Source organism: Camellia sinensis, chromosome 5, assembly GCF_055761805.1.
Source record: "Camellia sinensis isolate YWXY chromosome 5, ASM5576180v1, whole genome shotgun sequence".
Taxonomy (NCBI): Eukaryota; Viridiplantae; Streptophyta; class Magnoliopsida; order Ericales; family Theaceae; genus Camellia; species Camellia sinensis.
The window spans coordinates 159,634,906-159,779,084 of record NC_138965.1 but is presented as its reverse complement, the minus strand read 5'-3'; the positions used below and the strand labels follow the sequence as shown (position 1 = coordinate 159,779,084).

The 144,179-nt window shown below is 36.1% G+C and overlaps 4 protein-coding genes across 5 annotated transcripts; 2 read left to right on the top strand and 2 right to left on the bottom strand.

Moving 5' to 3' along the window:
- Positions 1-69,389: 69,389 nt before the first annotated feature.
- Positions 69,390-70,600, bottom strand: LOC114301972 (protein FAR1-RELATED SEQUENCE 5-like). The gene is made up of 3 exons (XM_028246932.2): positions 70,402-70,600; positions 69,620-70,300; positions 69,390-69,511 (listed from the first exon to the last, which is right to left on the bottom strand). Exons 1-3 carry the CDS (start codon positions 70,598-70,600, stop codon positions 69,390-69,392), a joined length of 1,002 nt encoding a protein of 333 aa, XP_028102733.2.
- Positions 70,601-80,259: 9,659 nt separating this feature from the next.
- LOC114301955 (Tetratricopeptide repeat (TPR)-like superfamily protein) lies at positions 80,260-83,094 on the top strand. Its single transcript, XM_028246915.2, has 3 exons — positions 80,260-81,041; positions 81,753-81,925; positions 82,817-83,094. Exons 1-3 carry the CDS (start codon positions 80,412-80,414, stop codon positions 82,980-82,982), a joined length of 969 nt encoding a protein of 322 aa, XP_028102716.1. The 5' UTR covers positions 80,260-80,411; the 3' UTR covers positions 82,983-83,094.
- A 2,770-nt stretch (positions 83,095-85,864) lies between these two features.
- On the top strand, positions 85,865-105,372 carry LOC114301975 (nucleoporin-like protein). 2 transcript variants are annotated; one of them, XM_028246937.2, is made up of 8 exons: positions 85,865-86,261; positions 92,304-92,365; positions 93,347-93,513; positions 94,758-94,971; positions 97,281-97,598; positions 97,707-97,793; positions 99,904-100,539; positions 104,647-105,372. In XM_028246937.2, exons 1-8 carry the CDS (start codon positions 85,973-85,975, stop codon positions 105,151-105,153), a joined length of 2,280 nt encoding a protein of 759 aa, XP_028102738.2. In that variant the 5' UTR covers positions 85,865-85,972; the 3' UTR covers positions 105,154-105,372. The 2 variants fall into 2 exon arrangements, with proteins under 2 accessions (XP_028102738.2, XP_028102737.2); XM_028246936.2 differs by having other exon boundaries at positions 97,260-97,598.
- Positions 105,373-128,500: 23,128 nt separating this feature from the next.
- Positions 128,501-136,681, bottom strand: LOC114301967 (axial regulator YABBY 5). The gene is made up of 8 exons (XM_028246928.2): positions 136,153-136,681; positions 134,878-134,997; positions 133,849-133,969; positions 133,489-133,537; positions 133,255-133,330; positions 133,075-133,146; positions 128,809-128,901; positions 128,501-128,733 (listed from the first exon to the last, which is right to left on the bottom strand). Exons 1-7 carry the CDS (start codon positions 136,225-136,227, stop codon positions 128,854-128,856), a joined length of 561 nt encoding a protein of 186 aa, XP_028102729.1. The 5' UTR covers positions 136,228-136,681; the 3' UTR covers positions 128,501-128,733; positions 128,809-128,853.
- Between the last annotated feature and the right edge of the window lie 7,498 nt (positions 136,682-144,179).

The window sequence follows — 144,179 nt, the reverse complement described above, 5'->3', positions numbered from 1 at the left end:
ACAACCAACCTCTCCATCATGTTATGAACTCAAGGGAGTGTGGCCTTCGACCCTCGGGCCACCAATCGCGCATTTCAATGCGTGATGGCCAAAGAGGCCAACTGTGCCATTTCAATATCAAATGAAATGCACACCAAACAAACAAGGGACCCAACCTCTATCATGGTGATTCAAGAGGCAAGACATGCATGCAAAATGCAACCTGAGCATGCGAGCTAAGTATGCAATATGAGCATGCAAACAAGCAATGTGTACTAGGCACATAACCTAAGCAAACAAGCATGCGAGACATGTAACAATAATGCTAATAACCAACATGCAACAACATGTGAATGGGACTTAGCATGGGAACATGTAAAACAACTTTAGCAAAGAAAATCCATGCCAAATGCAATGTGATTCAAGCATGCAACAACATGCAATAGGCCAAGTACGTAACAACACACAAGGCGAGCATGAGACAACATGCGAAGGATGGTCTTAAACCAATTTGGGCAGCTCTAAAATAGGCCCAAATCAGTGGCCAAGATGTTAAAAGACAAGGGACAAAGTCACATACAAACATCCATGCACACATGGTCCAACACTTAAGCATAAAAAGCAACTTTTAAGCACACTTAAAAGGGATGAACATGGACATATGGCAAGCATAGCAAGCTCTGAAATCATGTTAGGAAAGGTGCCAAACCAATTAAACAAGGCAAGCATAGCATGCAACCAAGCCCAAGGCCTAAGGCTAACCTGAGGGATCAAACCATGGCTATGCAAGGCGAGTCCCAAAGGGTCGAGGGGACTCAAAACAGTCTCAATGTAGGTCGAGACAAGGCCCAAAACACACTTAGATGGCATCTAAATGGCCTACACATGGGAGCATACACAATGGTCCAAACATAGAGCATAAGACATCAACCTTTTAAAGCATCAAAGGAGTATCAAATGCAAGCATACAAGCATACCATATGGACTGAAATGACATGATATGTGGTGCCAAACCACTGAAATGATGCAAGGAGAGCATGCTAGAGAGGCCAACACTCAAGGCCTATAAGGGAGATTGCATGGTAGCTATACAAAGCAAGTCATGGACAACCCAAATAACTAAAGTCAGACTTTAAGCACACTAAAACATGCATAAAAGCTTCACAAAGCTAAGCCAAAATCATGCTAAAAACAAGGCTCAAAGCACAAAGCAGGTTAAGGCAATTTCATGGCATTACAAGACAAGTATGCAAAGCATGCATGGTGTGTCTAAACCAACTTGAAATAGAGATATAACATGGTAAAACAACCACGAATACCAGCTAAGACATGGTCATCATGAACTTAAATAAGGTGCTCACACATGAGGCAAAAATGACAAATATTGCAGGCAACAAGGAGAGGGAATGACCCTCTCCTTCTTAGGACCTCAAAACATCATTCCCACCACTGAAATCCCTGGATTTTAGTGGTGGGAAGACCAATACAAGGTGGTCCCGAAACTTACAAAAAGAGGCACAAAATGAGACCAAACAAGACCTAAGAGGGGGTGCACAACCCCAAACACCAAAGAGACCTTAAACAAAGATCAAAAGCAAGTAAAAACAGGACTTTTCTCAGTTATGCATTAAGCTTAAAAATAGATACAAGATAGGTTAAAAGCTTGTGCAAAAATGGAGAATAAAGGGGTTAAGTTCTTACCCTTGAAGACCTTCTTCAAGAAGAGAGCTCCAGCACCTTCCTTAGGTCAAAACTAGCCCAAGAACTCCAAGAACAACCCTTTGGCACCTCAACAACCAAGGTATGGTGTAACACTAGGTGCCTTAGTGCAAAACTAAGAACACACACATCTTATACACACACAAATCAAAAGGAGAGGGAGATATAGAGATAGGATAGATACACCTCTGGAACTTCTTGGAACCCTTGAGGAGGGCGGAGAAGCCCTCCCTTTATAGGAATTCCAATCTTGCAAAGCTTACAAAACAAGCTACGTAAGAGGGAAATCCCTCTATACACGTGTATGGAGGGGGTGCATTGTGGATGCCAACTATCACAGCTGGCATAAAATATCTGCCAAAAGTAGATGAGCAATGGTCAGCCAGCCAAAAATGACGAATTGACCAAAACAATGGTCGGCCGACCATAAAGGGTGCTGACCGACCGTCACCAATGGCCGGTAGCAACAAAACAGGGCCGGTGGCCTCAAGCCATGGCCGGTGAGGTGTGGGGATGACCGATAAGCCATTCCCTACCCTCAGAAGCAAAAACACAAGTGTTTGGTGCAAAACCAAACACAAAACAGGTAAGTCGAGAGGTCTTAAGGCGAGGCGCGTGGCCGAGACCTCCGAGAACTCAGGACGAACACAAACATAAATAATCATCAAGTGTTCAAACGATGACGTCCAAGTCTTGAGGACGGTCAAAAATGGGGTGTCTACAGCAGTGACGACAAACAATGTGACCATAATGATATTCAACTTTTTAATAGTAACTTTTGCACAAATCAATCCAAAGGTTGTCAACATCAATTTGTTCGATGTACCCAAGTATTCGAAAATATGAAACTTACAAAATATTTGAAAAAACATAAATTAATCTCTCCATAAACAAATTATATACATACCGTTTAATTTTCATTAATTGGGATGATAACAATTATATTAAAAAATCATATTAAAAAAATCAAATTATAAACAAAAGGAGATAACTCCAATCATACAAATCATTTTTTTTTTTAATGCTATCTAACTACAATCACATTTTTCTCATAATAAAAAAAAAATAATTGAAAAAAAGAACCATTAAAATAGTAAATAAAAAAATTATTTAGAAGTATTGAACAAACTACAATCACATTTTTTTTTTGTGTGAGTGTTTATGTTTATCTAACTTCAATCATATTAAAAAAATCAAATTATAAACAAAAGGAGATAACTTCAATCATACAAATCACAATTTTTTTAATGCTATCTAACTACAATCATATTTTTCTCATAATAAAAAAAAATAATTGAAAAAAAGGGCCATTAAAATAGTAAATAAAAACATTAGTTAGAGTCGTTGAACAAACTACAATCACATTTTTCTTTTTGTGAGTTAACTTCAATCATATTAAAAAATCAAATTATAAACAAAAGGAGATGACTTCAATCATACAAATCACAATTTTGTTAATGCTATCAAACTACAATGACATTTTTCTCATAATAAAAAAAATAATTGAAAAAAATAACCATTAAAACAGTAAATAAAAAAGTTTATTTAGAACCATTGAACAAATTACAATCACATTTTTCTTTTTGTAAGTGCTTATGTTTATCTAACTTCAATCATATTAAAAAATAAAATAATAAACAAAAGGAGATAACTTCAATCATACAAATCACAATTTTTTTAATGCTATCTAATCATCATCAATAATTAAAAAAATCAATCACAAATTAAGTCAATTGATAATTAAAAAACACAATAATTTATTTTTCAAAAAACATAGTGAGTTAAAAAGATCAATTATAATTTTTTTGGAGTCAAAATACAATCTAATCATCATCAATAATTGGTACATTATGTGACCTTAATGAGTACAATCCATTTTTTTTTTCAAAAAACACAGTGAGTTAAAAATCAAATCACAAATTAAGTGAATTAATAGCTAAAAAAACATAATAATTTTTTTTCAAAAAAAATAGTGAGTTAAAAAAATCAATTACAATTTTTTTTTTCAAAATACAATCTAATCATTATCAATAATTGGTACTTTAAAAATCAAATAAGAAAAAAAATCAAATCAAACCACAAATATTTTTATGCTATCTAACTACAATCATATTTTTTTCATAAATAATTGTAAAGAAAAAACATTAAAACAGTAAATAAAAGATTAAATCACATTAAAAAAAAGAACCATTGAACAAACTACAATCACATCACATTTTTTCCATAACAAAATAAATAAATAAATGAAAAAAAGAACCATTGACTAACTACAATCACAATAAAAAAATAAAGAACAATTGAACTAATTACAATCACATTCTTTTCTTTGTGAGTATTTATGTTTACCTAATTTCAATCATATTAAAAATAAAATTAAAATAGTAAATAAAAAGATTAAATAACATTAAAAAAAAAAAAACCATTGAACTAACTATAACAATCATATTAAAAAAAAGAGTCTAACTACAACAATCATATTAAAAAAAAGAGTCATTAAACAAACTACAATCACATCACATTTTTCACATAATAAAATAAATAAATGAAAAAAAAGAACTATTAAACTAACTACAATCACATTAAAAAAAAGAATCATTCATCTAATTATATTCACATTTTTCTCTTTGTGAGGGTTTATATTTATCTGACTTCAATCATATTAAAAAATCAAAAATAAAATTAAAATAGTAAATAAAAAGATTGAATAACATTAAAAAAAAAAACCATTGAACTAACTACAATAATCATATTAAAAAAAAGAGTCATTGAACAAACTACAATCACATCATATTTTTCACATAATAAAATAAATAATTGAAAAAAAAGAACTATTAAACTAACTACAATCACATTAAAAAAAAAAAAAAAAGAATCACTCAACTAATTATAATCACATTTTTCTCTTTGTGAGGGTTTATATTTATCTATCTTCAATTATATTAAAAAATCAAATTATAATTTTTTATTCACTAGACAAATTACAAATATTTTTATGCGCTATTTAGCTACAATATTAAAACAATAAACAAAAGGAAAAGTCAAGAAGGAAAAAACAAAAAGAAAACTTACTGTTTGCATACGTGGTCATTGAAGTTGAAAGTGTAGAAGTGAAAAGTCAAGAAGCAGAAAACAAAAAGGAGACTCACTGTTTGCAATAGGTATGTGAAAAGTTAAAAAGAGTGTGTATTGAAGAAGTTAAAAAGACTTCGAAGAATTTAATAAATACTAAGTTTTTTTAAAAAAAAAATCAAAAAAATTAAGAAATTAAGGTTCAGATATTAGAACTCCCACAAAACTTATGAATTAGAGATATATATAAATAAATAGATAGATATAGATATAGATATTTATATTTGTTTTAATTTTTTTTAATATACAAATTATTTGTTTTGGAAAAGGTACTGCAATAATTATGAGAGAAGTCAAAAAGTCTTGTGGGTTGAGAGAAGTTAATAATTTTTTTTAATATATAAATTATTTGTTTTGAAAAATGTACTGCAATAATTATTAGAGAAGTCAAAAAGTCTTGTGGGTTGAGAGAAATTAATAAATGTTGAGGTTAATTTTTTTTTTAAAAAAAACAAAAAATTAGAAAATTAGGATTGGCATATTGAAGCTCCCACAGGCCTTGGGGGTTAAAATCTCCTTTTGCTTAATATATAGTATAGATAGCCTACCACCCGTGCTATGCACGAGATAATTATAGATATTTATATTTATTTTAGATTTTTTTTAATATATAAATTATGTTTTTAAAGATTTTTTATAAAAATAATTTAATAATTTTTATCACTAACCATAGTGTCTGGGAGAAGTTGAAAATGATTCTGCAGTAACTATACACGTGTTGTACCTATCACGACCCCAAACCGCCCCTAGTAGTTTGGTGCCGTGATGGCCAGTAATCCGTAATTACCGAAAGCCAACTTTCTCAAAAACTTAACACAATCAGAGTATGATAAACGGGGCTCACAAACGCGGAAGCAATAATCCAAAAATACAAGTGGTCCATAAGAGCTGTGCATAGATCAAATGCAATGTCATTCATCTTACAACTTGAATACAACAAAAACAAAATATGTGCTACATCTTGATCAAAAGACTTCTCAAGCCGACATATACAAAATACAGCAAATACAAGCCAAGAAGCATGATTTTCAAGATTCGCCGACATGAAATATATGGCGTCGCCGACGTGAATACAAAAACAAGCCGTCATAATCATGAATCCAAATAAGCTTTCAAAAAACAGTCTAGGCGTCGCCGACGTCCTGCTCATCACCTACATATATATAGAGAGGGTGAGCTTGGATACTCAGTGAATGGTACTAATAATAAAGGTTTGCATGAATATAGCCGAAGTCTTTCAAAACGAAACACGCCAAAACTATACAGATATTAGCCGAGATTTCTTCAAAGCAGAACACATCAAACTCCAGCAAACAAGGGATGAACCGTATTCATCAATCAAATCTTACGAGTCTCAAGAGATGCTTACTTACATCGGCAAAACAAGGGATGAACCGTATTCATCAATCGAACATTACAAGTATCAAGGGATGCTTACTGACATCGGCGAAACACATCAAGCTTATGAAAACAAGGACTGTACGATCCGTAATCGTTTAGTCAAAGGTACAACGAAAGTTTAGAGTCCTCCAGCACAAGGGACTTGTGTTACTTAAGCCCGTAGCTCCTTTTAACACGATGATCTAGTGTTACTTAGGCCCGTAGCCCGATTTAACATTTTAGTCTTTCCAAGAAAGGACCGTATCCTTTTATACTGAGTGCTGCGAAAGTTTAGAGTCCTCCAGCACGAGGGACTTTTGTACTTGGTACTGCAAAAGTTTAGAGTCCTCCAGTACAAGGGACTTTTCAAGGGTGACATCAAAACAAGGCTTACTTGACACATCAAAACAAGGCTATTCATTCATGCTTAGCAAATACTTTCGTCAAAACAAAACAAGGCAAGATTTATCAAAACAAGTGTAACATAGCTTTATCAAAAATACCACTCACCTAGTTCTTCAGGTGTAGGCTCAAAGCAAGGATCAAGGTCCTACAAACACATGGCAATCATATTCTCAAAACAAGCTTCATATACACATGCGAAGGATCTCGGCATTCTTACCAGATCCAAGTCAATAACAAAGCAAAACATGCTGGGAGTTTAAACACTGCTCCCACCTCACGAAAACAAACTGGGTACCAACCAGGTCTATGCCGAGGTCCCACACTTCTTGCCGAGGTGTGGTCCCGTTGGCCTCATGCAAAAGCAAAGTTGGGGAAACCAGGGTTCCTTTCGAAGAACATGAAGAACATAGTAAGCACGATCAAGAGAAAGATAAATGCAAGATCAAAACTTGTTACAAAATCTGAGGTTTCATGCCAAGAGTTCAAAACATGGACCTGGGTACCCATACAAGATGGTCATGCAAGAACAACATAAAAACATGATCCTTATTCCACACTTTCAGATCAAAACGAGACTTTTCTGCAAGAACACATGAAAACCATTTCCTCTTTCCAAAACCAACTTCAAATCGATGCATGACATGCAAAACAGACTCGATCATGCGATGCAGCTAGATGATCAATATCGACAATCAAAGTAGATCAAGGTTCTTACCTCAAAACTCGGATCCAACGGATCAAACCACGAAGATCAAGCTTGGAAGACTTACTCTCACTCAAGAACTTCTCTTCCTTCTCTCTAGAGCTTCTCTCTCTCTAAAGGCAAAGATTTGAGACAAGAGAATGATTTGTTTCTAGGTCTGCCGGCTGTCTTAACAATCAGCTCGGACACGTGGCGCTATCGGGTTGGTTCAACTCGAAAAGGCGATTGATAGATAAGACAAGTCTCTGACAAAGCGTATGCAACAAGCTGGGTAAGACACATCGGCAAGTAACAACATCGGCTAAAGTCAAGGATCCGGCAACAGGATAACAAAAACATCGGCTAGGGAGGACGACACTTGACTAAGCTGTGCCACACCTTGGCCGGGGTGTGCCACATCTCGGCCTAGGCCATACCTGCCTGCGGACAAGGTTCACTAAGTGCAAATATCTCGGCAATGAGCCCGAGGTGAAGAAGGGGAATCGACCAAGGTCTCAAAACAGTTCTAAGTTCAAAGGTTCAAAGGTTCAAAGGCGAACTAAGTTCAAGGTGACCTCGGCCACACACACACCGACAAGGAACAAAATCACGCAAGCAATACTTAGACAAAACAAGGCAAGGCAAAAACCTTCAAAACAACATAGCAAGGCAAGATCATGTATGAATGTATGCAGTATGACAAGAGTAGGGTGAGGGTTGCTACAGTATCTATAATTATTTGTATGAGGGGATTTTAAATGTTGATCAAGGGATTTTGACCAAATCAATAAATGCAGGCATATGGAAAGACATTGAATTGAAAAAATTTAATAAATGCTGATCAAGGGATTTTAACCAAATCAATAAATGTTGACTTTTTTTTTTTTTAAATAAAAAATTTTAAAAATTCAGATTGGGATATTAGAGCTCCCACAAGCATTGAGGGTTAAAAACCCCCTTTTGCTTAATATATAGTACAAATAATTTTTAAAAAAATCAATCACAAATTAAGTCAATTGATAATTAAAAAACACAATAATTTATTTTTCAAAAAACATAGTGAGTTAAAAAGATCAATTACAATTTTTTTGGTCAAAATACAATCTAATCATCATCAGTAATTGGTACATTATGTGACCCTAATGAGTACAATCCATTTTGTTTTTGAAAAAATACAGTGAGTTAAAAATCAAATCACAAATTAAGTGAATTGATAGTTAAAAAAAAAAACAATAATTTTTTTTTCAAAAAACACAGTGGGTTAAAAAAATCAATTACAATTTTTTTTTTCAAAATACAATCTAATTATTATCAATAATTGGTACTTTAAAAATCAAATCAGAAAAAAAAATCAAATCAAGTCACAAATATTTTTATGTTATCTAACTACAATCATATTTTTTTCATAAATAATTGTAAAGAAAAACCATTAAAACAGTAAATAAAAGATTAAATCACATTAAAAAAAAGAACCATTGAACAAACTACAATCATATCACATTTTTTCCATAATAAAAAAAATAAATAAATGAAAAAAAGAACCATTGACTAACTACAATCACATTAAAAAAAAAAGAACCATTGAATTAAGTACAATCACATTTTTTTTTCTTTGTGAGTGTTTATGTTTATCTAACTTCAATCATATTAAAAATAAAATTAAAATAGTAAATAAAAAGATTAAATAACATTAAAAAAAAAACTATTGAACTAACTACAACAATCATATTAAAAAAAAGAGTCATTGAACAAACTACAATCACATCACATTTTTTCCATAATTGTAGACACCCCATTTTTGACCGACCTTAAGACTCAGACGTCACTAATTGAGCGCTCGGTGATGATGCATATTGTGCTCGTTCTGAGGTTTCAGAGTCTCGGCTGCGAGCCTTGTTTTCGGACTTCAGGGCTCTTTTGTGCTTTGTCTCGATTTACGAATCAGGTCTTGTTTTCTCTGTTTTCTCTTCCCAAAGGGAGGAAGAGGTTTCGTAGACCATCTCTCAGTGGCCGTAGGCTACGTTTCGTGGTCGTGTGCCATTTTTCCCGTTTAGAGCCCGGTTTCCGATTTTTCGGAGCCGTCGGCCATGTGCCTCGGTTCGGGACCGCTAACCACCTCCGTTTGCTCTAGTTTTTGGCACACACTTTGTTTCCTCCCTTTTGAGGGACACTGTGGCCCGAGAGACCAACTTCGTGGTCGAACGCCACCTCCGGTGCCTAATAGTCAGTTTTCGGGGGCCCGGGCCACGCATTTTGGCCCCCGAAACTCCGTTTTGCATCCGTCTTGGCCCATTTTTGGCAGGGGCCCTATTTTCATGGTTAAGAAGGTGGTGGTATGGTGGGAGGCCACCTTTTCCCCTGAAAAACCAGCTTTCTCCTTTTTCTCTCTCCTCCAGCCGATTTTTCTTGCAGAAAGCTGGTTTTTCTTACTTTTGAGCCACAATTTCTGGTTTTTCACACCACCATTGTGTTGTGCTCATCTGGGTGGCCACCAATATGGGTAGGCCGACCAGTAATTCCTCTTGACCCTTTTGAACCCCTCTAAAAAGCTGATTTTTCTCTCTCTTGGGTCACATTTTCTGATTTTTCACCACAAGGCTGTGTTCTACTCATCTGGGAGGCCACCTTTATGGGTAGGCCGACCAGCAATTTTGCTTGAACCTTTTGACCCCTGGTCGGCCAACCAAGGGAGGTGGTCGGCCGACCACCCTGACCCTTTTGAACTGGTCGGCCAGTTTTGTCTCTCTGAGTATGTTCCAACTGTGCCAGCTGTTTTACACTTGACCCACTGTCCGAAGGTTTTGTCCTTGTTTTGGCCCCTTTTAAGTTGGTTTTCACCCCTTTGCTTGGCTTCAAAGAGGAATTGGCCCCTTTGGTCAAGCTTCTTGCTTGACCCTTTTGGTCTAGCTTCTTCAAGAAGCTTGACCCCTTTGGTCAAGCTTCCTTTAGAAGCTTTGAGCCTCTCTCTTGGCTTCTCCCAGAAGCCATGGCCTCCTCCCTCTATATAATCAACCCTTCACCTCCATTTTCAAGGGTTAGAAGCTTTTGGCTGGAAATATACATACAACCCTCTATCTCTATACTTCAAGCCTTAAAACACTCATAGTCTTGGCCATTTTACCCTACACCTCTTAGCCTACCACCTCCTTCATTCATTCCAGCACCTTGGAGGTCATTTACAGAGGTTGAAAGCTCATCAATTTGGTCTAGAAGCTGCTGGAGGTCGGCTCTACAAGGGTAAGTCTTCATTTCCCCCTTTCTAGCCTTATTTGCTTCATTACTTAGCCCCATTTGCAAGCATTTCTGGGCCTCAATCTAAACTGTAAAGTGTCTTATTTTGAACTCCTCTTCAACTTTGTTTAAGGGCACTTTTCTGTTTGAGGTCATCTACTTCCCCTTACCCTCTATCTCTCTTTTAGGGCTTTTTTTGCATCATATGTTAGCCTTATTTGTGAACATTTTCAAGATTTGTTATAAACTGAAAAAGATCTTGTTTTAATCTCCTCTTCACGTTTGGTTAAGGTCTCTTTTCTGTTTGGGGTCATCTTCCCCCTATGCATGCTTCATCTCTTCATGATTAGGGCTATGCATTAGAGCACTTGCATTGGCCATGGTTTGGCCTCTTAGCCACTGAAATCCAGTGGATTTTCAGTGGCTTAGATGCATTTTTGAGAGCCAAAATTAGAGGGGAGTGACCCCCTCTCTCATTGTCTTGTTTGGTGGTCTTGTTGGCCTTCCAAAGGGACCCCTTTTTGCATGCTTTGAAGTCATGTTCCAGGCCTCATTCTGAGGGTTTTGAGGTCTACCTTAGCTCTATCCAAGGCCTTTTTGACCATATTTTATGTCCCTCATGCATGTATGGAACAACCCTCCTCGGCCTTTCAAGAGGACCTTTCATTGTATGCTTTATTGATCAATTTCAGGCACTTTTTGGTGAGTTTTACGGCTGTCATATTTGATTTCCAGAGTTGGTTTTTCTATGCTAAGTGTCCATCATATATGTGTTGAGTAACCCCTTGCATGCCCTTTCAAAGGAGCTCATCATTTTCGCACATGTTGGCTGCATTTTAATGGTTATTTGGGCATATTTTGTCATGTTTTATTCACTGTTTTTGGCTGGTTTGATGAGTTCTCATACGCTTCATATACATGCCATGTAAACCATGCTTGCTAGCCAAATTTGCATGCTATTTTAGTCTATCATGTTAGCACTTTTTAGCCATGCTTTAAACTAGAAATGTGCATGTTTTGAGACTGCCTTGGCTCTGTCTTTGTACTTCATGGCTAAATAATGCTTGCTTTGCATAGTTACAATTCAATACATGTGCCTAACTTTGAGTTTCGGGGCTTATTTCATGCATCGGGTGCCATATTTCCATATTTCGGGACCATTTAGCATCATGTTTCAGTGCTAGAAATTACATGTTTGTATGCCATCTTTCATCCTTTGCCATGCTTTGGTAGAGTAGCATTTTATGCCTTAGGTTCGGTACTCGGTATGCGTGCACGTGTGCACGCATTTCGGTTGTCTCTTTTCCATCTCATGGCCACTGATGTGAGTGTGGCTGAGGTCCATTCATGTTGGTGTAAGTCCATCGTGCATTGTGTATATCTTTTCGGTCCATAGCATTGCGTATGCTAGATTGCATGTTAGAGCATCGTGTATGCCATGTCACATCGAGCATTGTGTATGCCATTTCATAGCACTGCGTATGCTAGGTTGTATGTTAATCGCATTGTGTATGCCATCTCATTTGCATCGTGTTTGGATAGGAGTTAGCCCAAGCACGGAAAACGAGGTACGTTTCGTACTCCGAGTGACGGAACGTGTCTCAATTCCCTGTCGCCGACACTCCAGATTACCCATGATGGAGTTTAGGTCTTGTTGTGTTTTCATGTTCATTTATTTCATATTGAGTCGTGCAATTCGACTCCTCAGCCATCATGCATCGATATGCGTGATTGGTGGCACGAGGATCGAGGACTACATTCCCTGAAGAGTAGTCATGCATACATATGTGAAAATACTTTGCCATGCCCCTTTGTTGCTCTCTGTTGCAGTAAATCAGAAATCAGCGGCCTTCTGGAGCGTCGCGCAATATTCCAAGAACATTTGCAAACAGAGGCAAACTGGGGCATCGTAATGGATTTATGCGCAAGGCAACTCAAGCATGCATCATTCATCATTTGGAATAGAGCTGAGGCGGTCCATGGATTTGTGTGCTAATTTGCCTGCTTTTCCAGATTAATTTGTTAATTAATTAGGATTTTGTATTTATTCGGACTGTATATTATTTATTCGGACCCTCCGAGCGAGGGCACAACTATAATAAGTGTTCATGCGTGTCATGTATGTCTTCCAACCCCACGTCTTTCTCCCTTTTATTTACCAACTTATGATGGTTAGATTAGGGCATGTTTTAATTAACATACAGCATGATAGCATGTTTGCATTCATTCATCTGTTTTGCATGCACCGGGCTCGGCGCATCATACTAACTGCATTTGTATTTCAATTCCGAGTTGAATACTTGTTAGTTGTAGCATTTCACATGTCATCTTTAGAATACCCAAGCCTATCTTAGTTGCATTTTGCATGTGTTGCATTAGGCATTTCTGTATAGTTAGGACCATGCATGGATTTCTAATTAGCTTCTGTTTTGGCTTGGAGTACTCGGTAAGTAGTTATGCTTTAGCATTCTTGCACGCGTGTGAGTGACTGCCATGATAGTATGCTTTACCATGAGGCTATTTGCTTATATGATATAATTGCCCGAATGCCTGTGGAAGAAGGTTGGGTTATTTGAATTGGAATAATGCATTGACTGTGAGTTTTAAGCCCACTAGATAGTAGCAAAACCATTTTTTCTAAGTCCACCCGAGGGTGGAAAAATCTATATTTCAAGCCTACTTGCGAGTAGTAAACCACTTTCAAAAACCAAAATGAAATGTTTTGTTCCAATTTAGGCGATCCAGTTTATACTTGTATGCTGTGCGCATCACATAGTAAATCTAGGCTAATAACTGGAATAAGAACGCGTAATGTTTTCAAAACTAGATATCATAGTTAGTAGAGGCCGATCTTTGATCGGGCGAGCGGGGGTGCTCATGATGTGACCTTCCCCAATCGTACCCAAGTTCCCGAGCCGAGGCAACTTTGGTGATGACGGACACATAGCCTTAGGCAACGAGTCAGGGTTTCCTAAATTTTCCCAAAATAAATATTTAGGTGGCGACTCTGTATCTAGCAAAGCAGTCCATGTTTGGCACTTCTTTCTAAAAAATCTGTTTTTCAAAACGATTTACCAGATTTGGACTCTTTGATGAGTCATCGGTCTTGCATTGCACTCTGCGAGATTAGATACAAGACCGTGACACAAATTGAGTCCGAACTGTAGTGAGGCTCAAGGGTGTGTCTACAATAATAAAATAAATAAATGAAAAAAAAAGAAATATTAAACTAACTACAATCACATTAAAAAAAAAAAAGAATCATTCAAATAATTATAATCATATTTTTCTCTGTGTGAGAGTTTATATTTATCTAACTTCAATCATATTAAAAAATCAGATTATAATTTTTTATTCGCTAGACAAATCACAAATATTTTTATGCGCTATCTAACTACAATATTAAAACGGTAAACAAAAGGAAAAGTCAAGAAGGATAAAACAAAAAGAAGGCTTACTATTTGCATACGTGGTCACTGAAGTTGAAAGTGTAAAAGTGAAAAGTCAATAAGGAGAAAACAAAAAGGAGGCTCACTGTTTGCAATAGATATGTGAAAAATTAAAAAGAGTTTGTGTTGTGGAGAAGTTAAAAAGATTTGGAAGAATTTAATAAGTGCTAAGTTTTTTTTTTCAAAAAAAAATCAAAAATATTAAGAAATTAAGGTTCAGATATTGGAACTACCACAAAACTTGTGGATTAGAGATAAATATAAATAAATATATAGATATAGATATAGATATTTATATTTGTTTTAAATTTTTTTTAATATACAAATTATTTGTTTTGAAAAAGGTATTGCAGTAATTATAAGAAAAGTCAAAAAGTTTTATGAATTGAAAGAAATTAATAGATGCTGAGGTTAATTTTTTTTAAAAAAAAACAAAAAATTAGAAAATTAGGATTGACATATTGAAGCTCCCATATGCCTTGGGGGTTAAAAACTCCCTTTTGCTTAATATATAGTATATATATAGATACTAGCCCATCACCCGTGCTATGCACGGGATAATTGTAGATATTTATATTTGTTTTAGATTTTTTTTAATATATAAATGATGTTTTTTAAGATTTTTTATAAAAATAATTTAACAATCTTATCACTAACCATAGTGTATGGGAGAAGTTGAAAATGGTACTGCAGTAACTATATACGGATTGTATCTATAATTATTTGTATAGGGGATTTAAAATACTCATTAGGAGATTTTAACCAAATCAATAAATGAAGGCATGTGGAAAGACATGTGGATTGAAAAAACTTAATAAATGCTGATCAGGGGATTTTAACCAAATCAATAAATGTTAAGTTTTTTAATAAATGCTAAGTTTTTTTTTTTTAAATAATTTTTTTTTTCAGATTGGGATATTGAAGCTCTCACAGACCTTGGGGGTTAAGAATGTAACAACCCAGATTTTTAATTATTCTGTAGAATTTATACTATTATTATTTAATCTTAGCTCGGAAAACATATAATTTATTATATATTATTATGCGTAATTTTGTAAAATAATATAATTATTTAAAAGTTTAGGGGTCAAAATATAAATAATAATAATATAGATAATAATAACAATAATAATGGGTGTGGTAGTAAAATAAATAATTTATTTTCTGTTGATATATGATAAAGTGTAATTTAATTAAAAATTAAATTATTTATATAATTATATTAAAATATTGGGTCAAAAAGTAATTATCTTAAATATCTATTAAGGATAAGAATGAATCTATATAATTATGAATTAAATCTGAGCGAAAGCGACATCTGCCACGTGTTGAGCACCTGTGGCATCCTCCTCCCTATTTAAGGGAGGAGTTGATCAACCTGCGTGAAGAAAGAAAAAGAAAGAAGAAAGGAAGGAAAAGAAAGAAGAAAGAAAGAGAGAAGGAAAGGAAAGAAAGAAAAGAGAGGAAGGAAAAAATAGTAGAAGCTGAAAGGGTCTGTGATAGTAGAAAAAAAAGAGTAATATATTAACGTTAAGGTGAGTTATATTATACTTTGAGTTATTAAAATGTATTTTACGTATATTTTGACTTACCAAAATCTGTTTTACACAAGTTATGTTTTATTAGTATATTAATAAAAGTTATGTTTTATAAAGGTTTCAGTTACGTGGATTATTTTCTGAACCTTATTTGCTAAAGTGAAACTCATGGATATATTTGTTTTACTTTTAAAGAATATTTGGTTATGACCTTATAAACAATTGTGTTTTGTAAGTACCACCACGGGAGTCTAATGCCTTGGGGAATTTAAATAACCATTGGCTTCTGTTTGGTTACTTTGTGGTCCTCTGATCCATTGACCTCTGTTCTGTGCGGACCAAAGTGCTGTGCGGAGCTAAGTGCTACACTATTGTGGGAGCCACCTCTAGAATCCGTACGAGCCACCTCTTGAATCCGTACCTTTATTCTGTGCAGACCAAAGTGCTGTGCGGAGCTAAGTGCTACACTATCGTGGGAGCCACCTCTAGAATCCGTACGAGCCACCTCTTGAATCCGTACCTCTGTTCTGACTGTCACTTCTGTGACCTCTGCTCTGCTCTGTTCTATTCAGTACCGTAGTTATGGTTATCTATTTATATAATATCTGTATTTCAGTTTCTGCTACTTAAACGATTTCTGCTACTCAAATGATTTGTTTATATAAATGTTTTGGCCTAACTAACTATCTATGGTTATTTCGTGTCCCTTGTACTCTTGGTATAATATTTCTCACTCTGCCATGTGCTTATAGTTGTTTATCAATTTTCAGGAAATAATGCAATTTAGAAATAGCTTTTGGAAAGTCTTAGATGCGGAGCTGCGAAATAGACACACACAACACTTTTATTGATGTTTTTCTATGTAAATATTGGCCTTTTTGGTCAATATATTTTGTAATAAAAATAGAAACTCCAATGATTATTTTGGTACTCTTATTTAAATATTACTTCTGCTCGCGTTTATTAATTTATTTAAGAGTTGGCCGTAGGTAACCTTAGTTACTGGTCATCACGATACTTAACCCTTGGGTACGGGGAGCGGGTCGTGACAAGTGGTATCAGAGCAATGGTTTGCTAAAAAAAAAATTATCATTGGAGCATAGGACACGCGCACATTTAAGAACTGGGATAACGAGTAATTAGTACTTAATTATTATATTTTGTTCGTCGATTTAATTATATTATAATTTTATATGATTATACATATATATAATAATAATTTTTTTTTTAGTGTGCCTAATTTGTGAAGGATATTGGATATAATTTATATTTGTCATAGTAAAAGAAAGACAAGAAAAGAAGGATTTCAGGCTCAAGCACCACCAAAATTATAATATAATTAAATATATATAATTTTCAGTTCAGTATTCAAAAAAAAAATTATTTTGACTTTTTAAAAGTGGGTTCAAATTATAAAGATACTAATTTTTGAACTATTTCTCATCAATGAAAAATTTACCTCAAATTTTTTCAACTCTTACATATAATTCTGTCATTGTGTTCTCATTTTATCGTAAACAAAACGAGTGAAAAGTTTTTTAAATCGTTCCTTATTTCTTATTTTGTCTCAAAACAATTTTTGACCACTAGACAGTGAGTTATTTTTTGATAAAGTTTTTTTTTGAGGTAATATTTTTTATCAGATTAATCATCTAACATATATTTATCAGAGTACACAGCGGATAGCTTATGCATATGACAAATTTCGAGGATGAAATTTTAAAAGGAGAGAAGATTGTAAAAACCCAGATTTTTAATTATTCTGTAGAATTTATACTAATGTTATTTAATCTCAACTCGGAAAACATATAATTTATTATATATTATTATGCGTAATTTTGTAAAATAATATAATTATTTAAAAGTTTAGGGATGATAATAATAATAATAATAATAATAATAATGGGTGTGGTAGTAAAATAAATAATTTATTTTCTGTTGATATATGATAAAGTGTAATTTAATTAGAAATTAAATTATTTATATAATTATATTAAAATATTGAGTCAAAAGACCATTATCTTAAACATCTATTAAGGATAAAAATAAATTTATATAATTATGAATTAAACCTGAACGAAAGCGACGCCTGCCACGGTTGAGCGCTTGTGGCGTCCTCCTCCCTATTTAGGGGGAAAAATGCTTGGGAGCACTAATTAGTGCTCCTACTAATTAGGTGGCAGTGGGTCCCGCCATTAATGATGTGATGTTTTGGTCTTGGAGTTGTATTTTTTTTTATTTTTTTTTTACTTTTTTAATGCATTAGTGCTATTAGTGGTGGTGTTTTTAGTGGGATGAATCATTGTTGATTGAGGGGAGGAGTTGATCAACCAACGTGAAGAAAGGAAAAGAAAAAAGGAAGAAAAAGAAAGAAGAAAGGAAGAAAAAGAAAGAAAGAAGAAAGGAAAGAAAAGAAAGAAGAAAGAAAGACAGAAGGAAAGGAAAGAAAGAAAAGAGAGGAAGGAAAAAATAATAGAAACTAAATGGGTTTGTGATAGTGAAAAGAAAGAGTAAGGTATTAACGTTAAGGTGAGTTATATTATACCTTGAGTTATCAAAATTTATTTTACGTATCTTTTGACTTACCAAAATCTGTTTTACACAAGTTATGTTTTATTAGTATATTAATAAAAATTATGTTTTATAAATGTTTCAGTTACGTGGATTATTTTCTGAACCCTATTTGTTAAAGTGAAACTCATGGATATGTTTGTTTTACTTTTAAAGAATATTTGGTTATGACCTTATAAACAATTATGTTTTGTAAGTACCACCACGGGAGTCTAATGCTTTGGGGGACTTAAATAACTATTGGCCTTTGTTTGGTTACTCTGTGATCCTCTGATCCATTGACCTCTGTTCTGTGCGGACCAACGTGCTGTGCGAAGCTAAGTGCTACACTATTGTGGGAGCCACCTCTAGAATTTGTACGAGCTACCTCTTGAATCCGTACCTCTGTTCTGTGCGGACCAAAGTGCTGTGCGGAGCTAAGTGCTATACTATTGTGGGAGCCACCTCTAGAATCCGTACGAGCCACCTCTTGAATCCGTACCTCTGTTCTGACTGTCACTTCTGTGACCTCTGTTCTGTTCTGTTCCGTTCAGTACCGTGGTTGTGGTCATTTACTTACATAATTTATGTATTTCAGTTCTGCTACTTAAATGATTTATTTACCAAACTGAGTTATATAAATGTTTTGGCCTAACTAACTATCCGTGGTTATTTCGTGTCCCTTATACTCTTGGTATAATATTTCTCACTCTGCCATGTGCTTATAGTTGTTTACTAATTTTCAGGAAATAATGCAATTCAGAAATAGCTTTTGGAAAGTCTTAGATACGGGGCTGCGAAATAGACACACATGGCACTTTTATTGATATTTTTCTATGTAAATATCAGTCTTTTTGGTCAATATATTTTGCAATAAAAATAGAAGCTCCAATGATTATTTTGGTACCCTTATTTAAATATTACTTCCGCTCGCGTTTATTAATTTGTTTAAGAGTTGGCCGTAGGTAACCTCAGTTACTGGCCATTACGATACTTAATCCTTGGATACGGGGAGCGGGTCGTCACAAAAAACCCTCTTCTGCTTAATATGTAGTATAAATAGATAGATAGATAGATAGATATAGATATTTATATTTTATTATTTCTAAACTAATTAAATAAATAAATTAGCCAATAGGTTTTTTTAATCTATTTTATAAATTGAAAAATCAATAATTTTAGAATGAGAGTTTGGAGCTCTTAGGAGGCTTCTCATTAGAAATCTCATTTTTCTTATACAATATATAAATAGATATAGATATTTATATTTGTTTTAGATATTTTTTTAATATATAAATTATATTTTTGCAATTTTTTATAAAAATTATTTAACAATCCCATCACTAACTATAGTATATAAGAGAAGTTGAAAATGGTGTTGTAGTATCTATGAGAGAAGTTCAAAATGTTTGTGGGTTGGGAGAAGTCAATAAATGCTGAGGTTATTTATTTTTTTTAAATTTAAAAATTAAAAAATTAAGATTGAGATATTGGAACTCCCATAAAACTCATGGGTTAGAAACCCATTTTCTTTATATAATAACTAGCATATCACCCGTGCTATACACGGATTGTATTTACAATTATCTATAAATGTGAATTGTGATTTTTAAATGTCTTTTTTTTTTTAAATGTCTTCTTTTTTTTTCTTTTTTTATATTATATTAAAGTTTAATATTTTGATAATAATCATATGTGTTAGACTTTTCAAGGAATTAATTGTCTTTTTTTATTATTATATTATATTAAATTTTAATATTTTGATAATAATCATATGTGTTGGACTTTTCAAGAATTTTTTTTTTATGTTTGTTCTTAATGCATTAAAGTATTATTATGAGGGATAATAATCATATGTGCTGGGATTTTTAAAGGAATTCATATGTGTTGGATTTCAAAGAATTTTTTTTATGCTTGTTCTTAATATATTAAAGTGTTATTATGATGGTAAGACATGGGAGTTGGAAGAAGTTAATAAATGTTAAGTTTTTTTTTTAAATAAAAAAATCAAGAAATTTAGATTGGAGATTGGAGCTCACATAAGGCTTGGGGTTAAAAACCCCCTTTTGCTTAATATATAGTATAGATATATATGATATATAATATATATATATATATATATAGATTATAAGATGAGAGAAATAAAGTGTTATCTTATTATAATGGAGGAGATCTTATAAAAAAAACGTGTAAACATGAATGCCCTCATATTTTATTGTGTTTACAATTATCTATATATGTGAATTGTAATTTTTAAATATTTTTTTTAAATGTCTTCTTTTTTTCATTTTTTATATTATATTAAAGTTTAATATTTTGATAATAATCATATGTGTTGGACTTTTCAAAGAATTAAATGTCTTTTTTTTATTATATTATATTAAAGTTTAATATTTTGATAATAATCATATGTGTTGGACTTTTCAAATTTTTTTTATTTTTATTGTATGTTCTTAATGCATTAAAGTGTTATTATGAGGGATAATAATCATATGTGTTGGGATTTTTCAAGGAATTCATATGTATTGGATTTCAAATAATTTTTTTTATGCTTGTTCTTAATGCATTAAAGTGTTATTATGAGGGTAAGACTTGGGAGTTGGGAGATGTTAATAAATGCTAAGGTTTTTTTTTTTAAATCAAAAAATCAAGAAATTTAGATTGGGAGATTGGAGCTTACAATTATCTATATATGTGAATTGTGATTTTTAAATATTTTTTTTAAGTGTCGTCTTTTTTTCATTTTTTATATTATATTAAAGTTTAATATTTTGATAATAATCATATGTGTTGGACTTTTCAAGAAATTTTTTTTTATGTATGTTCTTAATGCATTAAAGTGTTATTATGAGGGATAATAATCATATGTGTTGGGGACTTTTCAAGGTATTCATATGTGTTGGATTTCAAAGAATTTTTTTTATGCTTGCTCTTAATGCATTAAAGTGTTATTATGAGGGTAAGACTTGGGAATTGGGAAATGTTAATAAATGCTAAGATTTTTTTTTTTAAATCAAGAAATTTAGATTGGGAGATTGGAGCTTCCACAAGGCTTGGGGTTAAAAACCCCCTTTTGCTTGATATATAGCATAGACTAGCCTATCACTCGTGCTATGAATGGGATAATTATAAATATTTATATTTATTTTAGATTTTTTTAGTATATAAATTATGTTTTTAAAGATTTTTTATAATAATAATTTAACAATCTTATCACTAACCATAGTGTATTGGAGAAGTTAAAAAGGATATTGCAGTAACTATGCACAGGTTGTATCTATAATTATATGTATGAGGGGATTTTAAATGTTGATTAGAGAATTTTGACCAAATCAATAAATTCAAGCATGTGGAAAGACATATGAATTGAAAAAAAGTAATAAATGATGATCAGGGGATATATATGTAAATTGTGATTTTTAAATGTCTTCTTTTTCTTTTTTCTTTTTTATATCAAAAATGCTAGAGACCCTAAAAATTCTACCAAAAGTTTTACCAAATGTCTCACATGAGTGTGGGACCCACATGGGACCCACATTGTGTGGGTCTCGCATCATGTGAGACATTTGGCAAAACTTTTGGTAGAATATTTGGAGTCTCTAGCATTACTCTTTTTATATTATATTAAAGTTTAATATTTTGATAATAATCATATGTGTTGGACTTTTAATGAATTAAATGCATTTTTTTTATATTATATTAAAGTTTAATATTTTGATAATAATCATATGTGTTGAACTTTTCAATGAATTAAATGTCTTGTTTTCTTATGTTATATTAAAGTTTAATATTTTGATAATAATCATATGTGTTATACTTTTCAATGATTTTTTTTTATGCTTGTTCTTAATGCATTAAAGTATTATTATGAGGGATAATAATCATATGTGTTGGGACTTTTCAAAAAATTCATATGTGTTGGACTTTTCAAGGAATTCATGTGTTGAACTTTTCAAGGAATTCATAAGTGTTGGACTTTTCAAGGAATTTTTTTTATACTTATTTTTAATGCATTAAAGTGTTATTATAAGGGTAAGGTTTGGGGGTTGTGAGAAATTAATAAATGCTAAGATTTTTTTTTTTAAATAAAAAAATCAAGAAATTTAGATTAGGAGATATAAATAAATAGATAGATATAGATATAGATATTTATATTTGTTTTAAATTTTTTTTAATATACACATTATTTGTTTTGGAAAGGGTGCTGCAGTAATTATGAGAAAAGTCAAAAAGTCTTATGGGTTAAGAGAAGTTAATAAATGCTGAAGTTAATTTTTTTTATAAAAAAATAAAAAATTAGAAAATTAGGATTGACATATTGGAGCTTCCACAACCCTTGGGGGTTAGAAACCCCCTTTTGCTTAGTATATAGTATAGATACTAGCCTATCACCCGTGCTATGCACGGGATAATTATAGGTATTTTATGTTGGCAGTGGCTTTGGTCTAGTCCAAGATCGGACTGGACCGTGCTGTTGGGTCCGTGGGGGCCCATCACGGGTCCCGTTTTAATAATCTGAACCGTTCAATTTGCAGAACTCGTAGAGTACTATATGCCTGTAAAAGTCACGTTGATCGGATATCGATAGCTATGTGAACAAAACAGTTTTTTATCAATCGTTAATTTTTTCACCGTCCATTTTTTTTTATACAAAACTGATTTGATTACATAACTATTGATATCCGATCAATTTAATTTTTTATAGGCATATAGTACTCGACGAGTTTTACACATTGACGGTTCGGATTATCAAAACGAGCCCAAAAAATAAGCCCCATAGGCCGAACTGGACAGGTCCAGTCTTGATCTCAACTTGAGACAAGCTGGACCCTTTTATATTTGTTTTAGATTTGTTTTAATATATAAATTATGTTTTTTAAGATTTTTCATAAAAATAATTTAATAATCTTATCACTAACAATAGTGTATGGGAGAAGTTAAAACAATAATGCTAGGTATCATGAAAACAATGTCATGAAAAGTTTTCATGAAGATTCTCCACCCTTGGATTAGATTATAGTGTTTGTAGTGTTTTATTGTATGTTATGCATTCACCATTGGATTAGTTTCATGAAATTTTTCATGATATTTATTTCATGATATGTAGCATTACCCAAGTTAAAAAGGGTACTACAGTAACTATACATGGATTGTATCTATAATTATTTGTATGATGGAATTTTAAATGCTGATTAAGGAATTTTGACCAAATCAATAAATGAGTGGAAAGACATGTGGATTGAAAAAATTTAATAAATGCTGATCAGGGGATTTTAACCAAATCAATAAATGCTGAGATTTTTTTTTAAATAAAAAATAAAAAATTTAGAAAATTCAGATTGAGATATTGAAGCTCTCACAGGTCTTGGGGGTTGAAAACTCCTTTTTGTTTAATATGTAGTATAGATAATATATAAGTTAATATATATATATATATATAGATTATAAGATGAGAGAAATAAAATGTTATCTTATTATAATGGATGAGATCTTATAAAAAAAATGTGTAGACATGAATGCCCTCCTATTTTATTGTGTTTACAATTATCTATATATGTGAATTGTGATTTTAAATTTTTTTTTTTTAAATGTCTTCTTTTTTTTCTTTTTTATATTATATTAAAGTTTAATATTTTGATAATAATCATATGTGTTGGACTTTTCAAGGAATTAAATGTCTTTTTTTTTATTATATTATATTAAAGTTTAATATTTTGATAATAATCGTATGTTTTGAACTTTTCAAGAAATCTTTTTTATGTTTGTTCTTAATGCATTAAAGTGTTATTATGAGGGATAATAATCATATGCGTTGGGACTTTTCAAGGAATTCATACATGTTGGATTTCAAAGAAATTTTTTTTATACTTGTTTTTAATGCATTAAAGTGTTATTATGAGAGTAAGACTTGAGAGTTGGGAGATGTTAATAAATGCTAAGAATTTTTTTTTTTTCAATAAAAAAATCAAGAAATTTAGACTGGGGGATTGGAGCTCCCACAAAGCTTGGGGTTAAAAACCCCCTTTTGCTTAATATATAGTATAGATAGCCTATCACCCGTGCTATGCACGGGATAATTATAGATATTTATATTTGTTTTAGATTTTTTTTAATATATAAATTATGTTTTTTAAGATTTTTTATAAAAAATAATTTAGCAATCTTATTGCTAACCATAGTGTATGAGAGAAGTTAAAAAGGATACTCCAGTAACTATACACGGATTGTATCTATAATTATTTGTATGAAGAGATTTTAAATGTTGATTAGAGAATTTTGACCAAATCAATAAATGCAGGCATGTGGAAAGACATATGAATTGAAAAAAGTTAATAAATGCTGATCAGTGGATTTTGACCAAATCAATAAATGTTGAGTTTTTTTTTTTAAATAAAAAATTTAAAAAATTCAGATTGGGATATTGAAGCTCCCACAGCCCTTGGGGGTTAAAAATCTCTTTTTGCTTAATATATAGTATAGACTAGCATATCACCCGTGCTATGCACAGATTGTGTTTACAATTATCTATATATATGAATTGTGATTTTTAAATGTTTTTTTTTTTAATGTCTTCTTTTTTTTCTTTCTTATATTATATTAAAGTTTAATATTTTAATAATAATCATATGTGTTGGACTTTTCAAAAAATTAAATGTCTTCTTTTTTAATTATATTATATTAAAGTTTAATATTTTGATAGTAATCATATGTGTTTGACTTTTCAAGAATTTTTTTTTATACTTGTTCTTAATGCATTAAAGTGTTATTATGAGGGTAAGATTTGGAAATTGTGAGAAGTTAATAAATGCTAAGATTTTTTTTTTTTTTAAATCAAAAAATTAGAAAATTTAGGTTGAGAGATTGGAGCTCCCATAAGGCTTGGGGTTAAAAACTCTCTTTTGCTTAATATATAGTAAGTGTAGATAGATAGATAGATAGATATATAGATAGAAAGATATAGATAATCTTTTTAGGGAAAATTATTGATAAATCCCATTTAGAAGTGTTTTAACCCAAGAAATCCATGAAAATTTTTTTTAACCCATTTAGTCCCATGTATGTATAGTTTTATTCCATAAAGTCCTTTTTCATGATTTACACTATTTTCTTGGACACTTATGCCCTTATATTTAATTTTGATACCCTTATAAATATTTTTTGAACGGTTAGCAATTTTATGAGGTGAACATTCATATTTTAAAATTCACATTAGTAGGAATGTAAAATTAGTCCGTGGGCAGCCCGAAACCCGCCCGCGAGCCGAGGCGGTCCCGGCCCGTTGACAATGTGAATATTCACATTGACATGTTAGCATTTACATTAATAGGAGTGTAAAATTGAGCCGCGTCCTGTGGCGGCGCGAAACCTGCCCGCGACCCATGGGCGGCCCGGGACGGGCCCGGCCTAACCCATTGACAATGTGATTATTCACATTGACATGTTAACATTCACATTGATAAGAGTATAAAATTGGCGCGCGGCCTATGGGCGGCCAAAAGCTCGCCCGCGGCCCGGGGCGGGCCCGGCTTGACCCGTTGACAATGTAAATATTCACATTGACATGTTAACATTCACATTAATAGGAGTGTAAAATTAGCCCGCGCCCCGTGGCTGCCCGAAACCCACCCACAGCCCAGGGCGGGCCCGGCCCGGCCTGTTAATAATGTGAATATTCACATTGACATGGTAACATTCACATTGACATGTTAACATTCACATTGATAAGAGTATAAAATTAGCCAGCGGCCCAGGGCGGCCCGGTCCGTTGACAATGTAAATATTCACATTGATATGTTAACATTCACATTGATAAGAGTGTAAAATTGGCCCGCAGCCCGTGGGCGGCCCGAAGCCCGACCTGTGACATTGTGAATATTCACATTGACATGTTAACATTAACATTGATAGGAGTGTAAAATTTGCCTGTTGCCCGAAGCTTGCCCGCGGCCCGGGTAGGCCCGGCCTAGCCCGTTGACAATGTGAATATTCACATTGATATGTTAACATGAACATTGATAGGAATGTAGAATTGGCCTGCTGCCCGTGGGCTGCCCGAAGCCTGCCCACGGCCTGGGGCAGGCTCATTTGGGTCCGGGCCCGAGCCGGTGGGTCAAGCCTTGGGTCGGGCCGATGGGCCTGGCCATTTTTTTTTAATTCTTTTTAATTTTTTCTACCAAAATTTTATTTTTTTTCACAAAAAAATACACTAGGCCTCGGCGCGGGCCGGGCCGGGCTTCAAAGTGATGGCCCAGGCCCTAGCCTAGGGTCTCGGACTAGGCTCGAGCCCGGGCCCAAACGAGGCTTTCCCGGGCCGCGGGCGGGCTTCGGGCAGCCTACGTTCTTTTTGACTATTCCATTAAATCCTATTTGAGGTAAGAAAACCAAAATACTATTTTCATCTACTTATATTCTATTTAGTCCACATTATTTTCTTATGTTTCAATAAGTTCTATGGGAGACATAATTACCAAAATACCCATAATGTGAATGTTCACATCGTCAATGTGAATGTTCATATCATCAATGCGTAGAGGCCCAGGCCGGTCCATATCGAGCCTCGTGGGTGTCCGAAAAAATTCGGGCCGGGCCGGGCCGGCCCATAGGCCAAAAAATTAGGCCCTAGCCCTGGCACAAGGGTATTCGGGCTTTGGACGGGTTGATGAATCGAGTCTCGGGTCGGGTCGGTGGGTCTGGCCCTAGCCTCGAGCTTAGGTCGGGCTTGGGCGGGCCTGGCCATTTTTTTTAAATTCTTTTTAATTTTTTCTACCAAAATTTTATTATTTTCCACAAAAAAAGACATTGCGCCTCGGGCGGGCTGGGCCTTGGACCGAGTCTTAAATGGGCCTTAAGCGGGCTGATAGGCGGGTCCAGGCTTCAAAGTGATGGCCTAGGCCCTAGCCTAGGGTCTCGGACATGCTCGGGCCCCGACCCAAACGAGCCTGCCCCGGGCCGTGGACGGGCTTCGGGCAGTCCACGGGCCGCGGACCAATTCTATATTCCTATCAATGTGCATGTTAACATGTCAACGTGAATATTCACATTGTCAACGGGTCGGGCCGGGCATACCTCGGGCCGCGGGCAAGCTTCGGGCAGTGGGCAAATTTTACACTCCTATCAATGTTAATGTTAACATGCCAAGCTCGCCTCGGGCTGCGGTCAGGCTTCGGGCCGCCCACGAGCTGTGGGCGGGTTTTGGGCAGTCATGAGGTGCGGGCTAATTTTAAAATCCTATCAATGTGAATGTTAACATGTCAATGTGAATATTCATATTGTCAACGGGTCGGGCCCGCCCGGGGCTGTGGGCGGGCTTTTGGCTGCCCATGGGCCGCGGGCCAATTTTATACTCAATGTGAATGTTAACATGTCAATGTGAATATTCACATTGTCAACGGGCCGCCCCAGGCCGCCCATGGGCCGTGGGCGGGTTTCGCGTCGCCACGGGACGCGGGCCAATTTTACACTCGTATTAATATGAATGTTAACATGTCAATGTGAATATTCACATTGTCAGCGGGCCGGGCCAATTTTATACTCTTATCAATGTGAATGTTAACATATCAATGTGAATATTCACATTGTCAATAGGCCAGGCCGAGCCCGCCTCGGGCCGCCTACGGGCCGTGGACGGGTTTCGGGCAGCCACGAGGCACGGGCTAATTTTAAACTCCTATCAATGTGAATGTTAACATGTCAATGTGAATATTCATATTGTCAACGAGCCGGGCCGGGCCTGCCCGGGGCCGCGGGCAGGCTTTTGGCTGCCCATAGGCCGCGGGCCAATTTTATACTCTTATCAATGTGAATGTTAACATGTCAATGTGAATATTCACATTGTCAACTGGCCGCCCCGGGTCGCCCATGGGCCGTGGGCGGGTTTTGCGCCGTCACGGGACGCGGGTCAATTTTACACTCCTATTAATGTGAATGTTAGCATGTCAATGTGAATATTCACATTGTCAACAGGCCGGGCCCGCCCGGCCCAACTCGAACTTTTCGGGCACCCACGAGGATCGACATGGGTCGGGTCCCTACACATTGACGATATGAACATTCACATTGACGGTGTGAACATTCACATTAGGAGTATTTTGGTAATTATATCACCCATAAGACTTATTGAAATATATGAAAATAATATGAACTAAATGGAACATAAGTAGATGAAAATGGTATTTTGGTCTTCTTATCTCAAATAGGACCTAATGAAATAGTTAAAAAGAATATGAGTTGTATGGAATAAAGATCTTAGAAAGTAGATTTATCAAAAAAGCTCCCATGTTTTTATTACTATGAATTAATACTCCCTACAAAGTATATATGGATTTGCCAAAATAATAAAATCAAATTGAAAATCAAATTATTTGTACTTGCTCATTTTTAATGTAACCAAACTTAACTTTATATTTTTAAAAACCGCCTATTTAATTTTTCTCTCATTCTTCTATTTCATCCAAACCAATAGCAAGAAATTTTAGATTTTTCTCAATTTATTATTTATATATATATTTTCTCTTGACAAATTTAAAAGTCAAAAAACCTTAATATCTATGACATTTTATGTGGGTCCCTTCATTTTAACTTTTACTGAAACCCGAGCACCCCTTCATGGCTCTTATTAGCAATGAGGTAGCTGGTGAAGTAAGTGTTTCTGTTTCTAGAGAAGACAACAAAAAATAAAAATAAAATTTAAAGATGAGATTTATACCCCAAACAAGCTATATCGAAAAGGACAAAACAACCTGGTTAAGACCAACGGAAGTGATAGACAACCCCTCTCCCACCACCCCCACACAGGCGTCAGGGTTGATGATTAAAGAAGAAGATAAATAAATAAATAAATAAAAAATAAAATAAAAATTTGGCTAATCATAACTAAAAGGGTCATGAAAGTGCCTTCCTGTGGTGGGCCAAATCATTTTTCTAAGACCAATTCTATCAATTCTTTGGGTGTTAAAATTGACTCTAGTAAACCATCCCTGCAAAACCACAACTCCTTTGAGTTTATTAGGTAGTTTTAAGTGAAAAAAACTTTGACGATTAAATCAATAACGTGTGCTTAATTTAGGAAAAGAAAATAAAAGTTTAGTTGGCACATTTTCTCAGATCTTCAATCTCTTCGGTTAGACTCTCTTACTTTATTAGTTGGGATCTCATCTTGATCTAACCCATTACATTTTATGAGCCCAATCTTATTTTATTTTATTAAATTTTTTTTCCAACCACAACAATCTTACTTCATTTTTTAAATTAGCCATGTTTAGTTGGGTTTTCAAAATTTTGTTTCAAAAAATTCTTTTAAAAAATTAAAAAATAATTTGGTGAAAGAAATTTTAAAAAAAAATAAAAACACTTATCATTTTTATATTGTTTTATTTTTTGGAAGGCCAAAAATAGTTTTTAAAAAATTTTAAATTTTTTTTTGATATTTATTTTTATTAGTTTCTATTTTTTCAAAAAGGTTTTTGAAATTTTTTTCTAAAAACGAAACCAAACAAGGCAAATTCTGTATTTTGAATTCATGCCACCGAAACATTAACATTAAATTACATTGTTCAGCCAAACTACCCTTTCACATAAACTTATTTTGAAGGCAAAGAGAGATACATAGTCTTACTCATTTTTGGTTGCTTCTATACATGTAGTTATGCAATAAATTGTAGAGGCATTATTATAAGAATCTCTGTAGTTATGGGCTTAAAAATAAATGCTTATAAGCATCCAAGTTCTCTTTGTATTTTGAAAAAATTACTTTTTAGTTGAACAGTAAATAAATAATTTTATTTTTATAGTAGTACAAATTTTTTGTGTATATGATGCAAACACATTTCTATATTTAGTATAAACCTTTCCTATTTGTCAAAATTACACCCTAAAAAATTCTATTTATAATAAAATTAATTTTTTAATTATCTCATCAATTTTTAATTTCTCCTAATATCTTTCTCTATATACAAAACAACAATCAGCGTATTTGGTTTCAATTTTCTGAAAATTAATTTTTTTATTTTTTGTATTTTTTTATTTTTAGTAAATATTTTTAAAAATTTAAGCATTTTTTTTTACTTTTTTAAATGCACCTTACTCAGATATATTTAAAAAATAAAATATTTGTGAAAAAATATTTTAAAAAATTAATAAATACACAAAAATATGAAAAATATATTGAATTTTTGTATTTTTTGTGTTTAATGAATTTTTAAAGGTTTTTTTTCACGAAAATTTTACTTTTTAAGTGTATTTATATAAGATGTATCTAAAAATTAAAAAATATTACTTAAAATATTAAAAAAATTAATTTTTTAAAAAGCGTTTTAAAGAACTGAAAACAAGCATGATGTATGCTTTTTGGTTGAGATGCTGTCAACATAGAGACCAATCAATCAATCAATTATATGCAAATTAACAATGACATAAAGAAATTAAGTGCAGTGGATCCCTCTAGTAACTTTTCTCAAATCTCATTGGAGTATACAAGGAGATGATACATATAGATGCACTCATGAAGGAGATGGTGGCTTGTATTTGGCTAGTTACTGCAAATATGGAAAATGGTTCTTGGGGCTGGTATTTGGCTGCCAAACCAAATGGAACCTCATTCACACAACTTTATTATTAATCCAGTGAAGAAACTTCAAATACATGCTCTAAGTGGTGCATGCAACCAATAGAAGATTTTCTACATAGATAGACCCCTCACAACCTCTGGTGCCATTTTCTAGCTTTATATTGATGGAGAGATGTTAATTTGTACTTTTAATTTATTTTTTTTTACTTAAAAGTATTTAAGCTTTAGGACATTCTAAATGAAATTATGATAATTACATGATATTGCACATTCAACTATATATAAGAAAGTTTAACAAAATATAACCGTAAATATAAAGGACCTAACAATCGCTTGATTTTTTTACTGTAAATATATAAAGAATCTCAAGTCTGATTAAAAAAAAAAGTTTTTATCACTTGAATATCATACATATGCATACCTTCCTTCTAGTGTAGAATATGAAAACACTTCTATATGTTTTTTATTATTATTTTGGCATTCTAAACATGAAGCTGAGTGAAATTGGTGCCATTTTATTTGATGAGTTTCTTACAGCTCAACAAGCATTGCTATCATACCTAGTATAGGAATTTTGGTTAGATAGTGAGAGATGGTTTTATCAATCGGACACAAGGTATAAGCCATGGAACTAGTTTGACTTATTGTAATTACCATAATAATAGTGTCAAATAAGCAACGTAGCTTTCTATCTAATAAATAAGCAACATATCACTAGCTTGAGGTTTATTCTTTCAAACTGCCCATCAGTGTCTAGCAGATAAGGATTCTTATAATTATGCTCAGAAAGAATTATTTAGTGTTGATCATCCCCTCCAGGCTTTTTTTTTTTTTTTTTCTAATCTACAAAATAAAGTAAAGATAAATTACACTAACTTCTCTTGATATTTGAAAAAAATAAGTGAACCCCACAAAACTGACATAATTGCATTGTGCTCCCTTAAAATTTTAATTCATTTAGCATTTTGTCCATTTTTCATTAGTCTTTTGTCATATTAGTCGAAAAATGATGCATTATTTATTTTATAATAAAATATATATTTTACCTTTGATTTTAATTGCCTTACTCTTACTTAAAAAAAGCCGGTGTAATTATACTATATTTATAAAATTTATTGTAATTTTTTTTTTCCAAAGCAAGAGCCATCAGTGAATTTATCCAAATAATAATAATAACAATATCAACATAGTTGGTCTTGAATTTGTAACTTTTGTTTCTTAACAAGACAAAACATAATTGAATTGGCAACATCCAAGTTGGATATTTATTCTCTTGTATACTTTTGTGCTTTAACCTAATAATAAGAACCCAAACACCAAGACTCCAAGGTGCAAATGAAAGACTAGTCAGCACATGGTTTGTGTGGTGACTTGAATAAATCAAAAACATCAATATGAGGATATAATTGCATCACACTATTAATTAGGTCCATTATTTTTTCTTACATTTTATTCTTTCTTTTTTTATTAATGGGCTTGTATGCTTTTGAGTTGGAGGGTATGATGAGCTCATCCATTTCTTATGGCTAATGAGTCTAGTTGTTGCAATTTCTTATTAGTTAAAAATTAATAACAAAAAATAATAAATTAAAAATATTCATTTTTTAACTCTCTAATAATAAATCAACTGGATTACTTGAGTTGACCTCTCTTGTAAAATTTTAATTGAGAGGTCAGTGAATATCGAATGCAAAGATTTATTATTTACTTTCTATTAGAGGATTTTTTTATTTAGTTGCTTATTTATTCTTTATTATGGGCTTTTTCTGGTTATGAGTTGTTGATGTTAACCTTGCGTTGGTCTTGTTCGATTTTTTTATATGGTTGATTATCGACCCAAAAAAAAAAAAAAAAAAAAAAAAAAAAAAACTCTAATAATAAGTAATATTCAATTTATTTAAATTATTTTGATTTCATAAATTGTACTAAAAATGTCTAAAATAAAAAACTATAATCAACCTCTTCACCAAATAGAGCATATATACTAATATTTTATCGATTTTAAAAGGATACCTCTCCATTAAAAAATTAAAAATATTAGTTGAACAATATTATCCTTGATGACTATAAAATACACTTGATAAATGAATGGAATTATCAAACATGTCATTGTCATATCTAATTGGAGGAAACTATTTTTTCCCACACATAAGAGAAACCAAACCAAGCTCTCCATAAAATATCTAAAGAGATAAGTGTAAAATGACAAAATTTCCCCCATGGATTTGCAAAGTTTGGCCACCTATTGCTTGGAGGAGATAGGACTAGAGATTTTTAGTTGGGCCCAAGGGAAGGTGCATGAACTACTGCGCATCAAGCATTACCAGACCACGTGACTGTGAATGTGGTTGATGGGTCACACCATGATTGAACCCCAGACCATGAAGCCTCACCGTTGAATCGAACCACGGGCTCCACCACTTATTGCAAATGGCTCAAACCTCAACTTTCCAACTCCCCACCACCTGCTTTGGGTGGTCCCTACAAAATGCTTACAGCCACCCACTAAAATTGCACCAGTGTCAATCTCGTACATATTTTGCATATTTATGCGAGGACGGATTCAGAATTATGTCTTTGAAGTTTATTTTATAATTTAAAAAATTGGAAGCTATTTTATATAATTTTAAAATCATCTATAAAAAATTTAAGAGTGCGAACACTTATAATTTTAAATTATTTTAAAATTTTTAATATAATATATGACATTTTTAAAATTTTTGGGGATGCGGCCCCAACTAACCCGTCAGATCTATCATTGCATTTATGTCAACCAAGAATCATATTGACAGTTTTTGGAATTATTTTATAGTTTTTTACTACAATTTTATTTTATCATAAAATTTTATTTGTACTCTTCTTAGCCCTTTAATAGCATCTCTAACAACCCTTCCTAATTTTTTTTTCAAATTTTATTTAAAAAGTGTAGTTCTTATTTTAAAGAACTATTTTTTCAACTATCATTTTTAATAATACTCTCTATTTTTTCTCTATATGTTTTAAATATTTTAAAAATATTTTTTCTTTATCATTTTTATTAAAAATATTTTTTCAACTTTTATTGTCTCCTCCATCATTTGAAAAATAAGATAAAGCATGAGGGAGAAAGAAACCCTCCCTAAAAGTGAAGAGACAAAAGTTCACTTTCTTATATGCGAGTTGAGTAGAGAGATTGTTTCACATAATTATTTTAGATTTGACTCTTTAAAATAGAAAAAAAATAAATAAGAATAAAGAGACTATTGGAGATATTTTAAACACTAATTTTACTCTTTTTGCATAACAGGGCCTCTTCCTACCAATTTCCACTATTAATCATCGCCGCTCTCTCTCTCTATGCTTCCGACAGTGACTCCCCAACCATCTTGCCACTGCCCAACCTTTTCCTGCCTTCATGACCCCACCTATGACGGAGAGAATAGCCGCACAAAAATAAAAATAAAAACAGTAATGATAGAGATTTCATAAAATATAACTTTTATAATTTTAAAATATAAATTATTTATACTATTGTCAAACATAATTCTTAAAAAAAAATTTAAACACAATGTTCCATATATCAGTACGGGTCATGGGAGTTTTTCTTTGTGGGAATTCTAAATATTTTTTTTGAAAAAAAAAAGTGGGGTGGGTTCCACAAGGGCAGTTTGCAGTGGTGGAAAATAATTAATGAGAAGTTAGTAAAAAGTTAATTTTTTGACTTTTTAATTTGTTTTTGTAACTTTTTAACAAAAAAATTGATTTTTTTGACTAAAAGAACTAAAACATCAAAAAAATAATTTTTTTAGCTTGTTACCAAACTATCCCTAAGAGGTGATTTAGAAATAGATTAAAAGTTAATTTTTTTATTTTTTTATATGTAAAAAATATGAAAAATAATATAATTTAAAATAAATTAAAAATTAAAAAATTAACTTTTAATCAGTTTTTTAAAAGTTGGAGGTGATGGGAGATGGTTGGATTGCAAAGAGGAGCTGGCGAGAGGTAGCAGGGAGGTGGGGTGAGTCTCAAAATTTTTAATTTTTAATTTTTAATTTTTCAGTTTTTAAATCCTTCTAAATTAGAAAGATTTAAATAATAATAAATTTATAATTATTTTTACAAAAGATTAAAAAATTGTTATTCTTTGACCTCACAATGAAATGACTATTGGTATTACCCTAAATTAGTGTTTGATAATTCTATTTGTAATATATATTATATTTATTTTTTATTAAATCAAACATAAAAATAAATATTTTAATAACATTATCACATCACTAGAGTTCTTTTTAGAGTTCCAAAATTAGAGTTCTCAATCTTTATTCTTTTGTTAGTTAACTAAAGTCTTACTACTAATTTGGTGCAATTTTATTAAGTTAAAAGTTATTAGTCAAAAAATATAAGTTAACTTCTAGATAATCAAATTTTTAAAACTTATTTAAGCAAATTTTACTTCATAAGTGATAAATATAAATTATACCAAATAAATTGACACAATCTCTCAAAATAAACAAAATAAAAAATATAAATATAAATTACAAGAAACATTATAAACCACGAGTTCAGATCATCTCCTTGCAAGCCATACTTGCGAGCGTCCTTGCAACGGTTGAGATCAGCCGTTACACATCCAACGACTGAGATTAAAAAAAAAAATAAATAAATAAATAGAAATTTCGATTCTTCCCGCCTGTCGCTATAGTTATACATTCATATGAGAATCACTCTCACTTTCACTTAGCCTTGCACTCCTCCCACACACCCGTCCCCCTCCACCGAATCCACGTTCACCGGCGACCCAGATGGCGACCCACTTCCAGGAACGTGGGTTCTGAAACCATAGAGGAACCATGTTAGTATTCGAAACTCTGAAATGAAGATGTTAAAGAATGAGTGATTGAGATTGAGAAAATATCTTTTAAATTTGAAAATTAGGGCTTCGATTTCAGGTTCGAACAGAAAATAGTGCTTCGATTTGGGATTGGAACAGAAAATAGGGCTTTGATTTGGCTTTGATTCGAATAGGGATTCGAACAGAAAATAGGGCTTTGATTTCAAATCTCTAAAACATTGACATGAATTAGGAAAATCATTGTTGATTTGGGCTTTGATTTGGCTTTCAGTGTTAATTAGTTTGTTCTGTGTTTGAAATGATAGTTAAAGTAATTATCTGAGTATGGCAATATGATAGTTGAAGTAATTATCTGAGTATGGCACATTTTGGTTTACCTGAACCATCACTTAAAATCATACATTGTAGCAAAAGAATGAGTATGCCACAGATTGCTAGTCAACTAGAGTACATTAAGAAGCAGATTGGTTTCAACATTGAAGATTGGAGGAACTAGAGTACATTAAGAAATAAGCAGCATAGATAGTTTAGGTAAATACTCATTTATTCACACAAATATAGATAGTTTGCAAATAGTGAATCACAAAGATAGGAGCATAAATCAGGAAGTGTTGGGAGAGTAATTGAAAATGAAATAAGGATTCTAGTCGCCATTAGAAGAACTTCGAACAACAAAGATGACTCTTCTACCTTATTAAAGTGATCCTAATTCAACCATATAAATTTGATTAGATTAAGTAATCTGCTGCTTATTTTCTACCCTGCTATTAAGCTGTCTAATCCTAATTCAGAAATTCAACCCTGCTGTTATATTTGAAAATTAGATTAAGCTGTCTTTAACATCCCCTATCAGAGATTCAACCCTGCTGTTACATTTGAAAATCTAGATTTCAGAGATTCAAATTGATTAAATAGAAATCAATTAAAGTAAAAAAAAATTTACTTCGGATTATATTACATTTTTCTTTGTCAAGTAAAGAACCTTGCTTTGCCAAAAGTCACAGTATGTCTTTCTTTGGATTAGTCTCAAAGTAATTCATAGTAATTCTCAAAGTTGAAATGTGATAAATTGTTCTGTTGGATTAGTCTTATATAGATTGCCAAATTTTAAAAGGGTTACCTAAACTATGGCTTTTTTTGAACTACCGTTTCAAAAGTCAAAGTATGGCTTTTTTTTAACTACCATTTCAAAGTTGAAATGTCCCTTTTCCTCTATGGAACTACCATGGTTAAAAAATTTGTCATGTATGCAGATTTTGAAAAATGGCTTCTTCTTCTAACATTAGCAACATAAGATTACAACCGAGGCTGTGCAATTGTGGAAGAACCGCTGCCATACGTATTGTAAAAACCAATGAGAATGAAAATGAAGGGCGTTTGTTCTTTGTTTGCCCATCAAGATATGTAAGTTTGTAATTCTAGCTATTTTCTTCGTTTAGTAGTCACATTAATATTTGTCTTCTTCGACTAACTTATTCTCATGCATTGCAGAGTCCCACTCCCACTCCCTATTGCAATTACTTCAAGTTCGTGGATAAAGATGATGAAGACGTTACATCCAGAATCTGTTCGAACTATACAACTTGTGATGGTATAACAGTAGAAGACTTTAACGATGTAAGGACGAGGCTTGATTACATGGAAACGAACTATGGTCGAAGGCTTCAAAGGATAGAAAGGAATATCAAAGCTATGGTGTACTTCATTGTATTTGCTACCATTTTCTACTTTATGATGTAACTTGGAAGTTTGTAGCATTTTGGGTTGTATGTACATGAACTTGTTATCTATTATGTATTATCTATTTCCCTCAACTTGTGGCCTCAACTTTGGAATGAATGATGGAATGACTTTTGGAATGAATTTTGGAATGAAGTATGACACATTTTCTAATGAATGAATGAATTTTGGAATGAATGAATTATCTATTATCTGGTGAATGAAGTATGGCACATTTTGGAATGAATGAATGAATGATGAAATTTTGAAATGAATGAATGATTGAATTTTGGAAGGAATGAATGAATGAATGGAATTCTGAGTATGGCAGCAGCAGATCTAGTATATCTGTTATCTGTGTTCAATGAATGATGAATGAATAATGGAATGAAGCTCTAGCAAAACCATGAACCTGTTATATGCTACCAACCATGTGTTTTATGCCAGCAGCAGATCCAGCATTGCAGCATTGCTATTTGTTTTATGCCACAACTTATTTAGTGAGTGCCAAAACTGTTATATGTTACCAACCATGTATGCCATTTGAAAACACAATGAGAAGCCATTTGAGTGCTATCTAATACTATTTTGAATTCTATCAAGGGGTGTGTTGAACTATGCAGATTCAGCCCAGCCCAGACCAGACCAGACTAGCAGATGCAGACCACACCAGACTAGAACCAGACCAGACCAGAACCAGAACCAGACCAGACCAGACCAGACCAGACTAGCACATGCAAACCGGAGTAGACCAGAACCAGACCAGACTAGGCCAGAACCATTCCCAGCAGTCAACAAGCCATTAACATACAAGCCATTAACACATACATACAGGTACAAGCCATTAACAGAATCCATTTGAAAACACAATCATTCTCATTAAACACAATCAGAATTTCAACACACATACAGCACTAGTTTGAACACACATGTTTAACACAATTTCAATAGACATTGGAGTGGAGTTTGAACAGCAATTTCAACATCACTTTCCACCCAGCAAGGCATTTCAACACACATAAAGGCCATTACTTCACTTCTCAGCAAAATCAGAATATGTGCAGCAATCCAGCATGAGTTTGCTTCACAATTTGAGATGGTATCACTTCACTTTGCATGCCATTTTCATCTTCAGTTTGCTTGTCTTTGTGCTTGTCCATAGCCTGAAATTCATAAACACAGAATTTAATTGAAAAAAAAAAATTTTATTGTGGTTTTCAGCAGCTAAACACATACTTCAAATAGAATTTTCAACAACTCAAAATCCAGAATTTTAAACAACTACAAATGAAAAAGAGAGCAAGGACAAACTTGACTCCACAACAGATTGTGATGAAGCCAAGCTGTTAGCACGGGATTTTTTTTTTGAGTTCGCTATCAACGCGGCTTCGAATCCACCTTTTACCCTCCTCTTGCCCTTACTAGTTGCCAGTTTTTTCTTCAATCCTTTTGGTTGCACAGCATGATTCACATCTTCGCAATCCACTTCAAAGCTTTGGGTGTCATGATCATTACTTATTTCATTTCCAACACCAAAAAGAGCACCTAACTTGCCTTCAACATTTGCACCTAATGTAGCAAGGTGTGCAATATAAAAATCATAAGTTTCTTCAGTTTCAGCAGCTCTACTTGCTAGTGCTCTAAATGCGATCATCAATATCTTATACCGCGAGGCTTGTTGGAATTTCACATCCACTTGAATGTCATTCCCCTTAATGTCCTTCACAATTTCGGCTCTTGCGTGTTTCGTCCACCTCTTTAGAATGTATTGTAGAGGAACCTCTTTCATCTTCAATATGTCTCTAATAACCTTCAATGAATGACAACACAAGATTCATTCCTTTTCAAACTTTGTACAATTACAAGCCAATGACCCATCCCTCTCCATCTTCACTTTCCTTGCATGTTTGTTACCAACATCAACAACTGTGTAAATGGTACTAGCCTCGCCATATTCAATTGCTTCTATGTCCGAATCAATGGATCGAAAGCACTAATTTTGAAATTCTTCAAATATCTTTTTTGTGTAAACATTATCCATTTGAATTAACATTCTTATTGTTGCTTTCACCTTTGGCAACCTTTGGCACAAAGCATATCCTGCTTCTAACTCCTTGTATCGCTTCTCGTAAAGTACCCTTTCGAAATGCATGAAGAATTCATTTAAGTTAAAATCAGAATGAATGTAATCCTTCAAAATAGCATTAAAAGATTCACTCAGTTGTGTGGTACTCATTCCCGCAGCCCATTGTAGACACCCCATTTTTGACCGACCTTAAGACTCAGACGTCACCGATTGAGCACTTGGTGATGTTGCATATCGTGCTCGTTCAGAGGTTTCAGAGTCTTGGCTGCGAGCCTTGCCTCTGGACTTCCGGACTCTTTCATGCTTTGCCTCGGTTTGCGAACCAGGCTCTGTTTTCTTTATTTTCTCTTCCCGAAGGGAGGGAGAGGTCTCGTAGATCATCTCTCAGTGGCCATAGGCTACGTTTCGTGGTCATAGGCCATTTCGCCCGTTTGGAGTCCGATTTTCGGTTTTTTCGGAGCCGTTGGCCGTGTGCCTCGGTTCGGGATCGCTTAACCACCTCCGTTTGCTCCGGTTTTTGGCATGCATCTTATTTGTTCCCTTTTTAGGGACACTGTGGCTTGAGAGACCAACTTCATGGTCGAACACCACTCCCGGTGCCAAACAGTCAGTTTTCGGGGCCTCGGGCTGCGCGCTTCGGCCCCCGAACCTTCATTTTGCATCGATTTGGGTTCATTTTTTGGCAGGGACCTCTGTTTCATTGTTGGGAAGGTCGTAGCAGGGTAGGAGGCCAATAATTGTTCTGACAACCAGTTTTATTCCTCCATCGCCCTTCGTCGCCCATTTTTCTCACTTGAAAGCCAATGTTGACTACCCTAAGGCCACTTTTTCTTGCCCCAAACCACATATTTGTGTTGTACACACCTGGGAGGCCACCAATATCACATGGCCGGCTAGTAATTATGTGTGACCTTTTTGAACCCCTCCTAAAAGTGGGCTTTTCTCTCTCATGGTTTACTTTCTCCAGTTTTTGACTATATGGTTGTGTTGTGCACACATGGGAGGCCACCAATCTGGGGTGGCCGGCCACTAATCTTGATTGACCCTTTTGACCCTTGGCCGGCCGACCATGATCCCCTCTTCTGGTACATTACAGATATACATTCTGTTTCCCCCCAGATTTTGCATCCGGGGGGCTGCACTTTTGAGGGGAAACTTGAATTCTTTCCCCCCCATTTTTCCCCCCTTTTCTCCCCCTCTTTTGCCTATATAACAGCAGCTCCAGTTCCCATCTGAGGGTTACAAAATTTTCCCTAAGCCTCTTGCATTGATTCCCCCTCTCCTCCTCTTCCAAGCACCAAAACCTCTCAAGTCCTACACCATTTACCCTACACCCCTTAGCACAAGGCCACCACCCTCTATTCCAGCAGCTTCAAGGTCATTTCCAGAGGTCAAGAGCCACCAAACTTGGTCCAAAAGGCTGTCAAAGATTAGTCTTCAAGGGTAAGTCTATTTCTCCTCTTCTTGGCTCTATTTTTGCATACAATCTAAGCTATACTTGCTTACATTTTTGGGCTCTGACCCTAACTAAAAATAGTCATGTTTTGAGTTTTTTTTCATGCTTGATTAAGGGTCCTTCCCTGTTTAAGGGCTCCAGCTACCACTTGCTTCTTTACCCCTCTTGTATGCCTCTTTCTTGTATAGTATTTTAGGCCTATTTGTAAACTGTTTAGAGGCATGTTATAAACTGTAAAGTGGCCTATTTTGAGCCCTTATTCAAAATTGTTGAAGGGCTCTTCACTGTTTGAGGCTTCCATCTGTCACTTGCCTCTTTATCTCTCTTTTAGCCTAATTTTTGCATGTTTTGTTAGCCCCTTGTGCTTATATTTTTGGGCTCTGGTCTGAACTGTAAATAGCCATATTTTGACCCACTCTTCATGTTTGATCAAGGGTCTTTCACTGTTTGAGGCTTCCTTTTTGCTCTTTGTGTTTAAACCTCTTTTTAGGCCTCATTTTGCATAGTATTTTAGGCTTGCATGTGCACTGTTTTGGGTTTGATCATAAACTGTGAAACACCATATTTCGATCCCCTCTTCAACTTTGTTGAAGGGCCCTCCTCTGTTTGAGGCCAGAAACCATCACTTTCTTCTTTGTCCCCCTTTTGGCCCATTTCTTGCACAATAGTTTAGCCATACTTGTGTTTATTTTCGTGGCTTATTGTAAACTGTAAAGTGTTTCATTTTGAGCCCCTCTTAAACTTTGTTGAAGGGATATTGGCCATTTAGGGCCATCAGCTGCTACTTGCTTCATTATCTCTCTTTTGGGGCCATTCTTGCATGCTAGCTTAGTCCTATTTGTGTCCCTTGTTTGGCCTTGCTTAAAACGGTAAATATTATTGTTTTGGGTCTGTCTCGATTCTTCCTTCACACTTCATGTTCAAATAATGCATGTTTTGTATAGCTATAGGTCATTGCGCATGCCTAATTTTGAGTTTCGGGGTTCGTCTAATGCATCGGGTGCCATGTTTCCATGTTTCGGGATCATTTTGCATCACATTCCAGCGCTGAAATTTTCATGCTAGTATGCCATATTCCATGCCTTTCCATGTCTTGTTAGAGTGGCATTCGGTGCTTTAGGATCGGTCATCGGTTTGCGTGCATGCGTGCACGCATCTCGAGTGTCTCATTTTCATCCAATGGCTACTAATGTGAGTGTGGTTGAGGTCCACTTGTGTTGATGTAAGTCCATTATGCATTGTGTATGCCATTTCATTTCATAGCATTGCGTATGCTAGGTTGTATGTTAGCGCATTGTGTATGCCATGTTACCTCGTGCATCGTGTATGCCATTTCATAGCATTGTGCATGCTAGGTTGTATATTAGTTGCATTCATGCATGTCATGCATATTGCATTGTGCTTGGGATAGGAGTTAGCCCGAGCACGGGAAACGAGGGACGTTTTGTACTTCGAGTGACGGAACGTGTCTCAATTCCCAGTCACCGACACTCCGGATTATCGATGATGGAGTTTAGGTTTTGTTGTGTTTATATGTGCATTCATTTCATATTGAGTCGTGCAATTCGACTCCTCGGCCATCATGCATCGAGATGCGTATTGGTGGCACGAGGATCGAGACATGCATACATTTGTGAAAATACATTGCCATGCCCTTTTCCTGCTCTCTGTTGCAGCAAATCAAGAATCAGTAGCCTTTCAAAAGCCTTGCGCAGCATTTCGGCATCAATCGCAAACAGAGGCTAATTGGGGCATCGCAGTGGATTTCCGTGCCAAGCAACCCGAGCATGCATCATTCATCATCCGGAGCGGAGTCGAGGCAGTCCCTAGCTTGCATGCTATTTTACAGCTTTCTTAGTTAAATTTGTAATTTAATTAGGATTTTGTAATTATTTGGACTGTAATATTTATTCGGGACTGTATATTATTTATTCGGACCCTCCGTGCGAGGGCACAACTGTAATAAGTGTGCGTGTGTGTGATGTATGTCTTCCAACCCCACGTCTTTTTCCCTTTTATTTACCCGCTTATGATGGTTAGATTAGGGCATGTTTCAATTAGCATACAGTATGATAGCATGTTTGCATTCATTCATCTGTTTTGCATGCACCGGGCTCGGCGCATCATACTAACTGCATTGTATTTTCAATTCCAAGTTGAATACATGTTAGTTGTAGCATTTTATATACCAAGTTTAGAATAGCCGAGCCTGCTATAGTTTCATTTTTGCATGTGTTGCATTAGGCATTTCTGTATAGTTAGGATCATGCATGGATTTCTAATTAGCTTCTGTTTTGGCTTGGAGTACTCGGTAAGTTTTATGCTTTAGCATCCTTGCATGCGTGTGAGTGACTGCCATGAATAGCATGCTTACCATGAGGCTAATTGCTTATGTGATATAACTGCCTGAATGCCTGTGGGCGAAGGTTAGGTTATTTAAATTGGAACAATTCATCAAATGCGTGTTTTAAGCCCACTAGATAGTGGCAAAATCATGTTTTCTAAGCCCACCTGAGGGTGGCAAAGCCACGTCTTAGCCTACTTGCGGGTAGCACCATCAAACCATTTTCAAAATAAACAAACATGAAATGTTTTGTTCTAATTCAGACGATCCAGTCTATACTTGTATGCTGTGCGCATCACATAGTAAATCTAGGCTAATAACCGGAATAAGAACGCATAATGTTTTCAAAAATAGATATCATGGTTAGTAGAGGCCGATCTTTGATCGGGCGAGCGGGGGTGCTCACGAAGTGACCTTCCCCAATCGTACCCAAGTTCCCGAGCCGAGGCAACTTTGGTGATGACGGACACGTGGCCTTAGGCAAACGAGTCAGGGTTTCCTAAATTTCTCCAAAATAAAATATTTAGGTGGCGACTTTGTATCTGGCAAAACAGTCCATGTTTGGCACTTCTTTCAAAATCTGTTTTCTCAAAACGATTTGCCGGATTTGGACTCTTTGGTTCAGATTTAGAACCGTGACAATTTTAGAGTCCTGAACTGTAGTGAGCCCAATATCGAATGGAACGGAGGACTCGTTCCTCCCGGGGGCGTTCGGGGACGTTTACAGTTTCTGGCGACTCTGCTGGGGACTTAGAGAACTTGACTCGGACTCATGATATTTGTTTTTGACTACAGTTATGTGTTTCTTTACATTGCATGTGCATTGGTGCGCCTAGGACACCGTGTTTGCCATCTGCTATTCCTGAACGGTTTGCCGAAGGCTTGTCTTGTCAAGGCATGACCATAAGGCTGACCGGTTGTGGGCTCTGCCAGTATGGGAACACAAACCCCGGTTTTACCGGGGCACCCTTTTTGACCATTCGACCTAGTGCATATTCGGAATCCATAGTGACCATTCCAAACTAGGACAGGTTGTTTACCCGTTTATAGGTTGTTTGAAAGCGCTGCGTGCGTAGTGAAACCCTAGCTCCTGAGAAAATAGGACAGGGAAACCCTACCCCAACATAGGGGTGTTTTGGCTCCCAATTATCTGTTATGTGCTGTCAGAGTGTGTCTCTACAGGGGTTACATGTATCAATTTGCAAATTTTGGGCATCAGGCCTGCGGGCATCAGTCAGTGTTTGAGAATCAGTTATTTGCGGGTATCAGATTCAGTCTTTGGGGACAGTGATTCAGGGATAATGATCAGTGTTTAAGGACAGTGTGTATTCAGCTTATCGACCGTGTGTTGTTATGCCCAGCCGTGTGTTGTGTATTTATTTTTAGCTGTTATGCTGTCCGTTTATTTGTTTATTTATTCCCTTATTGCTTTATTTATCTTTTTACTAGGGCAGTTTTAGCACAATTGCTTCCGACCCAGTAGATATTCCCCAAGCACTTTTGACAAGAGGTCGTCGGCTCAATCGATCTGAGGATCTAATTGACGGACAGCCAGTGTTCCATTCTCTACACCCAGTTGTTAGAAGAAGGCCAAGAAGACGCAGTGTGTCTGAGTAGAGGTTACCAGAACAGTGGTCTACCCTAGCAGTAAACAGTCGGGTTGAGGTGTCAGTTTCTGCCATAGAAATACACATACCAGTCAGTCAACAAGATCAGCAGAGTGTAGCCGGAATGGAAGAAATGATGCGCCAGCTCCAAGAGAGCATAAAGCAAATGCAGAAGGATGCTGTCCGCCAAATGGAATTCTCTAAGCAACAGGCCACAGTCATGGCTCAGCAGGCCGAGCTAATCACTAGACTGCAACAGCAAAATGCAGCATCTGCCTCACATCAAGTTCCTCCTCCACCAGGGGTCCCGTTACCCGAGCAGGCACCTACTGTCCAGAATGCCCTGCCAAACACCCAGAACACCTTACCCAATGTCCAAAACATCCAAGAGGACACAAACCTTCCAACGGGGCCAGCTCCGCCCCCGTTTCCGCCTCAACTGTCCAAGACCCATACACCCAACCACCCGGACTCTCCCTTCGAGTTCGAAATAGACCATACAGCTCTGAAACTGAGCAAGCTCGAGAAGCTTTTTAAGAAATCACAAGGAGTGAAGGCTATTCCGGATATCGAGGACGGATATACCGATGTGGCCGTAACATTGCCAGATAGATTCAAGATGCTGCAGATTGATCGTTTCGATGGATCCGGGGATCCCATGGTCCACCTCCAGTTATTCTCAGATATACTACGGCCAATGGGCCTAACCCGACCACAAAAGCTTTGGCTGTTCGGCCGAACCCTGTCGGGTGTGGCCGCTATCTGGTACGCGAAGTTGGAAGATGAGGTGAAAAGAAGTTGGGATGAAATGGCCGAGGCCTTTGTCGCACAGTACTCGTACAATACCCAGATCGAGATTACAACTCATGATCTCGAAACAACGAGGCAGGAGCCCAAAGAGACTTTCTTAGATTTCGTAACTCGGTGGAGGGCGAAAGCATCGATGATGACTTTGAGGCCCACTAATAAGGACCAAATCAGGATGATTGTGTGCAATCTCCAACCAAAATTGATGCAGAAGATGATTGTACTCCACTTCCCCACCTTCTCGGATCTACATGAGATGGGGGTACAAATCGAGGACGCGATGAAGCAAGGTCTGATTGACCAGGACAGGGAGCAACCCCAGAGAACATTCAACCGTAACAACAATGCAGGCTCGAGTGGCACTACAACCGCAAGAGCTTCGGAGGTCAGCATGGTCGCCACCATTCCCCCTCCCCTTCCAAGGCCCATAGCAGCCACACCCTTCTCCGGTGCATCCGGAAGTAATACCCAAACCACTAAATACCAGCCCAGAGGCCAAAGAACCTTCACCCCACTATACATGCCTTTGTCTAAGGCTCTGGGGGTCTTAATCAGAAAGGGGCATCTAAAACCCCTGGAGCCGAGGCCATTACCAAATCCACTTCCACCATCTCACAACCCAGCCAAGTACTGTGCATATCACCAGCAGCACGGCCATGATACTGACCAATGTTTCAGGCTGCGTCACGAGATTCAAGACCTCATTGACAAGAATGTGATTCTACCTCCAGAAAAACCTAACGTCACAACCAATCCACTCCCTACGCACAACCAAACTCCACCTCCCAAAAGAGTCAATCTTATCCAGACTGGGGTCGTGTCTTACGATCCTAGCATCTATATTACTCCTACCCATCTACCTAAGCCGGAGGTGTTCCTTCCAGACTGCACTGACTCTTTGTGCATGTTGGACATCCCCACAACCCAACCAGAGCGGACGGTGGTGACCATCGAAGATGGGGCAAAGCAGACTTCAGAAAAGAATGGAATTGTTGAGTCTGGGATTGAACAGAGTTTTGCTGGAGAAGTCTATGATCCGAGTGAGTACATCTTGTCAACAGGCCAGATTGGGCTGGGTTTAGAATTGCCAGAGAAAGAAGAGTTGTGTGTGATCTAGGGGGATGGATTTGAGTAAGGGGCAAATGATTTGACGGCTGTGGAGGAGGACTTTGCCAACCTACAGTTTTTCAGTGACCAAGAATCAGGGGATGCGGCAGTCAACTGGTTTGAATATGAGGAGTCGGCAGAAGTTACCGGATGGTTAGATGATCAACCAGACATTATAGAATTTCAACCAGAACAAGGCCCAGCAGGGGCGAGAGTATCAACTATGGCCGGAAAGGCCGAAAATCAGAGTGCATTGCCAGAGAGCGCCGGTACAAAGAATTTCGCTCAGGACAGAAGCATTGTGAATGCAGGAAAAGTTGAACAACAAGCTGTACTGACGCAGGAAGAACAACAGGGTTCTGAGAGAACCAGGAAAGCCAAAATCCATGAGGGGATCGAAAGTGCTGTGGGCACAAGAACAGAGGATGTTGTGAGCATGCAGACTGAAAGTGCTGTGAGTACAAACATACCCGAGCCAGACAGGTGCCTTTTGAATGCCAATAGAATGTGGTGGGAAGACGATGACTTATGTCTTGCCCATACAGACGAAGACTGGGGAAGCAATCAACCCGACGACACCTGGTACCTCGATGAGGTTGATCACATGACAAGAAACGGGCGGTACTTCAAGCCCCCGCACCTAGACCAACCCGAGGCATCTAGAAAGGATAAAGAAGCTGAGAAGCAGAAGGACAAACAGCTTGAAGAGGAGGCTGTACTCAAATAGTTAAAGAAAATACAAGCAGACATCTCCATCTGGGGACTGCTTATGGCGTCGCGAGTACACAGACAGGCTGTCTTATCTGCCATGGACAAGGCCAAACTCTCTATAGATACTACACCAGAACAGCTGGTTGGGCTGGTTTTTCCAAGAGGAGGTTCCCCGACACTAACCTTTTCAGATAAAGAACTGCCGCCTGAGGGCACAAATCACAACAAACCTCTCTACATCTCGGTGGAATGTAGAGGTAAGTGGGTGCCGGTGGTTCTCATCGACACGGGATCCACCATTAACGTGTGCCCGTCAAGGACGGCATATGCAATCGGGTTGAAGCCCGCGGACTTCGTGCCGACTACTCAAGTGATTAGAGCCTATGATAACACCAGCAGGGAGGTGATGGGGACTATCAAGATTCAGACCCAGGTTGGTCCAGGACAACACAACATTGAATTCCATGTCTTGGACATTCCCGCAACCTTTAACCTACTTTTGGGGCGACCGTGGTTGCACCAGGTCAAGGCAGCCTCTTCCACCTTGCATCAGATGTTGAAATACCCTCACGGGAAAGGGGTAGCTATTGTTTTTGGGAATTCATCAATCCATCCGCCGCCGGAAGTGTCCACACTAGTCTTGGAAATCGAGCATGGCACTGAGGATGTGTTCTTATCATGGTTCACTTTGGCTGAGGCTCGAGTGGTGCAGAATATTATGGCTGTGAATGAGGGGGTGTACGTCAGTGCTCAATCTGTCTACCTCATGAACAAGTTACAACACATCCCCGGGATGGGATTAGGAAGAAACGGCCGGAAGGGCATCGCAGCATTGGCCGAAGTGCCACACAACCCTCATACCTTTGGCTTGGGTTATCTGCCCACCAAAGAGGACTGGGTAAGGAAGGGTAAGGAAATGGCCGGAAGAGCTAGAGCAAAGCAGGCTGGGAAGCCTTTCGAATTAATGCATAGGCCCATTCGGGGTACCCTGAACGGACGCTTCGTCCGGGAAGGGGAGGACTTTCCGTTTTGCGGTTTCCCAGAGCCGTGGCTAAACGCGGAGAAGAAGCGCGTGCCAGGTTTCGAGATCTTCTTCGACCTACAACTACCCGGGGATGATGTTGCCGAAGAGCAGACAGACCTATCAGCTGAGGTTGAACAGAGTAAGAAAGTGCAGTCTGAGGACACCGAACTTGAAATGGGGATAGCACTGACAAGTCTACTCTCAGATCCTCCGATCGACCATAAGTGCTTGGGGGATAACTTCTCGGTATGCGTGATCGGGAATGAAACGGCTGCGGGCCTACCAGCAACTATTTTGGATGCATCTATCGCACCCTCTCTCACTTGGCAGTACGAGGAAGGATTTTTGTCCACCAGCACCGGGTCAGATAGTGAGTCGGAATCTGATTCCACCGAATCTTGTGAGTTGGAATCAGGTTCCAGCTCGACTGAGTCTGAGTCTGGTAATCCTGGGGATGATAACCCGGATGCCACAGTTATGTCCAGGTCGTCTTTTTCTTTCTCGTTTGAGTCTGTTGTAACCGAGATTTCGGACGATTTGGATGTGCTTAATGAGAATCAAGTAACTGTGGTTTCTGAGTACTTTTCTGTGCCCTTAATTTATTGCATAAACTCAGACTTTCAAAATTTTGATGAAAACGACGAGAAAGAAATTCCTCCGGTTTTGCAACGTTTAATTGAGCAGGAGCAGGAGAGATTTTTCAAACCCTTAACGGACGAAATCATTACCGTGAATATTGGTACTGAGGAAGACCCGCGGCTGGTCCAGATCGGGTCCACGTTGTCTTCGGAGGAACGCGAGCGCTTAGTCGCCTTATTAAAAGATTTCAAAGATGTTTTTGCGTGGTCCTACGAAGACATGCCTGGGATCGATCCTGAGATTGTACAGCACCGGATCCCCTTTGACCCCGAGGCTCGACCTGTCAAACAGAAACTTAGAAGGATCCGCCCAGACTGGGCTCTCAAGATTAAAGAAGAGGTCACCAAGCAAATCGATGCAGGCTTTCTGCTGGTGTCCGAATACCCGACTTGGTTGGCCAACATCGTTCCAGTGCCGAAGAAGGATGGCAGGATCCGAGTGTGCGTGGATTTCAGGGATTTAGACAGAGCTAGTCCGAAGGACGACTTTCCCTTGTCGCATATTGATGAGTTGGTGGATTTCACAGCAGGGCATGCTTTGCTCTCATTCATGGATGGCTTCTCAGGGTACAATCAGATAGTAATGGCACCTGAAGATCGGGAAAAGACTGCATTCACCACCCCGTGGGGGACATACTGCTACAGAGTAATGCCGTTTGGGTTGAAGAATGCCGGAGCTACTTATCAACGGGCCGCGACCACAATATTGCACGACATGATCCACAAAGAGGTTGAGGTGTACGTGGACGACATGATTGTCAAGTCCAAAGAAAGAGAGGGCCACTACACCGCCTTGCAAAAGTTCTTTCAAAGGATTAGAGAATTTCGGTTGCGGCTAAATCCTCAGAAGTGTACGTTCGGTGTTACAGCGGGAAAAATGCTGGGATTTCTAATTACACAAAGGGGCATCGAGGTCGACCCTTCAAAAATCAAGGCCATCTTAGAAATGCCACCACCAAGGACTGAAAAGGAGGTGCGAGGCTTTCTGGATAAAGTGCAATTCATAAGACGGTTTATCTCAAAATTAACCTTGACTTGTGAACCACTTTTTAGTCTCCTGAAGAAAGGCAAGAAATTCCAATGGGACGACCGATGCCAAGTTGCTTTTGAACAGATCAAGAAATACTTACAGAACCCGCCCGTGTTGTCGTCGCCAGAGCAGGGGAGACCGTTGATATTTTACCTTTCAGTGACTGAGACTACAATGGGTTGCATGCTCGCGCAAGAATCCGAGGACAAAGTGGAGAGGGCTATCTACTATCTAAGCAAGAAGATGCTAGAGTATGAGACTCGCTACACACCAATAGAGAAGGCTTGCTTAACTTTGGTATGGGCTACCAGGAAGTTGCGGCACTACTTGTTAGCTCACTCCGTAATGTAGGTTTCACGACTCGATCCCATCAAATATCTTTTCAAGAAACCAGCACCTACGGGTAGGCTAGCTCGTTGGTTGTTGTTGCTCTCCGAATTCGATCTGAAATATGTAACACGCAAGTCAGTCAAGGGAAGAGCAGTGGCAGAGTTCTTAGCCGATCATCCAGTCGAAGGAGGTGAAGCAGTTGAGTACTTATTCCCAGATGAAGCCATTTTGCACATCAACGACGAATATTGGACGATGTACTTTGATGGGGCGTCAAATCAGTACGGGTATGGGATAGGAGTGTTGCTAATAGCACCCGACAATTCCCGTATCCCTCTAGCCTTCAAACTCCGGTTCAAAGTCTCGAACAACGAAGCAGAATATGAGGCATGCATTGCCGGTCTAGAAGCAGCCCTGGAACTAGGAGCAAGACGGTTGGACGTCATTGGTGACTCGAACCTTGTTGTGTCTCAAGCAAAAGGAGACTGGAAAGTCAAAGAAGAAAAGATGATGATGTATCACCAGACCTTGGACTTGTTAATTCCTAGGTTCGAGAAGCTAAACTTTGCTCATCTTCCAAGAGAGAACAACAGGTTCGCAGATTCTTTACCAACTCTATCTTCCATGATAGACATCCCGTTCAGAGTCCGGATGCGTCCAGTCATCATTGACCAGAAATTTGCACCTGCCTACGAGTCGATTGCTACTATAGATGAGGTTCAGGACGAAAACCCCTGGTATTACGATATTTGGAACTTCTTGGAGAATGAAGCATATCCGCCAGGGGTAAATGCCAAGGATAAAAGGGCAATCAGAAGAATGGCCATTCAGTTCATCATCTGTGGGGGTAAGCTGTATAAGAGAGGTCATCTGGGAATGCATAAGCTGTGTGTTAATACTGAAGAGTTGAGACATCTAATGGAAGCCATCCATGGAGGGGAATGCGGTGCACACATGAATGGAGTAATGCTAGCACGGAAGATCCTCAGACAGGGTTACTACTGGTCCACCATGGAGGAGGATTGTATCGGCTTTGTTCGGCGATGCCACAAATGTCAGATCCATGCAAATCGCATGAATATCCCGCCGTCGAAACTGTACAACATGACTTCACCATGGCCGTTTTCAGTTTGGGAAATTGACGTGATCGGGGATGTCACTCCGAAGGGGTCGAATGGGCATGAGTTCATCCTGGTCGTGATAGATTATTTCACAAAGTGGGTTGAGGCCCAGTCTTATGCGGTGTTGAAGGCGTCGCACGTTGCGAAGTTTATCAGAAATAACATTTGTCGCTACGGGGTCCCAAATGAGGTCATTTCGGATAACGGTTCCCACTTCAAGAAGGAAGTGATTGACTTGTTGGAGAAATACAACGTGGCTTTTCATAAGTCATCCACATACTGGCCGCAAACCAACGGAGCAGTCGAGGCCGCCAACAAGAATATCAAACACATACTGTAGAAGATGGTGGAAACCTACCGGGATTGGCCAGATAAGCTGCCATTTGCTCTGTAGGGCTATCGGACGTCAATCAGAACTTCTACCGGAGCGACTCCGTATTCATTGGTTTATGGGATGGAGGTCGTTCTACCTATCGAGATTGAGGTTCCGTCATTACGAGTATTGGCTGAGTGTCAAATAGCCGAAGCAGATTGGCAGCAGAGCAGGTTTGAGGAACTCATGCTTTTTGATGAAAGGAGACTGAAAGCACTGTACCATGTTCAAGGTTATCAGCGTAGAATTGCCCGGGCTTTCAACAAGAAAGTTAAGTCCAAGAATCTAAAGGAAGGAGATTTGGTGCTCAAGGAGAACTGAGCTCCCATCCACGACCCAAGGGGCAAGTTCAGACCTAATTGGACTGGTTCCTACATCATCAAAGCTATCTGGTCAGGTGGAGCTGTGGTTCTGATGGATCTAGATGGCCTAGAGTTTTCCCAACCGATCAACATGGACAAGTTGAAGAAATATTACCCCTGAGAGGCTCGCTAGGCCGAATACCCGAAAGGGCGACCTAGGCAAAAGTTAGAGCACAAAAAAATTAGAAAATATAAAAACTGAGCTCGCAAGGTTGAAAACCCGCAAAGGGCGACCTTGGCAAAAGTTAGAGCGTAAAAGGAAAGTGAAAATACTCGAGTGAACCTAAGCTTGAACTACGTAAGGCTTGATTCCCATCTTTGGGATACATAGGCAACTTCATCCTGAAGTTCAGCCATAAACTTTTCCCTGATCAACTTTGTCCATTTTGATCATCTCAGTCATCTTTGTCTATCAGCATCCATTGGAATCTCCGGTGCAGTGCTATTCAGACTAGGGGCAACTTTCCGTTGCCATGCAGTGCCGCGGTACTCTTCAGACTAGGGGCAACTTTCCAGTTGCAGGGATCTGGGGTTGTGCATCTCAGTGACAGATCTTAGGCGTGTCCAGTTCTGATCCATATCGAAAATGGTTTTGAAACGTTTTAATAAAAGTTGACTTTGTTCAAATTAATCTCTTTACAACTAAGACCATTTTTGGACCAAAGCGGAAAATTTTCAGTACCACAACCTTCAATTTCATTGATTTCAAAACATAGTTCTCCTACTCTTGCATACAATTGAAGTTGCTTTTTATTACATTCATAAAGAAAACTTGAAAGTACTAATAAAGCAATAAATCCGGGGCATAGTCAAGTCAAGTATCCCTGAGCCCCCTCCCAGAGCTAGTCGAAGCCTCTGATGCCAAGCTAGGCCCAATCTATGCCTCCTCATTGAGCCAATCCAAGCACTCGTCAGACAAAGTGCAACTGAAAGTGGGAGCAGGGGCCAGGAACTCTCTAGTCCTCCATGCTGTGGCATATCGGGCAAGCTGTGCACCTCGGACCGGGAAAGCAGCCGGATACTCAATCCCCTCTGGCGGGCAAATCTGATCATGACCGAATTGGCGCAGGAACCGGAACGGAAAGTAGAACACACAGTGGGTCAGACCAATCAACTGGATCCCGATCAGCCGGGACATGCTATAGCTCATTGCCGGAAGATTGAGCCAAGGACAACGCCAAGCAATGCGACCTGCAGAAAAATTGCACATCCAGTCAAACCACCACCTTTCATCAGGGGCATCGACTAGGTGCTGTCGAAAGAAATAGCCTCGAGCTGAGTAGGCTGGGCAAGAGTCCACGACCTGCAATTTGTCCATCAACCATACCTGGGGAGGGATGAAAAATGAGAGAATAAAGAATAGAGAGATGTATGGTGAGGGAAAAGTGAGAAAAGGGTTTTTGTGAGAAAAACCGAGCCTGAGGGCCGAGTGATGTGAGCAAATACATATGTGAGAATGGGTGGGAAACATTACCTGCAGCAGTAGTGGACTCCCAGCAAATCTAGTCGTCTCTCGGCGATAGATAACATCCAAGCCCATCAATGTCTCGGCCAAGGTCATGGCGATGCAACTCTTTCCTTCTTTCAAGCCTTGAGCAACCTCAATCAGACGAATGCTAAATCCGCCAAAGCCCGGGGAAAGCAGAAAGTGAGACAGCAGGCACAAGCAAAGGGCGTGTTGCCGGAAACCTTGCCAATAATGGTTGTTGCGGTCACCAGCGTCAAAAAAACGATGAATCAAACCGAGGATATCTAGTTCCCCATTACAGATCAGAGACCGAGCGTCATGCGCGGTGAGTCCACACATCCGCCCTAAAGCTTGGGCGTGGCCAAAGCGAAACTGGGGCAAGATCTCTTCATGACATTCAGATTCCATCAAAACTTGAAAATCTTCAAAAGTTGGACATACCTCTTGCCCGCCAAAGCTAAAGACATGCGTCACCGGGTTCCAAAACCTCGCTGTGGCATGGAGGAAAGGAAGGTGCAGCGGAGTGCGACTCAGCGTGAACAGTGCATTCAAGCCGAAACCCCGGAAGTTCAACTTTTCCGAACCATCTAGAGAAGCGATCCAAGCTGTGAGATTTTCAACGAGAAACGCCTCCATTTTTGTGCAAAACTAAGATGAGTTGAATGAACCATGGAGCTAAGGCTTTTAAAGAGGAAAAGGCACTATTCGGGGGACAAGTGTCAAAAATTTGACGGTTGCTGGACTGAGTGGCCGGCCGGCCACCTTTTCTGGCAGGCCGGCCATTTCCTTTTTCAAAAACTGGCCGGTGGCCTCCCCTTTGCAATAAATCTGGCCGGCCGGCTCCAAAAAGTAGCCGGCCATGCTCCAATGTGTGTCTTTAGCCCTGTTTTACCCTCCAAGAGAAAGTTTCAAGCATTTCCATGCAACGGGTGTGTCGAAGGCCTTTATTTCCCTCTGTTTCGGATGCGTTCCGTTGCCCAGATCGTCCGAAGTACACCTTGCGTTGTTAAGTTTTGTTTATTGAGTGGTTGTTTTGTTTATCGAGTTGTCATTTTGCTTATCGAGTTGTTTGTCGAGCTGTCGTGTTTCGTGTTTTTGAGTTGTTACTCTTTGTTTAAGCAATTTTTGTTTGAGTCTTGTTTATTGAGTTGTCAACACTATTGTGTTTTGCTTATCGAGTTGTAAACTTGATAAGGTTTTGTTATATCTTAGAAAGTTAAGTTGTTACGTCGGTTCACTACCTAACTGGGCAAAATGCATAATGCACATTTCCATTCAATCTCATTATGGTGCAAAATGATGCGATATGATGCTAAGAGTTTAAAATACAACATTTTTTTTTTTCAAAAGCTATTTCATTCCATCATGCCTTGCTTGTTACAACATTTTACAGACTAAGGCACAAGTTTTACAAAAATAAAACTGCCCGATAGTGTACAATGTGCTACAACTACTAGCAAAAAGATAAATAAAATAGGAAACAGCCGCATCTATGCTCTCAAGAGCAGGAATAAGAGGCCCTCTTCGTCCTCTTCTGCGGAATAGACTCTCCGCTATCATCATCATCTGAATCGGAGCCGTCATCCTCGGGATCCCCCTCAACCTCGCCTCTACTCCCGGAACCAAGACCGGAGCCATCCTCTCTGTCAGCAGATGTCTCCGACTGACGATATGCAGCCTCCTCCTCCCCCTCATCCTTACCGGGCTCCTCCTCTACAATGTGTGCTCTGCGTCTACGAGACGACCCCCCCTCCAGCTCCTCGAAAAGGCCCAGATGGCCTAGCTCCTCGAAAAGGCCTGGATGGCCTAGCTCCTCGAAAAGGCCCAGATGGCCCAGCTCCCCGAGAAAGCCCAGGTGGCCCGGCCTGCGGCTGAGCATATACCGGGGGCATCTGAAAATAAAGAGTTTAATTCAAATACGTCAGTCCAAATATGTACATCAGATGCAGATACAAGAAAACTACATGAAGTGGGTACATGTAAACATAGTGTATGAGTGAGGTGTGTGTCAGATGTGCTCTACACAAATAGCCTATCAATGCAGCAGAAATCAGCATATCATCAGAAGTATGATAAATGCCAGAAAACTAAAGGGTACCTGGAAGGCCATGATGGACAACTGTGCCTCCCTCCGCAGGACCATCCCCTCAAGTGAGGCTACCATCTCGAGCACCTGATCCATGTACTCAACAGGAGGCTGCAGATGCAAAGGCAAGGGTATCAATAAAGGAATGAACGTCCAAGTATCTGAGTAATGAATCAAAGCCATAAAATATACCGGTGGTGAGCCGGGGTCTCTGACATATCGATGGCCGGGCATCGGAGGCTCTATCGGGATCGGAATCGGAGAGGTAGTCCCATACTGCCACCCCATCAACTCGGTCGGCATGTCCGGCCATCCAGGATGAGGATAAGTCAGAGGAATCGGGGGAACCAATCCACCCCCACCTCTAGATGTGCCAGCCCTACTGGTGGAAGGGGCGTCTGCAGCCCGAGCCCGGGCCTGGCTCGAAGATGGCATGCCAGCAGGCCTCATCGTCGAAGTACGAACTCCCGTCAGTGGAGACATCAGGTATATGTGACGATAAGTAGCGTAATCCCCCTCCTCAAGATGTAGCAAAGCATTAGTACCCAGCATAGCATTAACAACATCCCGGGAAGAGAGCCTATCAGTTATCCGCATATTGACTGGGGGTGCTGAGGGAGGGCCCTGAGAAGTGTATCCCCAGACCTGATGCAAGAAGCGATCCCCCAAAAACCAGGCCCTACCAACCGGCTGTAGACACCCCATTTTTGACCGCCCTTAAGACTTGGGCGTTATTGATGGTTTACTTGGTGGTAAAAGATGTGCAGGGCAAAGGTTCAATCTCTTCGGCAAGGAGAGAGCCAAATCCCAACTTCACACCCCTTTTGGATCAAAACTATTTTGAATGGTTTTTAGACCTTAAAACCCTCTCTTTCAAAACATTTTTGAAATAAAGTTTCTGCGATGTTCCGAGGCTCGCATTTTGTCAAACGTTGCGCTTTTCGGTAAACCGAGCAGGGACGAAGTGGAAATGAATGAAAGAGAGATGAAATCTTTGAAAAATCTTTCAAAACACTTTGTTTAGGGGTTTGGAGTTGAAAAATAGAGGAAAGGAGAGGAGAAAACTAGTTTGGGAGAAGTTTGGCATGAATCCGGGTAGAAGCGAGTCGAGCAGCCCTCGCTGAATCGGGCTTATCTGTTTGTACACTTGGAGTTTAGCTAGGGGCCACCACCATCGGAAAGCTTACTTCCAGGGCTTCATTTTGCACACAAGAATCTCTTAAAGCCAAGTCCGGGTGGGGGAGATATGATCAGCTGAAGTTAGGCATCATCCCGGTTGGATCGAATCTGCGTGGCTTCACCAAAATGGGCATAACTTTTTCCACAGGAGGAATTTTAACACAAGGTTTGCGCCATTGGAAAGCTAACTTCCGGGGCTTCAATCTGGACATCCACCGGCACTTTTTGACCTCATCGGCCACCCATCGGCACTCTATTTATCCGACCGGAAATGTATTGTGCCGACCGGCCATTTATTTTAGCCGACCGACCATTTTTCCTGGCTGACGACCTTCCGGAGCATTCCATAGATTGAGTGGATGCCAGCTGTGCCAGCTGGAGGGCACAGACTGGATCCTCCATACACGTGTATGGAGGATCTTTGCTCTTGGTTTGAAGCTTCTAAGAGAAGCTTTAGTCTCTTGGCTCTATAAAGGAAGCTCTCCTCTTCCTTATACTAGGTTAGAAAAAACCAGCTGGAGCATTACATACAATCCTCCGTACATCTCCCTCTTCCAAGCTCTAAAGTCCATTATCCTTGGCCATTTACACACCAACCCATAGCACAAGGCCTCCATCCTCCATTCCAACAATTTGAGGCTAATTTTCAGAGGTTAGGAACTCCTTTTCTTGGATCAAAGGCTGCTGCATTGCTGCTCTTCAAGGGTAAGTCTTCATTCCCTCTTTTCTAGCCTTGCCTTGCTTCATATCTAAGCCCCTTTTTCTTGTTGTTTTGAGCTCCGACCAAAACTGAAAGTACCCTTTGTTTGAGCTCTATTTCATGTTTCATTAAGGGAATTTTGTCATTTGAGGTCCCCATCTTGCACTTCCTTCTTTATCTCTCCTTTAGGCCCCAATCTTGCATGTTATTTTTGGCCTATGTGTAATCTGTTTTGGGGCATGTCATAAACTGTAAGTGAGCTTTTTTCGAGCCTTTCTTCAACATTGAAGAAGGGCTCATCACTGTTTAGATACACCATGTGCTACTTGCTTTGAAATCCATGTTTTTGCCTCATTTTTGCATGATTTATTAGTCTCGGATGGTTCTGTTTTTGGGCTCTTTTCAGAACTAAAAACAGTCTTATTTTGACCCCCTTGCCATATTTCATTAAGGGTCTTTGGCTGTGTGATGAATGTTTTGTACACTTTGTGTTTTGACCTCTTTTAGGCCCTACCTTGCATGGCATTTTGAGCATACTTGTATATTGTTTTGGGGGTTTCCATAAACTTCAAGTAGTCATATTTTTGGTCCCTCTTCGGTGTTGTAGAAGAGTCTTTTTCTGTTTGGGCTTTGCATCTACCACTTGCTTCATTGCCTCCCTCGCGGAGCCATTTTTGTATGATAATTTAGTCCCACTTGTGCTTGCTGTTTCGCCATTCTTTGAACTGTAAAAATGCTTATTTTGGGGCTGCCTTACTTCTGTATTTTCATTCCATGTACCAATTATGCATGCTTTGTATAGCTGTAAGCCATTTCATGTACCTAGTTTTGCATTTCGAGAGAAATTCCATGCATCGGGTGTCATTTCGCCTTGATTCGGGGCTGTTTTGCCCCTCATTTTGCTACTAATTTTCATGTTTGCACACCATGTTCCATGTCTTGCCATGCTTTGGTAGAGTGGCATTTTGTGCCTTAGGTACGGTCCTCGATTTGCGTGCATGCGTGCACGCGTTTCGAGAGTCTCATTTTCATCTAATGGCCACTGATTTTGGCATGCTTGCGAGCTATCCATGTTAGTTTAAGTCCATCATCTCACGTTGTTGCATGCCATGTTTACTTACATGTTTAGGTTGCGCGCCTAGTATACATTGCTCATTTGCATGTTCATGTCGCATACTTAGCCTCCATGCCTAGGTTGCATTTCATTGAGCATGCATCCCTTGACTCTTGATCAATCATGATAGGGGTTGGGGCCCTTTGATATGTTTTGTACTTGCATTTCATTTGATATCAAAGTTGCAAAACTTGGCCTCTTAGGCCATCATGCGTAATTGATGGCCCGAGGGTCGAGGGGCATACTCCCTTGAGTCCAATACATGATGGGGAACATGACCATGCTCACATGTGCCTGAAATCCCATGCCATATACTGTCTGTCCTCTGTTGCTGTCAAAGCTGTCTTCTGCAGGAAGTTTCTGCCGACCGGCAGCATTCAGTGCCGACCGGTAATTTGTTAATGGCCGATAACCCCGTCAGCAGCCGATGGAAATTATACATTGCCGGTGGGCATTTCCTCCAGCCGATGATACTCTGCAGCATGCAAAGAACCTGTCCCAGAGCTTTGGAATTTTTCAGGGAAGCAAGGCAGTAAAAACAGAGGCAGCAATGTTATGGTACGGACTTTCCGGGCGAGATGGGTTCGAGCATGCATCATTCGCGCATCTCGAGGCGGGGCCGTGGCCACTTCTCTTTTTGCATTTATTCTGATAATTGATTAGAAATCCTGTAATAATTTATTCGTTTATTATTTGGACTGTAATATTCATTTGGACCCTCCGAGTGAGGGCAGTTGTGTAATAAGTGTGCGTGAGTGTGCGTATGTCTTCCAACCCCACGTCTTTCTTCCCTTTTATTTACTTGCTTATGATGGTAGATTAGGGCATGTTTAAATTAGCATACCTTATGCTATGCATGCGTGTATCCATACATTTGTTTTGCATGCACCGGGCTCGGTACATCATTCTAACTGCATTTGTATTTCAATCCCAAATTGAATACGTGCATTAATTGGTTGCATTTCACATGCCATGTTTAGGTTAGCCGAGCCTACTCTAATTGCATCTTGCATGTGCTGTATTAGTCAACTTGACATGAACTAGGATCACGCATGTTTACTAACTAGTCTATTATTTTGGCACGGAGTACGATGTAAGTATTTATGCTTTAGCATCTCGCATGCGTGTGAATGTTAACCTGATAGCATGCTTACCATGTGGCTAGATGCTTATGTGTTATAAATTGTTTGAATGCCTATGGGTGAAGGTTGGATTGTTTGAGTTGGAAAAACTCGTTGAAATCCGTATTTTAGCCTACTTGCGAGTAGCAAATTCCAAAGTACTTTTTTTTAAGACAAACGGATATGCAATGCTTATTTCCAAATTAGGCAATCTTGTCTATACTTGTTTGCTGCGCGCATAACATAGTAATTCTAGACTAATAACCGGATTAAGAACACATAACGTTTTCAAAATTGGATATCACGGTTAGTAAAGGCCGGTCTTCAGACCAGGCGAGAGGGGGTGCTCATAGCTGACCTTCCCCGATCGTACCCAAGTTCCCGAGCCGAGGCAACTTTGGTGATGAAGGACACGTGGCCTTCGGCACCGAGTCAGGGTTTCCTAAATTCCCCCATTTTAAAATATTTAGGTGGCGACTCTGTATCTGGCAAAGCAGTCCGTGTTTGGCACTTCTTTTCAAAAAATCTGTTTCTCAAAACGATTTGCCGGATTTGGACTCTTTGGTTCAGATTAAGAACCGTGACACAAATTGAGTCCGAACTGTAGCATGAGGCCCACGGGCGCATCTACACCGGCCCTTCGAACAAGAGCCTGTACCAGGAGGCACCCCACCTCCCGGCAAACTAGAATCAGAGACCTTCACCTAAAGGCGCCCAGGGCTGCCATGTAATCTGCGGATAACAGACGCATAAACCAAGCAGAAATCGAAAATGTACAGGACAAATCAAAGATGAAAACAGAAAGAACTAAGAGTTTTGAAATACCTCCGTCAACCGCACCGTGTCAAAATACTGCCGCAGATAAAGGAGAGACTCCCGAGGTCTTGGCCGGTGTTGGCCTTCAAATACAAGTGAGCACGGGGTCACGAGAGGTCCCTCTACCACCAACTCCGGGGCCAACGTCGGGAAATACACATAGACCCACAACTGTGGAAAACAAAGCAGAATACGAAGTGCTGAGGGCAAAGTGCACAATACAGAGTATAAAGTGCGTCGTGTGTGCAATGTGCAAGTAATGAAGAGCAAAAATGTAAATCAAAAGGACAGAAAGTACCTCCCAGGCTCTCCAATAGCCGCCAATTAAGTCCCCCCGTCCGCGGGAAGTCGTGCTCATGTAGCAATAAAGGGTAGCCAAGCCGACGCCACCCCAGTCATACCGTCTGACCTGTGACAGGTCCACCAAAGCACTCAACAGATAAGGCCCAACAGTGTTCCCCCTGTCGGCAAACAAGGTGGTCCCGAAGAGGAACATCAGAAAGCTGCGGGCATACTGTGCTGCCTCATCAGGAGTCCCAGGCTCCATCTTCACCTGCCGAAAATGGGAAGAGAACCAGGTGTATCGAACTCTCCCCGAAGCTCTATCAACAGGCGGGCGAACCCCCAGCAAATATATCCAAGCGGCCTCCCACTGGCCCATGTCCTCGTCGTAAGGGATAGGCCAACCTCCCACATCAAGGCCAATCAGTACGGCGAAGTCAAACGGGGTCATAGTCAAGTCCCCCGTGGCAGAAAAATGGAAGGAGTTGGTGGTGTCCCACCATCTCTCCGCCAAGGCAGCCATCAACGTCCTCCTAGCAGGACAACGAGATAGCCCAGTACAGAAGGGCCCAAACCCCGCCAAGTCAACCAAATCCCGAACAGCCTCCGGGAGCTCGGTGTACCAATCTCTCACCGCGGCAGAGCCATATCCCCGCATAGTACGAGAAGTCACCTGCATTCAGAATGAATACATGTTTTAGTATAAAATGAATAAGCTGCGTGCAAATAAAATGAATAGGCTGCGTGCAAAGTGAAGAAAGTGAGCCGCGTGTTCAGAATTAGTGTGTGCTGTGTGTTCACCTTCAATTTGGGCTGTGTGATCAGAAAATCAGTGTTTGGGCTGCGTGTTCAACTCTCAATCAGTGTGTGCTGCGTGTTCACCTTCAATTTGGGCTGTGTGTTCAGAAAATCAGTGTTTGGGCTGCGTGTTCAACTCTCAATCAGTGTGTGCTGCGTGTTCACCTTCAATTTGGGCTGTGTGTTCAGAAAATCAGTGTTTGGGCTGCGTGTTCAACTCTCAATTAGTGTGTGCTGCGTGTTCACCTTCAATTTGGGTTGTGTGTTCAGAAAATCAGTGTTTGGGCTGCGTGTTCAACTCTCAATCAATGTGTGCTGCGTGTTCACCTTCAATTTGGGCTATGTGTTCAGAAAATCAGTGTTTGGGCTGTGTGTTCAACTCTCAATCAGTGTGTGCTGCGTGTTCACCTTCAATTTGGGCTGTATGTTCAAAAAATCAGTGTTTGGGCTGTGTGTTCAACTCTCAATCAGTGTGTGCTGCGTGTTCACCTTCAATTTGGGCTGTATGTTCAGAAAATCAGTGTTTGGGCTATGTGTTCAACTCTCAATCAGTGTGTGCTGCGTGTTCACCTTCAATTCGGACTATGTGTTTAGAAAATCAGTGTTTGGGCCGTGTGTTCAACTCTCAATCAATGTGTGCTGCGTGTTCACCTTCAATTCGGACTATGTGCTCAGAAAATCAGTGTTTGGGCTGTGTGTTCAACTCTCAATCAGTGTGTACTGCATGTTCACCTTCAATTCGGACTATGTGTTCAGAAAATCAATGTGTGGGCTGCGTGTTCAACCCTCAACCAGTGTGTGCCGTGTGTTCACAATCAATTTATGGGCTGAGTGTTCAGGAATTCAAGTGATTGAACCGTGTGTTCAGAATGCAAACAGAATGCATGAAAAAATTCATAATATGTTACAGAAAAGGTAAGAACGAAGTAAATACCTCTCGTGCCTCATGGGAGAGGTGATACTCTGGCTCCCGCAGAAGGAGATCCCTGGGTGCTCACTCGTCAAAATCGGTGAAGTGATAGAAAATAGCCCGTGGAATAACATGTGCCGGTGGGTCGTACCTCTCGGGGATAAAGGGGCGAACCCTTGGATGCAAAGACATGATGTCAGGCTCACCTCCAGCGCCTGGAAAACCTCCGCCGTGGGGAAAGTGACCCGCCATTTCAAGAAATCTGCAAAAAGGGCAAAAATGAACAAAAAAATGAGTCAAAATTGGAAAAAGTCAACAAAAGTCAACTCTCGGGAAATGAAAAAGTCAACAAAAGTCAACTCCCGAGAAAATCTTCCAAATATTGAGACAAACTCACTTCAAGTGGCGAAAATGAGAAAAGAAGCCCCGAAATCAAAATTTAATCGGTTCAAAGTGCTTAAAACTGAAAGATTTCGCGAAAACAACTTGCATGGGACGTTGGAAAACGCGTATGGAGCCCAGATTTGAGGGAGAAAATGGTTTGGGAAGCAAGAGGAGATGTTTTCGGAGCTGCACTTGTGAGCACGAAATGTTTGGATGAGTGTATTTAAAGAAAGGAGGCTGAAAAGACAAAATTGCCCGAATCTGGGCTAAGTGGCCGGCCGGCCACTTTTTCTGGCAGGCCGGCCATTCTCTTTTCAAAAATTGGCCGGTGGCCTCCCTCTCCCAATAAAGGTGGCCGGTGGTGTCCCCCACATGCCCCCTAAGGTCCCTACAAATTTTGGGGAGGATTGGAGTCCCCGAGACCTGAAAAAGTACAAGAGAAGTGCACTTTCTGTCGCGAAATCGCTCCGCCGGAACCTCAGCTTCAACTTCCGATGTGTGTCTCATCATTACTCGTCGAAAGTGAGATGTATCCTTTCAAACATGTTGTAACCCCTCCGAGAGGTGAACCGGAGGCCGCGATCGAGCCGCCCTCGCCGAAACATGCATCTCCTTGCTCGTTGTTTTGTGACAAACATACATCCTGGTTTACGCTTGTTCCGCGTTATCATGCACATAACTTGCATTCTCATGCACATACTTGCATTGTTATGCACGTCTCTTTGATATCACCGAGCCTCCGTGCTTAAACTCGCGTTGTCACGTGCGTTTCTTCCCGCATTGCGATGCACTTTTCCATCGACACCACAATTGTCTGCATTCGATATCACATTGAACATATGTTGTTAGATATGTTGTGCTTGTTGAATTTCTTTCTTTTGCAGGCACGATATTGTATGTACGGTTCATTCGAAGCTGGTGCGACCAGACGAATCGCGCAGGTATCGTATCTTCTCCGTGTGAGACGTGGCGAGAATTGGATAATTCTCCGCATTCTTAACTGCATGAAATGTAGTTGTTGCTTTGCATTCTTGCTTAAAACTGTTGCATCTATTATGAATATGTGCTTCATTACAGCTTGCTGTATTTGCATGATCCTTGGGTTACCTTTGGCTTCTTGCATTATCATTTTGCATTTTGCCCCTGCCTGTAGGGGTGCAACTCGGGCGGGTTCGGGCGGGTTCAGGGGTCTGCCCAAGCCCGACCCGAATTGCATTTGGCACTGCCCAAGCCCGCCCAAGCCCGACCATGAACCCGAACATTGTTGCCCAAGCCCGGCCCAAGCTTTGTATTTTGAACTCGGGTTGCCCGAATTGCCCGAATTGTCCGAGTTCAGAAACCTGTAGGTAGATCTAAGGGTAGACATAAAAGATGCTAATCTAATGGTAGAAAACTAACAAAAAAAAAATAAAAAATAAAAATTAAGACTAACTCTTTTACTTAATAGAAGACTAACCAAAAATAAAAATAAAAATAAAAATTAAGACTAACTCTTTTACTTAATAGAAGACTAACCAAAAATAAAAATAAAAATAAAAATTAAGACTAACTCTTTTACTTAATTTATATATATTACATAATTTATTAAATTATATATATATTATATATTATATATTATATAATTTATATAATATATTAAATTGAATTCGGGTTCGGGTTGCTCGGGTTGGCCATTGGTTCTGCCCAAGCCCGGCCCGAATTGTAATTCGGGCATCAAAAATCTGCCCAAGCCCTAAAAAAACTCGGGCTGGGCTCGGGTTGCTCGGGTTGAGCCCGCCCGAGTTGCACCCCTACCTGCCTGTGGGCACGCCTGCAGGCGCATCTCTGTTTATCTCGCCTGTTTGTCTAAGTCTTCGGCCTTGTCAAAAATGGGTCGTCTCTGGGCTTTGACATTCACTCCCGTCACTTATGACTTCCGAGTTCTGTCAAAGAGGGGCAACTGTAGACACCTCATTTTTGACCGACCTTAAGACTCAGACGTCACCGATTGAGCGCTTGGTGATGTTGCATATCGTGCTCGTTCAGAGGTTTCAGAGTCTTAGCTGCGAGCCTTGCCTCCGGACTTCTGGACTCTTTCATGTTTTGCCTCGATTTGCGAACTAGGCTCTGTTTTCTTTGTTTTCTCTTCCCGAAGGGAGGGAGAGGTCTCGTAGATCATCTCTCAGTGGCCGTAGGCTACGTTTCGTGGTCGTAGGCCATTTCGCCCGTTTGGAGTCCGGTTTTCGGTTTTTTCGGAGCCGTTGGCCGTATGCCTCGGTTCGGGATCGCTTAACCACCTCCGTTTGCTCCGGTTTTTGGCATGCATCTTATTTGTTCCCTTTTTAGGGACACTGTGGCTTGAGAGACCAACTTCATTGTCGAACACCACTCCCGGTGCCAAACAGTCAGTTTTCGGGGCCTCGGGCTGTGCGCTTCGGCCCCCGAACCTTCATTTTGCATCGGTTTGGGTTCATTTTTAGCAGGGACCTCTGTTTCATTGTTGGGAAGGTCGTAGAAGGGTGGGAGGCCAGTAATTGTTCTGACAACCAGTTTTATTCCTCCATCGCCCTCCGTCGCCCGTTTTTCTCACTTGAAAGCCAATGTTGACCACCCTAAGGCCACTTTTTCTTGCCCCAAACCACATATTTGTGTTGTACACACCTGGGAGGCCACCAATATCACATGGCCAGCCAGTAATTCTGTGTGACCTTTTTGAACCCCTCATAAAAGTGGGCTTTTCTCTCTCCTGGTTTACTTTCTCCAGTTTTTGACTATATGGTTGTGTTGTGCACACATGAGAGGCCACCAATCTGGGGTGGCCGGCCACTAATCTTGATTGACCCTTTTGACCCTTGGCTGGCCGGCCATGGGGAGAGCCGGTCGGCCACCTGCAACTTCAATAACCGGGCGGCCATGATCCCCTCTTCTGGTACATTACAGATAGACATTCTGTTTCCCCCCAAATTTTGCATCCGGGGGGCTGCACTTTTGGGGGGAAACTTGAATTCTTTCCCCCCTATTTTCCCCCCTTTTCTCCTCCTCTTTTGCCTATATAACAGCAGCTCCAGTTCCCATCTGGGGGTTACAAAAATTTGCCCTAAGCCTCTTGCATTGATCCTCCCTCTTCTCCTCTTCCACGCACAAAAACCTCTCAAGTCCTACACCATTTACCCTACACCCCTTAGCACAAGGCCTCCACCCTCCATTCCAGCAGCTTCAAGGTCATTTCCAGAGGTCAAGAGCCACCAAACTTGGTCCAAAAGGCTGTCAAAGATTAGTCTTCAAGGGTAAGTCTCTTTCTCCTCTTCTTGGCTCTATTTTTGCATACAATCTAAGCTATACTTGATTACATTTTTGGGCTCCGACCCTAACTGAAAATAGTCATGTTTTGAGGTATTTTTTATGCTTGATTAAGGGTCCTTCCCTGTTTAAGGGCTCCAGCTACCACTTGCTTCTTTACCCCTCTTGTATGCCTCTTTCTTGCATAGTATTTTAGGCCTATCTGTAAACTGTTTAGAGGCATGTTGTAAACTGTAAAGTGGCCTATTTTGAGCCCTTATTCAACATTGTTGAAGGGCTCTTCACTGTTTGAGACTTCCATCTGTCACTTGCCTCTTTATCTCTCTTTTGGCCTAATTTTTTCATGTTTTGTTAGCCCCTTGTTCTTATATTTTTGGGCTCTGGTCCAAACTGTAAATAGACATATTTTGACCCACTCTTCATGTTTTATCAAGGGTCTTTCATTGTTTGAGGCTTCCTTTTTGCTTTTTGTGTTTAAACCTCTTTTTAGGCCTCATTTTGCATAGTATTTTAGGCTTGCATGTGCATGTTTTGGGTTTGATCATAAACTTTGAAACACCATATTTTGATCCCCTCTTCAACTTTGTTGAAGGGCCCTCCTCTGTTTGAGACCAACAACCATCACTTGCTTCTTTGTCCCCCTTTTGGCCCATTTCTTGCACAATAGTTTATCCATATTTGTGTTTATTTCCGTGGCTTATTGTAAACTTTAAAGTGCTTCATTTTGAGCCCCTCTTAAACTTTGTTGAAGGGATATTGGCCATTTAGAGCCAGCAGCTGCTACTTTCTTCATTATCTCTCTTTTGGGGCCATTCTTGAATGCTAGCTTAGTCCTATTTGTGTCCCTTGTTTGGCCTTGATTAAAACGGTAAATATTCTTTTTTTGGGTCTGTCTCGATTCTTTCTTCACACTTCATGTTCAAATAATGCATGTTTTGTATAGCTATAGGTCATTGCGCATGCCTAATTTTGAGTTTCGGGGTTCGTCTAATGCATCGGGTGCCATGTTTCCATGTTTCGGGATCATTTTACATCACATTCCAGCGCTGAAATTTTCATGCTAGTATGCCATATTCCATGCCTTTTCATGTCTTGTTAGAGTGGCATTCGGTGCCTTAGGATCGGTCCTCGGTTTGCGTGCATGCGTGCACGCATCTCGAGTGTCTCATTTTCATCCAATGGCTACTAATGTGAGTGTGGCTGAGGTCCACTTGTGTTGGTGTAAGTCCATTATGCATTGTGTATGCCATTTCATTTCATAGCATTGCGTATGCTAGGTTGTATGTTAGCGCATTGTGTATGCCATGTTACCTCGTGCATCGTGTATGCCATTTCATAGCATTGTGCATGCTAGGTTATATATTAGTTGCATTCATGCATGTCATGCATATTGCATTGTGCTTGGGATAGGAGTTAGCCCGAGCATGGGAAACGAGGGACGTTTTGTACTTCGAGTGACGGAACGTGTCTCAATTCCCAATCACCGACACTCTGGATTATCCATGATGGAGTTTAGGTTTTGTTGTGTTTATATGTGCATTCATTTCATATTGAGTCGTGCAATTCGACTCCTCGGCCATCATGCATCGAGATGCGTATTGGTGGCACGAGGATCGAGACATGTATACATTTGTGAAAATACATTGCCATGCCCTTTTCCTGCTCTCTGTTGCAGCAAATCAAGAATCAGTAGCCTTTCAAAAGCCTTGCGCAGTATTCCGGCGTCAATCGCAAACAGAGGCTAATTGGGGCATCGCAGTGGATTTCCGTGCCAAGCAACCCGAGCATGCATCATTTATCATCCGGAGTGGAGTCGAGACAGTCCCTAGCTTGCATGCTAGTTTACAGCTTTCTTAGTTAAATTTGTAATTTAATTAGGATTTTGTAATTATTTGGACTGTAATATTTATTCGGGACTGTATATTATTTATTCGGACCCTCCGTGCGAGGGCACAACTGTAATAAGTGTGCGTGTGTGTGATGTATGTCTTCCAACCCCACGTCTTTCTCCCTTTTATTTACCCGCTTATGATGGTTAGATTATGGCATGTTTTAATTAGCATACAGTATGATAGCATGTTTGCATTCATTCATCTGTTTTGCATGCACCGGGCTCGGCGCATCATACTAACTGCATTATATTTTCAATTCCAAGTTGAATACATGTTAGCTGTAGCATTTCATATGCCATGTTTAGAATAGTCGAGCCTGCTATAGTTACATTTTTGCATGTGTTGCATTAGGCATTTCTGTATAGTTAGGATCATGCATGGATTTCTAATTAGCTTCTGTTTTGGCTTGGAGTACTCGGTAAGTTTTATGCTTTAGCATCCTTGCATGCGTGTGAGTGACTGCCATGAATAACATGTTTACCATGAGGCTAATTGCTTATGTGATATAACTGCCTGAATGCTTGTGGGTGAAGGTTGGGTTATTTAAATTGGAACAATTCATCAAATGCGTGTTTTAAGCCCACTAGATAGTGGCAAAATCATGTTTTCTAAGCCCACCTGAGGGTGGCAAATCCACGTCTTAGCCTACTTGCGGGTAGCACCATCAAACCATTTTCAAAATAAACAAACATGAAATGTTTTGTTCCAATTCAGACGATCCAGTCTATACTTGTATGCTGTGCGCATCACATAGTAAATCTAGGCTAATAACTGGAAAAAGAACGCATAATGTTTTCAAAAATAGATATCATGGTTAGTAGAGGCCGATCTTTGATCGGGCGAGCGGGGGTGCTCACGAAGTGACCTTCCCCAATCGTACCCAAGTTCCCGAGCCGAGGCAACTTTGGTGATGACGGACACATGGCCTTAGGCAAACGAGTCAGGGTTTCCTAAATTTCCCCAAAATAAAATATTTAGGTGGCGACTCTGTATCTGGAAAAGCAGTCCATGTTTGGCACTTCTTTCAAAATCTGTTTTCTCAAAACGATTTGCCGGATTTGGACTCTTTGGTTCAGATTTAGAACCGTGACAATTTTAGAGTCCTGAACTGTAGTGAGCCCAATATCGAACGGAACGGGGGACTCGTTCCTCCCGGGGGCGTTCGGGGACGTCTACACCCATGTTCACCTAACATATGGCCAACCCCATTTTTCTTTCACCACAAAAGTCAATTTCAACCAATGGTTTTCATGCGCATCATATTTATCAAGCATTTCTGCCCACTCTAACTTCCATTGATTTGCATCTTCAATGTCAAAGAAGAACTTATTTAGTACACCATTTACCCCCTTATCTTAGAATAAACAATTAACATGTTTTAATGCATTTTGCATCAAATGCCAAGTATACAAACGGTGACTTGTGTCAGGCATAACGATGGGTATGGCTTTAGCCATTGCAACATCTTGATCAGTGAACAACGTTTTCGGTGCCTTTCCTGACATAGCCTCTAGAAAATTTTGAAACAACCATACAAACGTTTCGGCGGTCTCATCATACAACAAGGCTGCACCAAATATAATTGTTTCCCTATGATAGTTGAGTCCCACAAAAGACGCGAAGGGTCTATGTTCTTTGTTTAACTTGTAAGTAGTATCAAAAGTGACAACATCACCAAATTGGGCATAATCCATGATCATTTGTGCATCAGCCCAAAACATATTCGTTATTTGCTCTTCATTATCTAACTGGAAAGCATAAAAGAAGGAAGGATTCTGCATAGATTTTTCTTTAAAGTATTGTAACACATTGCCTACTTCCCCATATGCTAAACTTTGTTGTCTTTTGGTTCTTAAATAATTTTTTTGATCCAATTTTGTAAACCCAAGACATTGCCTCCCACCAGCTTCCCTACCCATGAGTTCAAAAGACTGGCCTAAACGAAGACCAGATTGTGCCGCCAAATCTAACTCAATGGCTTGGGTAGTTGATATCTTTCTTTGTGACGGCAACATGTGGGCACACTCGGGTGATACAAGATCATGGTTGTGTTTTTCTTTGAAATCAGTCACAACATATTTCCCAGTACCCTCATCTAATTTGACATACCCTCATCTAATTTGACATAAAGTCGAGCCTCACAACCGGTCCTAGTTTCAACTCTAGGGTTTTTTGACAATAGGTCTCGTTTGTCACCCTTCTGAAATCCCTCCTTGTTGCAAACCAAAAGTCTACAACTAAGTTGGTTGGTGATCTTGTTCTTCCTACAAAAATCCCTTCTTATGCTAAACCCCATTCTTCCTCCATATGTATTATAAAAATCATACACACATTGTTCATAATCGAATGTCATTCCCTGTTTTAGCTTCCAAGCACAATCATTCTCAGGTTCCATATCTATATGAAAATGCAACTGAAAACCCATATAAATAAAATCTTAGCTGCATAAATAAAATCTCAACATAGGCAGAATAATGCATCTTCGCAACAGTATCCATTATATATCATCCATTTTAGAAACATACAGCAACAGATCATCTATGATGGATATATAATGGACATATATAATAAAATCTAAAAAATTCATCACATTCCAGTAATGAACTACAGCTTCAAAAATGAACTACTGACGAAAAATCACATGACTAATTAAATAAATTAGTGATATCTGTTCACATGACTGAACTACAGCTTCTAAATTAGTGATATCTCTAAATTAGTAATTAAATAAATTAGTCATATTTGTTCACATGATATCTGTTCACATGGCTGAAAAATCAAAAATGAACTACAAATACCAGATATGTGATTAACAGAATGAACTATATCTGTTTATATATCTGAAAATTAAATACCAGAATGAACAGATACCAGATATGTGATTAACATAATGATATTTGAAAATTACCTGGTATTTGTTATCTGTTCACAAATGGATGATCTGAAAATTGTTATTTGTTATTTGTTATCTGTTATCTGAAAATTACCTGATATGTGACTGAAAAATCAAGAATGAACTACAGCTTTTAAATTGATATCTGTTCACATGACTGATTAAATAAATTATAGCTTCAAGAATGAACTACTGACGAAAAATCAAAAAAAATCCACAAAAACCCAGAAATGAAAATTAATTTTAAAAAAAAATTGAAGATTGTGGCCGAAAACTAAAGAATTTTATACAAACACAAATGAACCTGTTAATGATTTACAGAGACAAATGAACATGATAAATTAACATGATAAATTTGTATAAAAAAACCATGAACTTGTTAATTTACAGAGACAAAGGGGAACTGACCTATGGTTTCACCGTCGTTGGTCCTTGCAACGGCGTGGAGACTGGGTAGGCTGGGTCGCCGCCGATATTGGGTCGCCGTCTAGGGTGGGTTTGGACAAGAACCAACAAGTGTGTGTTGAATGAGTGTGTGTTGTCGTGTTTCCCCACGAAAATCCGAAACCAACGTTGTGTTTTGTTTTGGGCGGGAAGAATCAAAATTTTTATTTTTATTTTTTAATCTCAGCCATTGGATGTGCAACTGCTGATCTCAGCCGTTGCAAGGACGCTCACAAGTATGGCTTACAAGGAGAGGATCTGAACTCATAAACCACACCAACATATGATGTGAATGCTGACAATGAATAGTTGTCATTTTTCACTCCACAACAAAATCGTCCAAAAATCAATGAAACATGCCATATACTAAAAAATAGCATTCCAAATTTTACCGAATAAATGTGGTAGAATACATAGATTTAATGTTAATGGAATGTGAGTAACACTTGTACTTGTTGGGAAATTGATTATTTTAATTTTTTTAAACTTAGAGTGATATGATAATTTGTTATGAATTTTTAACTTTTCGACTAAAATAACTTATTAATAAATGAGGCCTTATAATTGTGATTTATAATACATTTTAGTGTTTTTTAACTTAGAGTGATATGATAATTTGTAATGAATTTTTAACTTTCCGACTAAAATTACTTATTAACAAATGAGGCCTTATAATTGTGGTATATAATACACTTATTAAGTGCTTGTTTGGTATCATCTAAAAAAGATAAAAAGTTAAAAAGTCACTAAAAAAATAAAAATGTTTATACAATGTTTTTTTATGGAAATGGAACTGAGTACTCAGAGGGCAAAAAGACATTTTTACCCTCCAATAACAGCTCACAACTGTTTAAGGAAGAAAAAAAAAAAAAGTCAAACAATACAAGTGCAGCTCAGTGCACTGTGAGAGAGGAGAAGTCACAAGTGACAGTGCTCAGCGCACTGTCGGGAGTAAGAATGTAATTTTAGTATTTTATACAATATTTTAATACATATTTTTTCGTAAAATTTTAAAAAAATTATCCCAAATAACTTTTTTTTCTCTACTTTTTTAGTCAAAAAGTCAAAAATACACTTATATAGTTTATCCCAAATAATCTCTAAAAATAATTATTAGGGATTGTTTGGAGATAAGTTATTTTAATAATTTTTTAATTTTTTTTTATGAAAATATAAATAGAAAAGTAGAGAATTGATGTGACACAAAAAAGATAAAAAGACAGAAAGTATGCTATTTTAATAGTATCCCAAACAACCCCTTCTTGTTTTGACCTCGTTTGGGAAAGTATTTTAGTTAAAAAATCACTATAAATTATCAAAAAAATAGAAAGAGTGATGTGATAATTTATGGTGACTTTTTAACTAAATGTTTAATCCCCCACACGAGGGGAATGGCTCATCTCCGTACTTTATACTCTATACTTTATTGGAAAATGTTTGGTAACTCAAAATTTTGTGGCTCAAATGGCTCAAATTTGTCAAAACGACGTCGTTTTACACTCATTTACACTCAAAATGACGTCGTTTTGAGTGATTTGAGCCATTTGAGCCATAAAATTTTGAGCTATCTAACATTGTTGTACTTTATTTTTTGGGCTCCATTCTAGACTCACATTAATAATTTAAACCGTTCATCTTATTAGATATATCAATAAATTCTATCTTTTTTTATTTTTTAAATGGACAATAATTGTAAGTTTCAAATTAAATATTTCATTTTATAAAATAAAAAATAATTTATTTATATATTTATCGATATTCGATGAAATTAATTTTTTGTACGGATAATTTTTATTATGAGACTTATAAGGTTACCGATTTAAATTATTAATATAAACTTTAAAATAAAATCCAAAAAATAAAAAATAAGAAATTATAGAGGATAAGAATATTGGGGGCCATACGAGAGGGGCTTATCGAAAATCAATTCCACTTTTGCTAGCACGTCTTCCAAGAATGCCAGCCGAATTGAGACGCATTCACGTGATTGATCAGGACAGACACTTCGATGGTCCCTATTCATGAATGACGCGAGGTCGAACCCACTTGAGGCAAAAACGTGGACGGCCTACTGATTCCGTCCCAAACTATACGGCCAAGCCAACTAGTTACAAACCACGGGCATAATTGCATGCTATAGAATTCATTTTTAGTCAAATTAATTTGAAAATATGAAGAAAAAATAAATAGAATTTTGATATATTCTTGTCATGTCAAAATAGTTTTATATTTATGTTTGGACAAATTACTAATACCCTCCAGATTTGATTAAAATAGAAATTTTTCCTTGAGTTTTGAGAAGTTACATTTCGCTCCTAAGATTTTTATTTACATAATAAATTGTCTTTTAAAATTTATATTTACATAACAAATTGCTTCCTCATTTATTATGTAAATATAAATTTCTGGAGGCAATTTGTAATTTCTCAAATCTCAAGGGGAATTTGTATTTTAATCAAATATCAAGGGATATTGACAATTTGCCCTTTATGTTTATATATTTTAATCAGTAATGATTCAGACCCCCACAAAATATCACTCTCACAATCCTCACTCACTTGTGATTGATCCAAGTAAGAAAGAGAAAAAAAAAATAATAATAATAATACAAACACATTATTAGTCCAAATCACTGTGCGGGTGGTGGGGTCTCCCCAAAAAGGGGTCTCAAACATTATTGCATTTTAATATATGTGTATTCTCCTCGAGACCAATGACAACTTGTTACTCGCACAATAGGCTGAAGATTTGTTTGGGATGTGGGTTGATTTTTAGTTATTTTAGCCTGAACTTAAAAAGTTTTGTTTTAGATAGATTTTTTGGCTTTTCAACTTTTGTGGAAAAAAAAATTATTGTGATTTACATGTGGCATTTTATTTTATTTAGTTAAAAAGTCTATTTTATTTTTTTATAACTATTATAATTAAAAAAATCTCATTTTAACTTATGCCAAACGAAAGCAAAAGAGCGGAGACTAGGGTGCGATGGCCCCAGCAAAGTTGAGAAACTATATTAATCTCTATTATTGTGAGAAACTACATTACCTATTAGTAAGTAGTTCCTATAATTATACTATCAATAATATATGATGATCATACTATCTTATTATATTTTGTTTGATAAATTTATAATATAGTGGGAGGTACCCAAAAAAATTACCAAGAGGTGGAAATCTTTTGAGAGTGCAATTCTTGCTGTGTGTTTTTGCGCACACATGAACAAAAAGAAAAAGAAAAAAAAAAGAGTTATACTCCCATAATTTTGTAAATATTTCTAGTTAAATAGATTGCATTGTAATTTTCCATCATTAGTTTGATATCGATGTGAAAAAAAATACTTATACCATCCCTTTTTGATTTTTTTGTTTTTGTGTAGTACAATGTATAAATTACTCTTTTAAGCCAAGTTTGGCATACTTCAAATAATCTATTTTTTTATCTTTTTTTCATCACATCACCTCTCTATTTTTCTGCACATCTTTTTATAAAAAGACAAAAAGTACACTTATTTAGGTCATCCCAAACAAACCCTTAATATAACTTTTAACAATTTTAAATATATGCAGTACATATCTTTTATGCCTAAATCCTGCATCCGTCACTATTTGTTACTGATATTTTAAATATTTTTTTTGACATTTTAGAAGTTAAAAATAAACATTTCAACAGGCTTTAAGCGGGGAGTCAAATGCTATATAGGAATTTGGCATGACTTCTCCCCTAGGCGGGAAAGTAAATGTCAAATTTTTTTAGGACAAATTATCATGATCTCTCTTGAGATTTGAGAAAAATGTGAATAGTTTTATAATTTTGATATAATTATGTTGATTTTCATTTTATTAATATTAATGGAGTCAAAATTAATACAAATAATGTAAAGACATAATGATAAGAAAAAATATACATATAAATATAAAAGATATGATAACATTATTTTTCCATTTATAGGACTGACAAAATATTGATAAAAATGGGGTTAAGTTGTTAGGTAGATTAAAATTTTAAGAGAGCTCAATGTAATTATGTTAAAATTATAAAATTTAATGTATTTTTTTTCAAAATCCCAAAGGAAGTCAATATAATTTATCTATTTTTTTAAATTTCTTTATCTTGTGAGACCTATTACAAAGTGAGTTCCTACGAAAATTTGACTTTTGAATTTGAAAATATTCTATAATAAATATAATAAAATAATAAAAGGTATTATTAGACTGATCTGAATAAGTATATTTTAAAAAAATTTATGAAAAGATATATAAAAAAAATAAAAAAATGATATGACTTAAATAAATATACTTATTTAAATAAGTGCACTTATATAGATTATGCAAACATTCTTTAAATTTAACATGACCGATGGTGTATTTTATTTAAAGATGTCAAATACATTGCCACATAAGCTTCAAAAAAATTTAACACCAATTTTTGAAGACTTGGGTAAATGTGCTCGTAGGTGATCAAAACAATTATTTATTTATGATATATTTCTTAGTTTAAATTTTTTTAAATAATGAATGGTTGTGAAGACTTTAGGATGGTTGTGAAGACCATCTTCAAATGTTGATCAATTTTTCTATCAAATTTAAATTTAATGAAAAAATAATATTTTTCTTATTTTAATGATTTCATTAGATTTGTATCAAATCGATAATATCAAAAATCTTTTACTAAATTGAGGACGGCTGAGAGCTTTCATCAAATCATAGTTTATAGTTGTTGGATCTTAATCACCGGATGTCCCTTCGGATGATCACCTCTAAGCAAAAATTTGTGACAAAAATACATTGGCTAGTCGACCTGTTAGACATCTGTCCAGTCATCCGCCCGGTCGATCGGTATTTTGATAAAAGCTCAAAATCTCCTGTTAGAGCACTTGATATTAGATAGAGTTTTTACCCAAATTTTTTATTTAAATTTGATGAAAAAAAAGATATACCATTTGAGATATTCTAACAAACTAAAAATAATAAGTGAATAACTCATTTTGTATTTTGAAACTTCTTCACTGTTTTTGTCAAGTGGATTGCCGTGTTAAAAAATAAAGAGTTAATTACTAAAAAGTCCTGTCTACATATTTGGTGGTAGCTTAGGTCCTGCCAAAAAGTTTTTGAACTAATAAGTCTCATTTATAGGTAAAAAAACGTTTTGCCCTTTAATCCCAAAACTGAGAATGTTCTTAATTTTAAAACTGAGAATATTCTCAATTTTCAAACAGAGAATGATTTCAGTATATAATTATCAAAATTAAAAAATTTCTGTTGGCTTCTGAGAAAAGTATGGGATTGAAAAGAAAGATAATTCTGCGAATATTCTAAGAAATTTATAATTATCAATTTTGAGAAATTTCTCAATTTTTTCATGATTAAAATTGAGGATATTATAAACTGAGAAGGTTCTCAATTTTAAAAAAACTCTCTCTCTCTCTCTGCAATCTGTCTCAATCTCCTAATTGGTTCTCTCGTCTCAGCTATTCACTTTCTCTCTCTGATTGAAAAACAAAATCTGGAGCTTCTATAGATTAACAATGGCTATCTCAGTCCAAAAACCTCATCAAGGAGCGCAAATATCCATTCGTCTTCTCTCTCTTCATCCTCCTCCTCTTCATCACATTCATAGAAAAGTAAATAGAATCAATCATAGCATCCAAAACGTTGGTGTAGTGAAGTAGAGTATTTGGGTCGACCATTTCTTTGGATGGAGTTAATGGTTTAAAAATCGAATTATCAAGGGGAACAACCTCTTTGTTCTGCATAAAAACATAGTAAGGGTATAAATTGATCATAAATGGCGATTTAGTTCAAGATAAGAATTGAAGCAATGGTAATACAATCTGGGTCAGGGAGAACGATGTTTGCGAGGTGTACGCTGAAGTTCCGAAAACTGTGTGGAGTATCTCTCGACGGAGTTGGTTTTCTGGTATGTTGGAGAGGCCAAAATTGGAGATTTTCAAAACCCTAGCCTTATTGCACCGTCGTCATTGTCCTCGAAAAGCCGACAACGATTTCTGCTAGATCTGAATCATTCGACGACCTGATCACGACGATTCGAGCGATGGCGTTTTGGAAGATGACAACGTCGTTGGGGATGGTGGCGACGAACTCAGGAAGAGAGAGAGAGAGAGATAAGATTGATTGAAGTGAGGTTTGGATGTGTTGCTTCTAAATTGAACTTTCTTTGGAGAAATGGCCGATGGATTTGGTGGAGAGGGAAGGGGGTTTGGATGGATAAATTGGTCTATTAAAAATTAATGGGACTTGAAGGAGCAAATAATTTTATCTAGAACTTAATGGAGTATAAGTTCACAAAATGAAACTTGTATGTAAATGTCCCAAAAATAAATAAATTAGTGAGGTAAACAACTTTTGACAAGTGACAAAAAAAAATAAAATAAATAAATAGTGAAATAAATAAAACTTAAACAAAAGACCAATGCTGTAGTAAATAATAGTTTTACCAATAGAGTAATACACACTACTTTTTTTTAATTTACAATTAAAATTTATATTTTACAGATTTACTAGCATCCTTACTAATATATCTATATATATTCATACTATAAAGAATGAAAATTAATCTTAAATTTTATTAATCAATACTATTAAAACATCCATTAACAATACACTCTTTCAAAAAGTACCAATTGGTTGTCAATAGAATAAAATAGTTAAAAAATTATTATAAATTGTTATATCATTTTTATTTTTATTTTTATTTTTTTACACATAAAAAATTAACTGAAATAGCCAATTTTTAAATGAGCCAAATTTACGTAGTATAGAAAAGTCAGTATAGTGTGTGAAAAATGATTTTAAATTTTTGATTAAAGACAAAATAATTTAAGAATAATAATTGACTTTTTAGTATTGGCAAAGATAGGTGAATCTTGTAAAAATTATTTTTTCACAAATGTTAACCAAATGGAGAATTTATCTATAAATCTTATACGGGAGAATATTGATATATTTAATTTTAAGAATTTTTTTATAAATTAATTAGTCATTTTGTTTTGAAAATTTGTATTTATTTGATTTGGTGCTATTTGAGTTTAAGTGAATGTCATTTTGTGATTCATTTTTTTGTTAATTTTTTTATTTATTTTTGGGATGAGAATAGAAAGGTGAGACATGGTGTGGAATATTATTTTTGGGGGGATTGGTAGTTGAAGTATTGATTGTCAAGCATAAAAATTTACATTCCTGTTTGTTTGATTTCTTGATATTACATTGAAGTGTCACATTAAAGTGCTATTAGGGGTGAAATCGGTTCGGTTCGGTCGGTTTTTTCACTAGTTTTGCACCGAACCGATCATTTTGGTTTTTTATATTTGTGAACCGAACCGCCCAGAAAATGACATAAAGCGGCGTGGTTCGATTTATTACGGTGCGGTGCGGTTTTTTCGGTTTTTCGATTTTTTGGCCCTTTTTTTTTCTCTAGTTGGGCCTCACATTTTGGGCCTATATATTCTATCCATTTTGCATAAATTTTGGGCTGAGGTCATGTAATTCCTACACAGGTTTGGGGCTTCACATTTTGGGCCTATTAATATTATATAAAACGGTTCGGTTCGGTCTAGAAAACTAAAAATCGTAAACCGAACCGAACGTACAGAAAAACATAAACCAAACCGAACCGAACCGAACCGAACGATTGAAAACTTAAAACACCGACCGAAAACCGTTCGGTTCGATCGGTTTGGTCGGTCCTTCCGGTTATTCTTTTACCCCTAAGTGCTATGTTTAGAAAAAGTACACTAATGAGTTTTTGTGTGTTACATTGATTGAAGTGTTAAGTTTGAAAAAAATAAACTAATGCGTTTTTTTGGAATGTTACGTTGTTACGTTTGATAAAAGTATACTAAAGAGTTTTTTAATGTGTTACATTAGAGTGTTACATGTTAGGAAAAAGTATATTAAAAAGTTTTTGTGGATTATATTGATTGGAGTGTTACGTTTGAAAAATGTATATTAAAAAGTTTTTTTGAAATGTTATGTTGTTACGTTTAAGAATAGTACACTAAAAATTTGTTTAGTGTATTACATTGGAGTGTTATGTTTTTAAAATATTACATTAGAATGTTACGTTTGTTAAAAGCAAACTAGGGAGTTTTTTTTTTTTTGATGCGTTACATTAAGTAATTTTAACATTATAAAAAAATTTACATATATATCTCAACACATAATATATCGACATTTATGCATAACTTTTTATATTGATCTTTGAGTTAATAGGAAAAAAAGAACCAAATAATATATAAGATTACTATTTAAAATTTGCTAGTGTTTCACCCTAATCAAATAGGCAAACCATTATTATAGGTATATTCTTATTTAAATTTAAATAGTCAAAACATAAAATAGTAGTAGCCAAACAGATCTCTAATTACATTATATTTTTAATACTCCATTTTTACACTGTATAATAATAATCAACGGCAGTGATTTAGGCCAAGTTTGGGAAGATGCAAAAAAGTCAAAAAGTCAAAAAGTTACTCAAAAAGCTAAAAAGTTAACACTATTCACCAAAAGTCAACAATTACGGCTGCACAACTCCCAATTCAATTTTTACCCTACAAATCAATTTTTACAATTTTTTATTACACATTTTTCAATAAAAAGTCAAAAAATTAATCCAAACATCTATATTTTTCAACCTCAATTTTTTAGTCCAAAAAGATAAAAAGTGCACTTTTTTAGTCTTCCCAAACTTGGCCTTAATCTCAATCTTCGCTTCCCTCCTATAAAAGCTCAAACAGATCATCTTCTCCGAATCTATAACAACAGAGCGCGAAACTCTCTCTCTCTCTCTGTCCCTCCTTCTATACATTTCGATACACAAATCTCAAAACCAAAACTAGGGTTTTTTTACTCACAATGCTTCTTCGAAGTGCATCAACTCCAGTTCTGAATTCATGGCTTCCACATTCGAAAGAGTCATCAACATCGCCAGAGACGGACATTTCTCTTCAAATCCCGAAGCCTCGATCGGTCTCGATGGTCTCAGTTTCTCCGATCGACAAATCGAGAAAGAAGATGACCAGAGCGATGTCGGAGACCGATCTCAGAGAGCTTTCGGTCTCCAAACGAAGGCCATTATTGCCGGCGATTGCGGTGGAGGAAGAGGAGGAGGAGAGAGAGGAGGGTTTTGATTCGAGATCGGATTCGTTGGATCGAGTGTTGTTTTTGGGCTCTGGATTGGATGAGATTGTGGTTGATGAGGAGTGTGATGTTGTTGGGGTAAGGGATTGGAAATTGGGGGGTGTTGTTGTGGGTGGTGGTGGTGGATACGTTGGAGGTGGGAGTTTGACCGGTGGTGGTGGCGGTAGAGGAGGAGGAGGAGGAGGAGGAGGAGGAGGATCGGGCGGTGGTGATGGGGATGGGAGTTCTGGGTATTGGGATTCAAATCATGGGAATAACAGCACGGAGGAGTATTATCACAAGATGATTGATGCATACCCTGGAGATGCTCTGCTTCTTAGCAATTATGCTAAATTCTTGAAAGAGGTATATATACACTACAGTTCAATTTTACTCTTTGTTTGGAATGAATCATGGTTTTGGGAAGAAGAAAAAAAAAGATTGTTAACTTTTCGAAATATTGGTTTTTGAAGAACTCAAGAATAAAAGAAACAACATTTTCATTCAACTAGAAAGGAAAATTTTGAAGGAAGTAAGAAATTTTAATTGAACTAAGAGCTGGTTTGGATTGATGAGGATTTCAAATAATGAGATTTAATGATGAATTTTATAACAATATTGAAGAGGGTATATATATATATATATATATATGAAGATAAGTCGAAATAGGAAAGAGAATGTTTAGCCTTTTTTCAAATAACTAACTGTATATAGTTATTTCCAATCCATTGTGATAAAGCCATTTCATTCAATCTTGAAATTAAGTTCCTCTTAAATCTAAATTGAGACATCCATCCCTAAATACAAAGAACCTACATATATATTTTATGTTTTTATTTTTGGTGGCCATAAACAAAAATAATACCTGTTTGGTTGTGTTTTCAATTATTTGGATTATTTTTTTATTTTTTAGTTTTTATACTTTATTGTGTTCTATTTGTTTCGGAAAAAGAAAGAAAAAGATTTATGATATTGTAGAATAGGCATGACGTGAGGTTGGATTATGATATACTTGGGATCATCCGTTTCTGTTCTGATTTTGGGTTGTTTTGAAATGAAAAAAAAAAAAAAAAAAAGGTACGAGGTGACTCTGTGAAGGCCGAAGAGTACTGTGGGAGAGCAATATTGGCAGACCCAAGTGATGGGAATGTTCTATCACTCTATGCTGATCTGATATGGCAGACCCATAAGGATGCCCCTCGTGCTGAGACTTACTTTGATCAAGCTGTTAAAGCCGCCCCTGATGACTGGTAAGAATTGCAACTGCGTTCGGATCATTTATATAGTATATTTTGTTTATGATTTCATGAGTTATTGTTACACTATTGAAATTATCCATGAAGACACTTTGTTATTTGGGGAGCAAAACTAAACAGTTAGATTTATTTTAATCTTTAATTATGTCATACGACATTTTTGAAAAACCAATAGATTAGTTAAATAGGTCACTGACTCGTGTTTGTATCAATCCAATGGTTGCATAGCACATAATAAACAAAATATGATAAAAAAAAATTTAATTATCATACATTATTGTTTCAATGAAGTGGTTACAACTTGAAAAAAAAGATTTGTTAAAAAACACTTACACTTCTATTAACACACTCACCACTAGTGGAGGGTCCAGTTGAGGTGATTGTGGATCCATTTCGGGTCTTTTTCGGTGATCTGTATCATTTATTTGATGGAGAGCCTGTTAAATGGATCTTTCATGTGAAAAATCAGGTGGAGTAGATATTAGTAGCCTGTGGATTAATTTTTTCCCGATCATATAGTTTATAATGTCCGATCAATATGATTGGCAGACGCCACAAGTTTAATGGTTTGTATCTCCAATGTGGTCTTGGGATAGACCCAAAATCCCTCAACTAGATCCTTTAGTCCAATTAATGGATGGGAGAGAAGATTTGTCCTAGTAAAAGTGTTTGAATCCTTGACATTTCACTAAAAAACTTACATTCAAGGGTGGTAAGGCCGTACTATTATCACCTTACATCACATGATTCAAATTATGAAATATCTCGTGCAGATAGTGTACCTCTCACTCTATCAACCCGGAATTGCCCTTTAAGAATAGTTGGTTTCCAATTTCCATTGAATCTATTTATGTACTAAGTTGATTTTTGATTTTGATGTTGCAGTTATGTTATGGCTTCCTATGCTCGGTTTCTTTGGGACTCTGAGGAAAATGAAGAGGAAGAAGATGATGATGTTGTAAGAGAAGACACTAGCAGTATTAACTTATCAACACCAAGTTTCTTTCAAGGAGCTCATCCTTCACCCCCTCCTATAGCTGCTGCTTCTTAAGCTCTCCCTCACTTCCTTCCATCTCTTGTATAATATCTATTAACTTTCTGACCCCTTTTTTTTTTTTTGACCTGTAAGAAAGAATGTAAATGATAAAATTTTGTTCACTACACTTCTTTTTTTCTTTCAGCTTGTTTAATTAGAAAATAAATGTATTTTTAGAAATTGTGCGCCTGGAGGAGCCCAGTTGGGGCTCGGGTCTCACTTTTCATTTGTCAAATTCTAGAGGGAGATCATCTATGAAGAAAATTAAATTAATTTTATAATCATAGTATTATATATCTCATTATATTTGGATATGATTATAGAATCAATTTTTTAATTTTTTTTAATATAAATGATCAATATATTAACCTGACAAAATTATTAATGTTTTATGTAGTCATAGTGAGACTCATGGTAAACGTCATTCCCCATTCACCCAAAAAAAAACGTCATCCCCCCACTAGTGGACTAGAGAGAGAACCAATAATGATTCATCTTACTAAAAACATCACCACTAATAGCACTAATGCATTAAAAAAGTAAAAAAGAAAAAAAAAATACAACTTCAAGACTAAAGCATCACATCATTAATGGCAGGACCCACTGTCACCTAATTAGTGGGAGCACTAATTAGTGCGCCCAAACATTTTTCGAGAGAGAACCTACTTGGGGATTTACCTATGCAGCTTCTGTATTGTTAAAGAAAAAAAAGTTGGAAATCCAATCTATACAAGGAGATATTGCCACATCATAATTTTGACTAATTAATGACTCATATTGAGTTACGAACAAGCTTAAAATGTTGATGAAGGCTATTATAATGACGTCTACCGAATGCCTCCACCAAATTGTCAACATCATTGTCTCCTTTAGATCTCCCCACTCTTACTATGCTATAGTAGATCAAAATGAGAGAAAGAAATAGCAAATCAAACTTATAATAGAACGGAGAGTGGCGGTTGGTAGGTAAAAGGGTGTGATAAGAAGAGAGTGATGTTGGTCGTAGTTGAGGTGAAAGGGGTTGCAACATAGAAAGAGAGGTTTAGCTGTGATGGCATGAGGCTACCAGTTACAACATAGGTGGGAGGAGAGGGTTTGACATTAGTTTGGTTGTCATGGGTAAAAGTGATTATGTTCTAAGATTTATGAATGAAATAAATGGATCTTGTGAATCTATCTGGTTAAGTAAATTGGATAATAGGTGAATTTAATCCTCTGGAATAAACGAATTTATAGACTGAATATTGAGTTATCAAAAAAAAAAAAAAAAAAAAACTAGACAATACATAATTTTTTTTTTTTTTTTTTTTAAACCATTTTAATGGATGTTAGTGTGCGATTTAAGTTTTTTTGCCAACCATCTTTGCTTTTTCATACATGCAATTACTTGTTTACCCTTCGAAATCTTTATTTTTCAAAAACAAAGAGGTTGAGAGTAGTATTCAAAGTGAAATTTCACTGTTGAAGCCACCACAATGCCATTATTCTAGCTCCCCCAACCCAATGATGTAGTAGTGGCTTGTACAATACAAGATGTTTCAGACGCGTACCCTACTAGGATTAGGATACATTCCTTGAGGGTTGATCTACAAATTTTATTCACTTCAGCTCTGTTCTTTATGTTATATTATTCAACAGTTGTGATCATCAATCACAAAATGAGGTTAAAATTGCATCCAAGGAAATGATTATATGAGCTTTGAACAAGGCTAGCAGGTATGTTTGTGGGTGATTTGGAAAATTGGTTAAAAGTTGATTTTTTGATTTTTTTTGGATTTTTTTATCTTTTTGTGTGTAAAAAATATAAGAGGTGATATAGTTCAAAATAGATTAAAAGTTAAAAGTTAGGCTTTAGCTAACTTTTCAAATTGCCAAACCCCATAAGAGATGAGATTAGATCAACAATCTTGAGGTAATATTGAAATCATGTTTGGTTGTACTAAAATATCAAGGAATTGTTAATTTTTACATAATTTTATAAATTTAATAACTAATTAATACCATCACAATACACACAAATAAACACATTTTATTTTATATTTTTAATTTAATACTATCGTACTAATAATTCCATCATAATTTTACTGTATTTATAATTTCATTCCTACCTACAATAATCAAATATGACCGATGTGTGCTTTAAATGCAAGTGTTCCACTATCGGGTCTAATCCGTTTTAGGGTTGTTTTAGAAAGTTGGTAAAAAATTAGTTTTTAGCTTTTTATCAAGCTTTTTGACTTTTTTGAAAGTGATTTGGGAAGTTGATAAAAAGCTGATTTTTTGCTTTTTAATTTAATATTTATTTATGGTGTCAAATCAAATGAAAATGACCAAAATATCTTTACCCAACATAAGAAATTTATTTATTTATTTTTCATAGGCCTTAATTTGTAATTTTAGGACCGCGTTTTTAGCGCTTCCCAAAGAAATTTTGTTGCATTTTTGACAACCACATTTTTAGATATTTTATAAAAAAACGTGACTTTTTACTATGTTCCCAAAATGACACCTAATCTCATATGGGTTATTTGGCTCTACAAGGACATTACCATTATGGATCTCATATTCAATACTTTTATATTTTAAGTCATTATTCATGAAATTAAAAGAAAAAACACATTGATATCACAGTTACATTAAAAAAAATGATAAATATGATAAATTATTTATTTATTTTTTAAATAAATATAATAAACATGATGTATGAGGTAAATTTTAATTTTGAAAGTTTTATTAATACAAAAAAAAGAATCTTAAAAAAACAAAGAAAGTGAGAGAGTTCGTCATTAAAATAAAACAAAAATATTATGAATCTTAAATAATTTATTAAATTTTTTATCAAATCTCTTAAATAAATGTAGGACAAGCTCATATGTGCATAAATTCTATATTTATGTAAGATATTTAATAAATAATGTGGAGCCTAAAAGAAAAAAAAAAAAAAAAACCGGAACTAAAGCGCTTTACACTGAGAAAGGGAGAGAGAGTTTGTAGAGAGAGAGAGAATGGAAAAGGAACAAGCGACGCCGCTGCCGTCGGGGCTATACGGAAGAGGAGGACAGAGAGGCGGCGGCGGAAAGTTCAGGAAACCACCGATTCGGAGGCCTCCGGCGACTCCCTACGACCGTCCGCTGCCCAATCAATCCCAAGTCGCCGCCCAGCGCCCCGACGGCGGCTGGTTGTCCAAGCTCGTCGATCCCGCCTACCGCCTCATCTCCGACGGCGCCACCAGAATCTTTCCTTCCTTCTTCTCCAAATCACCTCTCGCCACCCCCTCAATCTCCCAAAATCACGGTCAGCCATATATATATATATATGTCTGTGTACATTATGTATATGCATTTTTAAAGCTCAGGGTTTTGAAATTTCAGATATTTCAGAATGTGATAGTTTTGTGCATGTTTTCTATATAAAAGTTGGGACATTTTTCATTGTTTTGTGTATGTTTTTGCTAAATAATTATGGGATTGGTGCTGTTTTGAGTTTGGGTTTATTAGGGTTGATTTGTATCAAGAGATGCAAATTTAATTGCTAAACACATATACTTCCCTACCTTATAGTGTAATCATACAACTATATGTATTACTTTTTTGGTTCTTTTTGAACAAGTGATGAGCTTTATGAGCTTGCTTTCTACACTAGAAAGAACCTTTATTTTGTGGATTTTGGGTTTCAAGATTTGCTGATGCAACATAGCGTAGTTAGTGCATGTGATTAGTTGAGCAAAGCCCTATGCTTGAAGAATTTTGAACAAGACTAAGTGAGTGTTGGCCAGCCAAAATTTCTATTAATCCTAAGCCAAAATTGAGATAACCTTGTGTTCATGAACCGAAAGCCTAGGAGTAGCTTGTTTGATTTGGTTATTTTACGGCCTTAAATTTCAGTTTGCTGTGTTGCATACTTCTTAGAATTTATGGAATGTGGAAGCATACCTTTTGTGAAAGTGCCAACTGGTGCAATGCATAATCTGACTTTAGTTGAATGCTGGGTATTGAATTCATGAGGAAAAAAATTATCAAAATGGTTTTGGAGATTACTTATATTATGAGAAGCCTAGATTCTTGTAGGAAAGTATTATACTCTTGAAGCTGGTGATGGATACTTTCCAAATTTGGTCATTAAGGATGTGACTAGGGCTGGAGCCAGGATTTTTGTTCTGTGGGGGTAAAATTATACTTCCAGTGATCAAAAGAAAGCAAGTTGAGTTAGCAACATATATGTAAAGGGTTGTTCCTAATACTTAGAAAGGATATTCATTTTCATAATTTCAGTGGGGACAGTTTCATAATCTCAATTGGGACAATTTTGCAAAACAATTTTAAAGTTATACGTAACTATACATATAAAAATGAAATTTTTTCAAGCAGTTGCCCCCACTTGCCCTCATGTTCCTCCACCTTTGGATGTGACAGACAACTTCTAATGTGCATAGGATAATGGGGAATCACCAAAACATGGGTTACTTTCCCAATTATATCAGGAGGGAAGAGGTTCTTGTAAATTTGAATAATAACCTTATGACAAAGAGGTTTTGAATTGTAGCAATTCATGAAGAAATTGGAAGGTGTGAAGATTTTATGCTGTCATGGTTTCAGTTCAGGCACATGACTAAGGAAGCTAGCTGGATGTGTGTATTGATTATATTAGGATACCATTATATTCAATGGAAAGAGTATAGTTTTCTGAAATCTTTTCACAAGAGCTATAGTTATTTTCTCAGACAGTGATTTTAAATAGATTTGGATAAAGTACAATAGCAGTTACAGGTGATAAACTAGTTAATATAACTTACGAATTACAAAATCTTCTCCAACACTTCTCTTGGAATTTCATGTAGGTTCAACTCTTGTTAAAATAAGGAAGAAGATTAGTTATTTCTTGTTGCCATGTTCTGGGGTTTGGATTGTGCCAAAGCCTTTGGGTGTTAGTCAAAACAATTGTGAATGTTTGAAGAGATGGCAGTAATGCAGTCATTGCCATTCTTTGGTGACTTGAGGTGAACTTGTGGTTATAGTTTTGCTTGTACTTTTCATTATCCGGCATCAATGCAATGAAGATGTGTTTGAAGTCTTTCTTGGTTGGTGAATCTGATCAGTCCATTGCCTCATTGTCACTTGTCACACATATTAGAACCGTGGTAATCGACTCTTATTTGTGGCCTTATGAAGGTCCTCCTCCATCTCCATCTCCATCTCCATCTTAAAACTTTGAAATTCGTTATGTTTTTTACTATTCATTTTGTTCTCTTCTTAGGTGCGACTGTTATTTCTAAGACTTGTTTACATCAGCTATTTTGATTATTATACCGTTATTTGTCTTCAATGAGAAGGATAAGGCCTCGTTTGGGAACATGCTAATTTAGTAACTTTTTGGCTATTTGGTTAAAATATGAGCTAAAAAAAACTAGTATGTTTGGGATGACTTTTTGACTTTTTACGAAAAGATGTGCAAAAAGTAGAGAGAAAAGAGAATCTTTGACTTTTTGGTATGGGTTGTTGGCTTTTTGACTTTTTTAGTGACCTTTTGGCTTTTTGACTAAAAAAGTCACTTGCCAAACGAGGCTTAGTGCCCTCGAACTTTCATTTTTCCTACATGCATACATTGCTCTGATATTTTTTTTGGGGGGGTTAAATAGACAAAAAAACTAGACTATTTTAATTGGATAAATTGCATTGGTAGTCCCTGTATTTTGCCTCTCGTGTCATTTTTGTCCCTATCATTTCAATTAGCTCGATTTTGACCTTTAATTTTAGATTTTTTGTCAATTTGGTATAATTGTGTTAAAATCCACCTACTCTCCACCTACTTCACCCACTTAAACCTACTCCACTAAACCTAACCCACTACACCACTACCACCTCACCTACTCCACTAAACCTAACCCACTACACCACTACCACCTCCACTTCACCTACTCCTTACCTACTACACACTCACCCTCTTCTATATATAAGAATCATGAATCATTGTAATAGATATCAATTACAAATATCAATCAATAATACAATCATTTCTCTTTATACATTAAATTTCTACATGGTATCAGAGCAAGTTTAAGACCTTGGTATTTCTCGCTTCACCGGCGGGCGGCAACCTCGCCTTGGCCGCCCGCCGGACCTCAACCTATTCCGCTTATTTTCTACACATACCTTGACTTCTTCAACATTCACCTTCTCATCTCTCCTTAGCATAAAGCACAGGCTCCAACATTTTCTTACACCCCTCCTCCGCTATGTCGGCGGCGGCACCCGCATCATCGTCTAGCCTCTATCGCCCTTCACCTCGCCTCTCATATATCCGTGGTTGTACTCTTACTCGTCGTCGTCGTTGGCGTTTCTGGCGCTGCTTTTCTGCTCGTCACTGCTGTTTTTTTCCCGATTTGCTCTCTCTCTCTTAGCCATGGATTTGGGTGTGGGGTGTAGAGCTGTGGCTCTGTTGTTGGTAGCCATGTTTGCTGGCTTGAAGGTTTCAATGGCAGCAGTGTACAAGGTTGGGGACTCCGCTGGTTGAACCATCATTGGGAATATTGATTACAAGGCCTGGGCTGCTTCCAAGACGTTTCATGTTGGAGATGTCATCATTTTCGAATACAATTTTCAATGTCACGTGTTGCAAGTGCCCCACAAAGAATACCAAGCCTGCAGAAGTGTAAGACAGTAACATGCATCTTCACATACAGCTTGGGTAATGTGTAACTGTCAAAAGCACAAGCTTCTTGGACATCCCTCTCTCTCTCTCCATGGACCCAACATCATCATCATGCACCCACTCTATCTCCCTCTCTCTCATCTTTTCCCACTTTCAAACCCACTTTCATCATATCTCTTCTTTCTCTTAATTTATTCCATCCACGTTCTTTCACCCTTTTCTTTTATTTTAATATATATATATATTTTATTATAATATATTTTCCCTATCCCTTGTTAGTAAGCATCACCCGTTTTCCATTCTCTTATTATTATTTATTTTATATTCCACCAAAAAAAAAAAAAAAAAAAAAATCACACTGCTGTTTTTTCTTATCACCCATCCACAAATATTTTTCTCTATTTTCTTTATCCATTATTTTCTTTTATTTTATTTTTCTTATTAAACAAAACAATACCACAAAATAACACCAACAACATTCCACAACCTTGTCATTTTATTCATATCAGGGGATCAACCCCGATCACACTTTTACATCAAAAAAAAAAAAAAAAAAAAAACCCACACAAACAAAAACAAAACTACCACACCCCCACAGTGGGATTTTTCTTCTCTACTCAGCCGCCGGTCTTTTCTTCTTGCCTCCGTCCTGGGCGGCTCTTGCCGGTGTTGCCTCCGTGTTTCCCACTCCACTGGGCACGATCACTCCACCCTGCTCCTCCACTACAGCATATGGTGGACCTCCAAATCGGAACATCACGGTGGCCTTCCGCTTCAGCTCCTTGTTTTCTGCCTTTAGCACACTTATCTCTGCTCGCGCATCCTTATACATGCGTTGGAGCAGAGCCAGTTGGGCGTTTAGCTGCTGCACCTCATTTGTTCTACTCTGCAGCCGATTCGACAAATTTGTAATCGCAGTCATGGTTTCCACACATGACTTCAATGTATACTGATTGGCCTCCACATCCGACTGCACTGCCATTCTTTGCTCCACAGACCGCATAGGAAAGTTCAACGGAGCAAACTCCGGGGCGCTTGGTTGAGGTTCCAGTGCCACCGCACCAGTTATCTCTCTTGTTGACTCGTTGAGGTCGGGAAAGAGAGTGAGCAGACCACGGGACGAAGAGGCCATATTCTGGGTAGCTGAACGGGAAGACGAGGCCATGTTATGGGTTGCTAAGTGTTTCAGAGAAAGGTTGGTTACAGAATGGCAACAGAGTGTTCCAGAATCTCTTTCTCAGAAACGGAAGAGTTTTTTCAAAGAATTTTCGGCGGTTTCAGACTGGTTTGCACAGCCTCCGCCTCAACCTTGGTTAAATAGCCGAGGCCGACACGCCACTCTGTCACTCACGTGCCTCGCCGCGTCTCCGGCTCACCTTTTGATGGCTCGACGCTTTCTGTCAGGCACGCCTTTTGATGAAGTGGACGCGCCTTTTGAGGGCGCGACTTTTGAGGGCTCACTATATATATCCATATATATATATATTTGGGCAGCCTATATACACCATCATACAGTGTATTTTTTATGGGTCCGACAAGACTCTGTAAACTGTCCCGACATTGATTCCGGTTAGTTTCTACAAGGGTCCGACAAGACTCTGTAAACTGTCCCGACATTGATTCCGGTTAGCTCCTTCATGGGTCCGACAAGACTCTGTAAACTATCCCGACATTGATTCCGGTTAGTTTCTACAAGGGTCCAGCAAGACTCCGTAAACTGTCACAACATTGTCTGCTACAACGGTCCGACATGACCCCATAAACTGTCTTCTACAACGGTCCGACATGACCCCATAAACTGTCTTCTACACCGTTATGACACCACCATACAGTGTCCTCTACAACGTTATGACACCCCCATACAGTGTCCTCTACAACGTTATGACACCACCATCCAGTGTCTTCACCAATGGTCTGACACGACCATACAGTGTCTCCTATCCTCTTTTATTTTCTTATTTTGTTACTCTCTCCAAACTCAAGTTGGTTAGTTCCTATCCCCCTTGAGTTTGCGGGGGGCTGTTAAAATCCACCTACTCTCCACCTACTTCACCCACTTAAACCTACTCCACTAAACCTAACCCACTACACCACTACCACCTCACCTACTCCACTAAACCTAACCCACTACACCACTACCACCTCCACTTCACCTACTCCTTACCTACTACACACTCACCCTCTTCTATATATAAGAATCATGAATCATTGTAATAGATATCAATTACAAATATCAATCAATAATACAATCATTTCTCTTTATACATTAAATTTCTACAAATTGTTAATCTTGATTAAGGTTTTTGAACGAAAAAAGTTATCGTTAAGTTGAACAAGTTTATAATTTTGCCTATAAAAGTATGACACATGTTGCTTATGTGCACAATTTTCATAAAAAAACACTAACAATTGTAATCTATTGGATTAAATTGAGACAAAATCATAAATTTAAGGTCACAATTAAGTCAATTGAAATTACAGGGACCAAAGTATGGGGACTACCAATGTAATTTTTCCTTTTAAATTTGTGTTTCGGCCAGTATATATTTTTAATTCAATTTTTTATTGGAGTCATGATGTTCTCTTTCATAAATATATCTTTTTCCCCCTTGTGAATTTATTAGGTTTATGTTTTGATTTAGTTATGTACTTTGTCTTCTTGTACTTAGTAAGTTTGTTGTGGAACAGATAATGAGGACATAGAGGTAAAAGAAACAGCCTACGATGATGATCAAGGATGCACTTCAAATGTGAGTTTATGTAATTTCTCATCGTAGTTGTGCCGTCCCATGTCTTTCAAGGACTACAATGCTGTCTACTAAGTGAATAAGACTCTTATTATGTTAGGCTTTTTCTATAATGCAAATATCTGTTTTCCATGGGAAATACTACATATTTGATGTTAAAACTGTGCTCCATGTCATTGTGAAAGATGTCAACTACATGTCCTAGTTAATGCATTTATTATCTGTATATTTATTGTATATTGGAGAAAGAAAAATTAAATAAAGAAAAAGGGAGCTATGCTTTCCCCTATAATGTTATCATTTGTTGAAAGTTGGGAAAGCTGCGCAGGACAAAGTGTATTTTGCGATTCCTCTTCTTTTTCCCACTTCGGAGCTTTTCCTTCCTCAATTTTTCTCGGTTCTTTGTAGTTCCTGCTTTAGAATTGAATTTCGAGCTTCAAGAATATATAATTTGTAAATCCTCCTTTTATTGTTATTATCTTTTTCAAAGTTTGTACAATTGATGGTGATGCTGCCATTGGAAAAATGAAGGTAAAATCTGGAATTTCATAAAGCATGCTTTGGATGTTTTATAAACTTGTTTATGAATAATTTAATTATATATATTATAGGTTGGAATGCTGCTGGACAGATTTAATCGCTTTTTTTTTTAGATTTTAGTAATTTGGGGTAATTGGGTAATTTTTTAAATTGTTACATGGGTTGTACGGGTGATCCATGAATAGTGTTACAGGTCAGCTAATATTATAGGGTCTTATATGTATGCTTTATTAGGTTACTCATCATCGTCATCGTCATTGTTGTGTGTTGGAATACAAACACAACTTGCTTCATCTTCTACTTTGGCATATCTGAGATAGAGATCTATTTGGTTTTGATTGGAATAAAGTTGTTTTTAATTAGTTTTTTGATATTTTTTTGAGTTTAAACTTTCAGTTGATTATAAGGAAATTATTTGAAAACTGTCAAGAATTAAATCTGCAGTATGAAGTATTCGAATCTACTGGAGGAATAAATCCCAGGAAAGGAGCAGACAAATTGAAAGGCAGTTCTGACTTCGATCAACTTGGACCAGACAAAATAAACAACTTACTTGATGGTCCCGACTTTTCGAAAATTGAGCAGCTGGTGAAAGGAAGAAGGTTTTCCAGGTAAAGCATTGTGATTGGAAATCTTCTCTTGTTCTGGATAGCTATGTATGATTCTGGTTTAATGTTATTTTAAATTGAGCTCTTTTCTTTTTAAAAAAAAAAAAAATTTCAGTAATTGTATTGCTTCGGAGCAGTGTTACCAGAAAACATTGACACACTAGCGAATTACGTTTTGGAATGCACGTTCCGAACATAGTACACATTCGTTTCAAAACAAATAAATTTGGCATTCCCAATAGTTTGTTTTAATATATTTTCTTAAGGTTTTTTTAGGAATAAAAAAACAAATCAAATATATTAAACTAAAATCTAGGGTGAGTGAAAATTTAACATTTTACATTCAACTTATCTTTCTGAGTGACTGCTGTTTCCATGCTTGTTTTTGCCACTCCTATAGACCGGGGCTACTATTCTTATATTTTATATTCAACACATAAAAATGAGTCAGAATGTTTATAAAAATGTGTTTCCCTATGATTAATTTGGAAAAATACCTACATTTTATTGGACATTTAATTGTTAAAAAAATTTCTATAGACTAAAAATACCTTAAATTCTTCAAGTGTAAACTATACAAGCTTGCCTACCTTATCATACCACAATTTAGAGCATGTGGCGTACTGCGTTCTCGCTTCCGTTCCACTTATTGGAACGATCCACATTCCAGGTAGCATAGCTTGGGAGATGCAATGGAGGTCAAAGGGCTTGCTTTTAATCCATTTGGGTGCCCTTTTGTTGGTGTAAAATATAAATAGTTTTTGTAATGAAGCAAAATTTTTCCCTCGTGTTAGGGAATCGGGGAGCCCACAAGCGCATAGCAACATCGGCCCAATTCATCAGGGAGAAACTCTGGAGTCCACAAATACCATATCAATGCCTAACATACATTATTTGGAACTCATACCCACTTAAAAGTTTAAGTCTATACGTAGAGAGCCCATCCAGTGTATATTAAGACTCATCTCTTTTACTTTTTATCTGATGTGGGATTTTACCTTCACACATGCTCCAACACCTTGGAGATCGGCATGAATCTGTAGTGGATGTCTGTGATGGCTGAGGGAATGATTTGCTATTAGTTTGTTAACTTATGGCATGTTGTATCTGCCAAGTTTGGACAATTTATTTTTTACTCAAGTTGCTATTTTTCACTTCATATATACATATCTATATCTAACTAATGGAGCCACCTGTGTATCTGTGTTTTTTAACCTTGCTTATCTAAACTTGCCAATACTTTGCAGGGATGAGATCAATCATTTGACAGAGATATTAAATTCAAGGGTGGCTGATCTTTCTAAGGTTGATCCAGAGGACAAGAAACCAAACATGGCCACTAGAAGAGAAGGTGAAGAGGCTGTAATGGCCCGTGAAAACCCAAGAACATCTGCTGAAGATAAGCATGATGTATTGAATACAGCTGCACCGGGAACCTCAATGCCTTTGCTTCAATCAGCTGTGAGTATTTTCTCACGACCACCCTGCCCTCGAATCAGTTGCATATGCTTGGTGAATTAGCTTTTTTATGCTAATTCAGACATCCATATATTTTGAACTGCATATGGATATCATGCATTCATCTTTGCTTTAAGAATCTTGTGGTAAACTTTAAATGTAGTCAAATATGAGCTATGGATTTATAATACTTTAAGGAGAACACAGCAGAACAACTTACTGCCATTTCCTTTGAAGTCCAAATGCCAAAAATGATCTAAATTAAATTCAAGCTACTTATATTTTATGGTAAATGACATTATTAACCACCATATTTTTCTCTCATAGTTTCACAGTTGGAAGGAGTTCATGTAATGGTATGATCCAGTTTGTAAATATACATTTTTTCCAATGGATCTGATTTGCTGAAAACTCAGAAAGTGTATTAAGTCGTAAACAATTTTATGAAACTACCAAATGTGTTTTCTCTATTATTTTTAAGTTTTAAAACGCTCTTTTATGAAAAACAGTTTTCAAGAACAATATCAAACAGGCTCTTAAGATTCTCAAAAATAGCAAAATTACGTAATCATAGTGCAGGCATGATCTGTATGAACCTCCTGTCAGTATAAATCCTACTATTTCCCTAATACATATTCTGTTCAATCTTCTAGTCTGGTTTGCTGCCAGCATTTGAAAAAAGGGAAGAAAAGACTACAGAAGAAAAAATAAACCATTTAGAAAGTGGAAAAATTCTTTAAACACATTTTTCTTATTATATCATGCTTTTTTATATCAACCGTTGGTATGTTAAACACTTTCACATACAGCGTGGTTCATTCATGTTAGATACCTGTTTGCACTCACACAATAGACAACACTTATACCTAAATATGTACATACAGAGTATCTTATACCCTTTTCTGTATTGGATCCAATATTTTGAACTTTCTTCAGTACTATGCTGTTAAGCATGGGTACTTCGACAAAAATGCCATACCCGGTACCAAGTACTTATTGGCGTATGGTACTTCTGCATACATACCGGGTACACGAAACACGTATCCAAGTTTTTTTTTCTGAATTTTTGGTGTACCCAGACATACCTAGTGTATACCCAAGTTGTACCGTAGCTCAGTCGAAAAAATATTTTCTACTGCAAAGATTAAATTCCTTTCATTAGACTTCTTTTCTATTTTTAATTTTATACTTAGCATGATTTTAAAATTAAGCTATGGTTTGTAAGTTATTTAATATAATGATATTTAATTTTGGTTTATACCTTTACTTTTGGCATTAAATGTTAATTGTAGGTTAGACCTTAACAAATTAAACCATTTAATCAGTTTTTGCATCACTATAAATTAAAAATAAATATTTTTTTTCAAACGTAGCAAGCCGTATGCTACTTTTTTTGGATTTTACCGTATCGACGTATTTTTGTCATACCGATACCAGTACCCGTGCTCCATAGGTACTGTGTTTATGATTCTTCACTAGAAGCGCACAAATATAAAGAGAGATTTAAATTCATGAATGCAAAATATGAATCCATTGTGGGTAGAAGTTTAGGATTGGCTGTATATATGCTTTCACATCTCTGGATTAGGACAAGGAAAAAATAAAGAAGTACAAATTTCAAAACCCCCTCCCCCTAGGTCACACTCCCCTCCGTTTGGGTAAAACTTCTATCAAACTTTTTATGCAAAACAGGAATAATTTGTTGCATCATAATTTAAAACGAAGAACACAGTACATGGGCGCAAAAAGCTACATGTTAATGGTCCTTGTTCCTAGCCAAAAAAAGAGGGAAAAAGGTCCTTGGTATGCTTAAAGGGCCAAAAAATTCATTATTTGAGCCATTCACAAGAGCCTGCAGGTCATTTGACTTGGTGGGACACTTTGTATTAACCAGGGGTTCTGGGTTAAGCTTCTTCCTGGACTTACCAGTTAGACATGGTCTGCAGACCCCTACGTGTATCTAACGGTAATAAGTCTTACTTCCAGTGAGGTCATGTACCCCAGGATACCAAAAAAAGGAGTATAATTCATTGCCTGTTGTTAGAATTGAACAGGTCAATTCACCATATCAGTTGTTGACTCCACAAACTTGTCTTTCCTGTCAACAACTTTATAATGTTTTGTGATTCATGGAACGAATTCTGTAGTATCTAATCTAACTTTAATTTTGATATTAACAGCTGTGGTCGCATTTGAATCGGTTAATAACATTGTATAGGATGCAAAATATTAAGAAAACGAATAACAACTTTTACTCCTTGCATTAAACTTTTCTTTACATCTATTTTTAGAAATATTATGAAATTTTGCAGGTCAAAGAAGAAATTGGTGCTTCACCTGTTGATATTGCAAGAGCTTATATGGGCAGTCGAGTATCAGAAGTTGGTGCTGATTTTAAGAGGATAATATCCAAAGATGAAAGAGATGTACTACACGCTGATGGATTTGCATCTGAGCCATTAATTCCATCACCTTCAGCTAAGTCATCTGTGTGTTGGCCAGGTGCCATGGTACAAGATCAGCATGGTTATTCAACCCCGCAAAGCATAAATAGCAGTAGCAGATACAGGCTTCATAACTTTCCACGAACTCCATATTCCAGAACTATATATTCGATGTCCAAGTCCAAGGTATGTGGAATTGAATTTTTTAGGGAGATGTATGAACATAATTTTATGTAGTTTTAAGTATCTCCTTTTGCATGCTGGTGATACTTGTTTTTCTTTTCGTGTTGTTAGCTGACTCATTCGCAAGCTGATAAGAATAGGTACTTGTACATATCGTCAAGTCCCCGGCAGCAACCTCAAACTCCTCTCTATGAACAGGTAGATTGGATCTTACTTTGGTCTTCATAAGATTTACGGTAATAATGATTTGTTTTTCTTCTAAGATGTGCCATCAAGCTTGTCGAATTTAGTTTGTATTTCGGAACATTTTCCTGTTAATCTGATATATTTGGTTATAATATGATTCCTTTCCATCTGATATTTATGTGAAAAATCATTGAAAGGAATTGAAACTTCCAAGTTCTCCTTTCTTTTTCATTTGCTTGCTCCTGACTCCTTTTTATTATTATAAAAGCAGCATTTTCAACCATTTTTTCTGCTTGGCATATTTACAACTATACCCTTGATAATTCCATACACTAATTCATCTCCTTTCTAGTGTTCCTTCTTTTTTGCTTATTTGGCCTTAACTTTTAATACTTGCTTTTGTATCCCTACCACTTGAATCTGATGACCCTTGACCCCTCTTTCATTGTGACAATCGGTTTTGCTTTATATTTAGGTATCTATAGTTTCCAATCCTGGATGAATTGAAACAACCTACTTAATTTAAACAAAAAATGCTAGTAATTGAGTATAATAATAATTCAGTTTATACACTCATTGTTTGATATGCTAATTCTAAAAACTAATGGCAAGCCAAGTGTTAGAAGAGGTGAGATTGAAAGGCAGAGATGAGAGTGAGCAAGCAGATCTTGTGGTTTCTGATGTGTATTTATGAACTCATCTGCATTCAAACTTGGCCATAACAAAGCTCACTGCTCACCCCAGCAAACTTATGGCCTCCTTTAGTGGCATTGGCATTGCTGTTGCAGCCACCGCTGGCCTGAAATTGCTGCTGTTTTCACCACAAACATCTCCAGTGTGTACCCAATGTGCAAGATATTTTGCATGAGGGTATTCTTGAACTTTCCTATCACCAGCTGAACCTAGGAATCACTAAAAGCCTACGGGCATTGTGTGAGTAACATCCATGAGTAGTTTTTCCTTCTGTAAATGACAGCTATCTTTTTGTAGACATGAACTCTACTAAATAAAAAAGAAACTGAAGTTGGCAGTTCACAAGCTATGACAATTCTGAAAACTTGATTTTTTTTTTTCACCCCAGTATCGACCTTATCACTGATATTGCTCCTGTTTGCATTAGTTCCCAGCATGATGGCTATGGGATGAGATTTGTAATGACATCATATTTAAATGTCTGTAGCTCTAGAAATTAGTAAAAATTAATTATATGTAGCCATCATCAATCAGAGGACATCTACAACAATGTCTGAAGTTAGACACCCTTCTAGAGAATCTTTTGAGAAGAAGCTGCAGTTAAAAAGTCATGTTAGGGGATTCACACAGAATTGCAAACAAATTTCCAGAGTGCGAAATAGCATACCCAACCAATTATGTTGTTCCAGTATAATGTTCTTGCTAATGCTTATTGAGCCTGATCAGATTAGGTGTGACTGTAGAAGGGTACCTGCTGTTTTGAGAGTTCTATTGGAAGATTCTAATTATATAAACGAAGTTTATTGTTTCTTTTGTTAATAAGTTTTTAATGCATTTTTTCCCAATATATTATGCAATTTGTTATTCAAGATTATACAGGCAGGTTTATTTCCTTTTATTTTATTTATATTTTTTTGCCTCAGGTGATTGGTTTTTTATGTTTTATTCTTAGAAAGAAATGTGTAAGTGAAAATGTAGATTGCGGACTTGTAATTAAATTTAAAAATAAAGAAGGGCAAATAAGATATATAATAAGTGTAAAACCTTTTTAGAATTAAAGTAGGACTTCATTTCTTAATGATTATATATAGGACTTAATAACCTTTGAAACGGAAAAAGTAGGACTTACTTGTATCCTCTCTATGTATAAAAAATATTTTAATTGGACACTTGAAACTAATTTCTTCAGTTGGTTGGTTGTAAGCTGGACAGATATGTTATTTAAGTAATAAACAGTGCTGTGAGTTGTGTGCTGTTATAGGTAAGGCTTGGTTTGCTGGGTTTGTTCCTGTTCCTTTATATAATGCCTAATAATGAATATTAGGTTACAATTTCCAGACAGAAAATTACAATATAGCATCCATCTTGTATTGATGTGAGCACCTTATAACTTGTGAATTGATTGTTGTACTGCCTGTCCTTTATTAAGTCAAAGGATGAAGTACGTAATGACAGGAATGGATCAGTGGGACCCATTCGTCGTTTACGGCATAAGTTTACATCAGAAGCTCCACCCAGAGGATCTGTGTCTTTTCGTTTATCTCAAAACGGTCCTCCACATGCGGAAAATTCCAGTGCTTCTAAAGGATTCTTGCCTTCTATAAAGAGGAATTTGGAAGCAGGAACAAGCACCACTACAGAGTTCCAGTCCGTAGACAACATGAAAAACAATTCCGAAGTCGGAATCCCAACTCTTCAGACAACGAATCCTGCTGTTAGAGCAATATTGGAGCACCTTGATAGAAACACACCCACACCTAGAGAGAAGTCAGCTGAGTTGCAGCTAGCGACTGCATGCAAGAAATCTCCGTCTTCGGAAGTAGCTAATGCAATGCCTAAAGAACGTACCAGCTTGCCACATTTTGAAGGGTTTAATTTTCATAAGAACACAAGTCTTGTCAACAAGGAATCTTCTGCTCAAGAAAGAAATAGAGGCAACTCAAACTATCAAGTAAAACCTCAGGAGAGAAGTACTAGTGAAGCTACTGATGTTGTGAATAAAGGTATCGAAGCTTTAAGTTCTGTCAACGAAACTCATGATTCTCAAATCAAGGGCACACTTGAGGTACTTCATACATCTCTTAATGCATCTGTTTTGATGAAAGTGAATCATTCTTGTCCTTTACTATTGGGTGATTAATCAATGTGGACACGATAAATGGTTGGCATGTGTTACTACGACCACTAAGTTGGTCCATGCATATTGATAACAGCATTGGACTGCTCTGTGTTTCACTCATATGCATATTGTCATGTCGTGCATCGAGCCTCACCTTCACGAAATCCCAATTATAATTGATAGAATGAAAATATACTGTAGGCTATTGCTATTTTTTGTTGTTGTAGGCTTGACAATGCCTAAAATTTACATTTATCTGTTTGTCATTGACTGTGATTGGTTATGAGCTTATACAGTTTCTATTCACATTTATCTGTTCTTATTTTGATTGATTTGCAAATTGGACAGTTGTTGATACCTTTTGTTGTTTTAAATGTCTTAAGGAAATTTGAAATTTTGTTTGCCCAATGTATTGCTTGTATTTGATTTTTTTTTTTTGTTTTCATCATGATCATTTAAGATCTCTATTATACACTACAAACTTAGATAACATTTGGTTTATTGGAATGAAGTGGAATGGAATGATTATTCCATCAAAATGTCCATTCCCATGTTTGGTTCGAAAAAAAAAAAATAATGGTAAATGCATTACAAAAAGAATCATCTTTCATCATTTGAAGGGAATGGTCATTCCATATGAAAGCCTAAGGAATCATCATTGTCATATCCCAAATTTTATTATTCGGATACATTACCAAAACTTTTAATTTAAGTCCAATTACATAGCGTATATAGGAATAATCATTACACTTGAGTAACTAGAAAATGTTCTCTCTCGAATAATTACAACAATAGTACATGCCCAAAGCTTACGTTGAAATATTCATGTAAATTAATTATAGGAGAAAATGCTCATCAATCCCAAATTACAACACATCTTTCATTCACACTTTATATGACAAATACTTATAAAAGAAAAATAGGCTTCTTAAATTTTAAAACTGGCGTTTCCGACTCCGTTCCTGAAATGGTATAAATAACGTGAGATGAACAAATATGTCTAGTAGGGATCTACAATGATTCTCAACAATAAAGTCAATAGATGTATGCGATCATGAATGCTGAAGGATGATACATAAATAATTAATGTGCCTTCCTATCCTCAAAAATAAAATACACATAGGTAATACATTTCTCATGAAAATTTGCTAACTTTTCAAAGAAAAACTTAGTTCTTGTATAAATTTTGAATAGTCTTTCTTAAAAATCCCTTTTTAACGTTACATAAAGATCTTAGGTCTAGGAACCATGCAGTATTAATAATCGTACGACCCACTAATTGGTCATCACCCCACCATATTCCGCGTAACTTCAATATATACATATATCTACACTCATTTCAACACATATTAAATAACTAATCCATATAAAACAAATCAATTCATTTCCACCTTCTCAAACTTACAAAAATTCAATTCTCCATTTCTAATTATCACCAAACACATACAAATCCCCCTATAATTATCTAGCACAAGTTCACAATCAACAACCGGCTCCATTACTAAGCCATATCAACGAATCACACGCTTTTCCGGGCACTACTCCGGAAGGAATGCAGAACCTCTATCAAGCGCTACGCTTTACCGGTCACAAGTCGGAATGAACGCGGAATCTCCATATATTTCAACAGACCACACGCTTTTTCGGTGGCTACTCTGGAAGGAATGCGAAACCTCTGTAAGGAATGCGAAACCTCTGTTAAGTGCCATGCTTTACTGGTCACAAGCCAGAAGGAAACGGACCCTTAGTCTAATATCATCATGTTATTCATTATTACAACTCGTAGACAAAACTAACAACATCATTCATTATTTCCATTACACATTAATCCAACAACACATCCACCATAAGCATAAAGATTTATCTTTAGAAACAATTACAAATTGTTTTCCATTTCATTCTTTACTTTTCCACATTAACATCAACTCTTTACATTCAATTATATAACACAATTGGTATCATGTACTTCCAAAAACTTTATTAATTCAATTTTCAATAATCAATTTCCCAAACATAACCCTCATATACTAATATTATTTCCACAACAATTAAGTCTCATTATTTATACTCATCTTATCCAATCATACACTGAATTTCAAGAATTTAAAGTCAATTGAAATAAATACTCATTTTTAAAATAAGTCCATAACTAGGGTTAAACAAAATTTAGGACTTTTTACTTTGAGGCACAAAATCATGTTCTAACTACTTAAAACTTCCTTAATCCAACTCAATCTTACATTTAACTCCCTTATTTTGAAAACCCTAACTTTCTTTTCATGCCTTTAAGAAAATATCCTCAACAAGAGGTTTTTACACAAATTATCACCTATCTATCTATAAGAAAATATTATAAAGAAGTAAATAAATCCCTACATGAAGAAAAGAAACTCAAAATTTCAATTTCGATGAAAACGCGATCCGCTCAGATGGATAGAAAGCCCTCTGCGTGCTCTTCGTTTTTATATAAGGAACATGGGGTAGGAAATGAGTAGAAAGGGATGAAAATCAAGTTTGCAGTCTGGAAACCCTTAAAAATGGTGGAATGGAGGAAGAGGAGAGAGAAAGAATATGAAAGAATGAAGAAAAGTGGACCATTTAAAAGCTGCTGATCCTGAACAGATTACTCAAGCGGCTACTTCTGCACTCACGCGTCAGAGACACAATACCGCTCGAGCGACCAACCTTGCGGTCGAGCGAACATCAATAGCTCTCAGAATCTTGGACCTGCAAAAGTACTAGAAGCTTCACAAGACTGCTTGAATGATCATTCTATCGCTCGAGCGATGAGAGAAAAATAAATTTTTTGGAGTGCTACAATCATTCCATCTCATTCCAATCATCCAAATTGAGCATTAAAGTGTTAATTAAAATATAATAAAAATAATAAAGCTGCTAGTGCTGTTATTTTTATCCACCCAATTGGTTTTCTTCGTAGTCTCTATGATTTGCTTTTCTTTGTAGTATTTATCTTGTTCATTGCTTTAGGAATGAGCACTCGGGCTTTACTGTTGTAGTGTTGGTGACGATTTACTTATACCACAGAACATACACGCTTGTCTTTTTTTCTTGTATTTTTGTTCTTTCTGTTATTTTTTATTGTAGTTTTTGAATGTAAGAGTTATCAATGCTATTTTTGATAAGCTCAAAACATGGTCAAGGCTTACATCTATGTTTTACCGACTCACTCAAATTGCATATTTGGCACAAGATGTGCCTTTCTGTATTCATGTTCATTTGCTTGTTATTTGTGTTTGTAATGAAAGAATTGACGTGTGCTACATTGTTGAGAGATCCTATTCAATCAGAATTGTGGCTGGCTGATGTAACTATTGGAGAAATAATTCATGCTGAATAAACTTTCGCTTTTTATAATGTTAAAAACATAATATGCCTTTAGGAAGTACGGACACAGACATGAGACATGGCTATTTTGAAAAAAATCAGTATGTGGACATGGCGGGGATACGGCAAAAGAAACTTTTTTTAATATATTTTTATTTGGTGTGTACATGAATATAATTTTAAGGCACAAAGATATTAGAGGCATCAATGTGTATGTGGGTTTATTTTATTTTTTCATTTTCTTCTCTCTTCGTTTTCATTTATTTTACTTTGATCCCAAATTATCTTTCTAAATTATAAAAATGAAACTCAAAACAATGTCCTCTGGCGTGTCTCAACACAGGATGCTTGTACGTGAAGTGTCCAGTAAAAAAATAAAAAACACGCCACATGTAGCGTCTGACACGTGGACATGCTTGTTCCTGACATGTTGGTGTTCCATACGTGTCTGACACGGACACATCACCCATTTTGAAGTCAGTCCCTCAATAGTCTTGCCTAAATAACATTTATCAAAAAAAAAAAAAAAAAAGTCTTGCCTAAGTCACAGTCAGTACAATACTTAGTTTGTCCAATTGATATGGTCTTATCTATTCTTGGATCTTTTCTTTCTGCCCTCTCTCTTCAAAATATCAGCGGGTCATAATATAATTTGCAAGTACGTGATTTGAACCACACGAACTTACGACTAGTATGGTTTTATTGCAGACGGCTTCCCTGGGGTTCCCTGACAGCAGACAGAAAGGCTTGAACGAGCTTCGGCCTCAAATTAGAGGACAGGGCATTGCAAATATGGCTCCAACCTATGCCGGCTCTGAGTCACTAAAAAAGCCTCCATTCCACCCTACAGGGACGAAGCCAATTTTGGCTTCTATTTTTGTCGACAAGCCAAACCTGAGACGGACCGGTTTTTCAGATAATGGCTCTGGATTCACGTTCCCTGTTTCCGCGTCTTCTGGTGTACTCTCTGAGCCACCAACACCGTCTATCATGCCATCTACTTCAGCCAGTGGGCTGCCTCAACTGAAGGACGGGCCAGCAATTCCATCTTACACTTTTGGCACAAAGAGGTCTACCCCGGCCCTCGTTTTCTCTTTCCCTTCTACAAGCAATGCCTCTATGCAAGATGATGCGTCAAATATTAAGTTCAGCTTTGGATCAGACAAGAGTCGGATATCTTTGAGGTCAGTAGGAAAAGATGCCATTTGCTTTTAACCGTAACAACAATAGCATGCTTAATTCCATCTTCCTTTTTTTTTTTTTTTTCATGAATTTGTGGGATTATGACTGAATAAGTTGTGTTTCATGCTGTTGCCCCATTCTTAGGAAATTTATTTTTATTTTTTTGGAACAAAATTCTTAGAAACCTGACTCATGTTTGATGAACTATAGAACCCTTTTAATGATAGCATTAGAGATTAATGAGTTTGTCAATTATTGAATGTTGATTGTCACTCCCTCAATTTCAAATTGTATCTATTTATTTATTTTTCCATCTTTCCATTTTGGGGGACAACTTAATGGTCACCTATTCGAAAACTTCAGGTATTTCAATCTTATGGTTCTATCATATTATTACATGATTATGACTAGTGTGAAATAATAATTTTAAGGATTTCATATAACAAACAAAAAATACAGGAGCGAGAGTATTGTAAAGATGTGGTCCTAAGGCAATGCATTATGATGGGATTAGAATGTGGTTAGCTTTGATGCATTAGTGAGGTTGGAGCATTTTTTTTTTTTTACTTTCTTACTGACGAGGAACTCTCCAAGGTAGAGTCCCTTTGGATCAATCATTGCTAGATAAACCCCGATGACTACAACTACCCATAAGTCATAGGTATCGGAGACTGATGGACTACCTGACGGGTTGGAGCAGACAATCTTTATTTTATTTTCTTATATATGTATATATTTTGATGGGTGTCTGGAAGCAATCAAACATTCATATATTCATCGAAGTTCTAGCAGTGTGGCCTTTACTGGGCCAACTGAATCTAGGGCACTCCAGGCTTTCTATTGTTGGGCTGTGATGTGTAGAAGAAACTATGTGGCATTAGGCCCAAATGACAACTGCCGCAACCAGATTCGGGATCCATGGGTTTTCTCTGATTAGGGCTTCAAATATTGGTTAAATCTAATATTGGTTCCACAACATAGGCTCATTATGCAACAATGCTGAGGACACACGCGTGTATTTACAATGTGTAGGAGGGGAACAAGGAAAGGGAAATTGCACTTGCAACAATATGAATTGTACTTGTGCATTACGCTTGGTAAGAGAGTGCTTTATCTACCGGGTCAACTATATTTATAGGAAATGGACTGTGGTTCAGATTCATCCAAAATTGTTCACTGTTCCTGGAGCAAGTCCAAGTGATACTCCAAATTGATAATTATTGGTCTAAAACACTAGGGCTGACCACTTTTTGTGTTTGTATTTTAGGAGAAAATATGAAAGGAAAAATGCTATGGACTCTAAATAATCTATCAAATTTTTTACCAAACCTCTCACATGGATTTAATAGATTATTTGGGGTTCTTAACCTAACTCATATGAAAGATGTCTGTCAATAAGTGGAATGGAGCATTGCTCCAAGAGTATTTTTTCTTAAATTGAGGCACATAAGCACATTTTGTTTTCTGTGCCTCAGTTTCTGTGCTTGTAACTTTAATGTTTGGCAGTTTTTTTTTTTGCTTCAAACTTGATATGCAGCTAATAGTGGTGTTGTATATTGTCACGACCCCAAACCGTCTCTAGTAGTTTGGTGTCGTGATGGCCAGCAATCCGTAATTACCGAAGGCCAACTTTCAAAAAACTTAACACAATCAGAGTATAATAAACGGGGCTCACAAATGCGGAAGCAATAATCTAAGATACAAGTAGTCCACAAGAGCAGTGCATAGATCCAATGTAATGGCATACATCTTGACAAACTTGAATACAACAAAAGCAAAATATGTGTTACATCTCGATCAAAAGGCTTCTCGAGCCGACATATACAAAATACAATGAGTACAAGCCAAGAAGCATAGTTTTCAAGAATTGCCGACGTGAATACAAAGTAACGCCGACATAATCATGGATCCAAAATAAGCTTTCAAAACACATTCTAGGCGTCGCCGACGTCCTGCTCATCACCTACATATATATAGAGAGGGTGAGCTTGGATACTCAGTGAATGGTACTAGTAATAAAGGTTTTTGCATGAATATAGCCGAATTCTTTCAAAACAAACACGCCAAAACTATACAGATATTAGCCGAGATTCCTTCAAAGCAAAACACATCAAACTCTATCAAAACAAGGGATGAACCGTATTCATCAATCAAATCTCACAAGTCTCAAGGGATGCTTACTTACATCGGCAAAACAAGGGATGAACCGTATTTATCAATCAAATCTCACAAGTCTCAAGGGATGCTTACTTACATCGGCAAAACACAAATCAAGCTTATCAAAACAAGCAAATCCACGCGGTAAATCGCCAGTGGCAAAACAAGGACTGTACGATCCGTAATCGTTGAGTCAAAGGTACTGCGAAAGTTTATAGTCCTCCAGCACAAGGGACTTGTGTTACTTAAGCCCGTAGCTCCTTTTAACACGATGATCTGGTGTTACTTAGGCCCGTGGCCCGATTTAACACTATGGCACTTGTGTTACTTAGGCCCGTAGCCCGATTTAACATTTTAGTGCTCCCAAGAAAGGACCGTATCCTTTTATACTTAGTGCTGCGAAAGTTTAGAGTCCTCCAGCACGAGGGACTTTTGCACTTGGTACTGCGAAAGTTTAGAGTTCTCCAGTACAAGGGACTTTTCAAGGATGACATCAAAACAAAGCTTATACTGATACATCAAAACAGGGCTATTCATTCATGCTTAGCAAATACTTTCATCAAAACAAGCAAAGCAAGACTTATCAAAACATAGCTTTATTAAAAGCACCACTCACCTAGTTCTTCAGGTGTAGGCTCAAAGCAAGGATCAAGGTCCTACAATCACATGGCAAATCATATTCTCAAAACAAGCCTTATATGCATATGCGAATGATCTCGACATTCTTATCAGATCCAAGTAAATAGCAAAGCAACACATGCTGGGAGTTTAAACATTGCTCCCGTCTCATGAAAACACACTGCGTACCAACCAGGCCTTTGCCGAGGTCCCACACATCCTTGCCGAGGTGTGGTCCCGAGGGCTTCATCAAAACAAAGCCGGGAAAACCTGGGTTTCCCTTTGAAGAATATGAAGAACAAGATCGTTTGGAAGATGGATGCAAGTTCACAACTTGATACAAAAATCTGAGTTTTCAAGCCAAGAGTTCAAAACATAGACCTGGGTACCTATACAAGAAGGTCATGCAAGAACAAACACAAAAACATGGTTTCGGTTCCAACTTTTGGATCAAAATGAGACTTTTCTTCAAAACACATGAACGCTATCTTTTTCTTCCGAAACCAACTTCAAATCGATGCATGACATGCAAAACAGATCCGATCATGTAATGCAGCTAGATGATCAATATCAACAATCAAAGTAGATCAAGGTTCTTACCTCAAAACTCGGATCCAACGGATCAAACCACGAAGATCAAGCTTGGAAGACTTACTCTCACTCAAGAACTTCTCTTCCTTCTCTCTAGAGCCTCTCTCTCTAAAGGCAAAGATTTGAGATAAAGAAAATGATTGTTTCTAGGTCTGCTGGCTGTCTTAACAGTCAGCTCGGACACGTGGCGCTACCGGGTTGGCTCAACTCAAAAAGGTGATTGATAGATAAGACAAGTCTCTGACAAAGCGTATGCAGCAAGCTGGGTAAGACACATCGGCAAGTAATGACATCGGCTAAAGTCAAAGCTTCGGCAACAGGGTAACAAAGATATTGGCTAGGGAGGACGACGCTTGACTAAGCTGTGCCACACCTTGGCCGGGGTGTGCCACATCTCGGCCTAGGCCATACCTGCCCAAGGACAAGGATCACATAGTGCAAAACATCTCGGCAATAATGCCCGAGGTGAAGATGGGGGTCGACCAAGGTTTCAAAACAGTTCTAAGTACAAAGGTTCAGGGTTGGTCAAATCTCAAGATGACCTCGGCTACACGCCGAGCAAAGAACAAAATCATGCAAGCAATACTTAGCCAAAACGAGGCAAGGCAAAACTAGCAAAATAACATATCAAGACAAGATCATGCATGAACGTATGCAAGTATGACAAGAGTAAGGTGAGGGTTGTTACATATATGATTTATTGAGTTGAGGGTTTGAAAAAAAAAAGAGTTGATTTGAACTTTAAAGTAGTATGATGATACCTGTTGACATGTATATAGGTGCCTCTAATTTTTTACGTGCTTGATAATGTAATCTGCATATTCATTCCACTTATTTACAATCGATAGGAGAGACATAAAAAAAAAAAGTGTAAATTACATTGCATAATTAAGATTTTGAACTTTATTAGAAAAGAATGAAGACGATAAAAAGAATAGAGTAAATTACATTGCATAATTAAGATTTTGAACTCAAATATTACGTTTGTAAGAAAATAGAGTAAATTACATTGCATAATAAGATTTTAAACTCAAATATTACGTTAATAAGAAACTCACTCGCAAGATCAATCCTTGATCACTGTTGATCCCACTTGACCAACAACCAAGTGGGATTTATTACAATTTAGCTTTAGTAGAAAATGAAAGAGCTACTTGATTTAATAGCATCTTGGTGGCACAACAACAAATTAGGTAATTGGGAGAAATATATGCGTAGGTCTTACTCTGCATTTGCTTATTTTAACGAGAGTCTTGAACATTGGATTTTTTTGGTTTTTATTTTTTACAGTTAACATATGGGTATTCTCTCGTACCAAGAATCTTGATTCAGACATAAATTGTTGATTATTTGATTCTGCTTATTCTTGAAGATTTTATTTTTTAGTTGTTTAAACTCATCTCATTCCACAGAACATGATGCCATAGCATCGGAATCAATCATATGTTTGTTCCATTGTTCTCAGATTATAGTAATATATTATTCTCTCAAAAGTGCTTCAATTTAAGAACTTATCCCCTAAGCTGCCTGCCAGCTAAAAACACCATGTGGACCAAATATTACAGGATCACAAATTTACTTGGTCTGACTTGGTATCTCTACTGAGATTGGAGAGTTGGGTACACTACACCTAAGAAGGACAACAAGCATCCTAGTGAGAGAGAGAGAGAGAGAGAGAGAGAGAGTCCAAAAATTAGTGGGGGAGCGGTGTCAGGGGAAGGGGTAACAGAGATGAAATGACAAGACATGAAAATGAATGCTTAACAGACATGAATTTGACATTTCAGATTCTGCCCACAGCCCCTCCTTCTTCTGTTTCCTGTACTTAAAATAATTGAAAAATTATTTTATTCGACACATTTAATTTTTTTTTTAATAAATTTATTCTAATAATTTTTTAAAATGATTAAAGTGATTTTTTTTGTTTTTTTGGTTTGGAAACCTCCTACATTAGTAAAAAATTCAAAAAACTATTAAAAAAGTAAAAAAATCAAAGATTTATCCTAAAAATACAAAGATTATCTTTCTTCTCTATTTTTTGTCTTTTTTATAAAAAAAATTAAAAAGTCAATTAAAATAGATTAATTTTTTTCATCTTATATTTTAGTAAAAAAATTAAAAAATTACTAAAATAACTTATTTTCAAACCAATCCTTTTAAAATGAGTTTATCAAACAAATAAAGTTTTTTTTTTAAATATTTTTCTTCTCTCTCTCACCACCAAATCTTCTGCTTTTTGTACTTTGTTTTAATGTTTGTTTCTAAAAAATTAATTTGTTTAACATTTTTAGATTTTTTTTGACTTATTCTAACAATTTTTTAGAGTGGTTAAAGTGAATTTTTTTTCACTAAAAATGAGTTTCTGGAAATTTTAAGCCAGTAAATTGACTTTTTAGTTACAACCAAAACTTTAAGTAATTAATGGAAGTGCTGATGATAATTTAATGAGTGATTATTAAGATCGATGTATTGCAATGCAAACTATTTTGATGTTTTTTTCATAATATTTTGATATTTTTTTCATCCTAACAACAAAATGTAGAATTATGATTAGCTTGAGCCAATTATTAAATGGTAAAAATGATTTAAACGTGATGTAAAATTCATGTATTTTGACAACTTTGACTCAGGTCTTGTTTGGCAATATCAATTTTTAACTTAAAAGTCAAAAAGTAACTAAAAAAAATCAAAAAATCAACAACTTATATAAAAAAAAGTCAAAGATTTTATTCTTTCTTTATTTTTTACACATCTTTTTGTAAAAAATCAAAAAGTCATCTTATATATATTAATTTTTTTACATTATATTTTAGTCAAAAAAAATTAAAAAGTTATTAAAAAAACCTATTTCCTCAATAGTTATAAAAGTATTATTACAAGATGAGGAATCTTTTGTTGTCAAAATTTTAATCTTCTTACAAATAAATTACGAAATGAGATACAATTTTTATATATGGTGTGGAATCATAAAAAAGTGAGACCGTGAGGAATGTGATTGATTTATGTGTTTGAAGATTTTTTTTTTTTATTATTTTATTTTGAATATACATTTAACTAGGGGCGCAATTCGCGCGGGTTCGGTCAGGTTGAGGGGTTATTGAAGCCCAATTCAAGTTGTGCTAAGACCTGTCCAGGCCCGTTCAGACCTGAATTGTAACCCAAGGTTGCCTGTCCAAGCCCGACCCGAATTAAACCTGAATTGTAAATGATTTTTGTGTGTGTGTGTAGCTTCTTTATTAAATTATTAAAATTTGACTCTGTTTATATTTTTTTATATAGAAAATCATTAATACCATCAAAATAAATATTTTATATAATGTAAGAGAGATGCTGCTATATAGTAGTTATTATAATTTATGAGTGAAAATAAATTAAAAAAAGAGTATGATTTTATGTTATTTGTATATATAATATATATTCAATATGATTTAATAATCTAAATTACTTTAATATTATGTAATGACTAATAATTTATATGTATATTTAATATTTTTATATATCTATATATATATAATTCAGGTTTCAGGTTGTTCAACATCTTTGCCCAAGCCTGTCCAAATTTAATTCGGGCCTTTGAATTTTTGCCCAAGCCCGTACCGAATTTGAAAATATCTTGTCCAAGCCCTAAAAAATTTCGCGCTGGGTTCGGGTTGCTCGGATTGAGCCTGCCCAAGTTGCACCGCTACATTTAACTTCTAAATTATGACTCAAAGTTCACCTACTTTGATATTTTTATATGACTCAATAGTTATATGGATAAATTATCAATAGGGTTTAATAGTTGAACTCAATTCTCATCAAATCTTATTGAAAGTAAGTCTTAATAAAATTGTCACTAAAAATAATTTTTTGTGACATTTTTTGCATATGTCGCTAAAAATTGACAATAAGTGACCTTTTTTTTTTTTATCAAGGTTATTATAAATTGTCGCTAAAACTTATAATTAGTGATATTTTCTGTGACGAATTTTTGTAATTGTCGCCGAAAGTTGAAAATTAAAGACTTTTTTTGTGACAATTTTTTTAAATTGTCGCTAAAACTTGTAATCAGTAACATTTTTTTTGTGACAATTTCAAACTATCTTTAAAAATTAACAATTAGTGATATTTTTTTAATAATGTTTGATGAAAAATGCCATTAATATAACTTATTAAGACTTACCTGTTAGCCTCCCTAGTTATATATGCATTAATATAAAAAGATAGAAAGTTTGTTTAATACAACTTCTCGTAAATTAAAAGTTAATAATTACAAATTCAAAACTAAAAGTAACCTTTCCCCTATTTTTCAAATAATTAACTTTTTTTTAGTTTATTTAATTTTTTTTTACTTAATAAATTATAAATAAAATTGTATTAAATAATTTGACACAAACTATATATACATATATATATATAAATAAGTAATTCATATATGCAACACTAATCCGACGGATAGAAGGGATAGAAAATCCTTTGCTCCCCAAGTGTGCTGTTGTTTTCTAAGAAATAAAAAAAAAAAAATTCTATTTATGTGTGTTTGGTTGGGAGATTTGAAAAGAGAAAAAGAAAAGGTGTGTGAAATTAAGTGAAATATAAATATATTTTATTCACATTTCACCTACTTTTTATTTCTCTTTCTAAATCTCTTTTCAAATTCTCTAACCAAATACAACATTAGTGAAAAAACGTTGCAACCCACATGCAGATCCCAAGAACATTCATTCATTCATTAAATACTTAACAGTGTTTTACAGTTACAGGCTTGCAGCTTCCCCTTCTCTTGAACTCAGTATCTGTCAAAAACTTCCTATTTGTACATACTCTTGTGTATTTATTATTATGTATGTATTTATACCAAAACCAGACTCACTTACACCTGCTTTATTCAATTCTATTTGTGGTCCACATTTGGGCATGGATACACCCATTTGATTGGTTGTTTTAAACCCTTTTGTTTAATAATAAATATATAATTTGTATAGAACTAAATTCGGGGAAATTTTTTTATTCTTCCTAGTTTATTAAAGAGGAAAATGAAACAACAATAATACATCCCTTAAATTTTGAGCTTTAAGCCAGTTTTAGTGAGCTAGAAAATAAAAAAAAAATAAAAATAAAAAATAAACACAAGACCAAAATATCACATCATGTAAAACACACACATATATATATATTAGAGCTCTTAGAGCTCCTAATTTAGAGCTCTCAACCATTTCTCAAATAAAAATGCTAACAACTGCCATTAAAGCATTGTTTAATGTTGCGAGTTGGGCAAAAAATATTTTGAAACTGATGAAAATGTTAAAAGAAGTTTCTAATTCGGTGAAAAGTTTTTTTTAATTGGTAAAAGGATCTTGGATACGTTTGTTGTTTGTTGCCCTCACATTCTCAATATTGGTCCTGTCTTATCACTAAATTTAATATATTTTTTTAATGAATTTTAAAACCCTTTCTACACTTTCTCAAGACATTTCCCCCCTCACATTTGCAATATTGGCCTTGTTTGTTACAAATTAAATAAGGTGACTATATCTTATTTAATTTGAAAATTTGTGTCAAACAAATTAATGCAACTTTTGCTTAATGCTTATTAGGAAGAAATATCTTAAATAAATTAAAAGAAATTGATTATCTAAAAGTTGGGAAAGGAGTATTTTGAGCTTCTATTTTTTGATTATCAACTTTTAATTTATAATAAATTGTACCAAATTAGACCATAAACAAGTGCGGAGAATATAATTCAGTGACCATTTTTTCTCCAAGACATTTTGTATGAATTTTCATTTTTTTTTTTTTTTCACATTCACATTTTGTCACAACTGAGATTAAAACTAACATTGAAGTCAATACTCATAAGTGGGCAAAGTGGACATGTTTACTCATAATGGTATCCAGCACCACTTGTATATGTAAAACAATTTGGCAAATTACAGTGGTAGTTCTTACCTTTTGTTCTTTATGTTAATTTGATCTCTATATTTTTAATAATCTTGATTTTAACTCATGATTTTAAATTTTGTGTCAATTTAGTTCATTTGTTAACATCGAGTTATATTTTTGACAAAATGGTCATTGAGTTCATTCAGGTTAACTCATTGAATTGAGCAAGTTTACAATTTTACTCCTAAAAACATGACACATGTTGCTTATGTGTGCGCCGTTCAAAAAAAAAAAAAAAAATGTTGCTTATGTGTGCATTTTCTATCAAAAATGCTAATGGGCATATTTAATTAGGTTAAATTGAAATAAAATTATAAATTTAAGGTCAAACATGAGTCAAATAAAATTATAAGAATCAAAATGTCACAAAGGCCAAAGTATATGAATTATGTAATTTGCCCTAAAAAATTTAAATCCAAATTTAGTTGTGCTATGAACCCGAAATTTTTTAATAGAATAAGACATACATATGAGACAAAGATCTGGATCCCATAATACAAAAATTCTCTCCACATTGAGATGTAGTCATCTAAGTTTCTCCATTTAAAATATATGTATGCATGTTATTATTCATCACATTAATCCATGTAAAAAATCCCTATCAGTAAGGTATCACCTGATATTCTGTGCCACACACTCTCAAACTTATTTAGAAACTCCTTTTCAAGATGGATAAGTTGAGAACAGCCCTTCCTTCACTCACGTTCTTGTTTTCTCTTTTTTCTATAAGGTTGGCTTGTAATTTTTCATGTCTTTTAATGTACATGAAAAGTGAGTAAGACAATCATGCATATCTATATATATATATATATATAATTTTTTTTGATCGATGCTATACAATATATATATATATATATATAATAACATCATTGCATCAAAATTTATTATTTTAAAATAAAATATTTTATTATAAAAATATCGCTGACACATAATTACGTATAAAAATTTTGTAAAAATAATATATTTTTATATATATATATATATATTTTTTGAATTTTTTTTTGGACCACTTGCACTTTTGTAAGAGTCCAATAAAATCAAAGTTGGGAAGCAAATGATGCTTGTTCTGAGTGCTTTAGTGCCTTGGTGGAGGGAGTCTTGGATGCAAAGATGGGGGGTGACAGAGGGGCTACCATGGTGGTCCATTAAAGTCTTTTATCAAAGAGGTCATGGTTTTATGGGATCTACTCTTTGCTTCCACACAAAAAATCTTTTCCTAGATTTATTCACTTTTTTGTCCAATATCTATACTATCTTCTAATATAAAAATCTCAATTGATTGAACTTAATCTTGTGATTGAATTATGAATTTGGATAAAAACTTAAAAAGAAAAAAAAATATAAAAAAAAATGTGAATGAAACATAAATTAAATTTTGTCTCAATTTCCTTATTCAAATCAATAATACAAACATAGTCTAAAATTAAATATATGTAATTTTTTATTTTATTTTATTTTAATTTCAAGAAGAGTAATGTTATGTAAACAAAACTTTCATAAAAAATGATGTGAATTTTTATGATATTTTCATTTCATGACAAAACACTGATCATTGTGACTCATGATTATGAAAATGTTAGTACAATATCATTCAATATGAGTTTTATGTATTATATATGTATGTGTGTATATATATATATACACGTAAGTTGATCTGAACAACTGATTATCAAATATATATATATATGTATGTATACATCAAATAACTTAGTCCAAGTAGTAGCTATTAGCTTGTATAAGGAATCTTAATGTCAACATGTTACCAGAATGTTGGAGCAATACATATCATATATAGTTAATTTATCAACAATACTTTTCCCTTCCACAACATAATATAACTTGACTTTTTTTTAGAAGGTAATTAAAAAGGGTCAATATAAACCACTCTTATTCATCTCATGTGTGTAGTTCATTAAAATCAATTACTATGGTATTTATTCATCATAAAATACTACTAGATTTGAAGAGTTTGCTCATTGGTATTCTAATTATTGTCTTTTCCATCCAATACCCCATTGACACTAATAAGGCTTGATTGAGAGGATTAATTATATGTGGCATGCTGTGTACACGCGGATTATGAGACATTGATTGATGTGGCCCAATATGAGACCCATCTCAATTAATGTCCTGAATCCTTGTGCACAATGTTACATGCAATACTCAATAAATTTTTAATTGAGAGGTAGAAGGTGGATCCAATGCTTGTGGCTTCAATAACTAGTTTGAGACTTGATATTAAATTAGAAAGTACTATTGAAAGGACCTTTGAGAAAGGTGACATGAAATATGATATGGGAGGAGAGACATGGAAAGGAAGTGTGGTGAAGCCTTGTTTCACATCGACTCTATCTTAAGAACACGACTCTTCCATAAACAAGGACAATACATACACTATGTAGACGTCCCCGAACGCCCCGGGAGGGTGAGTCCCGTTCCGTTCATTTGGGGTCACTACAGCTCAGGACTCTTAAAATTGTCATGGTTCTAAGTCTGAACCAAAGAGTCCAAAACCGGCAAATCGTTTTGAGAAAACAGATTTTTGAAAGAAGTGCCAAATATGGACTGCTTTGCCAGATACAGAGTCGCCACCTAAATATTTTATTTTGGGAAAATTTAGGAAACCTTGACTCGTTTGCCTAAGGCCACGTGTCTGTCATCACCAAAGTTGCCTCGGCTCGGGAACTTGGGTACGATTGGGGAAGGTCACTTCGTGAGCACCCCCGCTCGCCCGATCAAAGATCGGCCTCTACTAACCATGATATCAAATTTTGAAAACATTGTGTGTTCTTATTTCGGTTATTAGCCTAGATTTACTATGTGATGCGCACAGCATACAAGTATAGACTGGGTCACCTGAATTGGAACAAAACATTTCATGGTTGTTTTTGAAAGATGGTTTGCTACTCGCAAGTAGGCTTAAAGATGCAGATTTTGCCGCCCTCAGGTGGGCTTAAGAAAGATGGTTTTGCCACTATCTAGTGGGCTTAAAACTCACAGTCAATGATTTGTTCCAATCCAAATAACCCAACCTTCACCCACAGGCATTCAGGCAGTTATATCACATAAGCAAATAGCCTCATGGTAAGCATGCTATTCATGGCAGTTACTCACACGCATGCAAGGATGCTAAAGCATAAAACTCACCGAGTACTCCAAGCTAAAACAGAAACTTATTAGAAATCCATGCATGATCCTAATTATACAAAAATGCCTAATGCAACACATACAAAATGCAACTATAGCAGGCTCGACTATTCTAAACATGGCACATGAGATGCAACAGCTAACAAGTATTCAATTTTGGAATTGAAATACAAATGCAGTTGGTATGATGCGCCGAGCCCGGTGCATGCAAAATAGATGAATGAATGCAAACATGCTATCATACTGTATGCTAATTGTAATATGCCCTAATCTAACCATCATAAGCGGGTAAATAAAGGGAAGAAAGACGTGGGGTTGGAAGACATACATCACACTCACGCACACTTATTACAATTATGTCCTCGTACAGAGGGTCCAAATAAATATACAGTCCCGAATAAAAGAATAGTACAGTCCAAGTAAATATTACAATCCAAATATGTACATATTCCTAATTAATTAACAAATTAACTAAGAAAATAAATAAACTGGCATGCAAGCCAGGGACTGTCTTGATTCCATTCCGGATGATGAATGATGCATGCCCGGGTTGCCTTTGCGCGGAAATCCATGACGATGCCCCAATTAGTCTCTGTTTGCACCTGTTCTTGAAATGCGTGCCAAGCCTCAGAAGACCGCTGATTCTTGATTTGCTGCAACAGAGAGCAGGAAAGGGGCATAACAATGTATTTTCACAAATGTATGCATGCCTCGATCCTCGTGCCACCAATCACGCATATCGATGCATGATGGCTGAGGAGTCAATTTGCATTACTTAATATAGAATGAATGCACATGAAAACAAAACAAAAACCTAACTCCATCACGGATAATCCGGAGTGTCGGTGACTTGGAATTTGAGATACGTTCCGTCACTCGGAGTACGAAACGTACCTCGTTTCCCGTGCCCGGGCTAACTCCTATCCCGAACACGATGCAATATGCATGACATGCATGAAATGCAACTAAGATACAATCCTAACACACGCAATGTTATGGAATGGCATACAAGCTGCACGAGGTAATACACAACCGGGCATACACAATTCTATGGATGAAATGGCATACATAATGCAATAATGGGCTTACACCAACATGAGAGAGCCTCATCCACACTCACATAGGAGGCCATCAGATGAAAACAAGACAACTCGAAATGCGTGCACGCGTGCACGCAAACCGAGGACCGACCCTCAGGCACCGAAATGCCACTCTAATGAGACATGGCAAAGACATGGAATATGACATGCAAGCATGCAAAAATCAGTAGCAAGATGAGGGGCAAAACAGCCCCGAAACAAGACGAAATGACACCCGATGCATGGAATTTCTCCCGAAATGCAAAACTAGGTACATGAAATGGCTTAAAGCTATACAAAGCATGCATAATTGGTACATGGGATGAAAATACAGAAGCAAGGAAGCCCCTAGACAAGCATTTTTACAGTTTAAAGCATGGCCAAATAGTAAGCGCAAATGGGACTAAATTATCATACAAAAATGGCTTCGCAAGGGAGGCAATGAAGCAAGTGGTAGATGCAAAGCCCAAACAGAAAAAGACTCTTCTACAACACTGAAGAGGGACCAAAAATATGACTACTTAAATTTTATGGAAACCCCCAAAACAATATACAAGTATGCTCAAAATGCCATGCAAGGTAGGGCCCAAAAGAGGTCAAAACACAAAGTATACAAAACATTCATCAAACAGCCAAAGACCCTTAATGAAACATGACAAGGGGGTCAAAATATGGCCACTTTCAGTTCGGACCAAGGTCCAAAAACAGAGACACAATAGGCTAATAAATCATGCAAAAATGGGGACCAAAGAGGGGTATAATGACAAGTGGCACATGGAGGTCCCAAACAGTAATGAGCCCTTCTTCAATGTTGAAGAAGGGCTCAAAATAAGCTCACTTACAGTTTATAGCATGCCCCAAAATAGATTACATATAGGCCAAAAATAACATGCAAGATTAGGGCCTAAAGGAGAGATAAAGAAGGAAATGCAAGATGGGGACCTCAAATGACAAAATTCCCTTAATGAAACATGAAATAGAGCTCAAATAAAGGGTACTTTCAGTTTTGGTCGGAGCTCAAAACAGCAAGAAAAATAGCTAGAAAAATGTTGCAAAATTAAGCTCAAAAAGAGGGAATTGACACTTACCCTTGGAGACCAACCCTTGGTTGCTTCTTGGCTTGAGAAGTGATGCCTCCTAGCTGTTGGAAAGCTCCCCAAGCTGCTGGAAATGGAAGTGGTTTTGTAGTGCTAGGTGGTGATGAAGAAAAAGGGGTAGAACTTGGTTGTTTGAGCTTGAAAGAGAGAGATGGAGGGAGAAGTGTATACAAGGCTTAAGGCAAAACTTTCTCCAACCCTTGGACCAATGCTGGAGGCCAGTTATATGGACCAAAGAGGGGGAGAAAAGGAGGGAAAAAGTGGGGGAAAAACAAGCCAAGTTTCCCCCCAAAAGTTGTCCCCTCCGGATGCAGATTTTTTGGGGGAAAAAAGTATACAGCTGGAATATACAAACTGCAAGGATCATGGCCGGCCAGGTTTTGGAGCTGCAGGTGGCCGGCCGGCCACCCCCCATGGCTGGCCGACCAGGGGTCAAAAGGGCCAAGGTGAATTAATGGCCGGCCACCATAAATTGGTGTCCTCCCAGGTGCCCTCAACACAACCCTGTGGTTCAAAATTGTCAATTGTAAAACAGGAGAGAGAATAGGCCATTTTTAGGAAGGGTTCAAAAGGGTCAGGTGGAATTACTGGCCGGCCACCAACTTTTGGTGTCCTCCCATGTGTGTACAACACAAATATGGGGGTTAGGGTTGAGGAAAGTGACCCTAGGGTGGTCAACATTGGCTTGGAAGTGAGAAAAACGGGCGTCGGAGGGCGCCGGAGGAATATAACTGGTTGCTGAAACAATTGCTGGCCTCCTACCCTTCTACGGCCTTCCTGGTGATGAAACAAAGGTACCTGCCAAAAATGAACGAAAACCGATGCAAAATGAATGTTCGGGGGCCAGAACGCGCAGTTCGGGGCCCCGAAAACTGCCTGTTAAGCACCGAAAGTGGCATTCGACCACGAAGTGGGTCTCTCAGACCTTAGTGTCCCTCAAAAGGGAGTAAATAAGATGCATGCCAAAAACGGAGCAAATGGAGGTGGTTAAGCGTTCCCGAACCGAGGCACACGGCCAACGGCTCCGAAAAATCAAAAACCGGACTCCAAACGGGCAAAATGGCCTACGACCACAAAACGTAGCCTACGGCCACTGAGAGATGGTCTACGAGACCTCTCCCTCCCTTCGCGAAGAGAAAACAGAGAAAACCGAGCCTGGTTCGCAAATCGAGGCAAAGCATGAAAGAGTCCGGAAGTCCGGAGGCAAGGCTCGCAGCCGAGACTCTGAAACTTCTGAACGAGCACAATATGCAATATCATCGAGTGTTCAACTGGTGACGTTTGAGTCTCAAGGTCGGTCAAAAATGGGGTGTCTACACACTACATTGCCATAAATTTTGTGTTTTTCTAGAAGTTGATTGTATTTGAAATCTAGACCCGCATGCAAATTTACTAAAAACTTTGGTATTAATGGTTTGTTTTTTTCTGAAATATGTAGCCTTCTCAAATGGAATGGCTAAAAAAAAAAAAAAAAAAAAAAATTGAATCAATTTATGGTAAAGATAAACATATTTTGTTGTATTCTTTTGTTTTTTTTTTTGATCAGCAAAGAAAAACTTTATTGATGAAGCACGAACAGAGTACATTGAAAGTATACATCAATAAAGAGGAGCTAGGAGATGAAGCTCAAACCTCTTAGTTGTTGAGAGACCAACAAAAATAGAAAATAGAAAACAAAAACACTGCAGCAGATCAACTGTTGCTAAGAATAGAACACTACCAAAAAACCAGTGAAACTGCAGAAGACCAAAAGAAACTTCAGCAAAACAACTGAAACCAAATTACTACAGTTTACCACTGCAATGCACAACCAAAGCAGAACCAAGATTTACTTCCAAGACACTGCTACCAAGATTGCACCCGAAGCAGAACTAACAGAACAAGCCTATTTCAGCCCAAAGTAGCAGATTAGATCAGATAGGAACTGCAGACAGACAATGCAACAACTTATAGCTAATTCAGCCTAGATATAAGTAAAACAGATTCGAAAACACTAATTTCCATCCCCGATCTACTTCAGTTGAAAAGAAGATCATCAACTGAGTAGGGGAAATCCTTGATGGAAGCTTTAAGCCAAACAACAGATTTGAATTTGATGAGTTCGAGAAGACTTGAATTGATGGGTTGTGCATTAGAAAACACACATTCATTTCTGAGTTTCCGAATAGACCAAAGTACAATTAATGGGATTGCTCTCCAAATTAATTTGTCAAGCTTATGAAATTTTCCACTCATCCACCAAGAAAGCAGACCATCTACTGAATTAGGAATACACCAATGGAGTTCCATTCCTCAACAACAGTAGAACAGATTAACCAAGAAAAGTGACAATGTAGCAAGACATGTGAAGCAGTTTCTAACTCCGAGCTGCAAAAGTGACAGAGGGGTGATGCATTGCTGTCCAGAATACCAATCTTGAGCAGAAAATCTGAACATTTGATCCTATTTTTCCAGTCAAGCCAAGAAAAAAAAGAGACTTTGGGGGGCAATAATGGATTCCAAACACATTTGCTTTTCTTGAGGTGAGGGCCAAGAAGAGATGAACTGTGAGAATATAGAGCAGAAACAGAAAAACCAGACCCGGAATCATTGCACCAGACTTGACAGTCTTCACAGTCCAAACACAGAGTTAGAGCAGTGGATAACAGAGCATTCAATCTCACTTCTTCAGCCAATTCCCATGAATAGAGCTCTCTTCTATGTGGAAGGTTCCAATCAGATGGACTTGATTCCAAGCAGTTGTATTCTTTTGTTTTAGTGACTATATAAACTTTGAATGTTTTTATTGGAGAAGAAAGAAAAAAATGAATAATGATATACAAATAAAAAAAATTATACAGACTTTATTATATAGAATGCGGTACTTAAGTTGGGAAAATTATCAAGAAGTCTTTTTTAAAAAACGTGTAGTTTATTTAGTCCTATAACCTTTTGTTTATACCCAAAAGTCCTATGACGTTATTCTTCTTCTCTACCTCTCTTTTTCTCTGCCTCTTTTGCTCTTTGTGATTTTGGCGATTGTTGGCGGGTAACTATATCTTGCTTCTTCTCTTTCTCTTTCCGATATATAGTCACTGGCGACCGACGACTACCATCAATTGGGATACACTGGCAACTACCGACTGTCGACTCCTTACTTCACCCTCACCGACGGTAAAGAATATATGTTTTCGACGAAGAAGATGAGTAGATCTACTTAGATCTGATGTAAATCTACATCAGATTTGGCTAGATCTAAACAAAAAATAGTTGCCGGAGTACAATTCTCTCTTTATATCCGCTTTTCTCCTTTAATTTCTTATTTTTTTTTCTATATTTTCTCTGCTATACACTTCTCTTTTTCTGTTCTAATGGAGAAAATTTTCAAGTTCTGAACAAGTTGTTTTCGAGTTATAGTTACAGGCGGTGAAAACTGTAAAATTTTACAGTTTCAATTTTTTTTGATGCTGGAATGAATCATGGTATAAAACTGTAAAATTTTTTAGTTTTATAACATTTTTTAGAATTGTAAAATTTTATAGTTTCATAACATGTTTTTCAGTTTGATTAATAATGATAAATACTTAATAGATTTTTGCTTTAAAACTGTAACATTTTACAGTTTCAAAACTTACTTTTCAGTTTGCTTAAATCTTACAAAAATTGAAAAATAACATATGTTTTTCCCATTGTTGCTCATTGTTGCTGTTTTTTGTCGTTCTATTTTTTTTTCTTTCAGTTTATTAATATTTAGCATATTTTGCTATGTTTTTTCGTTCTAATTTATCTATTTATTCTTTTTTTTTGGGCAATATTCTAGACATTCCGGTGAGTCTCCAATGATGTTCTTAACATCCAGTGAACGTTCTGAACATTCCGGCGACTTCCATTAACGTTCTTAACACTCCAGTGAACTTCCAGCGATACTCCGGCGACTTCCCGGTGATGCTGAACATTCCGACGAGTCTTCGGTGTCCGTTTGACGGAAGTCTGACGGTAATAGGATATAACAGTGTCTGTAAATTAAAAAAAAAAAAAAAATTCGGTAATAATTAAAAATATATAGAACTAATTGGTGCAAGAGTTTTGCTTGAGGATTAGATGGGTCTTGAACTTTGTATATGAGACTCATTGGTAAGTTCTCTTTTTAAGTTTAATCTTCAAGACCAAAGGCCCATCAAGCTAGCTATTTATTCTAGAAAAATGATTAATTACACTATGGTCCCTAAAGTATACATCTATTATACTTTAGTCTGCATATTTTAATTATTCTATTTTGATCTTCAAGTATGCGATTTGTTAAACTTTAGCAACAAATATCATTTTTTTTTTTGATCAACAAAGAAATAATTTTATTGATAATAAGAGAGAAAATAAGGATTTGACTGAATTGCATCATAACTCAAGAATACATCCCAACTAGGTTGGCATTTATAATTGAGCCCAATCATATGCATGCCAAGGCCGATACAAAGGTTGATGTTGATGCGACCTCAACCAAATCTGGAAATGAAGAAAATAAAAACAACAGAGGTCGACATCCAGCTGGAATCTACAATTTATGGCCCTTCTATCCATCCAAACATGTGCATGAAATCATGGATTGTGTAATTAGGCAAATGATTAGAAAACTTCACCCATGTGGCCACTTTGATCTTGATGCTATCCACAATATTTCCCTAAACAGGAACTTTAGAGTTGAATACCATGTCGTTTCTTGCAATCCATAAACTCCAAAGCACAGCCAATGGAATTGCTTCCTAGATGAGTTTACCCGGGCTTTTGAATTTTTGACCATACCACCATAAGAGCAGGTCTTGTAAGGAGCTAGGAGAGACCTATTGAGAGCCCCACAAACAAATAATTTCAGCCCAAACCTTCCAAGCAAAATTACAATGCAAGAGCAAGTGTAACGCAGATTCGTTATCAATACCGCAAAATGCACAGTGATTGATTGTGGAGATAATGAACCTGTGAGCAAGGAGATCCGAAGAGGCAATCCGATTCCACCAAACAAGCTAACCAAAGGCTTTAATTTTGTGAGGTGCTACAGATTTCCACATCTTCATAATTGGAAAAAGGGGTTAAACGGAGAGAATTTTCAAATATTTCATAAAGAGATTTAACTGTAAAAGAGCCGGATGGGATAGGAGCCCATAACAGATGATCCATACAATTATTGTTAACGCTAAGAGGTTGTGACAATCTACTGATCAGCCCAAGATGCAAATCATCTTCCCATGTTCTCAAAGTTCTCCTGTATGTGATATTCCAATGAGTTTGATTATCCACAGTTTGATACAAATACTGATGGACAAATGAATCTTTGCTTGTTGCTAGAGAGTAAAGTTTAGGATAAAGGTTGGACAAAGGAGTACATGAGACTCATGCATCCAACCAAAATTTAATTCTTTTACCATCGCCTAGCTTGAACTGAATGTTTTCAAAAAATAATGCAATTGCTCTAGATCCATACCTTTCCATAAATGAGATACTTTTCCACACCACAGATGAATATCTGAAGCTTGAGCCATTTGGTAACCAACAATCTTCATTTACATTATTTTTGGCACATAGAACTTTCCTCCACAAGGAACTTTTTTCGGTGGCAAATCTCCACCACCATTTGATAGTAGAGTATCATTACCTTCCTTAGTCTTTCTAAAGCCCAAACCTCCAAAGTGTTTGCTAACTGAACATGCCTCCCAGTTGAGAAGATGCAATTTCTTTTTGTCATCACTATTTCCCCATAAAAAGGATCTCTGATATTTATCAATTAAGTTTGTCACTTGGGTAGGAATTTTGAAAAGGGAAATATAATAGATTGGAAGAGAAGAAAGTACAAATTTAATCAAAGTAATTCATCCTCCAAGAGAAAGATACCTCCTCTTCCATGAGGCTGGTCTTTTCTTCACTTTGTTTATGATAGGCTCCCAAGTAGACACTCTTTTTGGGTTGGCCCCAAGAGACATTAGAAGATAATTGATTGGTAGAGAACTCACCCTGTAGTTGAAGAATTCAGCTACTTGAGTGGTGAAATCCCTATTTATCCCAACTCCACAAATTACAGACTTTTGGTAATTAATCTTTAGTTCGAAAATTACCTCAAAGCAACCAAGAATTCTTTTCAGATTTATTATCTCATCCCAATCTGGATTGCAGAACATAAGGGTATCATCTGCAAATTGCAGATGTGATAGATTCAATCCTGAGCCACCAATATCTACTCCTTTGATAAGATTGAGGTTTTTGGCCTTTTGGATGAGAATATTTAGCCCTTCAACCACAAGATTAAAGAGAAAGGGAGAGAGAGGGTTACCTTGCCTTAAACCTCTCTAAGGAGGAAATTCTTGAGAAGGGGATCCATTCACCAATACAGAAATATGAGGGAAAGAAACACATTCCTTAATCCATGAGATCCATTTTTCACCAAAATCGAATTTTTCAAGAATATGAAAAAGAAAGTTCCAATTGACACTGTCGAAAGCCTTCTAAAAATCTAATTTAAGAAGAAGTCCTGAAGAATTGCATTTCCACAAATCAACAACTTCATTGGCAATGAGAATATCATCCAATATTTGCCTCCCTTTTACAAAAGCTGATTGAGTCTCATCTATCAGTTTTGGCATAACAGATTTCAATCTTCTTGATAAAACCTTAGCTAGAACCTTATAAATACAACCTATCAAACTGATGGGTCTGTAGTCAGATAAAGAAGATGGGTCTGGAATTTTTGGAATAAGGGTTAAAAAGGTAGAATTCAGACCTTTCTTGATTCTGCTATTTAGATGGAATTGATTGAGAAAGAGACAAATATCTGCTTTCATGAAGGCTCAACATTTTTTGATGAATTTCATATTGAAGCCATCAGGATCAGGAGCCTTATTTCTTTACAATCAATAACAGAAAGAGGGTATTTTTAAAATTTTACATGAAGCATATCAATAAAATCAAAATGATCAAATACACACATGGTCTCAAAAAATGCATTGCGCAGAATTTTGGTTCCTAAAATATACTTTTTGTTTCATTAGTCTCCAAATTATGCATTTTCTCGCATTTTCATCTCTAATCTTTTAATTTTGTATTCAATTTTTACATCAATTTACTTTTTGGCCGATAAAAAAAATCCTTTAATTTTGTTGCAACTCTCATTACTGGCTTTAAACATTACTAACGATAGGGATTAAAGTGTAAAATATTGCATACTTCAACCAAAGTGAAACAATTAAAATATTGGGATCAAAATGTTACTAAATGCATATTTTATGGTCCATTTGTTTAATTAACCCTTTTAAAAATGTAACTGGGACATAATTTGGTGTTTGTTATTCTAATTGCATCCGTTTTAGTTTTGAATTCTTCACATTGTGCCAATTAGTGTAATTGATTATATCCTTTAGAAATTTGATCAAAACCATAGATATAATAATTCATTTACTCTTCTCAAAGTAATTCAAGGATTGACGTTTAATTTGAAATGGTTTATTCCCTTTTTGAATGAATTATTTTGCCTTGATTTCTATATAATTTTTCAATGGATGTTATCAATTGGTCTAAATTGATATAATATGAAAATTTAAGAGAAATATCAATTCGGCGTATGTTTTTGGGCGAATTACATTAACGGTTTCTATAGTTTGGAACTTGTGACATTTTGGCCTCTGACTTTTCAATTGTGACACATTTGACCATGAATTTTAAATCTTATTTCAATTGTTCAATTTCAAGGGCAAAATCATCAATTTGATAAAATATAAACAAATTTGATAAAATAAATGTCAAAAAAATATTTTTAAATTTTTAAAAATTATTTCTATCCACCAAAGATAAAATTATGTAAAATTGATAAATCTTTCACACATTTATTTATTTATACCAAATTAATTTTTATTATGTGTTTGGATGATAATTATGTAATGAGTGGTTGTTAGGCTTTTAATGTATAATCGATATATTTAATATATGAAATATTTTTAGTTTTGAATTTTTTGATTTAATAGATTGGTTTAATAATGATATCAAACTTTTCACCATATTTGACTTATGAAAAAATAGAAACAAATTTAATGAAAATAAAAAAAAACCCACTTATTACATGATCATCATTCAAATACATAATGAAAATTAATTTAATAAAAATAAATAAATGTGTAAAAGATTTATCAATTTTATATAATTTTATCTTTGGTGAGTAGAAATAATTTTTTAAAATTTTAAAATATCTTTTTGACATTTATTTTTGTCAAATTATTTTATATTTTATCAAATTGATGACTTTACCCTTCAAATTGATTAATGGTATCTTCAATTGTTCTTATTTGGAACAATATTCAAAATTTAAGGTCAAATGTGTCACAATTAAAAAGTTAATGACCAAAGTGGCACGAGTCCCAAACTATAGGAGCTGTTAGTATAATTCGTCCTATGTTTTTTTTTTTTTAATAATAAATAAATTCAGATTAGTTGTAAACTTTATAAACATTAATAATTAAAATTTCAAACTTTTTTCATGAATCTATAATTTTTTTGTGAAACTATCACTGAATTGTAATTTCTCCTAAAATTAAAGGACAAAATTTGATAAAATTGGAACTATACATTGACTAAATTGACAGAAGACTTAAACTACAGGAATCACAAGTATAATTTTTCCAAAAACTTAACAAAATCTTTATTTTTACTGATAAAAATAAATAAATAAGTCTTTCTTTCTAGCGTTAGAATGAACTATGCATTCATAAAGGCAAGATCATGAAAACTACTAAAGTGCAATAGAGAGGTGGTGGATTGATGAAAATGACAAACAAAGTAGTTTTGACTTAGTAATGACATAAACATAGCATCTCTAGTACACAACTTGGAAAAATAAAAATAAACAAAGATATATAGTTTTTATGTCCTTAAAACACATTAAAGTTAAGGCTTTCTTCATTTCCACAATATGGGGGTGCCACAGAAGATCAACATTTTCTCATTTGTTTAGTAAGGAAGGCCTTGGCAATAGATGCTTTCTCATATCCCTGGACAAAATCAAAATTTTCAATCAGGAGAGAGAGAGAGAGAGAGAGAGAGAGAGAGAGAGAGAGAGTCATTACCATTCTTCAATTCTATGATGGGGATGCCACATATGATCAACATTTTCATTTTCTCAGCACGGAAGTCCTTGGCATTAGATGCTTCCCAGATCCCTGGAAAAAATAAAAAAATTAATCACAGAGAGAGAGAGAGAGGGAGAGAGAGAGGGAGAAATCATTCAAGTGAGTCATTAAAGAAAGTTCTGTAACCGTACCAACATAGCACATTCAATTTAGAAAGATTGGAATGGACTTAATTTGAATAAAAGTACAATGAACCCAGATTTTTTGTACTAGATTTTTCTGGGTGAAGTGTTTGTGTGATGTAGATAGAATTGGTGTAGTGTAGATTCAAACATGAAATGAATTTGAGCCATAAATTGATTTTTGGGATTGTAGCACTATTTTAATTTGAATCACTCAACCAGGAAGAAAATAATATTTTTGGGGGAATTTTACGCAATAGCCTTATGACCACTTCACTATTCACAATTCACATTATGTGCATGGTCTTAAAACTACTCTTTTGGGTACACACACACACAAAAAAAAAAAGAAAGAAAAGAAAACTAACTTATGGCTTATTTGCTTATTTGAATTATATCACTTCATTACTTTTCTATATATCTTTTTGTAATAAGCAAAAAATGAGTTTGATACTTTAACCCTAATATCTCATTGCTAGTAACCCTTGAATAAAACAAAGGAAAATGTTATACATACTCACATTTTTTTTTACCTATATCACATGTAAGGATGAGGTCATAGAAAAAAAGAAAAAGAAGAAGAAGTTATCTTCTAAGAAATGATAATTAATTACATTAGTATTTAAAAACAAAATAGTAAGAAAAATCAATAAAAATGCATCACTCATTGCTCAAAACTCAACTTAATTACTTTGCATTATATAGTTAGGTTCATAATGTAAAAGAAAATTGTTAATGATCACCTATAGAACTTCAATTAACCCTAGTGGATGTGTAAAAAAGATATAATTATATTTGAAAGTGTTTTAAGACGTGTAAAAGTACTTTGAAATTTTAGCCTTTTTGGTATTTGGTATTTTCTTCCCCATATTACCAACTGGGATCTTCTGTGTGATTCGATTAAAGTTCGTTTAGCTTGGTGGATCAAGTACAATCTTAAAGAGGTTGATTACACTGTGAATGACTTTGTTTATAGATTGCAGTCCATTAGGGGCTGCTGATGTTTAGCAACATTGGGCTGGCCTTGCTACTCTGTTTTTTCTTTCTTTCAGCAGTTGGTTGAGCTCTCAACCATTGCTTTGAGTGGTGCTGCATATGATTTGGCATGCTCCTTGTGCCAACCTACAGATGGGAGTTATGTTTTGATGCTTATAGCACCTCTTGGTTTGTCCTTTATTGATCTTGATGTAAGGTTTATCCTTAAATCTTATTTAATAAAGATTACTTTTGCTGATCAAAAAACATTGACAGCCTGTTGGAGTGTCTCATTAGCATAACATTTACTAAAATTTTATTAGATAATATAATTTATGTAAATAAAAAATCTACTTATATAACAAAAATATCAAATGACATTTATATATCAAATCAATTGAATTGATTAATATATGAAAAAGGAACTAGCCCTAGTCTAGTTGACTATCATTACTTTTCTACGGTCTTAGGTGAAGGTTATGGATTCAATTCTTCTGAAAGGAAGTTAATCCTTGTCTAGTTTTGCCTCCAAGCTGCATTGTAAATCTAAGGCACTTCCTCTTAAGTATTTGGGTTTGCCTTTGGGGGCAAATCCAAATAAGAAGGCAACTTGGAAACCAGTTCTTGATAAAATCAAAACCAGATTAGCATGTTGGAAAAGGAAGCTGCTATCATTTTCAGGAAGGCTCACTCTTATTAAGTCTGTAACCTCTGCCTTGCCTACGTATTATCTATCTCTCTTTAAAATGCCAGTGGGAGTTGCAAGAGAATTTGAGAAGCTTCAAGCTGCTTTTCTCTGGGGTGGGACGGGGTCTAAAAAACCAATCTACCTGGTTAAATGGGATGATTTAGCAAAGAACATGAATCAAGGGGGCTTGGGCATCAGAAGAATAAGGCTCGTTAATGATTGCTTGCTATTAAAATGGTGGTGGAGATTTGCCATAGAGAAAGATGCTTTGTGGAGACAAATCATTTGTAGCAAATATAAACTAGATGTCAAAAGCTGGTGCCCCTCTCCTATTTCAAACAATAGTTACTCTGGTGTGTGGAAAGGTATCATTTCCTTAGCAGAGAGGAGCGGTAATCTGATGCTGTTTTATCACAACAATTTTCTTGTTCAGGTAGGGGATGGGAAAAGAATTCTCTTCTGGAAGGATAGATGGTGCTCCAACAGTTGCTTGAAAGATGAATTCCCTACTCTCTACAGATTAGGGATGGAGAAGGATGTAACTTTACGTATAATGCACGATAGGAAGGTTGCAGTAGGGGATTGGAGCCTTCTTTTTAGAAGAAGGCTGTATGACTGGGAAGAGAGGGAAGTCAGTAGACTCAAGGAGCTTTTGATATCTGGCTCAAACTGTACTGATAACCTGGTGGACAAACCAGTCTGGTTGGCTGAAGGCTCTGGTATGTTTTCTGTCTCATCTGCCTATCGGAGTGAGGCTGTCTCCCTTGGCCCCATCCTTATTACTAGCAAGTTAGTTTGGAACCATCTAGCTCCTCCAAAAGTCCAATTTTTTTGCTGGTTAGCATGGAAAAACAGAGTAAAGACAACAGACTTTCTCCAGAAAATTGGAGTCCTTCAAGCCTCTTCACCAGCTCTTTGTGCTTTCTGCAAAACTGAGGCTGAGTCTATCTGCCATGTGCTGCTGCACTGCCATTTTTCCTGGAGGGTTTGGTCTGCAATATTGAATTGGTGGGAGGTGCAAGGAGCCCTTCCCGGATCTGTGGAAGCTGTTCTTCACTGGTGGGAAGGTGCGAAGCTTAGCAAAAAAGAAAAATTGCTTTGGAAAGTCATTCCCTCAGCCGTGCTTTGGTCTCTATGGAAGCTGCGAAATGAGTGTATTTTTCAGGCTGCTAAACCTCACCTGGAGGACCTATGCGAGTTGGTTAAAATCAGAGTTGCACTGTGGTTGAACCAGAGTTTCAAGGCCTTCAATTTCACTGTCCAGGACTTTCTGTCCAATTTAAGACAAATCAGGTACTGTTTGGGGAGTAAATCTGTTATATGTGGCTAATTTAGATATCAGTTTCCTGGAGGGTTTGGTCTGCTTTTAGGGCTACTGTTGGACTGCTGTTTTGGCCTGCTGTTCATCAGCTTCAGCTTTTTCTCAGCTCTGGGTTAGGCTGAGGTTGGACTGCTGGTCTTGTTTTGCATTTTCATTTCTCTGCTTTGTTCTTTTTTTCTGTTTCGGTTTGGTTCCTCTCCAAACCCCTTTCCTCTCCTTTTTTGATGTACTCTCATCTTGTATGGTTTGGTCATCAATAAAGGTTTTTTTTTGGCTGCTTCAAAAAAAATTAGCAGATAAACACTTGGTGCTTTACAAGGGTGGGAAGACTAACTTTTATAGGTATTAATCTAACAAATAAAAACTGAGTTTTGCCGATAAAAAATAAAAAATAAAAAACTTAATATTTGAAATAGTTGGGATCATGCCACATATATTACAAAGGGTCAATAATTTTTTCTGTTCTTAAAAAAAAAAAAACTTAGGGCGCCATTCTCTATACTTGTAAATGTTAAACTTGTTATTAAGCTTTAATAGTAGAATGCTCATAAATTAGAGGGATAATAAATTTTTATTTTTATAAAACTTAATGAGGGCCATGCCTCCTTAGGCTCACCCCTAACTTTGTCCATGCCCACATATATTTATGAGAACATTACAAATAAATGGTGCCTTCACAAAATATTTACAATTAAATGAAAAATTTATAACTTCAATTATTAAAATTGGTAAAGTTTACCACTAAATTAAATTTTTTTTTTTAAAAAAAAGGCATTGAATTACAATTTCCCCTATGTTTATTGATATGAGTATTACTACTTTATTTCAATCAATAAGAAATGTGATTATGTATATCATTACTTAACAACAACCTAAATAAAACCAGGAAAAAATAATGAAATTTTCTTTATATGGGTAACCATGGGATGTGAGTTTTCTCCATGATAATGCTCAAACAATACATGGACAAGGTTGTAAGAAAATGAAATTTGGCACCCATCTTTTCTAAAATGAAGGATTATGCATTGCCTTGAATACACAGACAACAACAAAAAAAATGAAAGTGAAATTGAATATTCAATCTAACTATTAATTACCTGATCAAGTTTAGTTTGGTTGTTGTTGCTCTCCAACATTAATCCAAAATGGATATGAGGGAAGTGTGCCCACTAGCAAAGAAAGTTCATTAGGTCGTAAACCACAAAAATTCCACTGACATTTTTGCATGCAAACCAACAAAAAAAGGAGTGTCCAAGTTTGTTATCATGCCAACTTACATTTTTTGCAGCAGTACTGAAAGCTTCCCTGTGACTGATATCTGGATTGTTGGCTTTGATCCTCTGAATCTCCTCTCTATATTTATACATACACATCATCACATTTTTATTTTGAGAAAAAAAAAATACAAATGGGTAAGTTTTGCCAGGGAACTTTTTAAAACGCAAAAGATAAAAGTGAACATTCAGGTGATGAGCATGCAATGTAAGTGACTGTGATAGCATTTTCGTTACTTTATGAACTGGTTATATGCAGAAGGTACTCGCTGCCTCTTCTCGGGAGCTGAAAAAGAAAACAATGCCTCATAAACACATATAACAAACAGGAAAAAAAATAAAAATAAAAATTTAAAAAAACAATAACAAAAAAAGTATTGCATGAGTGATAACAATTCAATCCAACGGTTCCACATAGTCCAGTTTACAGTTTTAAACATATTATTAGTATCAGCAATATTGAAAATTTTAAATTTTTTTAACCAGCAAAAGAAAGTTTTATTGATGAATGAAAATTTAAAATTTAAATATGTATATGAATGTATCAGTTAATATTTAAAACCTGATCTAGTCTGAGTGATAAGTTATAACTCTTACGTCGATTCACAGCTCTTTCCACAGCAGTGTTTGCAATTGGTGGTGGCCGGACTGTCGCCTTGTTGTTACATTTCGATGTGGAACCAAAGTCAATCTTGTAATCTGGGGAAGTATTGGACGCCTGAAAAAAATAGAAATGGAAGTTTATAATATACATGCTATATAGATGAGAAAATGGATTTTAGCTTGTATTGTATGTATATTAGGCAATAAGAGGAAAAGGGTTCACACTTCGTTCAGTGAAAGACAGGCCATTAATGAGCATAATGAAACTTAAAAGTTAAATAGTTTCTTTTGCATCTCAATTCATCCCAAAGAGGCAAAAAGGGAAAGCAGATGAAGTGGTTTGTTTTGAAAACTATATAATAGGACTTCTCCAGTGTGGATTTGACAGTAAAAGGGGAGAGAGAGAGAGAGGGGGGTGACTGAGTGAGTTGAAATGATGTTTTATAAGCAAAAAAGAAAAACCAACATCGAAGTGACTGAATTAGTTAGGAATCATATAAAGAAAATAAGACCCAGATTGACAGTTGTTGAGAGAAGTGATTTTGTTGCCAAAATAGAGGACAAAATCTGATAGAAAAGAAATCTATGAAAACCTATGAAAGAAAGTTTAGATTAGAACACGATACATGTCAATCAAATCATCAATACCTAAAAGTTTCTCTATCTTTGAAAGAAAAAAACCCTAGAAAAATGCTTTCCATTGATGGGTCAGGACAGCTCCTGACGCAATTACAACTGTAGCTGCGAAACACACTCTACAAAAAGCAAAAAAAACAAAACAAATGTAGGTTTTGGTTATGGCGGCTGTTAGGGTTCACAATCACATGTGCTTTGGAAGACTCGATCTGTGTCTATTATATCTATACAGAGATGAAGAATACTTAGATTTCCTCAAAAGAAGCAAAACCCAGAAACCCTAGATTTCAGAAGCCTATGATCGCCCTGAAATAAAGCTGATATTATATATTTATATTTATATTCATATATATGTTTATGTATGTGTGTATTTGTGGTTAAGATCACCTGAGTATCTTGCCAAGAAAGTGACTGAAATGCAGCTGCCATGTTCACCGACCATAGATTGGAGCAGTGTCCGCATCGGACGGTCACCATGTCAAACAAGCTGTTGCATGGAACACTCACCTGTAAAATCAAAATATCTGTATGTTAATCACCCAAAAAAAAACCCAGATCAAAATCTTTTAGTTTGCAAAAAAAAAAAAAATAAATAAATAAACAAATAAATGCAAGTTTAGAGCTCTCGAGTGTTTGTATTGGAATTTTAGATTTTCAACACTGATATTCCTTCATATGGATTGATATATGACGTTATTACCGATGTTGCTATATTGTGATACTGTTATTTAAAAAATCATAGAGCACTGTCTATCTGTGTGTGTTTGTGTAAAGCAAATAAATTATGATGAACAAAGGAAAAAGCTGCAAGAAGATAAATATGGCCGATTAGGTCTGCATAATAATTGTTTTGACTATGGAAATCTAGCTAGTTGGACATTTATGACTCTACTATGGATAACCCAGTTATTAATTCTTTCTTTCTTTAAAGAAAAATGTGTTGTCAACAAAACATAAACATTTTGTCTAAACAAAACATCAATTTTTTATGTAAGTTGGAAATTTTCAAAAAAAAAAATTTCGATTGGAAAAAATAAAAAAAAAATAAAAATGTATCTGTATGGGATTGAAGTTTCCAATAAATAAAACAACTCATCAGCCACAAAGAAAGAGCTCAGTTTTGATAAGAGTTCTTTCTTTCTCATACTGAGCAAGTTTGTCCTTGTTTTTCAGTATAGGATATATGATGATGAGTGGGGAAGGACATTCAAGGGTTTAAGAGAGGACTTGTCCTCATCAGTTTATCGTCACACAAACCCTTGTTTTGAAGTTTAATAACTCATTAATTTCTCTCTCTCTCTCTCTCTCTCTCTGGTCTTTTGCCCTTCAGGACTTTCAGGTGACTTCTCTTTGACTGCAAAAGAGAGAAGTAAAAGAAAGTCCCAACGATGGTGACCTGACCGTAACCCAATAACAAGAAAAACCCAGCAACCAAAACAAATAGATTTCAGTACATATATATAATAACACCAAAATGACCTGATCTCAGAACAAAGACCCCCCCTTTTTTCAGGATCCACAATGTTCTTTCTTTCTTCTTGTTATTATTCACACACACAAACACATAAAAATGAAAACACATATATAAATATATTTATGGGTTGATGGGGAATTTGCAGAAGCAGATCCCAGTAAGAAGAGAGGTGTTGAGAGATCAGATACCGCAAGAACAATATTGCAAAAGTTGCAAGGTATGTAGCAGAGTTGCTCTGGCACAACATCAACACAGCTCGACATGTTTATGTAGAGAAATTTGAATGAAGAACAAGAACAAGAACAAGAACAAGAACTATGAAATAGAATGAGAAGCTTTTTTTTATTCTCTCTCTCTCCCTTGCTTTGAAGATGGGCTATGTATCACAACAGTAAAACTTATGAGTGCATAAAAGAGATGATGAATATATATAGAGAGAGAAATGAATATATGTGTAGAGAGAGAGAGAGAGGGGGAAAAGAAAAAGGTGGGGGATAGGTCCAAAGTGGTAATGAGAGATGAGCAGAGAAGGCCAAATAAAAGAAAGAAAAAAAAAAAAAAAAAAAAAGTGGGTTCAGTAGTGCCCACGGTAGGCAGAGAGAGTATATAGTGGTGAACCGGGACCGGTTCAGAAAGGGTTATATAAAAAACCGGGTTTTTGCAAGCTATTGGCCAGAGAGGGTTAGGGTTTCGTGAACAAGGAGCGAGAGAGAGAGAGAGAGAGAGAGGTTATTTGGGTGCATTATGATGGAGGGTAATGAGGGTGACCACTCTCACCCACGAAGCCACAACCCATCCTCTGCCACACCACAGCGCACGAGAGGGGCGACTTTTTAGTTAATTTTTTTAAATTTATTGATATGAAAAATGATATAAAAATTTATTTTTTAAACTCACTTTTAAATTTAATAGTGTGTTAAGAAAATGATTAATTGATAATTATAATATTTAATTATTAACTAATCATCTTTTTGACATATTATTAGATTCAGAAATTGAGTCTAATTTTGAGCGTGAATAATAATGATAGATAATAGCAATGATCGATATGGAAAAAATATATGTTTGATATTCTGAAAAATATTCACAAAATTGCATTTGAATTTTTGTTATTTTGTTTTTTTTTCTTGTTATTTTTGAATTTATTTTAGAGTAAATTTTAAATATACTCCTTAAAATTTGTTTAAAATACAGATTATTTCATGTAGTTATGATAATTACAAATATTCTATTATCAGAATTTGTCATTTAATAGAGTCAAAAAAAAAAAAATGAACTTTTACTTTTTTTTTTGATCAGCAAAGAAAATCCTTTATTGATGAAAAAAACATACATATGAGATAACATCAACAAAGAAGAGAAAGAAAAAAGGACAAGAAAAGAAACCGAGCATAGTGTTGGTAAGAAACCAACACTAGCTCACAAGACCACATACACTTGAAGCCAAAACACAAAAATTAGCTAACAAAGCTTAAACCCACTGAGAAAACTCCAGCTAAGCTTACTTGATGCCATCCTTCAACCTTTAGAGACCAGACTTTCCTATTTGGAGCTCTCTTGGTCCTTTAACTCTAGCTCAATAATCTCGTTTAGCACATCATCTTCTTCTCCATTGAAATTGATCCCAAGAGATTTACCTAATTGTTTAGTGGCTTTAGCTTCATTGAGGAGAAGATTGTTCGGACTAGTAATACCCGCAGACAGATCTGAACGTGCAATCGTAGCTGCTGCTGGTCTGAAAATGACAGACCTAACTGCTGCAGCTTTCTGCCCATGAAGTCTAGCAAAGCTGGTGAACCCTTTTAGCTGAACCTTCTTTCTTTTCCTCTTCTCATTCCGCAAGAGTTTTGGGACAGAAGTAGGTTGTCTAACTAAGCCTGACTGATTAAGGCTCAGAAGACCCTTCCTATTTAGATTCTTCCTAAGAGCTTGTGACAAATCCACTAAATGAACTTTTACTTTAAGGTTCATAATATTAAGATTTTATAAAATAAAGGACATGCAACATTTTCTCAAAGAAATTTCAACTATTCAGAGAGAAATTTCACAGAAAAAATTTCTAAAATTTCACAAAGAAATTTTAGTTCGTCATAGATAAATTTGTAAAGAGAAATCTGTCACCGAGTTGAAATTTTTTTTATGACAAGCTGAAATTTCTCAAATAATATTATTGAAAAACCTTAATTAATAAGAAAAAATATACTGAATCTCTTTTACTAGCAAAGGTTAGATAGTGATGTTTTACTAATTTTTTCAAAAAAAAAAAAAATGAAATTCTTAACCAACCTCCTATACAACAATAAAATACTTAATTACAATATATTTTTGACATCATTAAAATATGTTAATTCACTTAATGGTTTATTAACCAAATGAGACATTTGTTATGTGATTAGAAATTTGAAAAGACGGGAAATAATTTTCAAAATCACATGGAACTATTAATATTTTAAACAAACTCAGAGGATATACTTGTAATATAATATTTATTTTTGTATATTTAGTTTTTCTTTTAAATACAACTAATCTATTAGCACAAGTAAAACATCCTCGAAAAAATTTGGAGGGAAATTTACTATTGACCCCCCCCCCCCCCCCAAAAAAAAAAAAAAAACACCTTTTTGTATATATTTTTTCATTAGTGAAAGTTTTTCATATTTCTTTATAAATATTTTATTTTTAAGAGTATCTAAGGCACATGTACAAAATAAAAAATGAATTAAAATATATAAAAAAATTCATTAATGGAAAACGGGAAAAAAAAAATCAAAGAGAATTTTCAAAAACAAACAAAATGATTGAGTGATTTAAATTAATTTGAAGTATAATTTTCGCTATAGAAGAATTAAATTTAGACATACAGTTTTATGGTTTTATTATGAACATTATGATTTTTTGTTATGAGGTTTTATGATTAGTGAAATTATAAGGTTTTGCAATGTCTTTTCCTCCTCCTTTTTTTGTGGTGTTAATTATAAATTATTGTGATGTAATTATAAAAATGCGTACAATATACACCTACCATAGCCTTTACCTATATATATATACAATAGCAGTTGACACATGCAATATATATGTAATTATCAAATAAACAAAAATAAAATTAAATACTTATTATATATTGTGTACTACTTAAGTAGTAAGAAAAAAATTTAACAGACTTATGATTTTAGATCCGAGTCCCACTCTTTTCTTTATCAAATTTATGTTTTGTTTTGTTTTGAATAAAGCGAGTTAGACACTTAGTATAAGGAGAGAGAACATTTCAAGACACCACTAAAGTTGTTGGTTTAATATTTTTTTTGATCAATAAAAAAGAACTTTGTTGAAGATAATCAAAGAATAATAGTATATAATATATACATATATATATATATATATATATATATGGATGTATAAATTTCAAAGCTATTTTTGTTGGTTTCTAAAATTCATATTTCACTTTATGATGCCATGTATTTAAATTTAACCATTGTTTTCATCCACGTAAAAAATATAAATATGTATAACTCATTATATTTTAAAATATACTTTTATAAAAAAAAAAACTCATTTGATGTTTTAAAATTATGAGACATTTGTTTTTTGAGAAATTCTAATATATACACCCTTGAAAGAGATATACTATATGTACTTCTAATTACGTTATTTTCTTTTTTAGTTATGATTAAATTTTTTCTTTAGTTATGACTCATGAAATCGTTAGTTGTGCATCATGTTATTTTTTGTTGTAATTTTTTATTTATTTTTAGTTATAACTTAGAAATTTTTTTTTTTTTTTATATATATATAACTTAGATAGTATGAATTTCTGCTAGTTTTTTTTTTTTTAATTATAAAGTGTATATGATAGCATGCAGAAAAAGAGTAATATATTTTTATTGGTTTATGTACTAAATTAACAACTCTCTTGAAAGTGCAAAAAAGAAAGTATTGCAATTTCTAACAGTAATACCTACTCCCTTTAATAATAAAAAATAAAAAACACTAATGCCTACTTCTATTTTTTTTTTGGGACAAAAAATATGAGGTTAATGAGTTAGATTATAACGAAAGAGTCACATTCACTTCATTAGCTTAAATGATGAATCTTAGATCTTTTCACTATCCCAAGGGATAACTACATAGATCATGGGGCCAACTATCCTATCAATGACTAATACCTAGTTTCTCATCTAAAAAGAACTCTTTTTTTTTTTTAAAATTTTTTTTTATCAACAAAAGAAATTTTATTGAATGTAAAATGAAGGTACAACAATAAAAAGTTGTATGCAAAAGCATCACAACAAAGCAAAATGATCCCAACTAAGTTGGCATATTATATATTGTTATAATTTTTTTTAAAAAAATAAATTAAAAGTTTAGTGACAAATTTAAGGATGAAATTATTTTTTTTAAAACAAAATATCGCAGTTACTCAAAGTATCATTGTTGTATCTTTTTGGCATGAAATTGTTATATTCTTAAAAGTGCATTTATTAGTGACACTTTCAAAATTTGTTCCTGAAAGTTATTTTTCAATTTTTCGAGGCATCTTTTAAGTAACAACTCTCAGATAGGAACTAGTCTACTAATATTTTTGGAAATCAAACTTTCACTTTTAAGAATGAAAAAAAATTGATTTCTAAAATTCTTATACATTAAATTATATATATATATATATATATATAAAAGGTGTCATGATTTAAATTATTTTGATTTCATGTTATAGCTGGAATCCAACAGTTAAAGACTTAAAGTTGTGTCCATTGGTTAAAGAGCATATAAGTTATCATTGGAGGGTCTTGAGCTCCATGTCTTTTTTTGCTTCTTTTGATTTTAGTTTAAGGATTTATAGCTTTTCTATGTGAAATCATTCACTTATATAGTTACACAAGCTCAATCATCAATGGTTCAAAGGGACATCTTAACCACAACTGGCCCCTAGTTAAGTAGAAGAGACCATTTACAATCCAATAGCTATTTAGTGAAGCGTTTTGGGGCTGGCCCAAAAGGTGTTCCATCAATTTTGCCGAAGTTAATGTTAATGTTAATGTTATATAAATAAATAAAATCACAAAATGTTCCACGCATCATGTTATTAAATTGAGTCCCATTTTGCATTTTAAAGTTTTACCAATGCATGTCACATCTGTTTGTTAAAAAAAAAAATTATTTGTACAACATTTTTCATTTTATAAATATATTTTTCCAATTTTCAAATTTGTAAATATATATCATTTTCATTTTATAAATTATTTGTATTTGTTAATTTGATATAAATGGTTGGACTGCTTTACTATCATTGTATTAGAACTCTGATTCCTTTCGGTTTAAATCTCGTCGCCTCTCTCTACTTGGTCCCATGATTTTAGTATTTTGAACAGATTGAAATAGAAAGTAATTTTTTTATCACATTCCTAAAAGAATATCACCCATTTAAGAGTACAAAATAATAATTAAGTCAGTAATATTTAAATTTTTATCATTTTGCAGTGGAGGATTACTAACAAAACCAAACATTTGAAAAATATTGAAGCGAAAATTTTCATTTTACCTTAAAAATTCTGTCATTCAAACATAATTTTAAAATGAGAATTTTACACAGTTGCTTATTAGTAAAATTAACATGATAGTGAAACCCAATCGAAATAACCATTAAGCACCCTTAAATATTTGTGGAGCATTGACCCCCAAATTTATGTGGGAATTAAAAGCGATGTCAAAATTAAAGATTATTGATAACAGGGTTAGCTAGAAGAGGATCTGCTACTTATACTTTTTTTGAAATGCAAGTCTAATTGTGTTTGGATCATGGATTTGAATAGAAATTAAATATATATATATATATATATTACCCACATCCTTTTCTTTTTCTTTCCAAATTTGTACACAAACTTGTGATCCTAATACAGCCTAAAGGACTATATCTTTGCCATCATTTCCTTAGTAAATGATGTTAAACTATTTTTTTTTTGATCGGCAAAATAAATCTTTATTGATGGAAACATACAAAGTATGATAGAGTACATCAATAAAGAGGAGATCAGGTTGAAGGTAGATTATTCAATTCAAGGCATCGTATCCAATCTCCACCAGATCAGGTTGTAGTGAGGTTCAGTTGTGCAGAGGTTTGCTGATCAAAAAACTGTTGTAGTTGGCTGGGTTCTCTGGGTATTGCTACTGCTGGAGTTGGTTTAATGGGCTTAGAAACATCTCATTGGCAGCAGGTATGTGTATAAGGTTAAGGTGGTTTTGCTAGTGTTGCTGTGATGCTGGGATGCTGCTCTATTGTGAGGCTGCTGTTTGTAAGGGTGCAGGTCTTTTTTGTCCAACTTATAACAGATCAAGTATTCATTAATGGACCTGTCTCATGAAAGCTGAAAGGAGAATATGGCATTCTATTTCTCTGGTTGCCCTGTGGTCCATTTGGAAACATCGGAATGATTGCTTGTTCAATAGTGTTCAACCAGATATGGTGGAGCTTAAGGAGTCTATTATTATCAGGTTAGCTATTTGGCTGAAGGCTTCTTTTAAGGATTGTCAATTCTCCATTAATGATTTTCTTTATAACATTAGGCAGATTAAAGTTTGTTTAGGTGGTCGGGGTTGATGCGATGCACAAGGGTAAACATCAAGTTTGAGTGTATTAGAAGATGCTTGGCTTAGGAGTTTTTGCAGCAGATTGAATGGGATCTTTGTGACTTTCTGCAGCTTTGGGTGGGTAACGCAGAGGAGGTTTCATTGATTGATTGCCAAATGATTCTGTGTAAATCAGTATGTTAGACTCTGGCCGTCTGGTGTACTGGGCTGGCTGATTGGCCTTAGGGAATAATTGGCATCTGACTAGTGTAATCTTGGTGGTGATTAATTGATTAGTAACTGCTTTGCTGCTCTGGGTTGAGTGCTGGTGTGATGGAATGGTCTGTTAATGGTTGATCTGTGTGGGAGGAAGAATAGTCTGTTATGCTCTGAATGCTGTATGGTTGGAGTGCAGTTGGAGCTATTGCACTGCTGTAGTTGGCTGTTTGCTGATGGGTTTGCTACTGAAGTCCATCCTTGTATCTGATTTGCTTCAAGTGCAATACTGATAGGGGTATCCTGCTGCTGCTACTGATTGATGGTATAGTCCTGGAGTCTTAGGCTGTTGATGGCTAACATATATTTGGTGGTCTGAATTGGTTTGTTGATCAATCTCAGCCAGTGGTGTTGTAGTAGTGGTTAGCAGATGACTGTGCACTGGTTTGCTGTGGTTGGTCTGGCTCGGGTTTGCTACTGTTTTGCTATAGACAGGAAGGGTGGTCTCCTCATCCTCTTCTGCCAGCTGCTGTGAGATTGGGGTGTGTGTTTTTGTTTTTGTTTTCCTTTTTGGTTGGATTCTCTTCAACCTTCGGGCTCGAGCTAGCATATGATTGTGCATTTCCCTTAGTGCCAACCTAGTTGGGATTAGGATGGTTTGCTTTGATGCTTTTTGCTCGTGCCTCCCCTCCTTGTTGATGTATACCATGTTGTTTTTGTTATGTTATCATCAATAAAGAGTTTTCTTTTGCTGATAAAAAAACAAAAAAAGAAAAGAAAAAAAGTTTGAGTGTATTTGTAGCAGCAGTAGTGCCTTGGTTTATAATCTGCTATCTTCTGGTGAGTAGCAGCATCATGTATTGGACTGGAATCTGTGTAGGGGAGTGTTCTCTGATGTCTGAGTATATGGCTGAGAGTGACCTAAGCAGGGTTGCTGAGTTGTTGAATGGGATGTGGGTTGGATTCTGGTGTTGTGTGTTGCTTTGCTTATGTTTGCATTGGTTTGTGGGTTGGATTCTGGTGTTGTGTGCTGCACTGCTAATGCCTGCTCAGTTGTTACTGGCTTTGTGGTTTTGGTGTTGATGCCTTCTCTATAAGTGGTTTTGTCGTTCTGTCGTTCACTTTTGGTGAAGTTCTGTATCAGAATTGGAGGTTGATTGATTGGGCTCTAATCTAGTGGCATGCATCAGAGGCTTGGTAAGGTGTAGAGGGTCTCTGATTTTCTACTCTGTTACTTTCTGTGGCCTTTCACTATGTCTACACTGCTGCAGTTTGTTTGTTTTGTTTTCTCATTTCTTTCGTTGGTTGTATTGATTGGTTTCTCACCAATCTTGGGTTAGCTTTGATGCTAATGTGTTTTCCCGCTTTATTGATGTATTTTTGCAAGTCCATTGCTTTTTTCATCAATAAAGCTTTATTTTACCTTTCAAAAAAAAAA

Excerpts from the sequence above, each read along its gene's own strand:
- LOC114301967 (XM_028246928.2), bottom strand. The coding sequence starts at position 136,227 with ATGTCGAGCTGTGTTGATGTTGTGCCAGAGCAACTCTGCTACATACCT. Across the intron at positions 133,970-134,877 it reads TTTCTTGGCAAGATACTCAG|GCGTCCAATACTTCCCCAGA; the intron begins GTGATCTTAACC and ends TATTTTTTTCAG. Across the intron at positions 128,902-133,074 it reads ACCAAACTAAACTTGATCAG|GGATCTGGGAAGCATCTAAT; the intron begins GTAATTAATAGT and ends TATTTTTTCCAG.
- LOC114301975 (XM_028246936.2), top strand. The coding sequence starts at position 85,973 with ATGGAAAAGGAACAAGCGACGCCGCTGCCGTCGGGGCTATACGGAAGA. Across the intron at positions 93,514-94,757 it reads AAAGGAAGAAGGTTTTCCAG|GGATGAGATCAATCATTTGA; the intron begins GTAAAGCATTGT and ends AATACTTTGCAG. Across the intron at positions 97,599-97,706 it reads ATTCGATGTCCAAGTCCAAG|CTGACTCATTCGCAAGCTGA; the intron begins GTATGTGGAATT and ends TCGTGTTGTTAG.
- LOC114301972 (XM_028246932.2), bottom strand. The coding sequence starts at position 70,600 with ATGGAACCTGAGAATGATTGTGCTTGGAAGCTAAAACAGGGAATGACA. Across the intron at positions 70,301-70,401 it reads CAAGGAGGGATTTCAGAAGG|ATGAGGGTACTGGGAAATAT; the intron begins GTGACAAACGAG and ends ATGTCAAATTAG. Across the intron at positions 69,512-69,619 it reads TATGCCTGACACAAGTCACC|ATGCAAATCAATGGAAGTTA; the intron begins GTTTGTATACTT and ends TTGACATTGAAG.
- LOC114301955 (XM_028246915.2), top strand. The coding sequence starts at position 80,412 with ATGCTTCTTCGAAGTGCATCAACTCCAGTTCTGAATTCATGGCTTCCA. Across the intron at positions 81,042-81,752 it reads ATGCTAAATTCTTGAAAGAG|GTACGAGGTGACTCTGTGAA; the intron begins GTATATATACAC and ends AAAAAAAAAAAG. Across the intron at positions 81,926-82,816 it reads AAAGCCGCCCCTGATGACTG|TTATGTTATGGCTTCCTATG; the intron begins GTAAGAATTGCA and ends TTGATGTTGCAG.